Source organism: Lonchura striata, chromosome 1A, assembly GCF_050655825.1.
Source record: "Lonchura striata isolate lonStrDom1 chromosome 1A, ASM5065582v1, whole genome shotgun sequence".
In the NCBI taxonomy this organism is placed as follows: domain Eukaryota; kingdom Metazoa; phylum Chordata; class Aves; order Passeriformes; family Estrildidae; genus Lonchura; species Lonchura striata.
This window is the reverse complement of record NC_140741.1, coordinates 72,846,770-72,968,665: the sequence shown is the minus strand read 5'-3', so window position 1 is coordinate 72,968,665 and position 121,896 is coordinate 72,846,770. Positions and strand designations below refer to the sequence as shown.

At 46.6% G+C, this 121,896-nt stretch overlaps 2 protein-coding genes and 1 long non-coding RNA gene across 10 annotated transcripts; 2 read left to right on the top strand and 1 right to left on the bottom strand.

Moving 5' to 3' along the window:
• Positions 1-653: 653 nt before the first annotated feature.
• Positions 654-12,243, top strand: RBM17 (RNA binding motif protein 17). 2 transcript variants are annotated; one of them, XM_021530928.4, is made up of 12 exons: positions 654-697; positions 1,858-1,998; positions 3,098-3,214; positions 4,655-4,821; positions 6,714-6,808; positions 7,337-7,393; positions 9,027-9,168; positions 10,130-10,281; positions 10,924-10,997; positions 11,332-11,430; positions 11,745-11,817; positions 11,963-12,243. In XM_021530928.4, the coding sequence occupies exons 2-12, from the start codon at positions 1,876-1,878 to the stop codon at positions 12,064-12,066; spliced, it is 1,203 nt and encodes a 400-aa protein (XP_021386603.1). In that variant the 5' UTR covers positions 654-697; positions 1,858-1,875; the 3' UTR covers positions 12,067-12,243. The 2 variants fall into 2 exon arrangements, with proteins under 2 accessions (XP_021386603.1, XP_021386601.1); XM_021530926.4 differs by having other exon boundaries at positions 6,711-6,808.
• A 1,102-nt stretch (positions 12,244-13,345) lies between these two features.
• On the bottom strand, positions 13,346-23,963 carry LOC146763531 (uncharacterized). Its single transcript, XR_014951866.1, has 2 exons — positions 20,014-23,963; positions 13,346-19,937 (listed from the first exon to the last, which is right to left on the bottom strand). It is a non-coding gene; the product is annotated as an uncharacterized LOC146763531 (long non-coding RNA).
• An 855-nt stretch (positions 23,964-24,818) lies between these two features.
• On the top strand, positions 24,819-67,313 carry PFKFB3 (6-phosphofructo-2-kinase/fructose-2,6-biphosphatase 3). 7 transcript variants are annotated; one of them, XM_021530934.4, is made up of 17 exons: positions 24,819-25,022; positions 52,290-52,415; positions 52,756-52,852; positions 52,957-53,023; positions 53,842-53,916; positions 54,218-54,274; positions 55,926-56,050; positions 56,776-56,983; positions 57,230-57,376; positions 57,517-57,621; positions 58,584-58,713; positions 58,887-58,949; positions 59,105-59,169; positions 60,660-60,830; positions 61,840-61,862; positions 63,549-63,599; positions 64,543-67,313. In XM_021530934.4, exons 1-17 carry the CDS (start codon positions 25,007-25,009, stop codon positions 64,547-64,549), a joined length of 1,533 nt encoding a protein of 510 aa, XP_021386609.2. In that variant the 5' UTR covers positions 24,819-25,006; the 3' UTR covers positions 64,550-67,313. The 7 variants fall into 7 exon arrangements, with proteins under 7 accessions (XP_021386609.2, XP_077639821.2, XP_085424719.1 ...); XM_085568591.1 differs by lacking the exon at positions 24,819-25,022 and adding an exon at positions 47,640-48,095; XM_031506796.3 differs by lacking the exon at positions 24,819-25,022 and adding an exon at positions 47,874-48,095 and having other exon boundaries at positions 63,552-63,599.
• Positions 67,314-121,896: the final 54,583 nt, after the last annotated feature.

Here is a 121,896-nt window from a genome sequence, read left to right as displayed (position 1 = left end):
ATTCTCTTCAGTAGTGTGCAAAATATAGTTTTAGGTTCCAACATAATGTTAAAATAGAGACTATGTACGTGGGGGAAGGTTTTTTAGGAATGAGATACTCGCTTCAAGGAGCACCTAAATCTTCCAAAGGAGAGGAATTTATGGCTTCTTATCAGAAGAAACTAATTTATTCAGGCCTTGCACAGATTTGAAGACACCATGCGGATTAAAGGAACAGTTGACATACAAGAGAGTTCTTGTTTTAAATAGAATGTATGCATAACCATGAAGGATGTATGAATATGCAACAAGTGTATTGGTTTAATGTTATTCCTTTATTCACAAGGGATGCTTTTTGTGATTTAGTGTCCAAGAGTGTCCGAGTGCTTTTTATTGCCTTGTAATTGCCCTAACTCTAAACTTTATTACTCTAATTGCATGATTATTTTTATAACCATTTTATCAGCATTAAACTTTTTAACATTTTAAAACCCAGGTGATTGGCAAGTTTTTTCACACCTCTGACTAAAACCTTCGCTGCTCTAAAATCTCGAAATCCCCTCACGTTTCCGTCCCGCCGGCCGAGGGGCGCTGCCGCTCCCTCCTCCCGCCGCCGGGGGGCGCCGGCGCGGCGGCGGCGCGGGGCGCAGTGCGCAGGCGCGGCCCTTCCCGGCGGGCTCAGCGCCGGCTGATGGCGGCGGCGGCGGCGCCGGGACGGGTGAGGGCGGCTCCGGGCCCGGCCGTGTGGGGAGGCGGCTCTGAGCCCTGCTGGGTGTGGGCAGGCAGGGGAAGGCAGGGTAGGGCGGGTGTGCCACGCTCAGCGGCTTCCCAGAGGGCTCCCGGCCTGTGCGGAGTGTGTGTGTGTGTGTGTGGGGGGGGGGGGGGTGTCAGGGCCTGCTTCGCCCCCGCTGTTCCCAGATCGCTGCCCACCTTTCCTTTTACTGTGGGGACAGCTCCTGTGACTCGCTGCCTCGTCCCTTCCCCGCGGTGACAGCGCCAGCCCTGCGTCCAGCCAGCTGTCCAGGGTCTGAGCAGGAATGGCTGGGGGGGCTCAGCCTGGAGAAAAGGAGGCTCAGGGGGGAATTTCTCGCTCTCCACAACTCCCTGATAGGGGGGACAGCCGGGTGGGGGTCGGGCTTTGCTCGCACGTAACAAGCGGCAGGACAATAGGAAATGGCATCAAGCTGGGCCAGGCGGGGTTCAGGCTGGATATTAGGAAGAATTTCTTGTCAGAAAAGGTACTTAAGTGTTGGAATAAACTGCCCAGGGAGGTGCTGAAGTCCCCATCCCTGGAGGTGTCCAAGGGAAAAATAGATGCGGCACTGAGTGCTCTGGTCTGGGTGACAAGCTGATCTTCAGTCACAGGTTGGATGATTTCAGAGATTTTTTTTTTCCACATTGAATGATTCTGTGATTCCCCAGAATCATGCTGTCTCCTCACTCCCCAGCTGCCAAAATCCCACTGCTCTGTGGCAGGTGGGAATTGCTACAACACCCTGTCCTCATCCTGTGCATCTGTGCCTTTATAACCCCTGCTGTGTTTCATCCCGAGGCCAGATGTTTAATAGTCTTCAAAACCTCCTTTTTCTTTTTGCAGTAAACTTCTTGCTGTTGAGCCCTAATTGTTCATATTCCACTGCAGGATTGAATTAATTCTTGAACAGTTTTCATCACTTTTCAAATTGTTACTTTTATACAGCATTGCTCTAGTTATGTGTATTTACCACTCACCAGAAAAAGGTCCATATTCTCTGGCTTTAGGAAAAGTGAAATAAAAGGTGGTGTACCCATGTATGAAACTGTTAGCAAATAACCTGGAAATTGGCTTGTGGTGTCATCTAGAGTTGTTTGTTTTTTTTTTTTTCTTTTGTCTTTCAGTTTTAAATTGAAGAGAAAATGTCACTTTACGATGACTTGGGGGTTGAGACCAGCGATTCTAAAACAGAAGGCTGGTCCAAGAATTTCAAACTGCTGCAGTCTCAGTTGCAGGTGAAGAAAGCAGCTCTCACACAAGCAAAGGTATAGTCCCTTTGTGATTTTTCTTTCTGTTTTTTGTGTTCAGTACATTGTGTTTGTGATCTCAGAATTTGCTGACATTTGTCTGTGAGTTTGTAGCACAAAGCCTGACAAAGCTGAAGGGGAAAAAGGAAAAACGTGTATTTCTTGATGTCTCTTAGAGGGGGTGTTGCAAAATTAAAACTGAAGGAAGCACTGATGTATGTGCTGCAAACCTCTGAACTTTTAACAGCAGAGCCAAAAGCTGATCTTCAAGTTTAGCTTTAAAGATAATGAGATTCAGCTTTATAAAAATTTTTTTAATGTAAGTAGGGGTCACACTGTGATTATTTACATGTTTACATCATTTTATGGTTGTTATTGAAAAGCATCTTGGTGCTAACCTGCAAATCATTATGTATTAGAAATTTTACACCAAGTATTTCCAGAGTAGGTGAAAAGGAGGAGTGCAAGCTGATTTTTGTTAGACTGTGACAGAGCCATTTTCTCTTTTTATTGCTTCTTCTTTTAATTTCACCCTTATTCTTTCAGCAGTGTTGATATTTTGATTCAGGCAGGACACAGGTGCTCTTTGAGGCACTGTAGGTTCTGTAGTGAGGTTACTTAATTAAAGGAAGAAGCAGTAGCACTGATGCCAGATACTTGAGTAGCCACAGCATTTTTTTCACTGTAATTACTCGTTATTTATGCTGCAGAAATTGGGAGCAGGATTTAGTTAATAATGGGAAAAAACTTCATGGAAGAAATTTACTGACTGCTGTATTAGTTATATTCTTTGTCCATGTAACTGATGTGCAGTGTATCCATAGCCTAACAGAAGAATAAGATAGGATTAGAAAACTCAGGAGTTCAGAAGATTTTAAAATATTTTATCCGATGATAGATGGGAAGAACAGTAGATCTTTGGAATAAATCTGAGTTTCTTAGAAACTAACTCAGTTCAAACTCACCTGAAGTGATTGGATGAATTTTCCATGTGTGTTTCTGGTCCCAGTGAAAACCTAGGACCATCCACCTACCACAGCAAAATCTATCAAGTAAGCCATTTTTAGAAAACTGCTTTATCTTTTTTAGACATTGTGTGTTTTGTTGATTTTTGCAGAGTCAGAGGACAAAACAAACCACAGTTCTTGCTCCAGTGATTGACCTGAAACGAGGCAGCTCCTCTGATGAGAGACAGATTGTGGACACACCCCCTCATGTAGCAGCTGGGCTAAAGGTAAGACCAGGACAGCTAAAATTTCCAAATGTTTTGGAAGTTGAATGCTTCCTAGTGGTCAAAAAACTGATTATTTTCTGAGAATATCTTCCTCTGCTGAGAGTTCTTTAATTAACATTTCAACATCATTCAGACTTACATGTGCTACAGCATCGAATCACCATAGTTAATGTGCAGTTACAAAACAGTGTTCTTAAAATCCTGGACATCTTCAAATTATTTGGCAAGACAGCAATTTGGGCAGCTAAATAATGACTATAATTGTGTTGGCACCAATGTTGGAACTGGAAGTGTATAACAATCAACTGAAAAATAAAACAACTAAAGCCTCTAACCTTTTAAATTGATTTCTCATGGTAAGAAATCAAGATAAACTCTCTGCAGCTTTTTCAGAGGAAAAGTTCTGAATGGTTCTTTTAGATTAGAGGAGAACAGTCTGTGTGCTGTGTGCCTCTGTTGGTATTATATTAATAGTAGCTGATAAAAAGCCTGATGAGATTGTGTGGGAGGACCCTGGCAGATGGTTACAGCAGCAAGATGCCATAAAGCTTCTAATAATGCATTAGTGGGGTTTGAAAAATTCCTGTCCATGCTGATTTGCTGCTGCTTTTTTACAAGGCGAAGGAGTGTTCTTTCTTCATGGGAAAAATTTGATGTAATGAGAGACTGGATGAAATGTTAGATTTAAATAAAGCCAAGATTTCTTCTAGCACCAATGGGATTAGGATATTACCTGATGTCAGGGTCAGCTTGTCGGGACCCCAGCAGTGTGAAAGTCCTTTTCCCAGCCCATGCAGCCAAAGAAGGAGCCTGGAATGTGTCCAGTTGTGTTTTCAAGGTTGTTTATTTCTTATCTAAACATTCTTTCTCTGACCTACTGAGGTCTGTCCAGAAAGGAAGCCATGGCAAACTGCTGCGAGCCTCGGGCAGCTCCCACATTATATCCTCAAAACTACATGTTGTATGTTTACAATTTCTTTACCAATAGCTACCACCTATGTTAGACTGTGAATCTCTACCTTGAACCAATAGAAGATTGCCACCATCACAACAAGACATGGAGGACAAGCAGAAGGAGAAGAAGGATAGGGTACAGCCAAATTCCTCCATCTTGACCCCCTGAATTATATTCTAAAAACTCCAAATTTCTACTTTTCCACCCTATGTTAATTCAAATATCGCACTACTCAGACCATTGTGGCTTGTAATTCTTCATACAATGCTGGCAATTTTTTCAATGGGCTAAAAATGGAAGCCACAGGTGTTTTTGACTTCATACCAAGGTCTCAGAGCCCCTGCCAGAGTCTTGAGACAGCCAGAGGGATGTCCTGGACTCTGACAAGCTGACATTACAGAAGTCAGGAATCAGAACTGTTAAATTTTTTGCTTTCCAACTGGGTGTTTTTCTCAGCTAAAAAAAGAATTTCTCTTTTTTTCCAGGATCCTGTCCCTAGTGGTTTTTCTGCAGGAGATGTGTTGATTCCCCTGGCAGATGAATATGATCCCATGTTCCCAAATGACTACGAAAAGGTGGTGAAACGTCAGAGAGAGGAACGGCAGCGGCAGCGGGAGCTGGAGAGGCAGAAGGAGATTGAAGAGAGAGAAAAGTAAGGCTTTTGTTTAAAGGCTTGACATATTGACCCTTATCTAAATAGACGTATCAGTTTGTTAAATTTTATCTCTATATTCTTGGAAGTTCTTAGAGTCTGTAAATACTGTGTGCTTGCAGAAAGAAGTGCAGTGTTTTAAAATGCTCTTGGTAAAAATCACCAAACAGTGCAAAACCAACAAGAATTATCAATTTTGTAGCTTCATTGGGTGAAAAACCCTTATTTAAGTTATTAAATCATTAGGTCAAAATTATTCTAAATTTAATTTGTTTCAGTAATAGCACCAATATTTGGGTATTCATGCATCGTTATCAGACTTTGACCTTGCAGGTGATTTAGAGTATTTGATGTCATTGTCACCTGACTGCAGAAAAACTTTTTCGACACTCAGTGATGAATCATCCTCTCTGCTTCTAAAAACTACAAACTGATCCATGGATGCATTCAGTTTTAAATGTAGCTAGTACAGCCATGAGAGGCATAATTGCATTTCCTTTTTTAATACTCTGCATCCAGTAATTTAATTCTTAAGTGAGTTAATTATGTGTTTATTAATCTATTGTCTCTAGACAAAAGAAAATACTGCTTTATTTTTAATACCCTTTCCCTGAAATAAGAAATCTCTGTAATCATGTTAAGGAAGTTGAATGCAGATTCAATATCTGATTGTTATAAATGGTAAAATGTCTTCCAGTCAGGCAGAAATTACATTTGTTCATTTCAGGTGAAGTGAATAAACTATCTTCATCACAGTATGAATCATCTGAAGCCTGGAATTACAGTTCTACTGCCCTGTTTAGATTGTGGAAATTAATATTTCTAGTTATTGGGTCTTCTCTGTCTTCTCTGGTTATAGCTTTATTGTTTTGATGGAGAAGGAATGCCTGAGGCTCTGCCCTACTGGCATGCAAGACTTCAGGAATTTGGGATGTCATTCCCACAGCTTCAGCATTGTCTGCTCTTTGGTTGTGTTTGTACTTGTGTGTGGGCCAAGAGTCTTTATATGTATAAACATTAGAGAAAAGAGGTGGAAATGCATAATAAATTCCAGTTTCAAGCTGGGGAAACAATCTCAGCCAAGCCTTCATCAGATGTGCACTTTGGAAGTTCAGGCTGGACATTTGTTTTGATTTCATAGGGCAGAGATTCAGAAATTCTTTGTGGTTCCACAGCTGAGCTGTTTTTGTCATCCTTTAGCATGGTTTTGGTGGCTGTGCTAGGAATGAGATTTGATTTATGCATCAAGTGGTACACTTAACTTTTGAGGAAAAGTGCTTTTCCTTTTTGTTGTATTAAAATGAGTAATTTCCTGATCACATTGGATAATAACTGAAGTACAAACAAATCTTGAAGCATTCATTACTTTGCATTAGAAGTTATTCTTGAATCTTATTTAATTGCCAAGCAAGTGTCTCAACAATCTGATGTTTAAGCATGAGGATATTTTTATTCAGTAACTGATACTACTCTGTGTAGTCTGTGATGGGAAATGTAAAAGGGATTCTGTCCAAAGCAGGGTGATTGATTAATTAATGTCTGTTACCTTGCTCTTTGTTCCATCCAACACCTGTTCCACGTTAGTCATTCAGTCACTGGTTTGGACAGGATTTATTCAGGTGCTTCCTCCTTTCCATGCATTCTTCTTGGCTGACTTGCAAGTGGAAAATGATCTTGGCTTAGATCCATCTTCTGTTTAACCAAAAATGCCCCATGATGGTAAAAGCAAATAAGGAAATGGTTTATGGTGTTAACTTGCACTTTCAAGGGAAACATGTTAAGTGCCCGTTGGATGGAGCAGAATAATTCACCCTGCAGAAGAGAGATCACAAATTAAAACCAAGAGTTAACTTCCATGGTTTCTTATCCTAACTTGCTGTGTCTCCTAGAAGGCGTAAAGACAGGCATGAAGCCAGTGGGTTTTCAAGACGACCAGATCCAGATTCTGATGAAGATGAAGATTATGAAAGGGAGAGACGGAAAAGAAGTAAGGGAACTGCTTATGGTTTTAGTGTGGAAAGAGGAGAAAAAGAGGGAGGGGAATTCACAGTCCTATTTCTTGGATTCTGTATTTCTCTGTCCTCACAAGAGTACACTGTTAATTCTGAGCCTTTAGAATAAATCTGGCATTTTATTACAACATAATATAATGCACAAGACTGGTATTTTTCCATGGAGACAGATAGCAGCCAAATTACTTGTGGAAATACCTCTTTTTAACATTAGTTTGTAGATACCTATTGTAAGTTTCAGCATGGTGTAGGTTCCAGGGAAGGGATGAGGCGTGACATAAAATCAGTCTGTGAGAACCACTGAGTTTTCACTATTGCAGCTTTTCACTCCTGCATTTGTTACATCAGTGCCCTTATAGCTTGTCAGGTGATGTGGGTCAGAAATACGTCTTTGCATAAACAAAATTAGTCTTTTTTTCTCTTTCAGCTACAAAGTTACAGTTAATAATTCAAGTCTGTTGTGACATCCTCCAAATGTGTTGTGTGTTCCATTTTGCTCATAGGTATGGGAGGAGCTGCCATTGCACCACCCACTTCTCTCGTGGAGAAGGACAAAGAACGTGAGTACTCCAAAATCCTCTTCTCTAAACTCAGCAGTGTTAATTTCCTACTCAACTTTCTATTTAGTTAAGTCCTCCTGCTTTTCCCCTTGGATTCTCTGTAGCAGCAGGACATGAACAAGTTCATTGTTCGTGGGGGGAGGCTGTGGTGCTGCCCTGCTTCACATCTCTGTTCTCAAGAAATCTTTATGTATTGCTGGACAAGTGGCTTGGCAAACTGGGCTCTTATAACTTCTGATATGAAAGAAGAAATGTCACAGGCAGGTTTTTCTGGGTAGGCTAGAAACCTCCACAGTGTGGAGAGGGAATTTTTCCATTGCTGTTTCCTTAGTGAATATCTATTCTAAAGGAGTTACGCACTAGAGACAGAATTTTATAAATTTCTCCGGGATGCAGTTTGAGCTGAAGAGACTTGTGTGCAGTGGTGGTGTGAGCATCTCAGTTGTCCACGAGATGGCATCATCTTGCTGCAGGAACAAAATCATTCCCGTTTTTTTTTCCATGTCTAACTGTTGTAAATTTTTTAAATAATTACCAGTATGTTTCTACTTTAAAAAATAAGAAGAAAAAACCTTATGCATACAAACTTTTTTTGGGAGTCATTGTATTTATGAGAAGATTAAAATATTAAAAAAATCTCAAAAGCTAAGTGAATGATACAGTGAGAGCATTTGATACGTGTAAACATTCAAAACAGAAAGACATTGTTTTGAGTAAATAATTAAGAGCAGTTGAACTGTGTCAAGAAGTAAATATAGGCTGGAAATAGTACAAATATCATTAAGGGGAGAGCTTTTAAAATGTGACATGGTCCCACAAAGAAACCTTTGAATGGCTCCTTACTTGCTGCTCAAATCTAGACTGGAAGAAAGCAAAACAAAGATTGGTGTAGCAAAAGTCTCATAGTCCAGTCAATCTGCTGTCTAAATAGGAATTATTCCTCGTATTATATCCTCAAATTTAGTGTCTGATCTTTTATTTGATAAGATACAAGAGTTCGCATACAAGAAAATATTCTAAAATTAGGTCAGTCTGATAAAAGTCCATAAGTCCATTTAAAAGTGATTTTTTTTCTAGTGTTCTAGTAGGATTTTTTTATTTTCATTTTGCTATTTGACTTGTCAGTGGAAGGTAATTTAATAATCTAACCAGTATGATTGAGATATCCATCCCCATCCCCAAGAATAGCTGCAATTCTGAAATTCCCAGTGAGAAGAGTTGCATTCATTCTTTTTAATAGACCGGTTTCTCTTCTCTGCAAATGTGCAGTGTATTTTTATTACAGTCCTTGGGCCTTGAGTTGTGTGCATTGATGCATTTTTGTCATAATTCTATTCCTGATGAATGGGAGTTTGTCCTCTGGATAAACTCTTTGTAGTGCAGGTGGTCTCTTAATGTTCTTTTTCTCCATTTAATAAGAGGTTAATAAATGCATTATAGAGCTGTGGAAATCTACATCCAATGAGGAAAACCCAGAATAAATCAGATGTTGTTTCTGAGAGAGAGGTGAGAGGATGTCAAAACAGCTTGTGCAAAGGAAACATTCTTGTGATTTGGATTTATGTGGAAGACCTTTTCATAATTTATTAGGACTTTATTGAAAAAAAAAAACCCAAATGTCTGTTTTCTCCAGCTGTAGCATCATTCCCATATGAGGAGGAGTCAAGACCTCGGGCACCTTCTTCCAAAGCAGCAATTCCTCCCCCAGTGTATGATGAGCCAGAGAGACCTCGTTCCCCCACAGGACCCAGCAACTCCTTCCTGGCCAACATGGGGTAAATCAATGAGTGACTCCTGCACATTTTGTGGGAAAAGGCATTGGAAGGTGGTGGAAACCAAAGGCTTGAAATAGTTTGTCAGTGGAGAAAAGCACAACCCCTTGCATGTATGTGGTTAGTCTGAGTTCAGAGAGTCCAAACTGGCAGGATACAGGAGAAAAAACGTGGATTGACAGGATTGAGGGAAACACATCTGAGGTGCTTGCATGCAAGGCTGTGCTTTAAGCCCCACTCCAGCATAAAGTGTTTATGGCCTGTAACAATGGAGTGTACTTGAAAACACAGGTGGCATGTTAGTTCTTCTTGATTTCTATATCAGTTTTGTCTTAAATTTGCTACTTACCAGCAAATTGATATTTCAAATAATTTCAGCTTCGCTTTGTTGAAAAATTCAGAGTTTATTTTGCATGAAGGTAGCTATGGCTGAAAATCTGCCCATTTACTTTCCTGCCTTGTATGTTGTATATTTCCTTTCCTGTGATGTTGTGTAATTGCCATGGCAACAAATGAAGGTGAATCTATAGCTAAAAACAGCTTAGAGACCTCATTTTTGGATTTGTTTTTTTTTAGTTGTCCAGAAAAAGTTAACCAAACTTGGTGCTGTTGCACCAGCTTGTGCATTGTTACCACCTTTAATTAGTAGTACCATGGAACCCTGACTTGACTGAAGGAAGGCCTGAAAATCTGACCTAACTTGCCTTACTTTGACCACACAATTGGCTATTTCTTCTGTGTCTTAGTGTTTTAATCTTCCAGCATTACACAGCCAAATTTTTTAGCCTTTTGCTTAGAAAAAATCATGCAACTTGTAGAACTTGTAGAGGCTTCTGTACTTTCTGTCCCTGTGTAAGGAAGTTTTAGGAGGTAGGATATTTGAGCACTCGGGAGAAATGCAGTGTTAATGTTTTATGAAAGAAACCCTTATCAACTGATTTTTTTTTTTTTTTTCTTGTTGCAGGGGGACAGTAGCTCACAAAATCATGCAGAAGTATGGTTTCAGAGAGGGCCAGGGGCTGGGCAAACATGAACAGGGGCTCAGCACAGCACTGTCAGTAGAGAAAACAAGCAAGAGGGGTGGCAAGATCATTGTTGGTGAATCTACAGAGAAAGGTAATTGTGTCCTGAACCAAGTGTGTGAGAAATGAAGCTGCTGGGTTTTTGTTTACAATCTGTCCTTGATGAAAACATTGGAGTTGTAAACTCATATTTGTTCTTGTGGAAATTTTTATTTTTTTATCTTTTTGCAAAGTGATCCTGTTTGCATTATTTTTTTAGCTCATCTCCCCTTCCTCCATCAGTTGTCCTCCTTTAATGTTGGGGAAGCATCTTCACTTCCAGGGCTGATCCTGCTCTGCCCTGATGGCTTTTTCCTGTCACATCCTGTTGATGTTGCTCCCATTTTCCTGCTCTTGTCTGATCTTGAGATAACATCCAAGCTCTGAACACAAGTGGTCGAAGTCAGAATATTTTTAGTCTTGTAGTTCTTTGATACAATTCTGAATTTAGGAATTATTTCCCTCTAAGAAGTAGCACCTTGTCAGTGTTACTGCTTAATTCAGACCTCTGGAATTGATTTTTCTGCTTACTGTCATTCCAAGTAGCTACAAGTTGTGAATAACTGTTCCTCACCAATATGAAACTCCCATTTTGTGGCTTTTATTCCATTGTTTGATCAATAAGATTCTGATAGAAGTCCCTAATTGAGCTTTATTCTTAAATTATACCATGATTCACTGTTCTGTCTTCAAACAGAAACGGGCAAGAAGGCGGATTCCAACCCCTTAACTGAGATCCTGAAATGCCCAACTAAAGTGGTCTTACTGAGGGTGAGTTGGGATTAAGGGAATGTGTCTTGGTGCTGAAATGTTTAAACCTCAGCTCCTGATACAAAACTCTGCACAGTTCCAATGGTTCTGGCCTGCACCCACGAGGTGTTTTGGAGAAATTGTGTGACTTCCTGAGGTACAAGCTGTGACTTTAAATCAACACTGCTTTAAATTGTGCAGTTCCCTTGTCTTAAAGACAAGGAACTGTTTCCTCCTGTAACTCTTAAGCTTTTAAAGTATTTGTGGTCACAGTTCACAGAGCATCTGTGATTTGTCCACACAATCACCTGCACAGACTCCATCCTGTGAGTTGGGTTTGTTCTTTGACTTTCAGAACATGGTTGGTGCTGGGGAGGTGGATGAAGACCTTGAAGTTGAAACTAAGGAGGAATGTGAGAAATATGGCAAGGTTGGGAAATGTGTCATCTTCGAGGTAAGAGATAATCTGTCTCTCTTTTTGGCTGCTCTGAAACTGGGCACTTATCCCTCACAACTGGAGTGTTACTGCCTAAGAGGGGCACACACTGAAGATCTCTCAGGGTCCTTTAGTGTGTTGGAATTCCGGATTTTCTGTATCTGTAACATACAAGCTTCTAACAATAGCAACTGTGCAAAAATCACTTGAGTATTGTGGTTTTGGAACCTTTTTATTTCATTCTTTCGCTGCCTTTTTGAAGAACAGTAATTGAAAACAATGTTCACACTACTATTTTAATTACTTGTGGCTTGGGGTTTTTGTTGTTTCAGATCCCTGGTGCCCCTGATGATGAAGCTGTAAGAATATTTTTAGAGTTTGAACGGGTTGAATCTGCCATCAAAGGTAGGATCCTAAATTGTGTCCTATGAATCTCAGAGTTAACTTCTTCAGAGAGATTAAACAGTCTCACTGGTCAGGCTGTTTAGTTAAAGAGATGTTTATTTTATTGAATTGCTGCTTGCTGATCTGCTCTTTGTTTAAATTCCAGCTGTTGTGGATCTAAATGGAAGATATTTTGGAGGCAGAGTGGTGAAGGCTTGTTTCTACAACCTGGACAAGTTCAGAGTGCTGGATCTGGCGGAACAAGTTTGATTTTAAAAATCTAGCTCGAGGTGTCATTGTTTTGGCAATCACGTTTTCAGCAGTAGGCTGGGAATAAAGAAGAGAAAAGTAGCTTTCCTAGCAGACTGGAAACAAGCCTCATTGAATGGATTTTACACATTCGTTGTGACTTATGTTTTTTTGTAATATAAAGCCCTTTGAAAGTAAGATTCACGTCTGTGTGGTTTTGAATTGCACATTTCTGCTTTCTGCTCTGGGGATCCTGGTTTTTTTTGAGCTTTCAGATGACCTTGCTCTGTTGAAAACCCACTGCTGAGGAGATGCTTTGTCTGTATTCCTGCTTTCTTTGTTCTGGTGCTTCATCATGGAGTCCCTGTGCTGGATCCACAATAAGTGAAGCTTTGGACAAGGACTGTGTGCTATGATCTTCTCTTGCCTGATGGTCTCTCCTAGAGTTAGAGCCTTGCTCTCCTGAGTCCTCATCTCTGCACCAGTGATTTGGATCATTGGACAGTTTTAGCTGGTTTGTTCTCCTGATTCCAGGACAAAGCTTCTGTGCCAGAATGGAAACTAAAATAACAAGGATTGAGCTTGTCTTCACAAAGCAAATGAAAATTTATGTCTAATCCAGGGAAATGGAAAGAGGAGGGAATTTAATGGACTGTTAGCAGGAACTCTGTGGTGTTGGGCAGTCTGTGCTGGGAATATCCAGGGGTAACAGATTTCAGGTCATTAGTAGGGAGAAGGGAAACTCATTCTTCTATCTAGCCAGCTGTCAGAATCTCACTTCTCTAACTCATACATAGGCAACTAACTTTGTTTAACCATTTCAAACTTGGCATTTGCTCTTTCTGTTTATATTTCTATACTTGAGATCAAATACCATCAGGGTTAGGCTTTCTTTTGGGAAGGAGTGCCTGTGGAAGTGTTCAAAGTTTGACAAACTAAACTACTAAACACTTCTACTCTTAGTTTTACCTTGATGTAAAATAGTACACAACTCTCTGCTCCTGGTTTTATGTTTGCTTTTTGTTTGGGAGCAGCGTGTGACAAAGAGTTGGCAAGAGGGGACTCTGCAATGGTGGCATTTGTCTCTGTGCCCCATGGCATCCAGAATTGTGGAGAACTGAAGTGGCTGTGAGCCCTGAGAGCATTTTAGCTGTTTGAAAGCTGATGCTGGATGTCTTGTTCCTGTTACACACATGCACTGGGGGGAGGGGGACAGACCTGTAGTTCAATGCTGTGAATATCTCCAGTTCTTGCCCTTTTGTTGAGTTTTGGCTGCAGATTTCTATGACAAACCCTGGGGGTCTTGTATTTTGCTTATTTTGTCTGCTTGTGTTCCACCAACCTCTGTACAAACATTTGCTTGTAAAACAGATTTATTTTTTAAATGGTATTTTAACTGCTGTATGTTGGCTTCCTTACTCTGCTCTTGTGTAAGGCAGTCCCTCAGAGTTGGGCACTTTTGCAACAGGAGTTGACACTTCCTCTGATCCACCCTCACTGCAGCAGGGGTGAGGAGCAGGCCTGACACCAAAACCACAGGATTTAGGGTATAAACAGAATCTAGATTCTGTTCCTGCCTCTGCTCTTCATTTTCTCTTTGAGCAACACTTTAAGGCCTTTGCTGCTGTGTAGTAAAACAGAGATTAGCCTGGTATTAATTAGCATAGGTTTGCTTGTTGTACTCAAACAATTTGAGTGGCTGCTGTAGAAAGTTTAACCACTGGTAACAGATTGAATGTGATCTGAACTTAGCTTGAAATATAACTTGGCTTTAAGCAGTATGATATATTTATGGTTCTTATTTCAGCAAATACCTCTTGAGTGACTAGATTGTATTTCCTGAGGTACACAGGCCGTTTGGTGTGCCTTTAACCAGCTGTTCTGCTTTTTAGCACCAGATTTTGAGCTTCCAGTCTGATAACTTGAAGGTTTTCCATTGAAGCTGAGAACGGCTTTATTGGCAACTTTTGAACCATTTCATTCTGAGAATCCTTGTTGTGGTTGAAGACAGAAGTAAAATTTATCCATGAAAATATAGGGGAGAGGGTTTGTTCATTTAGTATTTTGTGTAGGAGATTCATGCTATAAATGAGGTGGTTTTTATAGGGACACTGAAGCAAGCAAATCTGGAGCAGATCTACATCCCCTTAGTTCCATCTGTGTGGTGGAGGCTGCACAAATGTCTGACAGTGGAGCCGGGTGTGGAAGCAGTTGATGCAAACAAACCTGCAGAGGTGTGGAAACCTGCAAAGGTTCAGACGTGCACTGAGCTCTGTGGTGAGGCTTTGTTTATCTCCTTAGCAGGATGCATTTTCTGCAAAATGCACCTTTTCCGTGTTCTTCAGCACTCTCAGTGTGTTGGCTCAGACTTCCTCAGGCATATTTGTATCTTGCATGCCTTGAAACACTTGGTTCTGTATTTACATCTCTGATGGAGAATTGGCCTCCTCTGGAATCTTGCCACTGACTTCTATTTGTAGTAGTTTCTCAAGTAACTTTTTATGTGACACCTCCAGCTCTTCCTGCTTACACATCCAGTTTTCTCCTCTGTTTCATCAGTGCCCTTTCCAAAGGCTCAGCAACATTTAATTTGGAGCTCTGCAGCTACCAAGTTTTATTTGGTGGTTTGTCTTTACACACTGGATATTGTGCAGCCACCTCATTCTGTCGTGTACATTTGTAGTGACTGGTCTGAAACAATAATATTTTTGTTTCTCTTTTTGTGTGGTGCCCTAAAAGGTTCTGATTTCACAGAAAGTGAAGAGGATGATGGGTTGATAGGAACAGTTACTTTACTGGTACTGCAGGATTGGTTATAGTGCTTCATGTGAAGCACTGGGTGTTTTTCAGGTATGATTTCCTAAATTTAACCTTTAATTCCTTGGCTGAAGCGCATGCGTAAATGCTGTCATTCTCTAATGCATTGAATAACTGCATCTCCTCTTGGACTAAGTGTGAACTGTTCATTGCTTCTGGGAATTCAGATTATATGCCTGCTTAGAGAGATTTGAGTGTCCTGAAGGCACCAGGAAGGGAGAGGGACGTGTAGGACGTGTCAGCCTGGAGCAGAATGAGGTGCTTGGTGCATTAACAACCCTGAGGTCTTAAGAACAGGGATTTGCACAATGGCATCATCAGTCTGATGCCTTGTTCTCTTCCTAATGCAGAGCACTGGCTACTATTTTAATAGTGGGGATTTAGTGACTTGATTACTTTCCTAATTGTTAAAACCCCAAGGTGTTTCTGAGCTGCAGCAGCTATTTCAGAGCCCGTTGTTAAGCACATGGGTTATGATTTATTTTCTTACCTGCACTGTTCCACACTTAACCTATGTTGAATTTCACCTGTTGGTGTCAGGCTAAAATCTGATGTGAGATGGAGCTTGCAGGGAACACTTTTAACATTACTATTCTCAAAATCTTAAGTTTGTTTTGCTACTGTTGCATGAAAGGTGAGAGTTGTTTCCCCAAAGGAATTTTGTCTGAATAGCCATGGAGGGAGGGAGACAGGTACTGGAAATACCTTGCCCAAGGACATGCAGAAGGTGGTTTGGAGAGTTGGGATTGCACCCTATTCCCCTGTACTTGCAACTCTGCAACCAAAACCCACATTCCTGGTGGAGCTGCTTTTTATTGTGGCAACAGAAAATGGTGGAATCTCTTAGCCTTGAGCTTTGGACTCTGAAGGAAGTTCAGAAGGAAATGTAGTTCATGTGCTGCAGTCTAAGTGGCTGCTTTAGGTGGGGCTTATCTGAAACCAGGCTCCTGTGGGAGATTTGAGTGTGTCAGGGTATTCTACCCTTCTGTGCAAGAGAAAATACATGTTATAACCTCATACAGTTTTCTTAAAGATAGAAAAACAAGTATGGAAGGTTTCAAAGAGCATCTTAAACTCTCAAATCCTTTTTGTTCCACAAGTAGAAGTCTAATGGGGGAGTGAGAACTTTGAGTCCTCACAGGACTTGGTGCAAGAGGCCCTGAGCAAGACTAAGATTCACCTTATAATACATTGAATTAAATCCTATGTTCCTGCCTGGGATTGCTCCTCCTAAGGTACAGGACTTGGCACTTCTCATTGAGCTCCATGATCTTCCTGCCAGCCTCTTCCCAGCCTGTCCAGGTCCCTCTGGATGGCAGCATGGCCCTCTGAGGTAGCTGCCACTCCTCCCAGTCCATGTGATCTGCAAATTTGCTTTAATTAAGGTATTAAAGAGGGCTGGACCCAGCATTGACCCCTGGAGTTCTCCTGGCCTCCAGCCAGACCCTGAGCCACTGATCACTGGGACCAGGCATTCAGACAGCTTTTGGTGTCTGCTCCTGCAGCTTCAAGAGCTTCTTTGTGAGAAGGATGTCACAGATGGGTGTTTGGAAGTCTTACAGAAGCCCAGGTAGACAATACCCACATCTCCCCTCTGCCAGGCCAGTCTTTCATTGTGGAAGGTTAAGCTGGGCATGCATGACTTCCCCTCAGTGAATCCAAGCTGACTGTAGCTGATTTTCTTGTCCTTTCCATAAAAACAGTGTTAGATTAGCTACTCCCAGAATCGTAGGGATTATTTAAAATTTTCTAAAAATTGGAAGAGATCAAGAACATCCACACAGCTGAGATCCATGTATGGATGCATCTGGCACTGGTAATGTGTTCCTAGCGGGGTGCAAGACTAACCCTATTCCTTTTTGCCAAAAAAGCAGGAGCTGCTTGTGATCATGGAGGACTTAGTGTCGCTTACAAGCACTTTCTGTCACAGCAAGTGCAGTACTGTAATGATTGAGTTTTTGGGGAATTCCTGCCTTTAGGTGATGAGGCAGTTGTCCTTAAGACAACAGGGATCGATTGTGTCGAGCAGTGTGTGCTCTGTAAATTTGCTGTTGCTGAGCAATGAAAGGACTCAGCCAGGAGATCTGGATTCCTGCTGTGCTGCTCTGGGCGCATGTAGGTTCTTCTTAGGTGGGTTTGAAAGTTGCACCTGGACTTGGGAAATTTTTTTTTATGTGTCCTATAGACAGGATTTTTGATAGAAAACTTCCCTCCTGCCCTGTGATGCTGTGATTTTATTCAAGCTGCAGAGCAGTTAAAGAGCAATCCCAGTGTCTTTATCATCCATCAGTTTGGTTTATCCTCACACATCACCACTGAGTTCTGATTGTGGCTGTGGAGGGAACTTCTGAGGTCCAGCTGGAGATGATCAGGCAGCTCCTGGTAGGACACGTGGCCCTTGACTTTGTGTTTAGTATGTGAACACAGCTGTTTCTTACCTGTGATGTAATTTAGAGCATAAATTCATCTGCTTTGCCTTGTTTTGAATCACAAAATCATAGTATGGTTTAGATTGTAGGGGATCTCAAAGACCATCAGGTTCCAAACCCCTGCCATGGACAGAGACACTTTCCACTAGACCAGGTTGCACAAAAATTAACCTTTTCCTCAAAAGACATCGGTGACATTTCCTACTTTACAGAGGATGATGGGATTTTTTTTAAGGATGCAAAAACTGGTAATTATAAGAGTTTCTCATAACATCAGCCAGAGCAGACAGACCTTAACCCCTGGGCAGCTCTGGATGTAACCATAGATACTCATGCCTTATGTCAGGAGCAATAAAGGAGTAGCTGCTCTTTTTTCCTCCTCACTGAAGGATTTATCAACTCTGAAACTTTTTGTAAATGAGTGCTTGGTTTGGTAAGATTGCCTTTCTCTTCCTGCAGGTCACTGGTTACAAGTACTGCTTGCCTTGAATGTCCAGTGTGATTTTTACCTCCTATTTACTGCAAAAAATATTTTGTGCCATTCGAGGTGCAACTCAGCCAGTTAGTGACAAGGAGAAAAAAAATTGCTGTAAAGTCTGCAGGACTTTTAACTGCTGGACAAAAAGGTGGGCAAACCTAAAGTCTTTCACTTGTTTCTAAAGAGAGAGAATGAATGACAAAATCCCTGCCTGTGTGCCTGTGTTTGGTACTTTAACCAGAACTGTGCAGTAACTGACCACAAATACAAATGTGATCCTTTGTCAGCTGTGCTCCTTTAGGGATCTTGCTGCCTGTTTGTGCCAGGTGGGGCTGGATCTTGCTGGTGGCTTTTTGTACACAGGTGCAAACACAGCTTTCCATGTCAGTAAGCAAAGTCCTGTTTGAATGGGGGGGGGGAATTGGATATTGAAGAGGGAAAGGTGCAATAGAAGAACAGGTATGAAAGCCAAAGAAAACATTTCGTAAGTTGAAGAGGGGATAGTTTGTGTGTGCTCCTGCAAGGTTTCCTCTCACACCCTGATCCCTGCTGAGCTCATAATTGTGGCCTTATGGCTTTTTCCTCTTTTTAGCATCAGGAAATTGGGAAATCCCAGAGCACGGGGTTGTTAGTACAGAAATGTAAAAACACACCTTATGTCATGTGTCCAAACAAATAACTTGAGTCCAAACAACATTACCCACCCCAAGCTTTCAGCCCTGTAGCTGTGGGAATCAGGGGATAAGGCACAAATGTCCCAAATGTCCTGCGTCCACCAGGCCCTGTCTCCCTTGCAGGACATCCCCCTGCCCTGCTTTGGCAACCCCAGCAGTTTCAGCACATGCTTAAAGCCCAAGACATCCTCAGCTCCATAGAAAACAAGATCTTTCCCAGGAAGATGCCTAACCCTTTCCTTTTTCTCTCCTGCTTCTTATTCCTCCTCTGGGAAGAGCGTGGGGTTTTTTCAAAGCAGCTTTTAAGCATCTCACCACTTTACAGCCCTTGAATTGTTTTTCCTCTCCCAGTCTCGAAGGTGTTGATCTCTGGCATCCATTTGAGAGCTTGCTGCAAGTCAGCAGCTCAGGAATCCACGTGGTCCTGCCAAGACAAAGGTCTTCCACTCATCCTGGGTTTCTCCACCTTCTGCCGCAGGCACAAAGCTGGGTAGCACTTTTGGACTTCTCTGCTTTGAACTTGTAAAACTTGTATAGCAACTGTGAGCCAGAACTCAAATGATACTCTGGCAAAACACACCGAGCTCCTCTTGGGAGGATGGAAAGTGAAAACTGGTGGGGTTTTGTGTTTTTCCACTATGAGAAAGTGCTGGGTTTGTGCAGCTGAAGTGGTGCAGTTAGCACTGGGAGAGGATGTGAGCTGGAGCAATTCCCAGTGTCTTTTCCTTCTTTGTAGGAAGGGATGTTGCACTCAAACAGCAAAATTTAAACACCTTGCCAGAGAAATAGTCCTGTGGCAATAAAGTGTACTCAAACTGGGGTTCAGAGATTTGCTTCAAGCACAAATTTCAGAGGAAGATCCATCTCCCTGCACCAGTTACAGCCCTGCCCACCATCCCTTATAACACAACATCATTGCACCCAAAGACACTGTCCTAGAAGTATCACATTCACCTGCAAGGACTCAGCTCTTCTGAGGAAGTCAGGAATTTATGGATAATAAGGAAATTAAGTTTTGAAAATATCTTCAGTTATCACATACTAATAATAGATTCTTCCCCTTTCTTCATTAGGATTTCTACCTCATCATTTAAAAGTGTTTTGCTTTGTTCTATTTCTATCCAGCCAGCTGATTTATTTGTAGGCAAAGCCTGATTTTTATTTTTCCTGCAGTGTTGGGGAACATAAAAGCCTGGAAACTTGAGGCTGCTATCAGCATTTATGCTCAAAAATAACGGTGTTGGCATCATAAAACCAATATATCCTTTCCCCCCCCCCCACCGTTTTAAAAGCAGAGGGAGTTAACTGCATGACAAGAATTTGCCTCAGCAAGCCTGGACTGTGTGGAATAGAATTGATTATCTGTCACTCTTGGTGCATCAGAAGAAGGGTGCAGATGTTTCTCCAAATGTGACATTTCCTCTTCAGTGCCTGGTGGGTGTGTGGTAGTAGTTCAAAGCCACAGAAATCAATGGAGAAGGGAAAGTGAATTTCCTGCATGGAAAGAGCAAAATCAAATTTAGAAACCTGATGGAGCTGGCAGCAGCAGAGAAACTGGGAAGGTTTGTACCTGACGGCTGCAATAATTCCTGCCTGCAGATCAGTCCTGGGAAACACTGTCCAGTTCCTTCTCTCCAAAACCCAAAGGCTGAAAATTATGCAAAACAGGAAACTGGGATCTGCAAGGGACCAACAGTACCTGGTCACAAAATTATTTGGGCTACAAGGGCCCCTAAAGATCATCTCATTTCAACATCTTTCACTATCCCAGGTTGTTCCAAGCCCTATCCAGCCTGACCTTGGACACTTCCAGGGATGGAGCAGCCACAGCTTCTCTGGGCACCCTGTGCCAGGGCCTCACCACCCTCCTAGAGAAGAATTTTTTTCTAATCTTTAATCTAACCCTGCCCTCTGTCAGTTTAAAGCCATTCCTCCTTGTCCTAAGTCTTTGACCTGCATCTCTCTAATCCAATCTTGTCTCCACACCTTTACAGAGCATCTAATCTCTGTGATATGAAGATGCCAGCACTAATACCAGAGGTTAACAAAAGTAATCTCTCTAGGTCAGGCTACAAGGGGGAGATTGGCTGTAAACTTTCCAAAAGCTGATTGTTCCCAGTCTCTTCTGCACCTTAAGCCCTGATGACCTGGTTGTGCTGCCTGTTCTCCCAGCAGGACTGGGCCACCAGCCTCTCTGCAACTTTTCCCCTGCTGAATTTGCAAGGCTGAAGCATGAGGCTGGTGATCAGCAGTGAGGAGAGCTCGCTGTGGGAAAGGGAGCTGGGTACCAGTGCCTGGCTGCTGGAGTGTGGGAGGCTCAGCAAAGGCCTGGAAAACCTGGGCATGGGCTGAAAGCAGAGGTGTAATGATCAGTGCCTGGTCACTGAAGTGGGACCTTGAAGATCGGCTGTGGCAAGCACATTTCTCTCCCTCTCAGGATTTTTCATAGAGGGGCACAGAGAGAAATGAAAGAGAAAACAATTTCTATTTCTGGTCCTTGTTTTTCCCATGTGGAATGTGCTTGGATAATTGTTTCCCTGGGGTGATTGCTTGGTTGGATTCTGGTGAGGATTGTTTGAGCCTGATGGCAAATCCAACCCACCTGGGGCTGGGCTCTCAGAGAGGGTCACGAGTTATGGGAGAGTTAAAGTTGTATGTAGTTTTAGTATCTTCCTTTTATATAGTATATTAATGTATTTTAGCATAGGTATAATAAAGAAATCATTCAGCCTTCTGAATTGAGTCAGACATAGTAATTTCTTCCCATTGGGTTTGCCTGCATTTAGAATAATTGGCTTAGGTGTGACCACAGCAGCTGAGCAGTGGGAAAAAGAGTCTGATGCTTATAAGGAAAGCAGGACCTGTGTGACCCAGGGGAGGAAGAGGAGAGCCTGCCTGAGCACTCAGACATTTTATAAAAGGACAAAGCAGAGCTTTGCAAGCCAGATCAATCGTGTAAGCAAGTCCCCTGGTGTACCCAGCGCCAGCAATTCCCAGCACCCTCATCTTCCTTGGGTTTGTGCCATGCAAGTCACTCCAAACGTTATAAATATTTCAAAGGAGCTGTTTGCATTCTTAGTTGCTTGTAGAGCACAAACCCTGCAGTGAAGGAGATTCCTGTGACTGCTCCTCAGGCTGAAAGCACTGACATTCCTGTCTCACTGCTCCCACCCATTACCTCACTACCTGGAAAGGAAGAACAGTTCAATACTGATTTCCTGGCTGGGGATGAGCAGAGATGTGCAGGGCAGCTCATTTCATCCCCGTGCCCCTTGGTGCAAAGCCTGGTTCTGCACACAGATGGATTCAGTGCAAGGTGGGGAAGGCAAATTAAATCTCCATCCTGGATAAATTGGTTTTTCTGGGCTTAAGGATGAAGTGAAGAGGAAAATTCTTCCCTGTGAGGGTGGTGAGGCCCTGGCACAGGTTGCCCAGAGAAGCTGTGGCTGTCCCATCCCTGGAAGTGTCCAGGGCCAGGTTAGACAGGGCTTGGAGCAGCCTGGGATAGTGGAAGTTGTCCCTACCCATGAAAAGGGGTTTGGAGCTAAATTGTCTTTAAGATCCTTTCCAACCCAAACTTTTCCATGTTTCTATGAAATATGGGTTTCAAACCTGTGAAACAGGTAAAAGGATCCTTTGCAGGGTCAGCTCTAACTAAACACCCCCCTAACATATTAGTCATTAAATTATGCTTTGGTTTCCTTTGGAGACACCTTCCTACAGGACCCAGCTGGGAAAGCTGGTAGCAACCACTGAGGCTCCAAGTGCCTCTCCCACAGAAACCAGGGCTTGAGAAGATCTCAGGAAGTTTTCTAGACCATCCCTCAGCCCTGGGGCACAATCAGTGCAGGCTGAAACCCTTCCCACCATGTCTGCTCAGCATGTTCTGAAAACCTCAAGTGGTGCTGAGCCACTGCCACCCTCTCTGGCCATGCAGCCTGGCATTTGTGCTCGGCCAGGAGGAGAGATGCTCTGATTTCACCATCCTAGACCAGAGTTTGGTTAGTTTCATCTAAACTTGTTTTGGGACCAGTTTGATTCTCAGTAATTTTTTTTTTAAATTATTACTAATTTTTACTTTTAAGTTGTCCTTTCTAAATGCCAAACAGAAATGCTGTTGAGCTGTGAGGAAGGGGTGAAGATCCTCATACAAAAGAAATCCCCAGACTATGTTTGAAGTCTTCACTGCTTATTAAAACTGCCTGGCACCACTGAGATGCCTGAGGTGCTTTCTGTGGGTGAAACCAAATAATATCTGATATAGGGAATGATGCCTCCTGTGATGGCCTTGGCTGGAGCTTGGAAGCTGTTTTCTGGAATTTGCTGGAAAATGGAAAGCAGATCCATTGGTGTGGACACCAAGGATGGTCCCATCTGGGATCCTTCTAGGTCAATGCACAGAATAACTAGAGCAAATCCCAAGGCAAGGACCAAGTGACAGAAGCACCTTAAAATGGGGACCTGAACCATCATCCTCTGCCACAGGTCCTGGTCACAACAACGAAACTCTGGGATGCTCCTGCTGGGAAGGTTTTGGAGCTGAAGTGGCATTGTCCAGGCAAGATCAGTGTTGGAAAAAAACAAAAAATAAACTCTGAGGAGTTAAGCCCCTTTCAAGATGTGCACAAACTGAGCAGGATGTTATGGACAACAAACTTGGACATGAGCATCCAAACACAGATTTTCATGGATAAGCCACTCATTTTGGATCTAACCCTGAATATATTGCATGAGGTTTCTTTTGCTAAGCCCTGGAATCATGTGCTGGAAATATCCTCCTGGAGATGAACTGCTAATCCACATTTATCCTGGGAAATGAAACTGTAAAAATCTGGTTTTGTGGAGATTTGAAAGCTCGCCGCTCCAAGGAATTTCACTTGTTTGCCAGAGCAGAGGGCTGGGTTAGAGCTGAGGTGGACCAGAGGAACTCCTGGCTCCTGCTGCCCTGTCCTTGGGCATGGCTGGGGTGTCCTTCCCTTCCACCTGGGTGCTGGGCACGTGGAGTGAAGGAGGATTCCCCTCTGCCTTCTGGGCTGTCTGGCAACAGCACATGGATGTCCAACCCACCTGCCTTAAATTATGCCAGCCTGTGGCCCTTTACGGTTATTAAACATCCTGGGAAATTCAATTTTTGGATGAATTTTCCCCAAGGAAATTGTTGCCTGTCCTGCTGTGTTTTCCAGGAGCGGGGCATAAACCAGCTGCTGCAACTGGTTCCAGTCACTGGAAGAAGCCCAGCAGCCCATGCCATCAAATCTTGAACAATTTTGTTCCTCACGTGGTGCTGGGGCTCAGGAACACCTCCACCTGCAGCAGCCAAAACTCCCTGAGCAGGACAGAGGCAGCAAAGCCATGCAGGACATTGATGTCCCTGTCCCTGCCATTCCTATTGGAGTCACAGCTCTCATAGCAGCCTGGGGGGTGTTTTTTGGTTTTTTTTGGAGTGCTCCTCACCCACTGGTCTAAACAGGTTTCTCCAGTGGGGTTAAGCCAAACCTGGCAGACTTTGTCCTGGGGAGGATGAAGAGCACTCACCTGGAGCATCGAGGTGGTCTGGATGGGGCTGGAGCCTGCAGGAGATGGATGGAGAAGCTTTAAAGCACCCCAGGGATGGTTTGAGGAAAGTCCTGTTGACTCCAGGAGGGAGACACAGTTTTGCAGGGAGCAGAGACACAGCATGGAGCTCATGGTATCGCTGTCAAGCACCAAGATGAAAGGATGGGATCTTATCCTGCACAGTTCAAAGAGTTTCTCTTGAACTCTCTCCAAGCCAATGCCTCTTTCTACCTCCAGGGAGGGCATAAAGCAACCACAGTAAAAATAAACAGCCCTGCCATGTTAAAATGCTCCACCTTCACCTCCTGCTGCAACCTGAGCTCCAGAGATGAGGACACACAGACCTGATGCTGTCCCCAAGCTTGTGGCTCACTCCAGCCCAGTGATGCCACCAAGGAGTATTTGCTCATCCTCAGGATCCAGCACAGCAGGATCTGAGCTTCCAGTGCCCTGTGCAAGGGCAGGAGATGCTGAACAGGAGCATCTGAGTTTCTGACCCCCCTTGCTCCTGAAAAACCTGGGTTTTCCCAGTTTGTTCCAGGGCCACCACAGAGAAGATGGGATTGGTGCTCTGATGAACTCAGAAATTTGCAGAAATAATACAGGCAAAATTCCACGATCACACCCACATCCATTACACCTAGTCCTGTACTGGTCCTAGCAAGAAAAAAAAACACCATAAGTCAACTTAAAAACCCACTTCCCAGTACCTTCCACCCCTTTCTAAGGCAATCATCTCTGTGTCCTGTTCCTGTCACCTCCCTCCCATCCCTGCTGTCTCCGGGAAGCGAAGGGTTAAAAGCTCTGAAACTGTAGGAACTTCCTCCTTTCTGCAGTGCCACCCTCGGAATGACGCCGGTTTCTGCCGGGCTTTGCCCAAATATGTCCGTTTCCTTCTGAAAGACGGAGGAGGAAAGCAAAGAAATAGAGATACAGAAGAAATATCTATATTTTTGTGTGTATATCCAAGAGAAGGCATCCGCGCCCGGGGAACCCAGCCCTGCTCCATGCCGTTCCGCAAAGGTAGGGCTGGATGGGCGAGCAGCATCCCGGGATGCTCGCCCGGGGACCACTCCTGCAGGGTGGGCGATGGGAGCAGCGGGATGTCCGCACCTGCGGCCAGGAGATGGGGGGACACCCCCGAGGTTGTGTGTGGGGTACAGGCGGTGCTCTGTGCAGCCTGAAAAAGGGCGGATGTCCCCTCTCCGCCTTCCCTGTGCGGTTTTCAGGCTGTGCCCGAGGGGAACGAGCTGCTCCGGCTGCAAGGGCTGAGGACAGGGCAGCAGGATGCTTCTGGCCAGGGGTGTTGCTGTCTGAGGAGGGGCAACCTGCGTGCGTTTGTGCCCTTGGGAGCTCTCGGCTGAGGAAGACTGGGCAAGCCCCCTTCGTGCCTCAGATCTGCACCCCAAACCATCTCTTTTCCACAGAAATCCCCACTCGCCACCCCCTGGCTCGGCAGTGTGGGCAAGAAGCATCCAATATGGGACCTAAAGCTGCTGCGGATGAGTTTTCCACCCTCTTAAACGCCACCTCCTCTTTCCAGAGGGAAGCGGTGGGACACAGAGCGGGATGCTTGTGGTGGTCCCCTTTTCCCAGCAGCTCTCTTGGGTGGAGAAATGGAAGGGGAAAAGTCTTCCCCAGGAGACAGACGAGCAGGGTTAAGTTGGGATGCGGAAGATGCTGCCCAGCATCGCACACAGGTGCTCTGCCTGGCGGGCAGCCCTGTGCTGGGGCGGGGACAGAGGTGTCACACACTGGCGCTGCCACACCGAAAAGCAGCAGGGAGGCAATGAAACTGGCGGGGAGAGGGCTGGATTGGTTTTTCTGCCCTCTGCCTGCTCTGGGGAGGATGTTCCGGGGCTGAGGCAGTGCCCGCAGTGATGCTCACAGAGCCGCATCTCTGGCGCCGAGGTTTCTGCTGCCTTTTAAGGCTCAGCGCAGCGTGATGCGCTTCACACCCTCGCATCTTGACAGCGCAGCAGACTGCAGGGCTCGGTGGGATTTTAGGTGATAAACGGATTAATTTGGAGCAGAGGGAGAGATACTGGGGGTGGGCGGTGGGAGGAAAGAGGTGAGCTGGGGTGTGAGGCTTTAAAAGAGCTGAGCTGGGGAGCAGGGAGAGCCCGGGGGAACTTCCCCTGTTGGAGAGCAGCTCCCGTGGTCCAGCCGCAGCCTCAGCAGGGGTAGAAATGACGGGCAGGGCTCCAGCATTTGGGCACACACGTTGGATTTGCAGCAATGGATGCTTTTCCATGCCCAGCACACCCGAATTGGGTTTGTTGGGATGCCGTGCTGCGCTTGTCACCGCTGCCAGACTCGTGGGGCACGGCTGACCCGCACATCCCCGGCAGTGCTTGTGTCACCTGTCACCCTTGTGTCACCGCCGCAGCCGGAGCTCGTCTGTCTCCAAACTTCCTCTAGAGGTCAACCTTGAAATGCCAGAACAGCTTCCAGCAGCTCCGTGCATCAGCCTGCAGCTCCAGGGCGTCCAAAGTGGCAGAGAGGCCGGTGTGGATGGGTTTTGCCCATTGCTTGTGTATTTTAGGAATAATTTTGTCAGCACAAGAGTGGTCAAGCACTGGGAAAGTGGCTCCTGGGGGAATGGTGGAATCTCTATCCCTGGAGGGATTTAAGACATGTAGATGTGGCACTTGGGTTTAGGGGTGGCTTAGCAGTGCTGTGACATTTAAGCTCAGTTCAGAGCATCCCGTTGGGCTGGTGGGACCCCACACCCCCAGCCCTGCCTGCAGCACTGCTCAGTGGCTGCTGCTGGGCTGCCTGGGCTCCCCAGGGACACATCCATAAGCCACCAAGGCAGGAGGGTTGTGGAGAGCATGGCCTTGTGTTGCCTTTCAAAAGCTGCCCACAGCAGGCTGTGCACATCCTGAGTTTGCAGGAGAGGTGAGCGTGAAGATATTTTCCTTCTAGCTCAACATGGTCCATAAAAATCCTTGCTCAGGGTGGTGGCTTCAGCTGGGTTGGGATCTGGCTGTGTTCCTGACCCTCCCAGAGGAATATGGTCTCCAGGCAGCTTGGAAAAGAGGCTGAGCCTTTACTCGAGGAGCCTTTTGGGAACAGCATCTCACCTGAGGGTTTGCTCACAGCCCCCCTGATCCAGGGTGCAAAGAGGAGGCTCTGCCCAAGGGCTGCTGCTCTTTAGAACCTCGGTAGCTTGAGGCACAGGGACACTTTGGGATGAGCATTTTGGAGGCTCTCAGCTGTCTTTGCACACCCCTGTGTGTGGAAATGGAGCATCCTGTGGCAGAAAATGTAAACTCCACCCCTGTCTTGGCTGGTTTCTCACCACTTGCAGCTTTGGCATCCCTTTCCTGTTTCTCCCTGAGAAGTCTGACTGAAATCCTGGTTGCCTTGGCTCTGTTCTGCCTCCTTTCTACCCGGGCATCACAGCCAGTGGCATTGCCACAGGATCTGCACTCCATGGCTGTGTAACACCTGCCATTTAGCTGACCTCAAGGCATTTGGCAGTTTCAGATATTAAAGAAAGGTATTTCTAGCAGGGATGCTCAAGGACAGCCAGGAGAAACGAGCTTGGGACAGAAATTAATTTCTTCCAGCATTGCTGCATCAGCTGGGAGCACTGGAGAGAGAGCCCTGATCCCCAAGCAGTGCCACTACCCTGGCAAAGGCTTGTCTGTGACTTCAGCTCTGTTATCAGGAGGTGTTGGGAGCTTTCACCTAAAGTGCCCTCCCTGAAAAATATGATTTAATTACTGCAGCTGACGCGAGGAAGCCTGGGAGTGTGCAGGTGATAAGCTGGCAGGGCATTGCCAGCCAGCAGGACATTTGTCATCTGTCAAAGGACAAATGAAATCCTGGTGCTGCTGGCTGAGAAGGAGCTGGAGATAAGCCTGAAAGCCAGTGAGCAGAGAATGAACACAGAATGATAGAAGCATGGAACAGTCTGGGTTGGAAAGGATGTCAAAGATCACTTAGTTTCAAACCCTCTGACAAGGCAAGAACACCTTGTACTCGATGAGGCAACTTAAAGTCCACTCCAGCCTCACCTTGAACACTTGCAGGGATGCCCACCTCTCTAGGTAACCTGTGCCAGGGTCTCACCAGCCTCATAATAAAAAAAATTCTTCCTTGTATCTAATATAAATCACAGAATAATGAGGTTGGAAGAGACCTCTAAGATCATCAAGTCCAACCTATGCCCCAACACCACAACTAGACTGTAGCACCAAGTGCCAAGTCCAGTCTTTTTTAAACACATCCAGAGATGGTGATTCCACCACCTCCCTAGGAAGGCAATTCCAGTATTTTATTATTCTTTCAGTGAATTTTTTTTTTCCTAATATCCAACCTAAATCAACCCTCCTTCACTTTGAAACCATCACCCCTTGTCCTGCTGGAACAGATCCTGCTAAAAATCTGTCCCCATCTTTCTTATAGGTTCCATTTAGGCACTGGAAGGGACTCTAAGGTCTGCCCAGAGCCTTCTCTTCTTGAGGCTGAACACCTCAGCTCTCTCAGCCTGTCTCTATAACAAAGGTTCTCCAGCCCTTGGAGCATCTTCATGGCCTCTTCTGGATTTGTTTCAACAGATCCACATCCTTCTTATATCAGAGACCCCAAGCTGGACGCGGTGCTCCAGGTGGGGTCCCATGAGAGTGGAGGGGAGGGTCAGGGTCCCTAATTCTTCTACTGCTCTTTTTACGTTCTTTAGCACCAGCTACAACATCCCCTGGTCTCAACTCTGCTTGCTGAGATCAAGGAGCCTTGTGTGAGCAGGGGCAGAGGTGCCTTTTGCCTGCAGCATGAAGGGAAGGTGTCAGGGTCAGCTGGTGGGACCCCAGCAGTGTGAAAGTCCTTGTTCCCCCAGCCCAGCAGCCAAAAAAGGAGTCTGGAATGTGTGAAGTCGAGTTCTCAAGGTTGTTTATTCTTTCTTATCTAAACATTCTTTCTCTGACCTGCCCAGCTCTGGCTAGCAAGTCCACCTTGGCATTCTGCCGTGCCCTCTCAGGCAGTGTTTACCTTTTATATCAAAAGTTACGTATAATCAATTTATAACAATGCACCAATATCTAACAGCGATGTTGGACAGTGTGTCCCCATCCCAAACCAATAGAAAAGTGTCACCACCACACCAAGACATGGAGGACGAGAAGAAAGGAAAGAAGGTCAGGACACGCCCAAATTCCTCTATCTTGCACCCCTTTGAAGCCCATTCTAAAAATCCCAATATTCTACTTTTCCACTCTGTGTTAGTTCAAATATCACACCACTCAAACTCTTGTGACTTGTAACTCCTCATACAAAATTGACAGCTTTTTCTGCAGGCTAAAATCAAAGCCACAGGTGTTTTTGACTTCATGCCAGGGTCTCGAGACAGCCAAGGCAGCCAGAGGGATGTCCTGGGCTCCAACAGTAAGGGACAGGACTGTGCCACATCCTGGCACTGTTATTTCTGCTGTCTGTCCCCTGTGCCACCGAGCACTTCCTTGCTGTCCCAGCTCTTGCAGTGACTCAGATTACAACACCCCCTGATGGGAAACTCTGCCTTTGCAGAATGGTTTCAGCTAAAGGTGGAGAACTGCCTTTCTGCAGCTTTTTTTAGGTATTGGAAGGGATAATCTCATCCCTTTGGGAAGCTTTCTGGGTTGCTGGCAATGCCCTGCAAACCCACGTGCTGCTGCCTTTGCTGGTCATGTCACCCATCATTCCCTGATGCTGTGTCTTCCTGGCAGCTCTGGAAAAGGTTTTATCCAGCATTTCCCGTCAGAGGCACTGGACAGGATTTTTAAGCACTGCTGGATGCAGAGAAGCCATGTGAGGAGTCAGGAGCTCCTTGAAGGGGGTCCTGCCAGCTGCAGCTCCCCATGGGGACCGTCCTGGTGACAGTGACACTGTGGGTGTCTGCTTGAGGGTAACTGCTCCAAGAGCAGGGAGGAAATGTGTGGCATTTGTGTGACTCTCTTGACTCACTGCCTTGTGCCTGAGTCAAACCATCTCCTTGTTTTCACTGAACACCTTTCCTGGGAGGCTGGAAATCCCCTCCCATCCTGCTTTGTCCCTTGGCCTGTGTTTCTCACTGTGTTATTTTCATTCTGGTTTTGTTTCATCCCTTTCACCTCAGCAGCCTCTCCCAAAGGAGCAGGTGTCTGTCCCCCATCTCACCCCTCCCAGCATGGGTGAGCACGACCTTTCTGCTGCCTCTTGGCCTTTGCACTTTCTCTTTAGCATTTATGGCCACACATGGGGAGTTTTTAATGGATTTTGGGGTCACCACGCCTGGTTTTGTTCCCATTATTGGGAACATCACAACCAAGCAGCAGAGCCCACCATGTCTCCAGGTGCTGGTGCAGGGGAGCACATCCCAGGTTATGTCCCAGGTGGGACAACCTTGGCTGCTACCAGCTGCAGGTGGAAACCACCACTATTCCACTAGAAACTCTTGTAGGAGGCTTCTGAAGGGTGCAGTGGGATTTTTGAGACCCACTCTGCATTCTGATCACAGAAACCAGATCAGATCACAGATCAGTCCACAGAAACCAGCTGGTGGGGACAGAGATGGGTTGTGAGCACTTCTCAGACTTCCTGAGTCTGGGAATGAAACCACATAACAATATTGAAGGTATACCCTCCTGTCCTAACCTGGGAGCAGGCAGACACACCTATAACCTCCCTGCCAGGGCCAGCACCCCACCAAGCAGCTCAGGATGCTGGAAAACCCCTCCTGTTGCTGTCCTGCCTCCCTCCTGGCAGGGATGGGGAAGGAGTCTCCATTGCTGCATTTCCAGCCACCAGCTGAAACCAAGCTCAGTGGCTATGTCACACAGGAGAGCAGCTCAGACTGGGCTTGAGCTTCACCCCAGTGCTCAGATCCCACCACCAACACCCCCCAGACCCTTTTCACCCACCATCCCTGTGCCACTGCAAGCCTGTGCCAGCAGAGCTGCTGCCCTGCTGAACCTTTCCCTAACACACCTTCTGTGATGGGGAAATTGATCTCAGCACATTGAAAACAGCTCCAAAGGCTTTAAATCAAATGACCACAGGTTTTTGTGGTGGTTTGTTTTTTTTTGGTTTTTTTTGTTTTTTTTTTTTTTCATGGAGGGACGTGGGAGGATTTCAAAACCAGCAGGCAGCAAGGTGTGATCCCTGTTTTCCTGGTGTGTGCGTGCAGGCACACACATCTCTGCAGGGCACCTGATTCTTTTCTCCATCATAACTACATTTTAATGTCAGGGAAAAAAAAAAAAAGGATGGGGTACAGTCCCAAGTTGGGACTCAAGATCAAACCCACACTAGCAGATTTAGATTTCCTTTGTGTTTTCCCCTCAAGAATTCCTTGTCCTGGCAAGGCATATTAGGATTCCACTAATAGGATTCCACTGGGGTAGCATGTCTTGTATAAGCCTTAAATATTCCTTGCTATAAAGAACAGCTATTATCTTCTCCATAGAATCCTTTTCCAGGCTGAAAGCTACTCCCCAGTTTTCTCCTTCCAAACCATTCTCATTTTGTCCTTTCCCATATGCTCAATTTTGAAAACATCTCCTAGGTATTGCCCATCCTGTCCCATCCCAGATTAAACCTCTTGCCAAAAGCACAGGGTCTGGAGTGCGATGTGCCCTTCCTTGGTGCTGAGAAAGCAGCACCATGCAGTCCAGAAATCCCAATCTTCTGTATTTTGTATGCCACCCTCTAGCTAAAACATCATGGAATTGGGCTTTCCTTTTGGTTTCCCTGCATTATTATTGTTAGTAGTAGTAGTAACAACAACAACAACAACAACAACAATAATAATAATAATATCTTCTGGGACTTCATGCTGTTTGTTCAGAATTGGCTGCTGAAAGTTTTTGTTCCCCTCTCCCCAGTCCTTTGCTCCTCGTTGGACAACTTCCAGCTTTACCAATTGAGGCAGGGGAAACTGAGGCATGGGAGGGCTGAGATGGGCTGGAGGCTGTGCTGATGGTGCCTTTAGCTGCTCATATCCACGGATCCAGCTCTCTCTGCACCAATCCTGGCAGTGCCAGAGCATCCTGTTCCCTGTGTAGATACATTTTGGGGGTATTACTGGTGCAGGGTTCATTGTAGTGCAGTGCAGAGCTTCCAAATCAGCCCCTGTGGGCAGGGGCATGGTGTTAAAACCCCACCTGCAGAGATGTTGATTTGGGTTGGAAATCAAGGAAAGCTTTGCTCAGCCCTGAAAAAGATTATCTGAGGAGAGAGGGGGCAAGCTGAGACAGACCAGTGTCTCCTTGTGGTTTGGGGAGAAACGCTGCTGCTGGGGAGGTGGAGAAATGTGGGAGTCCAGGGCATCCCTCTGGCTGCCCTGGCAGGTCTGGGACCCTGGCAGGGGTCAGGAACCCCCCTGGACAGAGCCCCCAGAGACACTGTCTGTAATCTCTGTCCATGGAAAAGAGTTTTCAATCTTACAGGATGAATTACAAGCTCTGAGTGTTTATCATAAGTAATAATTAAGTGTGGCACGGGTGCAAAAGGAAAATTTTAGGATTCTAGATGAGGGGTCCAAAGGGGACAAGCTGGAGGAAATTGGGTGTGTCTTGTCCTTTTTCTCCTTCTTCACGCCCTCCATGTCTCACTGTGGTGTTGGCATTTTTCTGTTGGTTCAGGCTGGGGACACACTGTCCAACGTAGGTGACAGATACTGGCACGTTATTGTAAATCCAGCCCAGGGAGTTTCTGGTATTTAATGTTTGTAACATCCCACTGAGGGCAGAGCCCCACACGCTGCCCTGCAGGACAGAGCTGGGCAGGGCAGCAGAACATGTTAGAGATAAACAGAATAAACAACCTTGGAACCAGCACAGACCAATTATGACTTCTTCTTTGGCAGTGGGGCTGACAGACAGAGACTTTCTACAATCTCAGAATCATCCATGCCACAGATTCCGACAGAGAAAAGGAGGTATTGCCATGTCCTTGTGCAGTCCCAGCCCCACTTTGGACTTTCTTCGGGCAGGGCTGGGATGAAACAGCTGCATCCCTTCCACCAGCCCCATTTATTTATTTATTTCCTCTGGAACTTGTTTATCCGACCGCGAGCGAGGAGAACCTTTCCCAGCGCAGCGGGGTGAACTTGTTGACCAGTTTTATTTATCATGCCCTCTCCCTGCTGCCATGAGGGATGGCGGGGCACGGGCAGCCCTGGTGGCCGCGCACGCCCCGGTGGCGTGGCCGGGCAGGGAGCGCTGCGGCTCCGCGCACACGCGAAAGGAGCGTGCAAGAAAACCCTGCCAAGCTGCTCTGCCCTTTCCAGGAAGCCCGGAGAGCAGCTGGGGCTGGTAAACAACAGGGCTGATCTGTCAGGATCGCGGGTGGTTTCCTCCCCGAGGTGCTGGTGCGGTTGGGTTTTAGGTTTGGGGTTTTTTTCGGCTCTTGCGCTGCATTAGTGTATGGCTGTAAACTCCGTATAAAGTGTTAGTTAACTTCACAAACTGCACAAAATGTCTTCATGTTTTGGCCAGATGACGTTCCCCCCCTTGCACAGCCCCCTGAATATCAGGCTAGCTCAGAGGTCCGAGGCTGTGGGGGGAGGAATATCAGGAGATGGCAAAGATTTCCAAAAGAGGCTCTTACCCCGATATATGTTGGTTCAGCTCTCTTTATTCTGTGATGTCGCAGGGGAGAGCGGGGCAAAAGAGGACAAACAGGGAATGTCAGGGGTCTGTACAGACTTTGGACAGGGTGGGCTTCCCTGGCTCCCCACCAACCCCGTTGGGGCAGGAAGGAGGGGTCCAGGGTTATCTGATCAGTCACAGGGTCCCGGGGAAGGGGAAAATAGGGTGCCCATGAGCTCACTGTAACACCCAGACTAAACAATCCCTCTGGACCTGAGTTTCAAGGACACCTTACAGCCTCAGATCTAAACAAAAGGAAATTGGGAGGAAGCAAACTGGAAGTATGTGAATTCATTAGCTCCAATTACCTGTAATTGGAGGTTTAACCCCTGATATGTAAATGGACCAAAATTATATATGTCTGAAAAACCCATTACCATTGTTCATTTTTGGGGGTAGCCCCTTGGGGAGGCTTTGTCTGCCCTTAATGTACCTGAAGGCCCTTCATTAAATATATTTGCTTTTATTCTTTTAATTTTGTGTGGCCTCTGTTCCTAGGTAAGTCCCAAACCACATCAGTACTGGGAGAAAAATTGGGTGTTTTGCCTCCTGCTCCCAAATCCATGAGTCCCAAGGAGGGATGTGGCTTCTCAGGATAAGCCAGGATATTTCAGCTGCCTTTATTGGGGGATAAGCAGGGTTGCACTGGGTCCTGCTCGTGGGCTTGAAGGTGAGGACTGAACAACTGAGTTCTGTGCCTGGGAGACAGAATTTTTCCACCCCTAAAAATGCAAGTGGGCACTGCCAGGTCACCTGGCACAAGTGCAAAATAAAGGCTCCTCAGTCACCAATATAAATTTATTTGGAGGATTAAATTCATGTCTTTGTGCCAGGTATGACCCAGGTAAGCACCCCGCCTTAATGCCAATAGGAAAATCTAACATGGCTGGAGCAGAAATTTGAGAATTTGACTTGTTTTTTATTTCTCTTTCTCACTGACTTTCTTAGAAATCCTCCTTATGAGGAAGGGATTCTCACAGGAGCAGTATGACATAGCTGAGGCTGTGATTTGGACTTAGGCATCCCGATAAAGCCCTTCCACAAAAGGAATGTGGGATGGCTTTATGCCAACACCAGGTGCTCCAGGAATGGATCCACGCTCACAAAACAACATTCCCATTCAGAGCAAAATAAAGAAAAATAAATTTATAGAGTTAACAGTCTACAGAATAATAATAAAGAAAAATAAATGGCAGGGTTTTGGGATTGTTGCCAGCCTGGGTCCATTTCCCAGCTGGAGGGGTGGATCTCATTCATGACTGAGGACAAGGCTTTGGGGTGGGAAGGACTCAGAAGAAGAAGGACTTCACCACCAAAATCTCCATGTTGCTGAAACAAGCTGAGCAGGATGAGGTGAGACAGAAGAGGCACCTGCCAGCAGTGATTTTTGTGTTTATTTTTTTTTCTCCAAGGTGGCTTTGGCAAAGGCAGGGAATGGATTTCCATCTCCTGCCAGCTGTGGAGATCACGTGCATGGGGGAACACAGTCAGCAAAGCCTTTGTTTCCTTTAAACATTAAATCACCTCTGGTTGCTGCAGCGTTTCTCCTTTCCTTTATTTTTTTTCTTCTGGGTGCAGCTGAGCTGCTGAGAAACCGATCACGTCCAAAACATTTACGCCACAAATAAAAGAACAATGCAATAAACCATTAAATCATGTAGGGCTGTTGCAACAGCAGCAATTAGGTGGAAGGCATGAGGGTGGGAAGCGTTCTTTTTATGGATGTGACTTTCCTAGCCCAAATTCTGGATGACTTGAGGTTACCTTTTCCAGCCTGGCTTGCCATGTGCTGTCACCCGGGGTTGGGTAGCCTGGCAGGTAACGGCCCAGCTGCAGGCAAGATGGGACAAGGCAGGGTGGGATGGGGCTGGCATGTGGCAGTGCTGAGCTTTAGTCACCCCTGCCATGGATGACTGGCTCTGCCTGAATGCAAGAGGACCAGATTTTTGAGTAGCATCTGGAGGCACTGGCGGATGCCAGGGGCTGGGGTGGCTGTGTGTGCTCCTGCACGTGTGCAAGGGAGCTGTGCTTGCTCAGGCTCTGGGCTGAGATGGGTTTTTGAGATGGGTTTTCAGGGATATTCAGCTGGCCAGGTCTGGATTAAGCACCAGTGTCACCCTGATTCTTAAGATTTTCTAAAGCCTAATGAGTTTACATTCTGTTGGAGAACTTTCCCACACAATTTCTATAAACAACATATTGTTTTTGCATTCCTTTATGGGGATGGAGAAACTTGATGTACTAGTGGTTTGTCCAATGTCTTTGGAAAGGTGGCCCATTCACTCTCTAATCCAATGTCACCTTTGGAAAAGTATAAAAGTTGGAGTCAGAGAATAAACTTTCTTCTTTACCTTGCAAATAGCAGGTGGCTCACGTCGTGCTTTCACGTGTCCCACACCAGTGTTTAAGGCAGGGCAGGGAAGGGGTAAAGCACATCCATGCTCCAAGCATATCCTGCAGATACTTCAAGCTTCTGTGCCACTCTGGCTACCCCACCTTCACCCCAAACCCATCCTGGTGGGATCCCCCTTAGGCACAGCTGCAGAAAGGCTTTGCTTTTGCATAGCTGGCAGGTTTGGGAATTGCTCTGGACTCTGCTCCACGGGTATAAACTCTATCTCCCGCTGGCCCAGTGAACATCCTTGGAATCCCTGAGGCATTTCACCCAGCAGTGGGTGAAAGGTGCCCATCAATCAGGCGCCTGGGGCTGTCCCAGCTTGGGTAATACCAGCATGAACTGAAGGAAGGTCATGCCTTGAGCCTGAGCCGGGCTCTCCTTTATAGGGAAGCTGGCAGGAAAGGCTGCCCAGGAGTCGGGTGTCCCTCAGATCTCTTGTTGACTGTCTAGCAGTTGTTTTCCTTCGGGCTGAGCTCTGGGTAAACAGCTGGGCTGGGAAATGTGAAACCCTGGCTGTGGCCACGCTGACGCCAGCCCCAGGATGTGCGGGGAGCACGAACCCACCAGAGCTGTGCCAGGGGGGCACAGGGGGATGGACACGTGAGGTGAGCCCCTCTCCTGGGGACATTTGTTTGTTTTGAGAGGTGTCCTATTTGTGGCACAGAGTTTGTGTTGCAACAGGTTGCCCAGAGCAGCTGTGGCTGTCCCTGGATCCCTGGAAGTGTCCAAAAACAGGTTGGACAGGGCTTGGAGAACCTGGGATAGTGGAAGGTGTCCCTGCCCATGGCAGGGGATGAAACTTGATAATTTTTTATGTCCCTTCCAACCCAAACCATTCCATGATTCCCGAGTGGGTGGTGTTGCTGGAAATGCTGAAGCAGACACAATAAAAGTGTTTTTCCCTTATCTCCATCATTATTCAGTGAGGATGAGTTATGATCAATGGCCAAGATGTGCTCCCACCTGTGCCATGCCCTCCTGCTTCTGTCTCTGAGCTCAAGTAACAGCAGCTTGAGAGAAAACTGAGGACCTCTCAAGTGCTTTGAAGGACAGCATCTTTCCTTGTGACCCCTGTCAGGCACCCAGACGCTGCTTTGCTACTCCCTGTTAAACTCTAGGGCAGAAATTTAAACATTGAGCTCAGTTTTCTTTTCTTTTTTTTTTTTTCCCCAAGGAGCTGTTACCAGCTTGTCATTGCGGGTTGGAAAATATAAATGTATTTGAGAAAATATGTTGGCAGCAAGCTCCCCATATTGTTTCAGCTTGCCCCAAAATTCCAGAGAAATTTTCCATTCGTATTTTTCATGTCTGATTGAAAAATATCAGGGAAAGAAGAAACTAATTCTTAGATGTTTTTCAATGATTTTATAATTTTTTTCCCTTTCCCAGCCAGGTCTCCATGGCATAGAAAAAAGTAAATTAAATACACAAATGAAAATCATCTGCTAGGGCTTAAATGCACTAAAATCATTGCTCCATAAGTGGAAGAATTTTAAGAAAACCATGATAATGAAATTTGGTTATTTACTTTCTGCATTCCAGCAATCTGTGTGATCTGATTCCAGTGATTTGGGTCCAAAACTCAGTCAGGAGAGCTGTTAGGAAATTGGAGGTTTCCTGAGAGAGGTTTTGACTGTAAGGAGCTCCAGCAAAAGATACGGAAACAAAACTGACCTTTACTATTCTAAAATTCAGCTTGTGGAGCATACACTTTCCCTCTTGGTTGCCTTTCACAAACTCCTAAAACCAGTGCCTGCAGGTCTCGAGTTTTAAAGCACAGGGCACCACTCTGGAAAAGTGGGACACTTAGACCTCACCTCTGGATGCCTTGTGGTTTCCACCAGGCTGAACGGAGAGGGGAGCCCTTGGGGAGGCTGACCCAGGGAGCAGCTCAACCCCAGCAGTGCTGCTGGCCCCAAAAGTGGCTCTCCTTGGCCAGAGCTGAGCTGTCTGGGCCACTGTTGGGCAACCATTGTCTGGATCATGCCAGCCCTGTGGGGAAGCAGGGATGAGCAGGTTGTCCATGGGGCAGACATGCTGCCAGCGGTGAGGTGTGGGTGGGAAGATCCGCGGCACGTACACGATTTCGACATGCAACTCCTCACCAAAGCTCTGCTCTTCCTCCCTCCATGGGACTCTGGGTTGGAAAGGACTTGTGTTTTGGGTCACCTCGTGCTGGAGAGCACTGAGATGTGTGTGGAATGGTTTTGGGCATAGCTCTGAGGTTTCCTCAGTGGTCTGAGGACACAAACTCCTCCAGGACACATCTCATCCTGGTTTGCAGTCAGTACCCACAGCAGGGCAGCTGAATTCTCTCTCTGCAAGTGAGTGCCCATTTCCCTCTGCAGGTGGTAGAAGTGGTCAAAGGTGACCAGTTCCTTGTAGACACCCCAAAATTACATAAATCCTTCCCAAACTCTACCCACAGCTTTGCTGTGGATGGAGGCAGAATAGCAGGAGCTGAGAGCTTCAACGCCTCCTCCCTGCTCAGCATCCCTCAGGGGAACCTTTCCATCTGAGCCTCCCAGGCAATGCAGATCCTTCTGGGATGCTGCTTCAAAAGGCCCTCTATCAGGAGCCAAACTGATTATCAGCGGGGGTTGAGACCTGAGATAAAAAAATACCCTTTTTCCTAGGCTGTGATTAATCTGCTGCCTACAAACACATCCTCCTTGATAATCAGAAATACAAGCCCATGTTCTCCCCCAGAGCTTTGTGTTTTCGGTTTTTTGCATTACTTTGAAGAGATTCCCCAGCATCTCTGGGGTATCTGGCTTCACCACATCGTTGCCTGCAACTTTTTTAGACTCTTCCCTGTCACCATGACGATGCTGAGGTTGTCACTGGCCCGGGCTTGTTACATAAGGAGGTGAGTCAGCCCCAGAAAGGCCACAGCCTTTGCCATTGTTTGATTTAATAACGTGCAATGATGAGATAAGGATCCAGGCTCTTAATGAAAGGTGGGTGGTAATGAGGAGTTAGGAAACAGTTCAGTGGCAAAGTCCAGGGGATAATGACAGGCTGTGATTTCCTGAGGGTGATCACTGAACAGCCTCATCATCCCTGGGGGTTTCACATCCAGCACTGAGAGTCTGCAGACCTGGAGAGCTGCATCTCACTGGGAATTAAGTTTTTCAGTGAGCACAATCAACTTCAGCCACCGGGCACCTCCATGAAAATAAATCCTGTAACAATCTACGCATACAGGAGGGCTGGAATTCTTTGTTCTTCCCATCACATCTCCAACATGCTGCGTTGCTTTGCAGCGCTGTGCTGGTTTGGGCTGGGACAGGTTGATTTTCTTCAGAGTAGCTGCTCTGGGGTTGTGATTCTGACTTGTGGCCAAAACAGTGTTGTTAATACAGAGATGTTTTTGTTTTTGCTGAGCAGGGCTTGCATAGAGTCAAGGCTTTTCTGCTCCTCACCCCACCGGTGAGGAGGCTGGCAGGACACAAGGAGTTGGGAGGGGACAGAATAAGGACAGCTGACTCCAAACTGACCAAAAATAATCCATAATACATTTTGTCATGTTTAAGAAAGGGGGGACATTCGGGGTGATGGTGTTTGCTTTCCCAAGTCACCATTACGTGTGATGGAGCCTTGCTTTCCTGGGGATCACTGGAAACGTGTGGGAAGTGGGGAATTAATTCATTCTTTTGCTTTGCTTGTGCTTTTGCTTTACCCATTAAACTGTTTGTACCTCAACCCATGAGTTTTCTCACTTTTACCTTCCAGCTGTCTCCTCCATCCTACTGTGGGGGACTGAGAGAGTGGGGCTGAGCTCCCAGCTATGGTTAAACCAATAAAGTCCTGAATTAGGTCTGGTTCAGGTGTGAGCAGATGGCTGTAATTCTGCTGATTTTCCCGGAGAAGGCACTGTGGTAACACGTGCCAAGTTCTGCTGGCAGCAGCAGGACAGGGAATATCTGATCTGGCAGTGGGGACACAGCAGCCCTGTAAATACACTTTTCTCTCAGACCAGCAGGATTTTTTTTTTTGCTGGATCAGTGCCTTGTCCCAGGTTGTTGTGGCCTCTTGATTAGGGATGAGGTAACCTAAAGTCAAGTTCAACGACCTGTGGATTTACACCCTAAAGCAACCCCAAGATTTTCAGTAGGGAATTTCACACCTCAAAATATCAGGGCAAACAGGGAAGTGTTGCTTTCATGTAACTGAAAGTACCTGGGAGTAGAAGGCTCAACCCAGTGTCAGGCTAATGTGAATATTGTCTTTTCAGAAGCTCTGACAATGCCAAAACCTGAATTGTGGCTCTCTGACTGATCTGCAATCTTTGACCCTTGCTATTAGGACCAAACCTGAACTTCTGCAGCCAGATTTTGTTTCAAGGAGAACCAGTATTAAATTCCTGAGAATGGAATATCCCAACTTCTTGCCATTTAATTACTCTCTAGCAACTTTTAGAAACCTGTGTTTTGTAGAATCACAGAATGGCCTGGGTTGGAAGTGACCTTTTAACTCATCCAGCCCCAACCCCTGCCATGTGCAGGGACACCTTCCACAAAAATAGATTGCTTCAAGCCCTGTCCAACCTTGGACACTTCCAGGGATGGGGCAGCCACAACTTCTTTGGGCAACCAGTGCCAGGGCCTCACCACCCTCACAGTAAAGAATTTCTAATAATATCTACCCTAAATCTACCCTCTCTGCAACATATGAAGTCAATTATCTTTATGATTTAGCCTGTTTATTGGGTGAGTTTTGTTTTGCACTAGTCTTGTCAGGTCAGGAACTTTCACAGGACATTGCTCAATCCCCCTGGAACAGTTTCTGAGCAGATCTGCCAGCTTTGAGAAATGTCCCTGCTTTAATGGATGTTTGCAACTTCAGAATGTTATCTCCAAATTATATTTTTTTGAGAACTACAAAATATAATTTGTGGCAAGCACATTTTTTTTTCTCTCTCTCAGGATTTTTCATAGAGGTGCACAGAGAGAAATGTGCTTGCCACAATAATTATTTTTAGAAATGACAAATAAACCTCATTTCCTCCTTTCTTAAATATGAATCTCCATCTGGGAGGCTCCTTTGGGGTCATCAGTCCTTGCTAATTGACACCTATTGTACACCTCCCCATTTTTGGTTTTAAGATTTACTGGGTCCTCCCAAGGATCATCCAAGACACATTTGGAGGCACTCTGAAGATAATGGAGGAAACTTTGAATGATTTTACTTTTAATTTGATGAATTGAGATAGAATTCAGGCTCTCATCCTTCCTTCTTTGCCATATTCATCATAGCCAGGCATTGCATTTACAACTCCCATTTCCTTTCCTGCTACCCTTTAACTCAGCCAAACACCTCTAGTTAGGGCACAAATCCTACCATCCAAAAGAAAATAAGGTTTGAACCCTTGTCCTCCTGCCTGAAGAGCTATAAATTAAAAGGAATTAAACAAACAAACAACTTTGCAGAGTGTTGACTCCAAGGAAGAGTTTACTGTCCTTGAAAGAGTTCCAGCACCGTTCTGAGCATGACAGTGACAGCACACGAGGAGCTGAGCAAAAGCAGGAGGTCCCCATCATTTTACCAGCTGAATGAGGGTGATTTCTGCATTTCTGCAACCCCTTCCTGGCTTTTCCTGTCCCTTGGCTGCCAGGAAAGCCAGGTCAGCCCTGGGTGCAGTGTTTGACTGGGCTGATAGCGCGGGGTGAGCAATGCCCTGTGCCTTGGTGGGATTTCCCCCCGTGGGGCTCAGCCCTGGTTTCTCAATGTCAGAAGCTGAAGCCCGTTGAATTAATTCCCCTTTCTCTGCTTGTGGCTATTTTTAAGCAAAGCTGAAACCACGATCAGGCGTGTGGCAGCCCAGGTCTTGCTCCAGCGGTGTCCCAGCGCCCGGCTGTTGTCAGCAATGATCGGAATTCCTTACAGCCGGCCAAGGAAGGAGTTTCGTGAGCACATCGGTGCAATTAGAGGGTGCAACGGGCTGAAAATCCGCACGGCTTGTCCGCAGCCAGGAGAACGTGTGGCTGTACGGGTGGGAGAAAGGAGGGAGAGCTCGGGCACACGATGCTCCCTGCCCTGCCCGCATCCTGCATCCTGAGCCCTCACTGCTGCCGAGGGACCAGCAGCTCTCCGCTGGTTTCAGGGTAAATCAGCATCCCTGCAGGAAACCCTGTCTGCAGATAATACCGTGAAGAGATGGTTTTGCTTGGTTTCTGTCCCCCTTGGCAGCAGGAGGAAGAAAAGCAGTGTGAGACTGCAAGAGCAGAGGGGACAGAGGCGAGAGATGAGGAAGCAAACACAGCTTGTTTAGAGAAGGGGAAAATAAAATAAAAAAAACTATTTTCCATGGCAGAAACACCCCGATCCATTAGAGGGACAGATGCAGGAGCTCCTGGTGTTCCCTCCTGAGCATCAGGAGCTGGGTGGGACGAGGGAGAGGGAGCGGTGACATCCCGGTCATACAGGTACAGCTCACACTTCTCTCCTTGTTTATTTATTCCTGTAACTGAAATACCTGCGAGGGGCCAGGGAGGCGATTGAAAACAAAGGACCGTGAACTCCAGCTGCCTCTCCAAATCCAAACATTTTTATCAGCCTGATAGAAATCAGAAATCAGACTTTTATCACCTCCCCGCCACGAGCAGCTTTTTTCCAAGTCCTTCCAAAGAAAGCGCCATCAGCAGTGAAAACTACTCAGCCTCCAGCTGACAATGACAATGGGAGGTGTCAACCACTTGGTTTTCCTTCCTGACCTTTCTGAAAGCATCTAATTCCCCGAAAAATATCGCAGACAATTTTCTTGGCTTCTTCAGTATCCCAACTATTTAAAATTATTTTTATAAGTGCAAAATGTAGCACTTTTTTTCTGTTGCTTTTGCTGTTGTTGTTGTGGGTTTTTTTCGGTTGTCTTTTTTTTTTCTCTCTGAAATCCATATAAATACCCCTTGATCAGCCCACAAGAATAAATTTTTCAATTGAAAGAAAATGTCATTAACACACTAATAAGAGTCCGGGCAGCTGCTGCCTGACTTTTGCAACCACCCTCCCGGGATAGGGAACATTTTGGAATGGCTTAAAACTGGATACGAGTAGATTTGGATGGGATGTTAGGGAGAAATTCTTTATTGTGAGGGTGGTGAGCTCCTGGCAGAGGTTGCCCAGAGAAGCTGTGGCTGTCCCTGGATCCTTGGAAATGTCCAGGGCCAGGCTGGATGAAGCTTGGAGCAACCTGGGATAGTGGAAGGTGTCCCTGCCATGGCAGGGGTGTGAGAGTGGATGATCTTGAAAATCCCTTTAAAACCAAACCCTGCTGTGATTCTGAATTTTGTCCCCACATTTCAGGCTGATAAACCAAGGCCATACTGGAAACTGCTGCAGATGAAGCTGCCCTGCCATGAATGGAGCACAGTGTGTGGCTGCATCGACACAGTGATGTACCCACAGCTCCCAGCCACCCTTTCCAAATTCTAACCGTGCAAAGAATTCCTGGATGTGTGACTCTGATCCCACCAGGCATCTCCCCCCCTACACCCTCGTGCCACGTCTGAAGGAGAGGATGCGTGTTGCACTGAATGTAGGCAAGAACGTGACAGGTCCTTCCCTTTAGAGGGAATCAAATAAATAAATTTAAAAAAAAAAAAAGAAAAAAAAGACATAAAAGAGGAGGGTGAATCATGGCTGAGTCAGAGTTGGGGCTCGCCAGAGCAATTGCTGCTGGTACTGGCATTTTGATGCCACAGGGAGGATGTCAGGCCAGGCTGGCTGGTCACCAGTAGGTTCTTCCAAAGGGGATGGAGAATGAAGTCTGGAGCTGTTGTTTTGGGATGCATCCAGAGCCTAATGCCACTGTTGCTAGGTGAGTTAGATGTTGGAGCTGCAGTGGAAAAAAAGAGGGAATTGACAGGTTTTAGTTTTGGTGTTTCAGAGAAGTTTGAAGACTGTGAACCCCGTAAGAGCTGGGTGTCCCGTTCTCACAGAAATGGGGGTTTTCCCCTTCTCTGCCAGACTTTCCCTTCTTGTACTTCCCTCTCCCACCTCTCTGGACCTGCAGCATTCATCCCTTGGATGCTCAAGGTTAATTTTTTTCCCATCTACCACCGGGACTTTCGTATTTCAAACCTTGGCATTACATTTATACCCCTGTCCCTTCTCATTTATTAAATATCTGCCAGTTCCTGACTGGGGTGTGTATGGCAGCACCTCCAGCCTGCTCTGGCTGCTTGATTCCTCCCTGCACCCTCTGTGGGCCAGCACCACTGGCTGTCCCATGGCACACTGTGCCTGTGGTGGCTCTCTGGGAGCTGACACATCTTCCTGACAGCATTCAGGCTGCATCAGTGACTTGATTTCCTGAAAAATCGCTGAGCTAAGCACCCCCTTTGGGCTCCTATCGCAGCAGCTGCGAGCAACATTTTGTTTACCAGTCCAAGTGCTATTTTTAGGAAGCTGGGATTTTTTTTTGCATAGCACAATTTGGGAGGGGGAAAAATAATCCTCTGAGTGTACCTAGTGCTGTCCTGCTCCCTGCCCTCTCCCCAGGGTGCAAGTGCCTTAAAAATAGTAGTGCTTCTTCCAGCTGACCTCCCTCGAAGCAGCTGGGTGCTGGTGCCTTTGAAATCCAGGCCACTTATTTCGGAGTTGAAGCTTTCCGCTCCAGTTATTTAGGAGTTTCTAAGCCAAGAGTTACTAGGTGGATCTAATTTGAAGCGACTGTGATTTTAATTCAGGCAGGGTTTTGCTTTCGGGCTCCTTTTCATGTCGTGGGGGTGGTGAAAAAGAGCCACGGGGAGGGGAGAGAGCTGCTGGAGGAAGGGGGATGATGCCCCAATTCCTTGTCCTGTAAAATCATGTGAATTTTTGTCCTCCTTCTGACTCATGCTCTAGCTGGGAACCGGCTTTCTGTTGCCCTACATGTGAAAAGGATTTGGGGATTTGTGCAGAGTGGTCCAGGGAGGGCTGTTGTGCCTGACTCCCATCTCATCCTTGCCAACTGGAGCACTCACAGCTCTCTCCCATCTTCCTTCCCACATCCCAAATCTCTGCTTCTTTTCCAGCTCACTCATAGTAGCTTTTTTTAAATTTCTTTTTAATTTTTTTTTCTTTTTGCCTGTGAATATTTTTTCCCTGTGTAGGAGAGGGAAAGATTGTGCACTTTTTACTTCATCTTGGCTCCATGTAAGGAATTAATCAAAAATATCTTCCTTCTAAATACGTTATAAAAATACAAGCTGTTACTTCCAGAGGAGGAAAATGCCCTAAGTAAAAAAATATTATTGAACATTTTAGGTATCTGAGATGCTCCTTATCAGGCTTTAAATTCTGAAGCAAAATTTGCTGTATTAAACACCATCAGAGAAGATGCTCCCACCTCTAGAGCTCTTCCCACCCGTGACACATTCCCACATTTCCCTGCCGTGGCAAATTCCCACCCAGAATCCTTCCAAAGAAACCCCTCCAGGCCAGGTGGGACCAGGGGGTTTCAGCACCTGCGTGTTTGGGGTTTGGGTGTCGTCACAGGAATTCTCAGGGTGGTGCCAACCCCTCTGTGCTGCAAACAGAGGCTGTGTGGGGATGTCAGCATTGCTGGGGTGCAGTTGGTAGCCTAATTTAGAGTGGAAACGTAACTTGCAGGAACCTGGTGGGTGGATTGAGTGGATTATTAAATTTAATAAATTAATAAAATAATGCGAATATAATAATAATAATGAAAAATATAATAATAATGAAAAATATAATAATAATGAAAAATGTAGTAATAATAATGAAAATATAATACAATACAATACAATACAGTAATATACTATACTATACTATACTATACTATACTATACAATACTATAATATAATATAATATAATATAATATAATATAATATAATATAATATAATATAATATAATATAATATAATAATACAATAATATATATTGTATATGAACATGACATTAAGAACAATTAAATTAATAGTAAAATGATAAAATAATAAAACATAAAATAATTATATGAAAACATTAAATAATAAATAATGAAACGGGATTGTTACATTAAAATAATATTAAAATTTTAAAATATCGACTAAAAAATTAGGGTTACGCGCCCGTTTGCGAGCAGGGAGGCCCCGGCGGCTCCCGGCGCGCCCGGGCGCGGAGCGGAGCGGGGCGGAGCGGCCGCGGGCGGAGGCGGAGCCGCCGCATCCCGAGCATCCCCCCCGGGGGAGGCGGCTCCGCACCGCATGTGCGACGTGAGCGACGTGCGGGAGCGCCGGGCCGGCATCCCCCGGCCCCGGGACCCCCGGCATCCCCCGGCCCCGGGACCCCCGGCATCCCCCGGCCCCCGGCATCCCCCGGCCCCGGGACCCCCGGCATCCCCCGGGACCCCCGGCATCCCCCGGGACCCCCGGCATCCCCCGGCATCCCCCGGTATCCCCCGGGACCCGGGACCCCCGGCATCCCCCGGCATCCCCCGGGACCCGGGACCCCCGGCATCCCCCGGTATCCCCCGGGACCCGGGACCCCCGGCATCCCCCGGCATCCCCCGGGACCCGGGACCCCCGGCATCCCCCGGCATCCCCCGGGACCCGGGACCCCCGGCATCCCCCGGCATCCCCCGGCCCGCAGGACCCCCGGCATCCCCCGGCATCCCCCGGCCCCCGGCATCCCCCGGCATCCCCCGGCCCGCAGGACCCCCGGCATCCCCCGGCCCCCGGGACCCCCCGAACCCGCTGAGCGCGGAGTGAGGGGCGCAAGGGGCGCGCCGGCGGAGCCCCCCCCCCATCCCACCGCTGTTGCACTTAGTGTTCCTTTCTCTTTTTTTCCTCCCTCTATTTTTATTTTTTAAAATAGCTTTTATTTTATTTGTCTCTCGTTTAATTTTTGATTTTATTTTTTATTTTATTTAACTTTATTCCCAATTTTTTAAAAGCTTATTTCTTTTCCCCTTCTTACCTTCTCCTCTATTCCCTATTTTATTTTCTTAATTAATTTAAATTATTTTTTCTCTTTACACCTTTTATTCCTTTTGCTAAAAGTATTTTTTAGAAGTTATTTATAATCGAGTTTTCATGTTCCTTTTATCTAAAAAAAAAAAATCCTCATCATTTTGCATAATTTTCCGTCGCTGATTGAAAAGACGCGAGGAGTGAAACAGAGCGTTTATTTATCCAATTTAACCATGGATATTTTAGTCGGGGGTCCCCTGCGCACCCCAAATTCCCGCTGTGGGGGCGGGGTCGGTGTCGCGCTCCCCCCGCGGAACAAAGCGCGGCCTTTGTCCGCGCTGCAGTGCGGGCCGCGGCCGCCAGGGGGCGGCAGGGGCCGCGCCGGCATCCCCCCTTCATCCTCCTCCTTCATCCTCCTCCCCCTTCATCCTCCCCCTTCATCCTCCTCCCCCTTCATCCTCCTCCCCCTTCATCCTCCTCCCCCTTCATCCTCCTCCTCCTCCTCCTCCTCCGGCCCGGCCCCGTCCCGCCCCGCCCCGGGGCGGTCCCGGCCTGTCGGGATAGAAATAGGCGGCGCGGCGGCTGCCGGCACATCGTGAGCGGAGCCGAGCCGAGTCGAGCAGCGGCCAGCGCTGTAGTACCGCTCCTTCCCCGGCTGCCTCGCGTGGAGATTCTCCTGCATTTCTGGTTATTTTTTTTTTTCCCCAATTTAAGAGGGAAGATACTTTTAAAATTTTTTATATATATATATATCGATTTTTTTTTTCCACGCCGTGGTTCGCAGCGGGGCTCGCCCTCGCTCCCTCTCAGCGCGCAGCGGCTGCGCTGGGGCCGTTCCTGCCCGGCTTTGTGCCCTGCAGACCCGGCCCTCCTCTTCCTCCTCCTCCCCCTCCTGCCGCAAAACCTTCACGAGGTTCGCAGCAGCATCCGAAAGCGCCGCAGCCGCTCGCCCAAACCACCGACTGCAACAAAAGCCCTTTTTATTATCTATTTTTTTATCATATATTTCCCCCACTCCTTCCCCCCCTCCCCCTTTTTTTATTTCTCCTCCTCCCTCCCGCGAACGCATCAAGGTGGACGCGGAGCGCAAAAAGACCTTTGTTTTAAAGATGCCCATGGAGCTGACGCAAAGCCGCATCCAGAAGATTTGGCTTCCCAATGACAACCGCCCGGCGCTGCCCCGCCGCTGTGAGTACGGGCACGGCAGCATCCCGGCGGGATGGGGATCGGGATGGAGCCGCGGGCTGGGTGGGAAGCTCTCCCTTCTCTCCGCGCAGCATCCCCGCCGTGCCCCAGCATCCCGGCGGTGCCCGCATCCCAGCCGCTGCCATCCCAGGCGACAGCCGGCTGCTGTCGCACGGCGCCGCGACACGCCTGGCCCCGTTTCCACTCTGCGCTGCCAGCCCTGGGATGCAGAGGGAAGGGAGCAGGTTGTGCGCCTCGCCCCGCCGGTGCCAGCTCAGCTGGGAATTTTTACAGTGTCCAGCGGCTCGCCCGGGGATTTGTTAATGGTGGAATCGTGAATGGTTGGGGTTGGAAGGGGCCGTACAGATAATCTCGTTCCGCAATCCTCCTGCCATGTGACAGGGCACCTTCCACTAGATCAGGTTGCTCCAAATCCTGTCCAATGAGTGTGTTAATTTTTTTATTTTTTTGAGGACTAGGGCAATGTATTTAGGGGTAAAAAGCCTCAAACAAGCATCAGCTGTTTGCACTTTGCTATTTAACCCTGTGGGGAAGAGGAGGCAGGTGGAGGAGGAGGCAGAAATTAGCGCTCAAACTTCTGCAGTGGTTTCCCCTTATCTCTGAACCTCGGAATATAAAAATGTTTGGGTCCTTCCGGTGTTGCTATAAACCAAATCTTAAATCGTGAGCCGATCTGAAAGCTCAGGAAGCGGCTCCTTAAGTCACCCACCAGCTACAGGGACAGCCTGCCAGCTGTGCGATTCCTGACTGAACGAGCGGCGCAGGAATGCGCGGAGCCGGGATGGAGGGGGTGGCACTGCAGCCTGCCGAGGGATGGAAGTGGCTTGGGTGAATCAGTCTTTCCGCTGCTTGCCTTCATCAGGCGCTTCAAGTCGCATCCGATGTTTATTTACCTTGGCTGGAAAGTTTCTCCTAAATAGTAATAATAATATTTTAAAAAGTAGGTATCCTATGAACTTGCCAGATGCTGTTGCCCCCGGTTGTGGGTCAGGCACCCTGGAGCAGATGTTGGGATGCGCAGCCTGTGCCTGGCAAGGGCAGCCCTGCGGCGGCAGCTGCCGAGGAAATGGATTTCAGCAACAGGCTGCACATCTGGGTAGCCAAGGGGCTTTGCTTAGAGTGGGGTAAAACGTCTCCCGGCTTAATGCTTTGCACGTGTGTCTCTGTGGCTGGATTTTTCTCAAGGACTGGCACCTCTGAAAGAACTCCCTTGTGCATGCAGTGGTTTTTTGCCACTTCGTTCGCCTGGTTTCTCAGAGAGAGCTCCTTTTGGCAGCGGGAAAAACTTAACATATTTGATATATTATGGCACCGAGGGGCTTATTAATAACATAATGTGGCTTGTAATTATCTTTTCTTGGGGTGGGAGCGAGCCACGCTGTTCAATGTGAGAAGAGTTTTTTTTTTTAGCTTAGTCTTTTTTTAACTCGAGGTATTTTAAACGCGAGGTGCTATTCATTCCTCAGCAGCAACAAAAGAGCGAGGGCTGCAAAGCTGGGTGGGAAGGGAGGAATAACGGGGACCGCTTCCAGCGCGATGCCCGGAGGGAGCGGGCGCATCCCTGGGAGCATCCTTTGGAGGATGCGAAATCTCCCATCCCGGGTGTGCAATAACGAGTCCGGCTGTGTGGTGGCCGGTCCAGGGGAGGCTGCAGCCATGCCTTGGGCTGCCCTTTTGCCGGCGATCCATTAAATTGCTGTCACGCCGCACGTCTCTCACGTAGGGGCTGGGAAAGTCGATCCATCGAAGGCGCTGGGCAGAGCCAGCGAGGGGAGGGGATGCTCCGGGAGGGAAAGGGCTGCCACCGCCTCTCTCCATCCATCCCATCGCTGCTTTTTCCCGTGCCTGCGGCTCGCTGGCTGCGGAGCACACGCCGCGGGTGTTGGCATCCATCGCAGGACCGCGCATCCCTGGAGGTGTTGGAATTGCAGCGGGAAGAAGCTGGGCAAAGGGCAATAGGACTAACAGAACGTGGAGCAGTTTGGGCTTGTGGGAGGTTTTGGGGAATACTTAGGGAGGAGACAGTAAAAATGCCCGAAGTGGGGAGCTGGCTGTTTTATCCGACTTTTTATGGAAGCAAATTTTCTTCCCTTTTGGGCTGGGTGGGGTGGTTTGTTTTGTTTTGTTTTTCCTTTTACCCGCTGGTGAAGCTGACTTTCTGGCAAATAGCAAAAGCGATAAGCTCCTTTTAAATACCCTCTGAAAATCATCCCTGGCCTTGACTTACCTGGCTAGATGTCGATAAGGAGTAATGAATATGTATTGAAATCCCTGATGGCTTCCCAGCAGTGGTGAAAAGAAATGATGAATGAGGCCTTTGTGAAAGACTGGGAGCAAAACACTGGGTTCTGTTTCATCCCTGATGCAAAGTTTCCCTGGGACTTTTGCTTTGGGCTCAGACTCCTGATGAAATGTTGCTCACTGATGCCATGGTGCTTTGGGAGGTGCTTCACAGGTGCTGTTCCATTGTGCAAGGGCAGTAAAAATTGGGAGATTGCTGAATTAGAGGTGTTTAACTCTTGCAGCAGCCTTTGGAGGTGACATGTGTGTGCCCACACAGTGCCAGCCCTGGGGCTGTCACAGCTGTCTGGAGCCACAGGGACATGAACAGTACCCAGCATTGTCCCTTTACTCTTGGAGTGTTTATTAATGGCCCTAAATCCTCTTGGCTCTACTCTTTGAGATCCTTTGTCCACACTGGCAGGTAGGGAAAGGAAAAGTTTCCTTATTCAGGTATTATTCCTTCCTCCTCCCTTTATCTAATAAGCGTGTGGGTGTTGTGTAAAACAGGCTTGCACCCATAACTTGGATGAGGATGTGACATTGTTGGAGTGGGGAAAAGTATTTTTCTTGGTGTGTTGCACAGCTCCCTTGTGCCCCAGCACAGAAAATTGGCACTTGCTGCCAACATTTTTGGGAGCTGCCCTGGGGTTTTGAAATGCAGCACTGGGTGTGGGGGCAGGTTGCACAAAGGGAGTGAGTGTGAGGGAAACCCCAGCCAGGGGAATGAAACAAAAAAAAAAAACAAAAAAACACCAAACATATTTTAGGTAGTTTTTAATCCTTGCCTGCTGAGTTTGCTTTGGTAAGAAACTTAGGAAGATGATGGGTAGCTCTTCTCTGTCATCTGGGTACCACTGCCATGAATCTTCCTTGGTTTCTCCAGCTGCTGGATTTATTTATTTTCTTAGAAGGGGAAGGTAATCCCATGTGCTTTGCATGTTCTGTGGGCACCTCTCAGCTTGTTTGGCCTTTCTAGATCCACGTTGACAAAAACCTACCCCAGCCATCCCTGGGAGCCCCTGGCATCCCTGGTCCCACCTTCAGGCAGCTGTGACAGGCAAGCAGAGCTCTCCACCCAGGCCATAATTAAGCTGGGTTTTATGGCTCTGCCACCAGCCACTCACTCCCTGCATTCCTTTCCTCTGAGGTCTCTGTGCTCACCGGGTGGATGCAAGGGTGGGTGAGAAATCCCCTGCAGGGTCCCATCTGTCCTGCAAATGCTGCCTCTGGGTTTTCTTTCCAGCTGTTTGACATGGACCCTCTTCACAAAAAAAAAACCAACCAAAAACCAAAAATAAAAAAAAAAAAAAACAAAAAACCCAAAAAAACCCACAAAACCCAGCTAGGGTTTATGAAGAAAAAAGGATAAACCACTTGGATGTCTGCTTTTAAATGCTGCTAGTTCTGTGCTTCTCTTACCTTGTTTGTCGTGAGAAAATCCAGTTAGCTGGCTGTGTGTCGGCTAGGAATCCAGTCAGAGATTTTGGGAGATGCTTTCTGTGGGTGAAGAGCTTGGACCAGACCTGGTATTTCAGCACAGGCACTGCTGCAGGGATGAGTCCAAAGTCCTTGGCTATCCTTGAGCTTTTGATGGAATTACCAAGCCATTGGAATGTGAAGTTGTGCTTGCCTTGATTTTAAATTTTATTTTTTAAATTATGGTTTATTTTGGTTGCAAATGAAGAAACTGAGGCGCAGAGGCTCTCCAGGGAGCCTGGACCAGCTGCTGGCTCCTTGCCTGTTTTGCACACCCATCAGGATGTTCTTGCTGTGGCTTTCAAGTTTCCTCCAGCTGCTGAAGGACTTGGAAGGAGTCCAGATTAAAAACAAGTTACTTGTAGGGTCGATGCAGGATAAGATGAAGAATTAACAGTTTCTCTTTTTTTCTTGCAGCCTGTGGGCCTCAGCTTGCCAATTCCCCCACTGTGATAGTCATGGTTGGCCTCCCAGCCCGTGGCAAGACCTACATCTCCAAGAAGCTGACTCGCTACCTCAACTGGATCGGTGTCCCCACAAAAGGTAACGCTTGCACTGCCTGCCTTACCTGGGGAAAGCAGGAGGTCTGGTCCTCAGGAATTCTTCTAGATCAGTGCCTTGGGAGCTGAGAGGCAGTGGGGGATGTTTCCAAGATCCCACAGGCCACATATCTTGTCTTTTCACATCCTCATGCAGCCAGATTCTCCTTCACTTTGAAGACCAAGGGATGCCCTGAGGATGTAATTTCTTGTCCCCAGCTTGCCGAAACTGCACAACTGAGTCATGCCCCTCATTTTGATACCTGCAGAAGCTGCACAATTGAGTCATGTCCCTCATTTTGATGGTTTTTGTTTTTTTTTTTTTTTTTGCTTTCCCCACCTAGTTTTCAACGTTGGGGAGTATCGCCGCGAGGCCGTGAAGCATTACAGCTCCTATGACTTCTTCCGGCCTGACAACGAGGAAGCCATGAAAGTCAGGAGGTGAGAGTGGGTTCCGAGAGCTCAAACCCGAATCTGTACTGGGCTTGGTAACTCCAGGGTGGCCACCACACCCAGAGGACGTCAGGGTGTCCCCTCCTTTGCAGGCAATGTGCCATGGCTGCCCTGCGGGATGTGAAGCTGTACCTGACGGAGGAGGCCGGGCAGATCGCGGTGAGCTCCCAGAGCGTGAGAGCCCCGGGCTTGGTCGGGGGTCTGGTGTGGTGGAAAAGTCTCCTCCAACCCGAGCTTCCAAAGAAAAACTCCACAGCCTCTTGTTGTTCAGTCTCAAGGCAGTTTATTGCAAGTTATCTAAAAGATTTTCTTCTCTGGCTGCGGCTGTTTGGTCAGCGGCTCAGGCAGAGGCACACACACACACTGACATCCTCTGTCTGTTGTCTTCTTCTCTCCCCACACCCAGGGCTGCTGCTATCTTTTATATGATATATTACGTATTATATGTTTACAGTTTATCCCCAATACCTATGTTGCAAAGTGCTTTTCTACTCTAAACCAATCCACAAATGCCAGCATCACCAAGACATGGAGGCAAGGAAGAAGGAGGAAGAACAGGATCAGCCCACTTTCCTCCATCTTAGAACTTCTGAGCCCCATGTACAAAGTAAAAGCCCCCCTGTACAGGTGCTAAAGCCCCCCTGTACCATACTAAAAAAATTTTCACTCTGTCTTGTAACTACTTCTACTATACTCTCTAACCCTTTGTGACTGCTTGTTCCTCCTTCAAAGTTGGTAACTCATTCCATGGCTCAAACCCAAAATCACAGCTGTTTCCAGCTGCCTGCCAGGGTCTAAAATGCTTCTGACCAAGGCCTGGAACCTCTAAAAATGTCTGAGAGACATTTTGAGTTCCAACACCAGAGGTGCTCTGAGCTTTGGCAGCCCCAAAGGTTCTCTGCAGTCCCTTCTCTGAGGAGGGGCTCTCTGGACAACCAGGCTTTTGTGGTGCTAATTGAGATCTTTTGCTTTCAAAGGTTTTTGATGCCACCAATACCACACGGGAGAGGAGAGATATGATCCTGAACTTTGCCAAAGAGAACGGGTTCAAGGTGGGTGCCATGGGGCTGATGCCTGCATTGTGAAGTCCATGCAGTGCAGAGTTGGTCTGTCTTCCCTCACTCATGTGTTATCCTCATGCTGCTCCTGTGTGAGGGAGATTTCACTGCTGGGTTTGATTTTAAAAAAACTCTTCCTTCATTCCCTGTACTGAGCCATGGGGAGGGAGAGGATGGGAGCAGGGCAGAGGGAGAGCTCTGGTCAAGCAGGGAGGAGGTTGGGTTGAGCAAGGAGCTGGCTGGATGTTACAAACCTTGCTGGTGGCTTTCAGCTGAGCTTTGCTTTGCTTCACAGGTGTTCTTCATTGAATCTGTCTGCAATGATCCCAACGTAGTTGCCACCAACGTTATGGTAAGTGTGGAAGTGTCCTGCTTTTGCTTTCCCTCCATAGAGAGGCAGGAATGGCATCACCTTCACGAGCTCTGATCTTTATGGTGGGCTTCAAATACCCTGGTATCTGCTGGAGGGGCAGCACAGCATGGCACTGGCAATCCAGGAGGTTCCTGGAATGTGTTGGTGACTTCCTTCTCCAAGGGACAGCACCTCTCCTTGTTTGCTCTCTGTTGCACCTTTCTGTCACCAATAAGGAGGGGCTGGTGAGGAATGTGAAGCTCCAGGGCAGCCTGTGCTGCAGTAGCTCTGACCTGAAATGTCAGAAGAGCTGATTTTGGCCTGGAGTAGTGTGGGATAAAAAACCCAGGAGGGAAGAGGGGCCCAAGAAAACTGGTACATGGTGAAGGATCTTCTCCAAGTTCAGCTGTGATGCATTCCCAGCAAAGGAGCAGCCATCAAAAATGCCAGGATGAACAAGGAGCTCCTGGATGAACCCCAACACTAAAAGGAAGCCTACAGAGAGAGGATGGAAGCAAGGACAGGCAGCCTGGGAGGAATACAGACATTGTCTGAGCAGCCAGGAATTGGGCTAGGAAAAACAAAAACCTGACAGAACTGGGGGACTCACATCAGTGTTTGGGAAGATAATGGAGCAGATCGTCCTGGAAACTCTGCTGAGGCACATGGAAGATAAAAAGTGGTTGTTGACAGCCAATGTGGCTTCACTGGAGGCAAATTGTGCTGCCAGCCAGGGGCTGAAGAGTGTCTTTTGCTCCTGCTGGGAGCTGTTATCCCAGTGACCAACTAACTGGGAGGTTGCATACAGCCTTTTCAACAACAAAATGCTCAGTTGACTAGTTTGTTTTTTTTTTTCCCCAAGCTGGATTTTTTTTTTTTTTGGAGGATTTTAATCCCTTTATTTGGAAACTAATGCTTGAAGGGGGAGAAAATCAGCTCCTAGCTGAGCATGGGATTTTGCTGCACAGGGAACTGCAGATGAATGGTGCTCTTAGTGCTGGGATCAGTGTGGAAAATACACCCCAGGCCTGAGATGTTGCCACATGTGTTGATCCATTGTGTTATCCTGTTGGTTTCAGGAAGTTCCCAATGTGTAATGTTGCTGTTCAACCCCAAATCTTCAGGAAGAACAGCCTGTTAGATCAGTTCAGGCAGGATGTAGTCTGTAGGGGTTGTGGGTATTCACACTGCCTGTTTCTAGTGTCTTTCAGCCCAACAGCTTGCAGCAAATAATGCACAGAAAGAGGTTGAATGTTGCTGTCCTGCTGCTGAGCTGGGATAAGCATCTTGCCTATGTTCATGCACTTCCCTTTCTCAGCTTGAATTTGAACCTGATGAGGTTTTTTTTAGCCATTAGGAAGCTAAGTTTTCCTGCTGTTGGGTGGTAGAGTGCTAGCCCATCTCTTGGGAGAAAGGGAGTGGACTGTCTGTGCTAATCAGGCAATGGTTGATACCAAATTCTCCCACCTGATGCTTGGTTTTGGGTCTAATTCGCTACTTTTCTGCTCTGTGAGTGATGACTATAAAGCAGTCATCACTTAGATTCAACTGATCACTGGATTTGGCAGGACTTGGAAATTCCAGATTAGCATTGTCTGGCTTGGAAAGCTTCCTAACCTCTCCTTGTGGCATGTTTTTTTTTCTGTTGCAGGAAGTCAAATTGTCCAGCCCAGATTACCGGGACTGTAATTCCACTGATGCCATGGAGGATTTCATGAAGAGGATCAATTGTTACCAAGCCAGCTACCAGCCCCTCGACCCTGATGACTATGACAGGTAGAAGACCTTGACTCTGAGCTGCCTTGAGCACCTGCCCTCTCCCAGGAGAAGAGCAGTGAAGGGTGGAGCTGTATTCACTTTGTCTTCAAATGCCTGACTGTGCTAGAATGATTTATGGCCAGGCCTCACCTTGAATTCAGGCCTTTTATAGGAAAATGCTGGTTTCCCCAGGCCCTGTGCCAGGGAAATGGGCACTGATGCCTTCCCAAGCTCTTCTGGGTTCAGATGAGCTGTTTTCAACCTTGTTCTGCAGGTCTAAATACAAAGGCTTTGGGAAAGCACTTGAGTTTGAGTGGTTGAGTTGCTTTTTTTCCATTGTCCCAGTTAAAGGAAGGGACTGCTTGGCTCAAACCACAGGATTGAGCAAGCCTTGTGGCTTCTGCCTGGTGGCTGTGTGCCTTGGAAGAGTTTTGCTGTCCTGCCTGACTCTGCAGGCACCTCCCAGCCCTTTCCACTGCTCACAAACACTTCTGTGTGCCCTGTGTGGATTGTCCCTGTCCTGGGGAGGAGCATGTTCCCTGTTAGTCCTGTTTAATCCTCTTTACTGCTGCAAGAGGAGGGGGGGCGATTACACTGCTGCTATTCAGCTCTCCATGAATCCCCACTACCTGTTGGCTCCCTGCTGAAAATAGCCTGCAGGAAATCCTTTGAGCTGGGTGATTACATGGACAGAGATAACTCACGGGGCTGCTTTGGAGAATGACATCTCTGTCTGTCCCCAGGGAACTTTCTCTCATCAAAGTCATCGACGTGGGCCGGCGGTTCCTGGTCAACAGGGTTCAGGATCACATCCAGAGCAGGATTGTTTATTACCTGATGAACATCCACGTCCAGCCCCGCACCATTTACCTCTGCCGGCACGGGGAGAGCGAGTTCAACCTGAAGGGCAGGATTGGAGGGGACTCTGGCCTCTCCAACAGGGGCAAGAAGGTGAGGGAGGAGGAAAATGTCCCCCTCTGGCTTCCAGGAGTGATGTGGCTGTAGTAGGTGCTGTGCCTGAGCTGCTGAGGGTCCATCCTGCAGATCAGTGAATGTGTGGCTGCCCTTCCCCTGAGCACAAGGCTGACCTTTCTGCCTGGGAAGAAAAGCCCATTGGGAAGCTGTGGACCAGGAATCAACCTTTTTTTTTTTTTTTTTTTTTTTTTTTTTTTTTTTTTTTTTCCTTATGTCCCACAGTTTGCAGTGGCCCTGAACAAATTCGTGGAAGAGCAGAACCTGAAGGACCTCAAAATTTGGACCAGCCAGCTAAAGAGGACAATCCAAACAGCAGAAGCTCTCCAGCTGCCCTATGAGCAGTGGAAAGCACTCAACGAAATCGATGCTGTGAGTATCTGTGCAGCCACAGCAGCTGCATGGGGCTGGTTGGTGCTGAACAAGAGAAAGTGAGGTTTTGTCTGGTGGCTGTGTTGATGTTGTTTGACTTGGGCATGTCCAGTAACCTCATGCTTGTCCTGCCCTGGCAGGGGGTGTGTGAAGAAATGACCTATGAAGAAATCAGGGAGCAGCATCCAGAGGAATTTGCCCTGCGGGATCAGGATAAATATTACTACCGTTATCCTTCTGGGGAGGTAGGTCTGCAGAGACACAAAACTTACTTTAAATGTGGCCTTTTTTTCCTCATTCTGTCCTCTACTCTTGAGCAGAGGAGCAGTGGGAGCTCCAAGAAACTAGAATTAAAAGAGAGCGGGGCTCATGTTTACTTCTGCCCCGAGGTCTTGTGAAATCTTGGCATATGAAGATCTCAATAAGAAATATATCACTTAACAAACAGTCCCACTGACTTTATAGCAAATTAGTAGGGAAAGGTCTCTGGAGGTTTCTAGTCCAACCATGGTTATATCTGCTCACAGTTTTGTGCTGCCCTAATTTTCTTTCCTTTCATTTCCAAAAAAAGTAATTTTCACCTTGTTCTCAGTATCATTCCCTAAGGGCTGATGGTAATATCTCTGTTCCTGGCAGTCTGCTTTCAGGGTGTGACACAATGAGGTGGGAATTCGCCTCAGTTCTGGATGATACTTTTAGGCTGTGAATTGAGCTAATTATCCCCAAATTGAAAGTCATGCCCATAGACATATCAGAAAAATCTCTGGAGATGGTCTCATGACCCTGTATCTGGCAGAAGAATATATGGGGAGTTCAGACACCAACTCTGGGTGTCTGGGGCTCCTTCTGCATGCCTGTCATGGTTTTTATGAGGCCCTTCAAAACCCTGGGGTTTCTCAGGTTGCTCCAGACTTCTCAGAACTTGGAAATCCTGTACCAAATCAAATATCAAGATGGTGGAGAGGCTCTATCTTCAAAGCCCTTGTTGCTTACATTAATTCTCCAGGCCTGAGCTGTGATTCACTGAGATGTGAATGGCTCCTTCTACAGGAGTCCCAGAGTAGCATGGGGATGAGGATTTATTTGTTTTTAGCAGTTTGTTGGCTTACTCAGAGGCATGAAACTGGGATGTGTACCAAGATGACTGTTTCTTTGGGATGCTCATTGCATTGATTCCATGCCTCATCTCCCTTCCCTTCTTTCCCAGTCCTACCAAGACTTGGTGCAGCGCCTGGAGCCAGTCATCATGGAGCTGGAGAGGCAAGAGAATGTCCTTGTCATCTGCCACCAGGCTGTCATGCGCTGCCTCCTGGCCTATTTCCTGGACAAGAGTGCAGGTGAGCTCCCTGCTCTGGGAGAGGCTTGGCCCTGCTGGAGGAGGGATGCTCTTACAGCTCTGGGGAGACTCTTCACATCGTGGAGAGTGCATCTCTTTGGTGTGGGATGAAGGTGTCTGAGCCTGCCTCTGGAGAGGAGGTGGGCTAACCCTCCTGCTTTGCTGTCTCTGCAGATGAAATGCCCTACCTGAAATGTCCCTTGCACACAGTGTTGAAGCTGACCCCCGTAGCCTATGGTGAGTGAGACCTTCCTAAACATGCCAGGGGGGTTGACTTGTACCTCCTCCTGAATCCAGGCTGTCTGGGAGAAAGCAGGGATCTGTGGTGGGGCACTTGATAACCTCCTGTGCCTGCTGGGCTTGCTGATCTGTCTCTGTGCTCCTTCCTGCAGGCTGCCGGGTGGAATCCATCTCGCTCAACATTGAAGCAGTCAACACCCACAGAGATCGGCCAGAGGTGAGTGTTGCTTTTCCCTGGAGCTGTCCTGTGGTGTCCCCCTCCAGTCCCCTGTGGTCAGCTGGCAGTGGGAACTGCCCAGTCGTACCTGGGGTGGTGGGCATGGGGAGATTGCTCAGCTGGGTGCTTGGAAGTGCTGCTGGAAGACCGGGACCATCAGATGTGTTCTTGCTCTCCAAAGTCATAGCCAGTTGAGGGTTTTCCAAGGAAAAAAGATTTGCATGTTTCTGCTTTCCCAGTGTGTTTGCCCAGGGAAAACTCCTCCCTGGTCTCTGACTTTCACCTGCATGGTTATCCACTCACCCAAGCAGGAAGTGGAGCTGTGGATGGAGAAGGTGACTTCTCCCAGGTCTCCCAGCTGGCTGGCAGAGCCTGGGCTCAATGCTTGCCCTCCATCTGCCTCTGAGGGTCTTTTTTCCTGGTATGCCCATGGATCTCTGTCATTCTGCAGGGTGGGAGGTGGCAGTGCTGGGCTGGGGATGCTCTGTGGAGGAGACCACTCGTGTGGAGAGGTTTCTGTAGGGTTGGGTCTGTGTGCCAAATGCTCCACTGGAGCTCAGAGGCCAGAACAAGAGGATGCTAAACTCTGTGTCAGGGCTGGGCAGCCACTCAGAGTGGGCCACAGGGAGCCTGGCACCACCCATGTCCCAAGATGCTGGGACATTTCCAACTTGTGCTCAGTGCTGGAGCCCAAAGTGATGCTGAACAGTCGGGGCTGTCCCCTTTTGCCCCACATCTCCTTTCCTTTGCTTCCCCTGTCAGGTGGCAGCAGCTGAGCTGCCTGTCCCCCCCCTGCAGCTGTGGGGGGAAGCCAGCCCTTCCCCCTGCCTGGGGCCACTGATGCCCTGCCTTGCCACCCTCTCTGGGGATGGCAGCAAGGGCAGGGTGAGACACGTGCCAGGTGCTTGGGTGCCCCTGCTCAGCTTTGCCTCCATCCCCCCTCGCTTGAGTTGGAGCTTGGCCTGGTGCCGACCCTTGCTGGCTGCTCTGCTCTCATTTCCCAAATCTTCCTGACCAGCCTGGGCTGCCTCATCTTCCCTCTTCTTGCTTTCACTCCTCTGGGTGGAGGGCCCAGCTTCGAGGAGGAGACCAGTGGGTACCTCTGTGTCCTGCAGAGTCACAGCTTGGTTGCTGCTGGGTGTGTTTAGCTACCTGTGGTTACTTTTTTTTTTTGTCAGCTGAGATGCAGATGAGAAAATCTGTCTCATGTCTGAGTGCAGACATTTTTTTTCTCCCTTCCCCTCCTGTGCTCTTAAGCATTTTGTATCAGGGGTTTCTTTTTTGTGCCCAGAGACTTTCGGTGCATCCTTTGCTCATTTACAGTGACTGTGGGGAAAAGCAGAGGCCACTTTAAGACAACAAAAAAAGAAAACCAAAGCAACTTGCTTCTTTTTTTTTTTCCTTTATAACTGTCGCCTTCTTCCTTTTTCTTTTATTTTGCTTTATTTTTTTGTATTTACTTTTATTTTCTTTGTCTCACTTTAATTTAGGAAGCAAAGAAGGGACCTAACCCGCTCATGAGACGTAATAGCGTTACCCCTCTAGCAAGCCCAGAGCCCACCAAAAAACCTCGCATCAACAGCTTTGAGGAGCATGTGGCTGTTTCTTCTGCCCTGCCAGGCTGTGTTCCTCAGGAAGTGCCCACGCAGATGCCGGGACAAGTTAGTTGAACTCTTCTTTTTTTTTTTTTTTTTTTTCTCCTTTTTATTCTTTTTTTTTTTGTTGTTCTCGTTGTTTTATTGTTTGTTGTCCTCCTGTCACTCCTGAAGCTGAGGAAGCTGCTTGCACTTGTTGTAACCTGTGCTGCTGTCTGAGATGCATCTTCCTCCCATGGCTGCTGTCCCTCCCTGCCTTGGATCACTGTTGATCCTCTCTTGGGTTTTGAGAGCATCATCAACTTCCACCAAGCTCTAGGCTGCATTAATGTAGTGCCTTCACCATCCAGCATCAACCTTCTGAGGGGTCTCCTCCCTGGAGTGAGTGGGAACAAAGGGCTGGTGCCTTCCCTCTGTTGTAGACCTGGGCATGGCAGTAAATCAAAATGCTCTTGTGCTTCTCTGAAGGAGGAGCTGCTGCCAAGACTCATCTTTGGCTGGAAGGGTCTCCTTCATCCTGAAGCTGCAGGCAAAATGGACCCAAATTGAGTAGAATGTTCTTGGTGTGGTGAACCTGGGTGAAACCCTGTGGGGTGCCATGGTGCTCATGTGTCTTCTCCTCTTTCACCCACCCATGAAGGGACACAGAAAGAGAGGCCTTGCTTGCTGCTCACTTTGCCAGGCACAAACCCCTCTCCTAAGCTCACTAAGGAATCCTATATAATCTATAGGAGCCTTTGCTATGCTGCCCTTCCCACCAGCTGTTGGATCTCGCTGTCTTGCCCAGCCCCTCTCCCTGTTGTCTGTGTTGGTGTGATGTCCCCCTCCTTGCCCAGATCCTGGGCAGGTTAGGAATGGCTCCATGCTCCACCACTGCTCTGCTTGGTTACTGCTTTGCACGAGCCTCCCAGGACAGCTGGGTCTGTCTCAGCTCCCAGGGCTCTGCTTGGGCTGGCTGAGCCTCACAAGAAACCTTTTGGCAGCTCTGGCTGCCCGGTGCCCCTTGCTGCTGTCCTCTGCCTGCTGTGGCTCAGAGTTACTGACACTTCTCTCTGTTCTCTCTGTCTCTCTGCAGCCTTTACTAGGGAAGGCATGTCTGTAAGTACCTTCTTGCCTCTTATTCCTCTTTCCAACCCTTTTTTCCATGTCTCTTGCTATCCTGCTGGGTTGTTCTGTTGTTGCAAAATCCGGACGCGGTGTGGATTTCTTGGAGTTAGTATTTTGCTGGTTTGGGGGAGATTTGTTTTAGGTAAAGAGGAGACTGTGAGTGCTGGTTTGTGTCCTAGCTGGATGGAATGTCCCAGTTTTGTTGTGAAATTAAGCAAATTATGGCTTTCACTCTGATGATGCCTATGGGTGATGCTATTGGATTTTCCTCGAGTTGTCTCCTCTGTGATAGAATGTTGTGCTCTAGGTGAGAGTCCTGGGTGCTCTGTCCTTCCTGAGGGCTCTGAGTGTGAGTGATGGTAGCAGAGAGGTACCTGAGAAGCTTCTGACCTTCTCAGGAACGTGTTTTTTGGAGCTGGATGAGCCTGGGACTAGCCAGCTGCAGTTCTGCAAACCTGGGTTTTGGAAACAGTCAGCCTAGATGTTGTGGGAGGAGTGAATGGAAATTGTCCTTCTCTATCTCTTTTAATAAAGCAAAACATCTTGAGCATTTGCTACTCTAATTATGAATAATCAAGGCTCTGGCAGTTTGGCTTAGGGCTGTTATATCCCAGAGTAACAGGAACAGGACAGCTCCTGGATAAATTTGAAGCCTTTGGACTTTATTAATGCTTCATTGAGTTGAGAGCAGCAGTTCTGTGTTCAGATGTCTTAAAGCCTGGGGAGACTTTGGGCTGAGCTGATACTGGGTAGTGGCCAGGGGGTCTTTTTGCCCTCTGAGGGCCAGCTCAAATCAGCCTGTGAACATCCCTGGCTTGGGTTGTTCTGTGGGCTGAGGATGGAGGGATCTGCTCTAACATGGCCAGGCCAGAGCTCAGCCCTGCTTGCCTGTAGCACCTTTTGAATCTCATATTTCTTCCCCTTTTAAGAGTAAACATTTGTGAGAAAAGGGAATTTAGGACTGTTGCACTTGGGTTGGGTGAGATCACCGTGCTCCTGCAGGAGTGTAGAGGTTGGGTTGCTCAGCATGGCCTGCATGTCTGTGATCCTCCCCTTGCTGCTCGTGGCCACTAAAGCCCCTGGGGAACCCTGATCCTCTTGGGTTGCTCTGAAAGCATTTTAGCTTTTGTCCATCCTTCCCTCCACCGTTTTCACATCTGTATTGTAACACAAGGCACTGCATGCCTTGGTGCTGCCTGGGAACTGGAAACACACTCTGGTGTTGAGTTTGGGAGATGGATGTGTCAGATTTTGCTGAAGCAGGCACTGATGGTTGCCCATGCCAGGTGTAGGCTGGCAGCAGCAAATTTAAAATCTCCAGCTGCTTGGGGGCCTGTCTCCCCTTCCTAGTTTGGGACTTAAAAGCTGCTTTTGTGGGACCCATGGGGACATGCCAAGCCTGAGGCTTGGTGACATTCACACTGCTGTTAGCTCTGGGAGATGGCTGTCTTGTACATCCCCATCCGGGAGGAGCAGGGCACACCTGGAGAGGCTGGGGATGTGGCTGAGTACCTCGGAGTCCTCCTGGCTGTGGGATTGAGCTGACTGGGGGTTGTGGGACTACCTGGCATGATGATTTCTTTTGCTTTTGTTTGCTTTGTGATCCGAGTGCACTTTTGAACAGTCACCTGATTCCCCCCTCCCTTCTTCTTCCCTTCACTTTTCATGCTTAAAAAGAAGACCCGTTTGTCACTTTCTCAAAGTTTTCTCTTTGCTAATATTTCCAAGGTAAATGGCTGTGGTGCATGTGGCTTTTCCCAACCCTCCTCTTGTCTCCTTAGACAACAGAGAGAACAGCTCAGCCTGCTCTGCCTTGTAGCCTGGCTGGGATTCCTGGTGCTTTTAAGAGGCAGCTTAGGTAGTAAAAGCATTAAAAAAACAACAAACAAACAATCTGCCAAAAACCAACCAAACAAAGAAAACAACATAAAAAAGAGAGATTCCTAGCTGTTTCCTAGTCCTTTTTTTCCCCTACCTTGTTTCATGTAGTTCTGTGAGTTGGGAAATGTCCTTGTGGTCCCCTGGGTTTTTAGTGGAGCAGATCTCTCCTGGGGGCTGGTCCTGCTTGTGTGTAGCTGTTTGTCTCTGGTTTTATGGTCCTCACCACGTGCTGGTGGGTACCAGTTGTCATCACTCTGCAACAGGGCTGTGTTTGGAGCGTCTCTTGGGCCCATGAGACCTCATGGAGTGTCACCAGGGGAGTTTTGCTGCTGCTCTACCACTGCTGGCGGGGGTCCTTGGCATGGCCAGCGAGAGCTGCCTGTTCTTGGCATTGCCAAGGATGGACAAACAAAGACCTCGTCCTTGGCAGGCAGGGGGGACGCTGCCCACCCTCAAGGGGAGTGAGAGAGAGATGTTTAATTGTGCTGCTTGAATGAAGACTGTGGCCTCCTATCACCCAGTATTGACCAAAGAAGTGCAGACAGGGTGGGATGGGAGGGTTGCCTTGGGTTCAGCTCAGATTTTAGGGATATCTAAACTCTAACACTGTAATTAAAGCCAGCAATGCTTGAGGAGGGGGTGAGCAGTGAGCCAGCCTCTCCTCGGGTGGGCAGCGTCCTGTGCTTTGTAGTGACCCGTGCGTGGCTTTGTCCCCTTGTTCACGTGCTCCTACAAGATGCTGCTGGGCTGGATCCTGACCCCACCACCTCTCCTCCCCCTCTCGTTGCAGAACATGAACAACTCCCAGAAGCCGTCGTGACTCCGTGGGCACCGCCGTGAGGCCGCCGGCGCCGCCAGCTTCTCATCCCATCGCCATTCCCGAAGCTTGCTCCCAAGGCAGGCCCTCCCTGGGCTGCGCTGCCCGCAGAACCCCGCGCTGCTGAGCGGGAGGGATGCAGGAGGAGCCCAGCTCCATCCCGGGGTCACCACCAGCCCTTCAGGCTGCAGCCTTTGCTCTCCTCTCCGGCATCCTGTTAGGTCGTAGCGAGCTGTAAAGTGCTTCTGTAGCGCACAGGAGTTTAATTTTTCTTCTCTCTCAGTGGTTTTGATCTTCTGTGTAGATGATTGGTACCCATCCGGCTCTGGGTGGGGTGTGTATATATGTGGATGGTGCGGGGTTAGTAGAGAAACGGGGGGAAGGGGGTGGGTAAAGGGGTTTTGCATTTTTTTTTAATTATAATTAATGTTAATGACTTTTGAATAAGCCCTTAACATGCTGTGCTGCAATCCCTCACCCACACTACAGCTGGTCACACACGCCAGCCTGGCTCATGCAGATCTGTGAGCAGCAGGAAAAGCAGCTGTGTGAACTCCTTCACTGCAAGAACTGCTGGGTTTTAATAAAAGAAACCAACCTATTCTTTCACTTTTTTTTAATCAACATACCTTAAAGGGGTTTGCAGAGATTGTAGATCTGCTGCTGAAATTGGTTGAAAGATGCAAGCAGTGCATGAGGAACATGCCAGCAGGGGCTTGAGTGATGCTTTCATCTTGGGGAGCACCCAGGGATGGTCTGAGTTCAGGCATGGGCTGAATTTTGGGGAGGCTGAGCACTATTTGAGGTGCTGTGCTGGTATTTCATCTCCCCTTTCTTCTTTTTCAGATGAAAGTGGAGGTGTTGGGAAGGGTTTGAATCCCTAGGCTTAGATGCATTTTGTAGGTCTCATGGAGGTGGCCAGAGCTCTGGCTGGGTTGCAGGAGTCCCTGTCTTGACTGCAAAGAGGCATAAGAAGGGACAGTTTTGTCTGTATTTTTTTAATTTTATATATACACACACAGATTGTGTGTGTATGTATACGTGTATACTTAGAAACTGCTTGGTTTTTGCACTTTATTTGTGGCAGAAGCATAACTACTTTATTTTTTTTCCTAGTTGTGCCCCTCAACAGGGGAAGCCTGAATACAGGCAACTTTTTATGTTTGTTTTTAATTGTATTTTGCATGCTGGAAAGCTGGGACTACAAAATTATAGTAGTTACAGTGTTTGAGGTGGGGGGAAACAGGGTGAGGACCTGACTGACTCCATCAGCCAACTCCACAAAGATCCCTTGTTGGCAGTCTGTCTTGGGCTGGGAGACAGTTAAAAATGGCAATTAACCACTATTGCTTTGTGCAAAAATCTGTGGAATTTGGATTTTTTTTTAGGGTTTTGGGTTGGGTTTATTTTTTTTTTTTCCTCACCTATATGCAACATCTTCTCCTGCAGCACTAGGCTGGGGAACTGGAGGTGGGCAACCCTTTGGGATTCATCCTTGCCATGCCATTCCTCAGTATCCTGTGTAGGGAGCACCATCCCCAGAGACGGAATGGGAGAGGAGGTTTTGATGGAGAGATGATCTTTCTGTGGGTGTGTGCATGTTGTGGGGGTGGGTTTGGTCTGTTTTTTTCCTTTGGGAAAAGGTGAACCACAGTGCCTCGCGCTCCGGCCTCGCGCTCGGAGCGGCACCGACGGCGGGAGGGCTCCGGGGCCACGCTCAGCCCGTGTCCCACGGGGGTGACAGTCCTGGCAGTGCCCTGCCTGTGTCAGCTTGTGCATATGTGTATCATATATTCCTGTACAGATAAAGAACATCCCCCCGCTACTCTGCTTTATTTCTGTTTTAATAGCCTCATTAAAAGCAGACTTCTCCCTCTGTGCCCTGGGTGGCAGCTACGCTGTTGGTTTCTCTGCCTTTCAGATAAATGAATGTTTTGGGGGAGGCCACTCGCTTTGGCTCTTTGCAGCTTCCTCCTTCGTGGGGAGTTTTTATCTCTCTCCTCCTGCTGCTGCAAAAAGATAAGCCAGCAAATACAAACGTGACGTCTGGCTGCCCCCGAGATCAATCCTGTACACATGTAATTGCACGGATGTTTTGGTGTGTATTTGTGGGTGTATATATATAAATATATATATATTAAAAAAAATTCAGAAAAAAACCCAAAATGGCCCTTATTTTTCATCCTTTAGTAATAATAGATGTCTCAGTAGATCTACAAAACCCTGAAATTAAAACATGGTGTTTTTTCCAGCACTGGGAAAAAATGGCTCTTCTGAGTTCCTCTTGTAGTAGAGAGGTTGGTGGGATGGTGTCAACAACTGCCCGAGAAACTTGCTGTCCATCTTTCTGGTTAACAGAGCCAAGGACTGGGCAGCTGATGCCACAGCCAAGGCAGATTGGGAGAGAGGACATGTCAAACCACACCAATGGTTTCTTCCCCCACCATTTTTTTTCCTCTGGTTTGTTTTCCTTTGTGATACTTGAATTTATTTTTAAATTTTTTTTAAATAGCAAAGCGCTTTTTATTTATTTAATGTATACTGCAAAGCTTGGAGAGAAGGGTGTAGTTGCTTGGGAATACTTTTTTTTTTTTTTTTTGATTTGTGGTATGTTAACTGTTCTGTATATACATCTGGAATAATTGCCTGATATAAAGCTGTGCCAGCTTAAAAACAGGGTATGCCTTTCAGAAATTTGTATATTTTGCAGTTGCTGGACCAATAAAATACCTTGTTGAAATACAGATGTGATCTGGTTCTTCCTTGTCAGAAATCATGCTCTAAGGGTCACCATGTGCCACCCTGTGCTGCCTTACAGGTATATTCCCGTGCCTCATAAATAAAAATTACCATAGAAGAGAGACTGGGTGCTCCATGCCTGGAGGTATTCAAGGCTGAGTTGAAGGGGGGCTTTGGAGAAGGTGTTTTTCAAACCACTCTGTGAATTCCACAAGTGTTAACACCTACTTAGGACAACCAAATGCCCCCCAAGCTCTAAGTGCTCTGTCACTCTTGAGTAGAAAAGTGGTACACTGGGACTTGTCCTGCCTAGATCTAAATCTAGGGTGCAGATTAGGCAGGACTAGGCATTTATTCAAACCTAGTCTAGTTCTTGAAATCAAATATCTGGGTGCTGAGTGAAGGGCTAGACAAGAGCTGTCTCCTGAGATATGGGCTGTCTTTGCCCTGAAGGCAAGGAAACAGCTGCCACCTGCAAGAAAAGTTCCCTGTAAACCTGTGTATGGCTTTTTTTATTAATACATTTAATATCAATTTATTGTTTCAGGGGAAAAAGTGGGAGAAGGCAGTACAAGGTGTAATTTGACATGATTTTTGGCAGCACATTTTGGGTGGATGCCTCTTCTGTGATTAGAGGTTTGTCCCACTGTGGGAGTTGTATCTCTAAAAGCTTGTGGGGAGCTAAAGGGGCCAAAATGTTCATCCCAGCTCAGCTGCGTGGTTTGGCTCCTGCTGGTGATGTGCAGCCCTTGCTCTGCTCTCCCCTGGGCTGGCCCAACCTGTCAGGCCTTGCTTTGGGCCAGAGCTTTTTGGGGTGCACAGGGATTATCTCCCTTCTCCCCGTTGCTCTGTGCTCCAGGCCCTCTCACCGAGGAGGGTGTTCTCTCATTTTAAGTGTGACTGAGTCACCTGCAATAATATTTCCTGGGTGGACATGCTGAGGTGTGACATGGTGGCCATGCTCATTCATCCCTGTGTGCATCCCGAGGGCAGGGAGGACTCGTGCCCTCTGGGAAATCCAGCAACCACAAGATTTTATTTTTTTTTAAGCCATTTTTTTTTATCTCTAGCGACCTGGCTTGTCTCCTTGAACCAGGCAGAGACAAAACACTTGTTTTAGGGCAATGGCTGCAGCCTTGCATTGCCTCCCAGGGAGTCCTGCAGGGGCTCTGATAACTCCTCCAGCCGGGGTGGGCTGAGGTCACACGAAGCCACAACATCAGGGCAGCTCCCCTGCCCTCCCCAGCCATGATAAAACCTTGTCCTTGCGGGGAGAGCACGAGGAGGAAGGTTTTGCCTCCCTGAGAATGGCTTTGGGCAGCATTTCCAAGGCTGCTCTGTAAGAAAATGCCCCCAACCCAAAAATCTCTTCTATTTTCCATGTGCACGATGGGGCTTGTGTCACACCACCCCTAAGTAAGGGAGGGGAATCAGGTGCCAATGGCATCCCAGGCAGCAGCATCCTTTATTTTTCTTCCATGTGATGCATTTTGTCACAGCATCCCAGAGAGGAGAAGCTCCTCGAGGCAGTGCAGCTTTAAATATACTAATGTTTAATGTTATACTCGACAGCAGGAACATTTCCCTGCTCCCAGTCAAGTCCCATTTTTATTTAAAAGAAAAAAAAAGGAATAAACCCCCAGCTCACTGCTGGCAAACAAGGCGAGAGAACTTGTGATGGCTAAAAAAAAAATTAAATAAATAAATAAAAAGGGCAGAGCAGTCACGCTGGCTGACTCAGCTCTGATTGATGGCTCAGGAATGTGTCTGGGATTAACCAAACCACGGGCAAACCTTTACAATGCAACACATTGGGCTCACCTGCCTGCGGCTGGGGAGTGACTGCCCTCACATCATGGCATTGGACGGGGTTTTTCTTATTTTTTATCCATCTGTGAGAAAAAAAAAAGATAAAAGGAATCTGCTATTTTCGGGAGTTGCTTTGCAAAGGACTCTAGTAGGAATTATTTGCAATATTTCCAGGTGGCTAGATGCACTTGTGCAGTTTTGCTGCAGCCAAGACATCCCAGGAAGGAATATATTTATGTTGATATATAGCATAAACCATCTCCCCTTTTTTCTTTTTTAGACAGAAGTGGACGTACTGGGGAGGGTGTGAATCCCTAGGCTTGGGTGCATTTTTTAGACACACAGACCTCATGGAGGTGGCCAGAGATTTTGCTGGATTCTAGCTCTGTGAAAATCAGTCTCACTGCTCCATGCCAAAACTCTGCCAAAAGTCAGGGTCCCTTCCCCATCCCCAGGGAAGCCCGTGTTGCATTCATGGTTAATGGAAAGCTGCGTGGATGTGAATATTTTCCCCTCACATTTCCCTTGTTCGTGTGTCCAGCTGTGTCCTCTTGGAGGCTGAGTGGTGTGGGAGGTAGAAAAAGTGTATCAAAATTGACTTTATTTGTCAGCAATGCTGGAGGACACATCATGTGGATGGAGGAGTAGTGGTAAGAGTCAACACCAAAAGCATTGACATAATCCCATAAACCTGATCTAGCTACAGATGTTGGACAAGATAACCTTTAAATGTCCCTTCCAACCCAAACTATCCTATGATTCTATCGCAGGAAATTAATTTACAATGCCTACATCAAGGTTGGCTTCATCTCTCATGCTCCCCCTGGGAGTGCCCTGCTCTGTGATGCTCTGGGGAGGACATGGGTGTACCCAGCAGCTCCAGCTCAGCTGATGCTGGGCTAAATGCCTTGAGAGGTCTTCTCTGGATGTTATCTCCCACAGCCCTAAGAAAATCTAATTTACACTGTGACAACAGTTACTGAGTCTGGTGAGCTTCAGGGCAAGCCAGATAAAAAACCCAGATGATGAATCTGTCCACCCAGCTTCCTGCACAGGGAGAATATTATTTTTCTTGTTGATCTAAGACTCGGATCCAACACGACTTGAAGGGACAACATTCAGGATCCCCCAGGTTTTATGAATTGCTTCTCCCTCTAGTAGAAGGTGCAGACTCTGATACTGCACCCACTCCTGGCCAGCCACCAGCAAACATTATTTGATCTTCATTTTGAATGCTCTTTGTAGAAGAAGTTAGAGAAGTGGGTGGCAGCAGAGGTTGTGACCAAAAAACGCAGCTGAATTAGAGCTACAAAGAGAAGCAGTAATTAAGACCTAACGAATAATTACCATGGGGGAGGACAGCTCAAGAATGAGCACAGCCCCAAATCCAGATATTTCTAGCTGCAGCTCAAACCCCACAATTAAGCTGTGATTTTGGTCATTATGAGGAGGTATTTCCAGAGCTGGGTCTTGCCGTTTGCTGCCTTCATCCACCCAAATGACTGCCTGAGCATCAGCAGAAGGAAAACCCAGCATTTTGATAAATGTCATCCAAACCAGACTGGAGGGCCTGTGTTGGATGCCTCCACCAAAGCTGGCTGCCAACCTGTGGGCAGAGCTGGAAATGAAGAGAGGAGAAGGATTTCTGGCTAGCAGGGGATGTGTTGCTTTAGAGGTTGGTGGCACCTAAAAATACCGATGGCCTCCGTTGGGAGCCCCACCGTGCAAATGTCACCTTGCATTTCTCTGGTTCCTCGTCCATCTCTACCCACTCATTACCCCGGGGCACTGATCCATCAGTGGCAGAGGGGGACAGGAGCTGTGGCTCTCACACAGGTACCTGGTCACCCCATGCTGTCCTTGGGTGTCCCCTCGCACTGTCAGCTGCATGTCAGGGTGATGGCACCAGTGCTCATGGCTGATCTCCTCCCTGCCTCTCCTACTGGTGCTGCTGCAGGGACTGTGACTTACCCTGCCACTCCAGGGCTGCTCTTTTCCCTTTCAGACAGTATTAATGTCACCTTCTCCCATCAGTGACACCACAGTGGTGCCCTGATTCACTCACTCCTCCTGCCAGCCTTGGTTCACCCGTGACAACTTCAGATGTTCTCTCCTGCCACACATCCACCTTATTCTCTCTGCCTGCCTCATCCTTCAGCATTGCTCTGGTATTTTGTCCCAGTCTTTCCTATCCTCCATTTGGGCACTTTCTCAATGACATCTTTACACCACCATTGCTGTGGATGAGCCCACCTCCTTGAAGTCACTTGGTACAGGGAAGTTATTAGCTGGCTATAAATTACCCAGCAAGGACTGGCTGCTGTATAAGCAAGGCATAAGAAAATAATAAAAAGTTGATATTCATCATCATTCATTTGTAATAATGACTGGGATACCTTTCCAGACTTGTTAACTGGTTTATGGTGGAAATTTCTGAGCTTGGCCACTGCACAGAGACTGATTTAAGCATCTTTTATGGCACAGTTTTTCCCATGATGGCATCTGTTGCAGAGGGGAAAAAAGTCCACCTGCCTCCCTTAAATAAAATCGCTTGCAGGAGTCAGCAAACCCTGGAGAGAGATGGGACTGGGAGGAAAGTGAATTAAGACAGCAAAGTTGTAATAAAGGGTTTGAAGGACTCATGGTTACAGCTGGCTGAAAACCAAGGATTTTGGTTCACCAGAGATGTTATTTTTAAAATGTAAATAAAAATAAAAATACCTTCCTGTCCAAATGAGATGGAAACTGATATTTTTCAAAATTTCTGAAGCTCTTCTTGACCTCATGAACTGACATATCATTTTCCCTGTTTTGCCAAAGATGTTTTTAAAGAAGCGTTGGCCATTTTTGAGAAAAAAAAAATTCTCTTGTTGGGAAACCCTGCACTGGAGTAATGCTGGGGGAAGAAGAACCACTGATGGGAGAATGGGGGTGACATTTCATCACTCATTAAAGATGAAATGAGGTTTTCACTGCCTTTATCTTAGGGCTAGATTCCCTTATCTTAGGGCTGGGTGCTCACCTTGCCCACCCCCAGGCACCTCCTGGGAGACCCAGCAGAGAGGAGCAATCTCAGGAATGCAGATGTGACCCAGCTGGTGTCTCTGGCACCTCACTGTCATCCCTGGAAATGCTCTCAGCAGCTTTGTCAGCAGTGCCCCAGGCAGGCAGAGAGGCTGGGAGGTCTAGGCTGGAGCACAAAGCCCACCTGTCTGCCCTTGGTGGTTTAATCACAGGTATTAATTACCTTCCTATTGCTAAGCTGACCTGAGCCTGTCTGCACCTTCCTCCCGAAGCCTCTCCTGGCAAAGCTCTGCTGCCCTGTGCCTGCAGGGCTGCTCCAGGGCCGGGATGGATGGGCTGGAGGGTGATTTAGGGCTGTCAAGGTGTCAGCCAGCCCGGGATGGCTTTTTGCCTGGGCTGTGAAGCTGATTTTCCTGCAGAAAGGCCGACTCAGCAGAGCTGGGAGGGTCAAGCTAAGCCAGGCAATGGCAGGGACACCACAGGGTGAGCCCATGCACGTGTTGGGTTTGGCTGATGGTCTGCCATTGCCATGGTTTGGTTTGTGTCTGAGACTGTAATTTGATAATTTGAGTGCTGCAGCTTCTTTAGAGGCCTCTTCAATTTTATTTTTTTCTCTCCCCACAAACGCAGCCCAGGTACTTCCCCATAGCAGTGCAATGCATTGCAAAGTATTTCCCTGGAGGTTTGGTTTCTGTGCTAGCCTGGGGGAGAGGATTTGGTTTCATGGCTTGTCTTTGGCACAGCCAGGATTTTTGGAAAGTGTGTTGTTTGCCAAGAGCATGCAGGAGCTACACAAGCCCAATGTCCAGCCCATCCACAGGCTGTGGATGGAATTCTCGTGTCTGTGCACCTCTTGCAGGCTATGGATCAAAGCTGTAGAAGTGTAGAACATCTCAGGTTGGAAGGGACCCATGTGGATCATTCCCTCCAACTCCTTGCTCCTCACAGAACGACCTAAAACTGAACCATCAGTGCCAAAAGAAACACAAGCAAAAACTAATAAACACCAACTGGCCGGAAAATCAGTGTCAAAGTGCTAAATTAGCACAAGCAAACTGTCCCTGCTCCAAAAGGGGATGTGTTTGCCCCTGTGCAAAGCTAAAGGGAAATATTAAGCAGCTGCCAAATTCTTCTATTGTTTTGAAGAGCTGAATTGAGATAAACAGCTGTGGAATCCATCTCTGGAAGAGGTCTGGGTCCAGTTTTGAAGGGTGGAGTCCAAGGCCAGGCTGTGTGGGAGATGCACTCCCATTCACAATCCCCTCATGCTTCAACAGCAATGCCTGATTGAGATACCTCTGGATAAAGAAACATTTACTGGGAGGGCTTAGGAACAAATCCACCCAAGGAAATGGACCTAATGGCTGTATCAGAGTCAGGCCTGGTGTCCTTGGATGAACTGTGTTTCAGACAGATCCCATTAGCTGCAAGCCTCTCTGGGTTATCATCATGGGGTACAGCACTGAAGCCATCAAAAACTGATGGATTCCAGGGTGGAAATCCAGTAGCATCCTCTTCTAGGCAATTAACCCAAAGGGCCCAAGCAACTATGTGCAAAGAGCAAATTAAATCACTGCATATTGGTCATGCCTACTGTAACTAAATCTGTCAGGGAGGTCATTCCTGGTGCTGGCTGGGATTATTTATAGCCACTGTCTGTGGGAGTTCATCCGAGCAGACAGGGACCATAGCAGGGCTGTGGCTGCTGGGAGAAGTCATCTGTGTTTAAGTAAGGCTGGGAATGCAGGCAGAGCTGTGCAGGATTCTTTTGCGTGAGCTTTTTTCCCAAAATGAAAATGTTGGTTTGTCAAAAATTGAAGCTCTCCTGCATCTACATGCCAGGCTGTGTTTATTATACTGGCAAACCAGCAGGGTCAGGGAAGGGGTCATCAGTGGAGTTTTGGTTTGTCCCTGGTGTGTGGTCTGGACTAACCAGGAGCAGTGCAGGGGATGCCAGGGCTAAGGGATGCAGTCACACTGTACCCATCATGCAGTTGGGGTACTTGCATCAGCTGGGGCTGTCTATTGTCCAAAGGTACCCTCCCAAAATAAATCAGAGTGCTCAAATCAACTCCTTATTTGAGGCACACTGAGAAGGATCTTGCCCACAGGTGCAGCCTGTGCACCACAGGGTTGTGTGGATTGCAACCACAGGGTCTGTGAACACAGCTGAGGGCAGCATTCTGCTGTCAGGGGGACAATAACCATGATGGATGGACTGGGCAGGACTGGGAGCAGCTGCAGCCACACGAGCATGAGGCACACCATGGCCACACCGTGCACAGCCCCAGGGAAGCCCCAACACCCAGAGGGAAGCTCCATCCCCACCACTTGCACTTGGAAAGGGAGAGCTGTGGGAAAACAACTGGTTTTGCACAGTTTTGGGGTAGAGGCACAAAATATTTCCCCCTTCAGCTGCCAGCTCTGGTTGTTGAACCACTGGAAGCTGCCCCTTGTACTGGTGTCTGTATGTGTCCAAATCACCCCAAGGCAGGTTTGTCCTTGATAGACAGCAAAATTGTATCTTTATTATTTCTGTTATCAGTGTTGTCTTTGTTACTATCACTGTTGTTATGTCTGGGAGTGGCATGAGCTCCCCTGCACATCTTGGGAGCCAGGAGGTCAGAGAGGGATCCAGAGAGTGGATTCAGGATAGATCTGTTGGAGCTCAAACCCTGTGTTTGGCTTATTTGTCCAGGAAGGGTCTGACAGAAGTGGTGAATTGCCTCATTTCTCACTCTCTGTGATCCCCAGGGGCACTTCAGGGATTCCTGGAGGGATGAATTTCTGTTAGAACCTGGATCCCCAGCAGTTTGATTCATGAACCTGTATGGGAAGAGATCAAAACCAGGGCTCAGATGTGGAGCCCATTCTGCTTTCAAACATTGCCAGGACATCTCCCAAAAGAGAGACAAGGTGGAAACACATCCTCCCTCCCTGCCCTGGGAGCCAGCAGCCCCCTCCTGCCCCATGGCCTCAGTTATGGATTTTCTGCAGTCCTGAGGCCTGCTATTAGGCAATGCCAAGCAATAAGTGTTCCCATAGGGCACATCAGCCTCGTGCTCTCACCTCACTTTGGTCACTGCCTTCTAGTGCAGGATCTGCTGGGGTTGGGGATTGCAGCAGAAGGGATGTTGTCTAATGGGGCACATGCTGACAGAATCACAGGGTGGTTTGGGCTGGAAGGAACCTTCAAGATCATCTTGTTCCACCCCCTGTCATGGGCTGGGACACCTTCCATGAGACCAGGTTGCTCCAACCTAGCCTTGAACACTTCCAGGGATGGGGTAGTCTCAGTTTCTCCAGGCAATTTATTCCAGTACTTTACTAGTCCTTGAGTAAGGAATTTCTTCATAACATCTAATCCAAATCTCTCCTCTTTTAGTTTGAAGCTATTCCTCCTTGTCCTATCACTATCTGCTGATGGAGCAGAGGAGTCATAAAGCAAAGGAGAACCTCTAACTGATGTCCAAACTGGACATTTACTCCCTTTAGCTTCTTGATATTGCATTTATTAGTGTTGATGCTTTGATTTAAAACCTGTGCCTTGCCTGGCAGGTGCTGCCACTGGCAAAAAATTTGTAGTTGACAGCCAGGTGTTGATTGTTGTACTCCTAACTCTCCACCAGGTTGGAGAAGGTTAAGAGCAACCAGCCTGAGCCATAAAACTGCAGGACTTGAGGTGCATTCTGCCCATCCATTTCCGCAGAGGCTGCAGGAGGCAGGCAGGTTGGCTCCTCCCTGGAGCAGCCAGGGGCTGTGAGTGGTTATTTCTCTGGTGGGTGCAGTCACACATGGTGAGTGGAAGAAGTGACTGAGATTTGCATTTTCTTTTGCCTGGCGCTGGCTCAGCTGCTCCGGAGTCACGGCTGCGTTCACACGGGGGCAGAGAGGAAGCGAGGGGGAGGATGTCACCACGTGTCACAGGCAGCCTTTTCCAGTAATTGGCAAAGCTCATGTTTAATTTACCAGCAGGCAGATGGTGGAGAGCTCTCCCACTGCTTGGTCACAGGGCTTGAAGGCTCCTTTTCCTTCTCTGCTGCTGGGAGAGCAGAGACAACCAGCAGCGCTGGTCTTGTGATTCCTCCCTACGTGTGTTGAGAGGGTTCCTTCCAGTTTACTCACTGGAGTTGTGGCTGAAGGGCATCCTGGGCTGCATCACAGGAAGTGTGGGCAGCAGGTAGAGGGAGGAGATTCTCCCTCTCTGCCCTATTGCAGTGAGACCTCACCTGCAGAGCTGCCTCCAGCTCTGGGAGCCCAACAGCAGAAGGATGTGGAGCTGCTGGAGATGATAGTCCAGAGGAGGCCATAGAGATGCTCCAAGGGCTGGAGCCCCTCTGCTCTGGAGACAGGAGCCCAGGGAAAGCTGAGGAAGAAAAGGCTCCAAGGATTCCTTAAAACACCTCCCAGTACCTGAAGGGGGGTTTATAAAAAGGAGGGTGAATTTTTACATAGGCAGATGGTGATAGGACAAGGAGGAGGGGTTTTAAACTAAAAGAGGGGAGATTTAGATTAGATAAAATGAAGAAATTATTGGCTGAGAAGGTGGTAAGATGACACAGGTTGTCCAAATAAGATGTTGCTGCCCCATCTCTGGAAGTGATGGCCCTACCACTGCCCCACACCTAAATTACATGAGATGGGGGCAGGTGCTTTGGGTTACCTGGAGTGGGCTCCTGGCACAGCTCCTTCTGCCTTTGCTCAGCAGGTGGATGTCAGAGGTCCCAGACTGACTCCTGACTCCAAGGGCACATGGTTTTATGCAGAGTCCAGAGGCTGCACTGGACAGGCTGGGTGGGTGGCCAGGAGATAAGGAAGCAAACAATACCTATTGTTTAGGTGCATAAATCTAACAAATTCCTTGCCATCTAGACTTTGCTTTACACAACAACCTGGGAACAGAATTCATTAGGTATGCAAAGCTTCTTGATTATGAAAATAAAGTCTCAGATAAGTCAAACTTACCTGTCATGAATCAACAACAGAAAAGAAGGTTTTAGAGGGAAGCAAAACCAACTCTCTGCTGGGAGAAAAGGCCTGGTTCGTGGTCCAGAACTGTGCATCAAGTCCTGTCTCATCTTCCAGACAATGCACTCGGTCCTCATCTCCTCCTCCCCTTGCCCACGGGATGTTTTGACTCCAGCATTGAGCAAAGAGAAAGGCATATGTGACCTAAATCAGGTTTTACTTCTGCTCACATCCCTGCAGCTGGAGTAAACAGCAGAGGATGTGACTGAGAGCACATACGGTGCCTTGTCAACGCCTCCTCTGCTCCAGGTCTTCTTCTCCTTTTGCCAGAGGTGAGCTTGACTCACTCTGTATTTAGGGAGATGCTTCTCCTTTCTCCACACTGCTCATTAAAGCTCCCTGATGAGCCGGTCCCCAGCCCACCTCCGCAGCTTTTCCTGTCACACAGAGCAGCACTGTCAGACCCTGCCCCACCAGAGGGCTGGGAAAGGACAGGAAAAGCCCCCCGGAGACCGACAAAACAAACACAAAAGGGACTCACTTGATCAGCCTGAGTGCCAGCCCCACCCTGGGGTGTGGAATAAACACTGGCAGGTATTTATTTACTGCCAGTCAGCATCCAAATATTTGTTTTCTGTGTCACGGGGGCACACACTCATTCGTGGATGATGGATTCCTTTGATCCCAGCAAACCTGGGCACACTTTCATCTGCTAAGGTGGGGGAGGAAAGGAGCTGGCAAGATTTGTTATAAATATGTTGGGATTTCTAGCAATTTGACACCTAGGCGCATAAGATTTCTTTTTGGATAGCTGAACTTCTCTGTACCACACATTTGTCTATCCATTTCTAATCTTGCACTCAGATTAGGATACTCACATATTCATGTGTGTATGCTGAAGCATTTAAAAGCCACGTATCTCTATCCACCCACGTTCACCTACGTATGAGTACACAGCTCTGGAAATGATAATCTGGGTGCCTTGGCATTAATAATGCATAAATCAGATGTTTGCAAGAGTGAATGCATGACAGATGATGCCATTTCAGTCTTGGCACACACGCACATGTTCATCTTTTCTCCATCTGTCTAGTTATGAACATTTAGGTGTGCTTAACACCAGCATGGACTTTTATGGGAGTGTTTCTGGGATGAATTAAATTAGCACACAGCACTGGTTATCCCAGCCAGAGTAAACCTCAGCAGGAGCAATTAATTGAAAGTTACAGAATAGTCTGGGTTGAAAAGGAACTTAAATTCCATCTCATTCCAACCCCATTTCCATGGGCAGGGACACCTTCCACTATCCCAGGTTGCTCCAAACCCCACCCAGCCTGGCCTTGGACACTTCCAGGGATGGGACAGCCACAGCTTCTCTGGGCCACCTATGCCAGGGCATTACCACCCTCACAGTGGAGAATTTATTTGTAATATCCAATCTAACCTACTCTCTTTCACTTAAAAGCCATTCCCCCTTGACCTGTTACCACATGTCCTTGTTCCTGTTCATTAAAAAAAAAAAAAAATTAAAAATCATGCACCTGTTACACTTTGCAGACTCAATATGGATCTAGTGCAGGCATCATCTCAAGGTAACTGCTATGAGAAGAATGAAATTACCTTATGTGACTAAATTCTAGGTAAATTTCTGGCTTGATCACAGGACCACTGAAGATTTTCCATCCAAGCTCTGATTTAATGAGGCTGCAGATAAAACCTGGAGGTGTTGCAGCTGTGAGAAAAGCTTCCCCCTCACTGAGCACACACATCCCCATGATAACTGTCCTTTTATCTGTCCCAGCTTTATGGATGTTACAGGGAAATGTCTTTAGTGCAAGCAAGGTGGAAATACTGACCAGGGAGATTAGATAAGGGGTGTTTAAGAGAAGCTTAATTTCCCTCTAAAAATGGTCACAATGAGCTGCGATGGATGAGCAATCATGGGCTGCTGGAGGTCAGGGAACTGGCCCCAGGGGAAGGTTTTTTCCCAATGAAGAGGGAAGTTCTCAGCTTTATTAAGTATTTTATGGAGATGGGGTTTATTCTGATGTCATCTTCAGGGCATTTCTCCACTGCCCGGGTGAGGCTCCTGGATTTGAACCGGTTTGAACTCAAAGAAACATTAAGGGTAAAGTGGAGATTCTTGTCTGGCCCAAGTCTGGTTGCTCCCGTCCTCACAAGCAATTAAGGACATATTTTATCCTTATCTACTTTTATAGCCTTTATGACACCAATTCCCCAGGAACAAACAGTACTTAACTGAGGTGCCCCAGCAGTGCCCATATTACAGTTTAACTCCAAGGGAAATGTGGGTGATGCCCAGCTCCCAGAGAAAGCAGCAGGGTGTGATGTCCAGTTTAGGTTTAGGTGACAAAATGTCCATGTGCCTTTGACTCAATTATTGGGCAGGGAGCCAGGATCAGGCAGAGCTGCCCATCTCCTCTGCTCTCTCTGAGGTACAGAAGGCACAACTCATCTTAGTCACGCCTGAAGGTGCTTCGATACGACACATGCTCCACCTGAAGTCATCCTTCCACTGCTCCTTGCTGTGGGAACCTGGAAATGTGCATTTCTTCCACCCACCAGTGGAATAGACACAAATTTGCATTTTTTTCAGCTAAGAAACCTTTGTGGTCCCAGGTCTGAGTCACCATGAGGTACAGCCTCCTCCAGCCACACCACCATGTGTATATCACCTACAGAGCAGGCCAAAGGAATACTTTCCTCTGGTTTTTTTGGTTTTTTTTTTGTTTTTTTTTTCTTGAAACCATCAGAAGAACAGGCAGGGATGTCTGGGAGGTCACAGCAGGTTTTTTTTTAATCATGTGTCAAGTTCTAGCTAAGATACAGGCTGTTCTATCAGATGAGAGGAAGCAGGATGGCTCCTGACCCATGGGAGATGTCAAATCCCCACGGGTCTCACGGTGCCAGTGGCAGAAGGTGCCTTGAAGCCACCTTGCAGCACTTCTATAATTGGAGACACACTTCTGAATCTATAAATGTAAATTGCCTCTGGAGAGATTACTGAGATCAGGGCAAGGAGCCATCAGCTGCTTTGTGGCCGTGTGGAACCCTCCAAATAAACTGGTACCTTTCCAAATAGAAGAGGCATTACACAGGGCTGCTGTCTAAAACCAGGGATCTTCTGTGGTCCCTGGCTCGTTGCCATTTTCTTCCTCCCAGTTAGACCCTCTGAACATCATCCACAGCATGTGGTCTCAGAACGTCCCAGGTTTCAGTGGCAAGGACTCCCTGTGTTCTGCTGTAGGAGGGGAACAGAGTGGGGGAAGGTTTTTTGGGAAGCCCTACAAGGTGGGAGTGGGTTGATCAGGGCTTCTTGATGGGCTCCAAGACCTTCAGCGCCATCTACTGCCATGCCACGTCTTGGCTCCTTGTCATCCCTCCAGGAGTGGGTTTAGAGGATACTTCCACGATCATTGGATTGAATAATTAGTAGCTAGATCCTATTTTTATGGGCTGACTGCAAATTAAAAAAAAAAAAATCCAGTTTCTGAAGACAAAAACCTGGTACAATTTCCCTTCAAAATTTGTAGGAAAGGAAAAAGAAAATACCTAAGGACTGTTATTTGAGCATGAGCAAGCTCCAGGCAAAAGATAGTGACTGGGAGCTACAGTGCTGTTCTTTCTGATCTGTGTCTGCCTATAGGATGTTCTCCACTGTCAGCATAAACTTGTGAAGATTGAGCAGATCCTTCAGTGAAGGTCAGAGGGAAAAAAATGTATGTTTCCCAGAGAACCTGTAACTGCCCCTGGATCCCTGGAAGTGTCCAAGGCCAGTTTGGACAGGGCTTGGAGTAACCTGGGATAGTGGAAAGTATCCCTGCCCATGGCAGAGAGTTGGAGCTGGATGATCTTAAAAGGCTCTTCCAACAAAACCCTTCCATTGAGAGGTTATCAAATATGGTTCAATGAATTACCTGTGAGCAGATAAAAACATCCCTCGCATTAAACAGTGAAGAAATGTTAGAGGGACATGTGACAGGACGTGTGCAGCTGAAGCAATGGGTCTGTCTCTATGTCATGTTCAAATCTTAATCAGCTTGAATCAAATAAATTGAAATCAGTAAAGATATATTGAATTTCCAGCTCCTCTATTAAGAAGGGAACTTCTGCTCTTCCCAGGACAAAAACCCTAGAGGTTCAAAACTGTTCCAGGCCTAGGAAAGATCAAATTTATGGAGCAAGGCAATACGTAATTTCTGTTGTGTCCCAGGATTTAATCCTTGTGACCAGAGCCCTGACAGCCAGACCCAAAATCCATCTCTTCCACTATTTAGGAGCTGGAATTGTTCCAAGACATTTTGTGGGTATGTTTCTGCCTTTCACTCTCAGGTGTAGCAAGGATTCAAAATATACACATTCCTCTCCCCCTGCTTAAGAATGTTGTTATTCATTTTATGAAATAAAGACCCAAAAATGATTCTGTTCAAAACTCCTGCTCCTGTAGATGAAGCCAAAGGCTGTGCAGAAGCTTTGGCACCTCAGTCCACACTCAAGGCAAAGGGGAAGATGAAGTGTGAATCATCTATAAAACCATGAGAGAGTATTGAAGGGGTTTCAACATAATGGAAATGGGCAGCACTCAGGTCTCCTCTTGTGTGAGCAAAGATGTTTGGGCCTCCAGAGAAAACATCAATAATTTCTAGTTGAACTTGCCCTTATTTATGGAGTACAAAGCCTTTCAGGCATAAAAATGAGAGATTTCAACTCATTGACTCAGCCAATGACTGATTTTATATTCTTGTGTTTGCCAATAGCCAAGAGCAGAGAATTCTAGGATGGTTTGTGTTGGAAAGGACCATAAAGGTCACGTAGTTCCAAACCCCTGCCTTGGGCAGGGACACTTCCACTAACCAGACAGGTCAAAGTCACATACATTTGTTTGCACTTAATTCTCCTGCTTAGGGAAACCATTATTAGGCTCTTGGATCAGTTTGACCAAATGGGAAGGTCTGTAGGATGACACCAAGTCAGAGTTTTGACAAAATGTACACATTTAACTTTATATTCTTCTCCTGTGATTCATGAACAGGGCAGGGAATCCTACAGGTGGCCTGGACTTCATATAACATTGTGGTCTAGAGATCTGGGAGCTGAACTCAGCATGCTCCTACACCAAAAACCAAACACTTTGCTTTCCCCAAGATCTCATATGCTATCAGATCCTCTGGAAAATTGAAGGAGGCAGCTTTTGAAGAACTTGTAGCCCAAAAGGAGGGTAGATTTTGGAGGATGAACTGCAAATTGGAGATAATTTGTTTGCTTAGTGACACCAACAATCTTCTAGGAGTTATATACCATGTCAGGACCTCTTGCTTGCTCTTTTGGTGAGGATCTGATCAATCAGGACATCAGTAGATATTAGAAACTGCTGGGAGGCTCCCATTAATGAAGGTTCAGAACATAGCCCGGCATAATTGCAACCTAAAAGTTTCTGCTGAGCTCCAGCTGGTGTTGATTCACCACCAGCCTTCTGCTGCAGATGGCTGGGTAAATTAGGAATGCTGTGCATAGCAACCTGTAGGCTATTTCCAAGGAAAACAAACAAAAAAAAATTCTCTGTAGTTTCTGCAGGAATGGAACTCCAGTTGAAACGTTGGCTTTGTCACTTTTCCAAAGACCAGTCCTGAAGACCAGGTCTAAAAGGACATGAGAAATGCAGACTCCTCTCAATCATGCATAACTTCCCAAAAAAACCAGGTTTTTTACTGAATCCTGAGTAGCTTCTCTTCTAGCTGACCTGCTCGTGCTGCTCCTCCTGGCATGCTGAATGTCTGATAAAGGTACACTTATGCAAACACACCCAAATTCCTCATGGGCATTGCCCAGGTCTCCAGCTGGGAAATTTGACATGCAAAATGTGACCTTGATCACATGCTGGATGCTTCAAGGATGAGGTGTTGCAAGCAGCCTTTCTGGGATGGCTTGTAGGCATGTGATAAGATTAACTGGTGTTCTCACCCACCTTTGGTGTCCCTTTGGGTGTGCATCCCCCTTTGGCACCTTGGAATGAGGAGAGCTGGGTTTCAGGAGTTCACAGTGACCTCTCTGATCCCTGACCTGCCTCTGGCTGAAAAGGACAGGCCTGGGGTTGGTTGAGTGATTTGACTTTCCAGTTCTTCCATTTACGTAGATGCGAATTACTGATAAGGAATTCTTGGAGATCTCTGCAAACTCCATCATGCTTGCTTATGTAGGAGTTAATTATTCTAATTATTCTATTCATTTTGCTCCCAGTGATTCAGCACAAAGGAATCTACCTGAGGTAATGGGACAAGGAGCTTTTTTGACAGTGCTCCATCAGCAGGATTTGGAGAGGAGACATCTGAGCCCTGTTTCTGAATCTGTGGCTGAGACTCCTCCAAGACCTTGACCAGGATGTTCAAACACATCTGTGGCTCACCTTACCTGTGTGTTAAAAGGAGGAGCAATGACAGCTCTGCAGGAGGGATGAACTCCTCACTGTCTGCAGCTGGGCTGGAGAAGCCTTGAGTGCCAGGGAATGCAAAGGTCCTTATCATTTTCAGTTTGCACCTTCAGTGTGTGACCTCAGCAGCCACTCCATGATCTGGAGTGGTCTGTGATGGCAAGTTTGGGTTCTGACAACAGGAGCAAAGGGATCCACACCTCTGGTAGAAGATGCTCCAAAATCAGGGGGGGAAGTAAAAGCTTGGATTATTCTGGATTACTCTGCCTTATTCAAGGCCAGGCTGGATGGGGCTTTTCACCTGGTCTAGTGGAAGGTGTCCCTGCCTGTGGCAAGGGGGTTGGTCTAGGTGACCATTCTTACATCCCTTCCAACCCAAACCATTCTGTGATTCTGTTCCAAACACACAATAACAGAGATTTTTAAAGCTTTGATGAACAAGTGACTCTTCATGAGTAGCTACAGCAATCAAATTCTGCTGATGTGGGCTCTGGTCTGAGCTAAGGCTGCCTGTCATATTGGCTCTACCCATGGGTGGTGTCCACAGGGAATTTCTCCACTGAGAATTTGCTTCTCTTTTACTCCAAGACAGGTTAAATTAGTCAGATGACAACCAGGCCACCTTCTCTGAGATGTGTCTATTTACAGACTTACAGAGATAAACTTTTCCATGTAAAGAGTTTAAACCAGCAAAATTTTTCCCAGTGGAAGAAAAGGGAGATGTTCACTCTCATCAATCACAGGATCATCTCTCACACCTGCCCATCATCCTTTGCTGTCAGTACTGCTCTATCAAATTTTTTTCCTTTATTTCCTTTGCATTTTATTTTTTCAGGTTCTTGTCTACTCTGAGTTGTCTGTGGAAGACATACAAAGCATATTTTTGTAAGAGTAACAAAAACTCCTGAGGGACACAGTTTGCCATGTCTTTCACCCATCCTCAAGGCTGACTTGGAGCAGAATTGCCTTTTCAGTGTCACTTTACACATGGGTTGAATGAAATTGTGGTGATTTACAGTGCTGAGGGAAACCCCACCAAAATCATAGGGAATAAAGATGAAAGATAAACAGGGAATAAAGATGACTCACACATGTAGTACAAGGCTCTCCCACACAAAGAGTTTCCATTATTCTCACCACTCTTTCTTGTTTAGAGCCTGCTAACATGGTGATGATTGAAACAATAGTGAACAAAAACAGTTCAGGGAGACAAGGGATGTTGAACTTGGCCAGAGCCTCCCAGGAGTTCTAAAGCACCTGAACATTCTTGGAAGAAAAACAGACTATAAGGGCAACTATTATCAGTTATTACCCTTATTATCCATTTAAATTATGCTTTCCAGGCATATGAAGTATCAAGATCCCAAGGTCAGGGCAAAAGAGAGCTGCATACCACATGCAGCAGTGGATCTTGATCCTTGCTGCAGAGTGAGCTGCTATATGGACATTGTACCTCAGACAACATTTCCAGTCACAAGTGGCTTACAAGACTTGAAAATGGAGTTTTAAAGCAAGCAGATAATTTGCTAGCCCAGTATAAAAACACTGACATTTAATTCTGAGATATTCTCAAAGACACAAGGCAGAACAACACTGTTGTTAGCAAATTAATCTCTTGGTGTGGGAGCTGACCTGGACTTAGACAGCTCCTGGAATACTGGAAAATTTTATTCTCACCTAGGCATTATTGGCAAAATAATGTATTTCCTGGGTGGTTTCCATTTGTTGTTTTTGCTTTCTTTTCCTTCCACATCAGGAATTTGAAGAAAAAACACTGAAAGTAAAACTGCATTTGGCAAATAAGGAGCTATGTGTACCTGTTCCTGAGCCATGGTCATGGAGCAAGGAATGGCTCCACGTGGGCTGCATTTTGGAGCTCATTGCCTGGACCTGAGGACTACTGGAGACCTTGGCTGAAAAGTGCTCCAATCCCACATTGCAATTGCCTCTGGCTGGAAAATTAACTAACAAATTTCTTTTTTAATGCCTTATCTTGGCCCATTGGCCAGAAATGCTTTATCTTCAGTAGGAATACTGATGTCAAACAGAATGGCTTTTGCCTCCGGCTCTTCCTCTTGAGCACTGCAGGAGACCTTAAAAAAAATAAAATCAGGGTATTTGGTCTCAGGCACCACTGTGCTGAGTGCACTGAAGTGTGCAGTGAGAAGTGAGAGTTTGCAAAGCCCAAAGCTCCTTTCTCCTCTGTGCTGTCCCCCATCAGAGCTCTGGAGCTGGCCCAGCTCCCCAGGCTCTGTGAGATCTCCTGGGCCTGAATTTCAGCGTGGTAGGAAGGGTCAGCTCCCCCTGGAAATAACCAACACAGGGAAGGGTGATGCCTCTACCTGCACCTTGTGCCTGCCAAAAGAAGTCTTCTAAGAACTCCTGAAATAAAACCCAGGTGTGACTGTACAGCAACAGCAGGGTGATCTTCCCATGGACCTGCCATTCCCTTGGGCCCAGCAGAGCTCAGGAGGAAGGCTTTTCCTTCCCAAAAGCTCCCATTATCTTGGTGAGAACAGCACTGGGGATAGATCTGGTCCTTCCTGGTGAAACATTTCAATCCCCCTCCCCAAAAACTCCCTAGGGACCTGTGGGAATCCAGAGCTTCCCTCTGGCTGCCCTGGCAGGTCTGGGACCCTGGCAGGGGTCAGGAACCCCCTGGACAGAGCCCCAGAGACACTGTCTGTGATCTCTGTCCATGGAAAAGAGTTTTCAATCTTACAGCATGAATTACAAGCTCTGAGTGTTTGATAGAAGTAATTATTAAGTGTGGCACGGGTGCAAAAGTAAAATTTTAGGATTCTAGATGAGGGGTCCAAAGGGGACAAGCTGGAGGAAACTGGGTGTGTCTTGTCCTTTTTCTCCTTCTTCATGCCCTCCATGTTTCACTGTGGTGTTGGCATTTTTCTGTTGGTTCAGGCTGGGGACACACTGTCCAATGTAGGTGACAGATATTGGCACGTTCTTGTAAATCCAGCCCAGGGAGTTTCTGGTATTGAATGTTTGTAACATCCCACTGAGGGCAGAGCCCCACACGCTGCCCTGCAGGACAGAGCTGCGGCAGGGCAGCAGAACATGTTATAAATAAGCAAAAATAAACAACCTTAGAAACCAGCACAAACAAATTATAACTTCTTCTTTAACAACAAGGCAGAAAGAGAAACTTTTTACAATTTCAAAATCATCAATACCACAAATTCCAACAAGGACCCCTCCAGGTGAACATGTGGCTGGATGAAGCCCATATAGCTTCTGAGGAGGAGCAAACTTGTCACCTAGAGAAATTCAGTGGACGATCTCTTCAAGGATCAACTACAAAGGGCCATGAGGACTTACAGCCCTGCAGAACAAGGGGAAGGCTGGAGAAAGCAGGTGAGACATGAATCCAAAGTGGATTCTGCAGCCTGGTGGTCTTAAGTTATTGCTACACAGCTGCTTTACTCTGTGCAGGGGCACAGATTACTTTGCATAAGAAAATGAGACAACATAAACGAGAATTAGTCTCCCAGGTTTTGGTTTTGATTTAGTATCACCCAAAAAAGAGGGCTGGACTCTGCTTGGCTGACCCTGAAGGCTGGAGAGGGACTTTTTTGCGAAGATGTGCAGTGATAGGATAAGGAGGGATGGTTTCAAACTGATAGAATAGGTTTGAATTGGATATTAAGAATAAATTCTTCACTTTGAGAGCAAAGGTTGCCCAGAGAAGCTGTGGCTGCCCCATCCCTGGAAGTGCCCAAGGCCAGGTTGCACAGGGCTTGGAGCACCCTGGTTCAGTGGAAGGTGTCTGCTCAGGGCAGGGGGTTGGAATGGGATGATCTTTAAGGTTCCTTTCCAACAAAACCATTCTGTGGTTCTATAATGACATTTCTGTCACATAAATTCTTTTGGGACCAGGTTGCCACTAAAGCAGCTGACAAAGACAAGATGGTGCAAGACAGACGAGTGACAAGACTTATTTTCTCATGTTCTTGTGAGCTATTTCTGCCCAAAAGGAGAGGGCCACAATAATATCACCTGCTGCAGTCCCAGCCTTTGAGAGGCCTGGGAGGAGGTGGTGATAATTAGGCTCGTGACTCACGCCTTGGGTGCGAATTTCTGCTCTGCTAATTAGCGCACACTTCCTGATCAGTGGCAGGGTAATTATGAGATTAGGGTTAATGGGTCAGAGTCTTTGAAGGCTCCCTCCTCTATGTCAGATTACTCCCGCTGTCATTGGCTTCACCTTTCCAGGCTGCTGGGTACAGACAAAAGGAAGCGCCCACAGGGTCAGTGATGGGGCTCCAGGGACCAAGACATTGCCAAGGGAGTTTTGCTTCCACGATTGTGCCAAAAACCAAACTTTCAACACACTGAGGTCTTCCAAGTGATGCTTTTCATATATCCACGGAATCGTTTGCTTCTCTGCTGGAAGGCAGGCAAAAATGGTTCCTCTGCAGGATTATTCCAGTGAAATGGTGTGAGGGGACCTATTTTGCTTCAGCAGGCTCAGTTCAAGCAGCAGCTTGTCTGAGAAACAGATATTCACCACACAGGCTGGCAGTGTTCTGTTCTTGCAACCAGATCTCAACCAAATCTTGACATTGCACTGACAGTTTCAGTCTTTTAAAGTAATTTTTCCTGTAGTTTTTAAGTTTTTTAAGAAGAGTTATTTCATCCTGTAATATCATAGAATACCTGTGCATATATATTATATATATATAATATCATAGAATATCTGTGTATACCTGTGTCATAATATCATTAAGGTCAGAAAAGACCTCCATGATCATTAAGTCCAACTTTCAACCAAATGCCACCATGCCTACTAAGCCATATTGAGAAATGCCACATCTACAAAGTTTTTTGAACACTGACAGGGATGGTGACTTCACCACTTCCCTGGGGAGCCTGTCCCAGATTCTTTTTCACACTTCCTCAAGATTTTTTCCAACACCATTTAATTTCCAAAATTATTTGGTTGCTTTTAAGTCTCAGATTTTTTTTTTTGTTTGTTTGTTTTTTTTTTGTTTCGTTTCCAAGAGTCACAGCCATATTGTAGCCTCTCTTCTGGGATATTTGCAGCCAAACTCTAAAACAACCAACATACCTGGCAGCAAAATATGAGGTCTGCCCATGAAGATGTACAACATAGATGTGACAACTTCTGGGGACATTAAGAATTTCTTATCCAGCACATTAAACATCTGGATTCACCCTTTGCTGCTCATGCAGCAGGACTATCCTTCACAGAGTTATTCCAGTAACACAGCTCAGGCAAAATCCTATTTATTCAGTAGCAGTGGTTACATTAGACATCCCCAAATAACCCAAATCTGACTGTAGAAAAGGAACAGTGTTAGCACTGAGGCTTTTCTGGGCTGTGTGCTGCTCTCCTGTGTCCCTGGGACCTTCACCCCTCTCCTGGTGCTGCTCTTGGAGCTGCAGCACCTTCACCTCAGTCTTTTTAAAGCACAGGAAAAGCAGAGCTCTGTATATCCACAGATGTTCTCCATTGCTAGGGACATATTTTCCATCACCAAATATGCCATGGACAGAGTCCTGCTGCTTGCAGGGTTTTGAAAGTTATTTGCACAAATTCACTGGGACAGCATTCAGGAAAAATGTGACCATGTGTTTATCTTGTCATATTTTCCCTTAAATCACTGCTGTAAACCAAAATTCTGGGCTAGATGGCCCCTGACTGGTCATTTTAATGTTGTTTTCTACAAATAAGTACGAGACTTGTGTTTGTACTCTCTGATTCCAGCCCACAGTGCACAGGATGAGCACAAGAGTGGGATGAGAGAGGATCAGGCCGGTGTCATCCCTCAAATTAAAGGAAACAAACACACAGGACAGGATGAGCATGAGAGCAGCTGTGCAGGATCACACTGATGGTCCACATGAAGCACTGCCAGCAGTGACTGAGCAGAAAATGGGAACCTGCTCCTAGGACAGCCTTGCAGTGACCTGTGGCTGTGAGCCACACAATACTCACAGGAGAGGCTGAGGCTGGAGGGAAAGTCTTGGTCTGAGCAGCATGGAAAGTGAGGTTCATCAGCTCTGGACGTAGCTGCTGGCTGTTCTGAATCCTGTTTCTTCCACACCAGGTCTCAGCTGTTCAGTGTGAAGGTCTGAGCTTAAACATCAGCAAGGAAAATGTGCAGAAATTCATGGGAACCTGTGGGATTGTGAGCAACAGGTGATTGTGAGACACTGGAGAGGATAAATTGGGATGGCTGAGAGGTCTCAGGGTAGAGGACAGGTTCACCTCTGCAAGCAGTGAAGAGGTGTTTGGCCATCTTCAAGCCCAGGTCCAGAAATGTGGGAAGCATCTGGGGGAGGTTCTTCAGCCTGCATCCATGACAGAGGGGCAGAGGTGCTGCTGACCCATTTTTGCCATATAAACCACCAGTCCTGGAAGAAAATCCAGCCCAAAATCCCTGCCCTGAAAGTTTGATATTTGCCAAAATCTCCCCTTGAAACACTGTGCAAGATTTCCCTACCTGGACATGTCTGCTCTGATCCCTCAACCCCAAATTCCCCAGAAAGTTTAGACATTGAAAAAGTGCCTGTTTGCATTTGCTTAGAACATTATTTCTACCTTTTATGAGCAGGGTGGCAGTTTTCACAGAGAAATAATTCCAGACAGAGTTATTAAAAGATTAAAAAACACACCCAAAAAGGAAAAAGAAAAAAAGAAAAAGTAAAAAAAAGAAGAAATCCAGGCTGAAAAAACAAATATCTCTACCAGTACACCAGGGCGTTTCTCATAACATCTTGCTTATGTTATGAAGTCTGATTTTTTTTTTTTTTTGAAGGGGTGAAGTAAATTCAATGACTTTGCTGAAATTTATATGACCTGCTGATAAACCAGATTAAAAGTCACCTGTTGCAGCCTGGAAGTCCTGCAGGAACCTCCCCAGCTCTGCAATAATCTCGTTGGTTCCTGTGCAGACAGGAGATGGCTGGGGTGAATTTCCAACAGGTTCACGCCTTGTTCTTGTGGCAGGCCAGAACTCAGCCCCTGTGTGCACACGTGTTACCTGTGGCCTGGCAGGTCCCTGGGCTCGTGACACAGCTGAGTCACAGCCCCAGGTGGTGCTTGCAGGTGTGTCACCTTGTCCTGGAAAGAAAAGGTGATGTGGTTGCAAGCGGCTCTGTTTGAATGCCTGCTGAAGAACTGAGATATCAGGGAAGTGAACCTAAGAACCCTGCAAACTTTTTTTTATAAAAATACAAAAATAATATTAAAAAATGCAGAAGAGCTGTGATTTCAAGGAAATCTCGGTGGAAATGCGGAATGTCTAAAATGATGAAGGATTTTAGGTGGCTTGTGGTTAAGGTGCTGCAAAATTTGCTGTGCTGAAACCCACTATAAACAGCACAAATATTACAACTTTCCATGGAATTGTTCAGGGCCAGGAGGGTTAGTGCCCTGAGGAAGCTGATTTAGTGGGTGGCATCCATGGCAGGGGGTTGCAACTGGGTGATTTTTAGGGTCCCTTCCAACCCAAACTTTTCTGTGATTCTCTGACATTCACATGATGCCCCAGCATAGCTTCACCTTGCCCATGTAGGACGAGATATTTACTTCTTTTTAAAGTAAAAAAGTGAATGTACAGCATCAAGCAGGGAAAGCAGATGTATTTATAGAGTTACTGATGTTTGCCTGAGCCGGCAGATGCTGGGCATGTCTGAAATATCTTCACTGCTTTGTTTTGGTTTGGGTTTTTTTTGAGTCACCGAGTCTCTTGGAGATGAAGTCACTCTCAGAGGTGACTTCAGGACATGGAAATCACCTCGAAGCTCTGCTGGACTTTTGCCTTATGTCTGTACCAGGTGTTCTGCAGCACAGTTTGCTTTACACATACTTCTGTCTCCTGAGACACCCAGGAGCAAAACAAAGCCCTGTGATCCCCTTTCTGTCCTTTGGTCATTAAAATCCCAGCGATTCCTTACAGCAGGCACGCTGCAGCTCAGGTCTAAATGTGGTTTTAGAGGAAACTCAGCATCCTCACTCGAAAAAAAGGCCGAACAACCTCTGCCCCTGCCTCCCCCATAATTGCAGTTTGACATAATGTTTATAAACTTCAGCTCTGATGTCACCACCGAGTTGGGGTCCGGGAAGTCTCTGAGTCATGTGGAAGGTGCAGAGCCAGGAAATGTCAGCGGAAGGAAAAGGAGTAAATATTAAGGTGAAAGATGTTAGAAGCTGGTGGCAGCTTCCTGTAGTAAGCTGTGGGAAGCTGGACAGTGCTCAAAAGAAGCTGTGGCCTTGGGTGAAATGTCAATATTCAGCTTGGTTGGCAAATTAAGGCAAACTATTTCCCTGTGATGATTCCCTAAGGAAGTAAAGGAAAAGGGAGGCAACATGCTCCTATGTGACCCAAGGCCCTGTACTGTAAACTGTCCTTTTCCTTCACCACTTCAGCTAATTGAGAAAGCAATCAGTGCCTCCGTGGGGGGATGGGGAACCCATTTCCATCTCTCATTTTCCTAGCAGACCCAGCCTTGCAATTTGTGGGCTGGACTGGACTTTGGTGTCCCAGTGACTTTAAAGGCTCAGGACCTGGGCTGAGAGGGTGGTCTTGGCATGAATCAGAGCTTTAGATGGGCAGAAGCTTGCTGTGGATTCTGCATGAACTCAGCAAATGATCACAGGTGAAGAAGATTTTGGAAACATGTTTTTTTTTAAATCTGGGATGCAGGCATCTTTTAATATAATAATATTATTTTTAATAACCGCCTTCTAAAATCCATGCAGTTTTAATTTTAATTCCTCATTTTTACCCACTGTATTGGTGGGAGGTGTTTGTCACTAGATAAATAGAAGAAAGGGGACAATCTTGGGGTGAGAAGAGAAACCAAGGACCCATGAGACCCTGATGATGTGCACTAACTATAAATTCAGACTGGGCTGCCCCTGTTCCAGGTGGCTCAGTGGAGTGTCTGAAAGGCAGACTGTGGCTTCTGAAAAAAGCTGAAGAAAACCCACAGAACCAAACCATGAACAAAACCCCAAGGCTATTTTTTTTAACTTTTCTCTTATTTTAAATTCCAGTTTTCCCTCATGAGGTCATCTTAGTTACAGGGGTGCAGGGCTTTGTATAGACAAGCAGAAGACAAGGGAAGAAAAGATTTGTCGTCTTTTGTATCAGTGAAGAGAAAATGTCTGTCTGATGACTTCAGGTAAACCTGGTGTGTTTCTGCTTGATCTGGTGACGAAATCTGAGTTTCACTTCTCTGTGGGAACTTTGCCTGTGGTCTGAGTTTGCCATCACTTGCAGCATCATGTATTTTTTGATACAAAGCTTTCGCTTGCCTGTGCTGAAGCAGGGCAGAATTTAATCTGATTTCACTGATGCAACTGCAGCCCTGGCTGGGGAAATGGAGTGTGATCACAGGGAGAGCCCAGGACTTTGGTTCCAACACTGGATGTGCCTGGCCATGGAGCAGAAAGGCCACATTCCCACTTTTCTCTCCACCCCTTGTATGTGGCAGCACGCTGCAGCCTGCACGCTGCAGGAGAAAGCTGCTGCTTTAAGTTTCCTTTCAGATGCTTCCTTTCACAGCATGACTCATTTAGTGCCCATCTTTGCCACATTTTTAAAAGTTTTTTTTTTTTTTTTTTGTCTAAAATAAAACGCTTTAGCCAGGAAGAATACCTCTTGCCTCTGAGGTATGTGTGTGTGCAGTATAGAGGTGATGGAGTGGTGTGTGAACAAATTTAAGAGGGATGTCCCAATGAGATTAGCCTGCACCAGAAATCATGAACCTTTTCTCCAGTTTCTCAAAGTTACTGAGAGAAGCTTTTTCTAATCTCCATCCTCTCAGAAATCCCAAAGTTGTTGCTGTGCCTTGGTTGCATCTCTTTTAAGCTGAACTCTCTGGGTGTCAGTGGGTTGAGGCAGATGGGAATTGCAGGGGTTGTTAGCAGACCACGCTTCCCTTTGCTCTCCTGCTGCTCCATCCCTCGTGGCTCCATCCCTCCCTGAGTCCTGCAGCTGCACAGCCTGGACAAACCTGCCCTTCCACGGGCTCGGAGTCAGAGGATACAGCTGCACTTCATGTGCCCCTCTGCTCAGCCTCATCCATTTGCATTTTGTTATCGTGGATGCTTCTTGCCTTTTGTCCCCGTTCTGCTCTTTTGAACTCTTTCTGACCTCCTGCCAGGCTTATCTCTGCCTCATGCCAACTTGTGATATGCTCTGGGAAGCTGGAACAGCTGACTCTGGATAAGGCAGTGAAGGTTGGCGTAATCTCTTGTAAGTATGTCTGGAAATAAAAACTTTGAATAAAATCAGGAGAATTCAGGTGTTTTCAATTTCCCCTTTTTTGGCTAACTCTGAAGAAATCTCTGTCCTGTTTTAAAGCACAGCGAAAACAACTGGTGGTGCTGGTTCTCTTCAATTCATCATATTTGATAGAATGAAAGTGATTTTAAAATCTCCCCAAAGGACTTTATTCCCCAAAAAGGCTGGGATCAAAGCCTTTTGCAGAGTAATTCCTTTGAGACTCAGATTAATGCTATTTACAAGATGATTAATGATTAAAGGAAAAGTTTAGCATTAAGCTCTCTGGTGCATTAATGACTTCATATTGCTCCAATATTTTGGCCACCCTGCAATACCAGTTTTACCTCTCATTGCTGTAACTTAGTTGAAAAAAAAAGAGCCATGGGAGAGAGCAACAACCACAACATTTGTGGTTGTTCTCTCTCTAGTAAAGAGCCTAAAAATGTGACACACCCTGTATTGATATGTGGTGGGAAGGTGAAAGCAGGACCTGACTGGTCACAGCTGCTCATCTGTCCTTCTGAAAGGATCAGCCACACACAAGGGGTTCCTCAGTGCTTTTATTTAGCATGCAGGACACTCATATATATTTCTTACCACATGATTTTTGAAGTAAAATCAGCACCCATAAAATCATGCTGTCTGCAAAAACAAGAAAAAAAAACAAACAAACAAAAATAACCCAAAACAACAAACCCACTGAAGGCTGAGCTTTAGCTCCACCAGGTCTTCAGGTCTTTAAGTGGTGAGACAACGAATCCAAATTTAGTTTCTGTTGAACTTTTCCCCTTGTTTGTTGCCATTATAGGATGTGTCAGCCCAAAACTGACACTCCAGTGTCTGCTTTAAGGAGGTGTTTGAGTGAAGACCTGCCAGGCAGGGAACAGGGAGTCCTGAAGGAGGAATTGGGATGTGGATGGAGGAGTGGAGTAGCTTTATTCCTGCAGAAAAAGCTGTGTGGCTGGGGAAGAGTAAGAAATGAGAGCAGATGTGTAATCCTGTCCTGATTGGAAGGGATAATGTGAACGTGATGCAGAAGGTGAATGGAAGCTTAAAAGTCAAGGGACAATGGACACCATCTGATGTGTTTTGGATGGAGAAATCTGGGGGAACAGGCAGGAAGAGCAATAGGGATTCACACTATTTTCATTCTGATGTCTAGGACTTACGTGTCTACTTTAGAACTATTTGTATCTTTTAGTGTAGGATTCTGAATTTTTACAGATATTTTCTCCAACATGGGACTTCCCAACTTCTTCATCTGCTCCTGACCTCCCACAGATGAATTGTCACCTCTGCAAGTCCTTTGCAGATGTTTCTCTTACTCATGGGTGTCTCTAATGTCCCTGGCTGCCTCTGTGCTGTTGGAACAACCAACTGCAACAAACTCCTGGATTTGATCCCAAACTCCACAAGGCAGAAGGGACCATAAATGGGATTTTTGTGTCTGAGAGCCTCAAGGCAGCTGTGCTGTACCACGGCTCTGGGTGAGCAGAAATAAAGGGCAGGAGGGAAGTGCTCTGGCAGTTCAAGCAGTTCTCTACACTCGTTCTGTGATTCCTTCCTCATTTCACCTCTTTCCTGTTTCAAGCACTGGTGCTGATACCATCATGGACCATGCAGAAAACTGTGTTTTGTGCATAAAGTTTGTATTGGAATGACAAACTTCCTTCCTGCCAGTCTATGAAGAAGTCAAAGGAGGTCAGAGTGCAGAAAACACCATCAATGGGCACCTTCCCTGCTTTAAAGAGTCATCCTTACTATTTAGGAGTTCTGTAAAATCCTGGAGGGTTGCACTAAAGTGTAAATTATAGCTGTGACACTTAGAGACAGATATGTTGTGCTGATGCTGTTGCTTGAAGGCTGGGAAATGGAGCCTGCAGGGCAGAAATTTGAAATCTCACATTTGGAGGGCACAGGAAGTTGAAGCAGAGATGAGTCTCAGTTAGTTTGTAGCTTATTCCTGCCCTGGCTGAGAATTGGGCTTTTCCATCACTGATATGCATGATGAAGAATTAAAACTAAATTAATACTACACCTTTTTGAGGACCTGCAGGGGAAAATGCCAGCACAGCTTGTGGGGGTTGCTGCTGGCAAGGCTTTTGCCTTACTTTTGCACTCCCCAGCTCCAGGTGAATTGCCCAATTGTTTAGGGATGGGGTTGGCTATAATCTCACCCCACTTCAGGGCCTTGATTCATGACTCAAACTCACCCCAGGTATGAGACATCCACATGGAGCTGGTGGATGTGACCCAGGACCTACAGGACCACAAGGCTGCCTTAGGGGTTGGCATCTAGAAGCCAGCCAGCTCGTGTTGGTTGACACTGGGTGTCCTCTTCAAGAGACTTCCCCGCCATAAGCCTGGTAAAAGTGGAATTTTAAGGGCTGGATCCACAGGGATGATGAGGTATGGTGCCTCCTTTAGCCCTCAGCAGCCCTCAGGTCTTTATGGAGGTTTTATTTGACCCACTTACACCCAGGGAATGTGGCTGCTCCAGCTAAAGCTGAGAGAGTCTGTCAGAAATTTCTTAGGAAGCTGCCCAGGAAGCCCCAGGGATGTCTGGCACATCAGGAACAAAGTGTGAAAAGGCAAGCTCTGCTGTGTGTGGGGCTTGAACATTGGCTTTGAAGAATGAGGCTCCTGACCTTTGTCTCAACCATCCCACGAATTAAAAAAAAAAGAAAGAAAGCCACAGCTGTAATTTAATAAAGTTCCTTTTTTCCCCTCCTTTTTACCCCCTCCTAGCTAAATTGCTTTCCTTATTCCTATCAATTTTCTCAGACTTTTCAGTGCAGCAGCCGAGAGCAGTTTTCATATTGAACCATTTCCACAGACAGTACCTTTCTTCCAGTAAAATCACAGCACATTCCCTTTGTTTTCAGACTCATAGACAATCACATTTATCTGCTCACTGCCCTTCAATAACAAGCAGCTTCTAATGGATTTCTGCATGACGACTGTACCCCCTTCCCAGTAATTGAAATTCAGTGCACAGAGTCACATCAGTGCACTGGGTGGTGGAGAATATCAATGCACACAGCCTGGAGGGGGAACTGGCAGAGGGAATTTTCAAAATTTCAGTGGCCACCAGCAAATGGGAGTGGGAATTCCGAGTGCATCAAAGCACTGGGATGTAGTCATGTGCTTCAAACCTTTCTTTGAGAGTCCCAAAATGTAAATGGGATGGACACCTGTCCTCCAGTCACTTCAGGAGTGAGGCTTAGGGGTTTAGATAAAATGAATGTTGGAAACTTCACTACTTTTCAACCTCTGGTTACGGGAAAAAGCAGCCTTCAGCCAGCAGCTGGAGTGCACTGAGTCCTGTGCTGGATCTGAGGATCAGAGGCTGGGATGCAGTGCTGCACCTCGTGGTTACAGGGCCTGGATTGATGGGCAAGAGAGCTGGGCTTCGTTCCCAGCTCTGCCTTCTGGATGACCACAGGCATCTCAGCTCCCCTCTCCGTGCCACACTTCCCTCACCCATGAAACAGATCCTTTTCCTGTGGAAAGTCATTTGGGATGCTGCTGGAAAACAGTCACAAGAACAGCTGAGCTCATAAGAAAGATGATGAGAGATTTTTAAGAGCCAAAAGGGAAGGATGCACTGAGTGGAAGGGATTTCTCTCAGAGGATGTGAACATCTTCCCAGCAGAAATGTTCTGTGCCATATGTGAGGACCTCTCACCTTCCAACTGCCACTCCAAAAGGGAATACTTTTCCTCAAGTTCTTATGTCTTTTGTATTAGTGCTGCTTAGATGTTTCAGGAAAGCCAGAACACCTCACCTGGCTCTTGGTGGAGGTAGGTAGCAGGAAGTGTCTCCTTGATAGCAGAAGGTTGGGAAACACCTGCACGTAGAGAAGGATCTGCTTAAACACAGGTGTCTGTTGTCACTTGAGATGTCCCCACATGGGGCAGGCAGGTATGACAGAGGTCAGGGAGGGATCCATGCTTTGAGGAGAAGCAGCTGGAGAGCTGCTAGGAAGCTGTGGTGTGCAAAGAATGACACACAAAAATTTACTCAGCTGAGCCTTGTCCCTGTGTCACCTTAGGCACTATGGGTCTCCTGTACACCCCAATACTCTAGTACCCTAGAAAACAGATGCCTGTTTTAAAGTAGTCCCTAAAAACACCAGCTGGGCTGTGATTGGTATGGAATCCCTAAGGAGACCAGCCCAACCAGATGCCCTCAGTGAGTCTCCTTGAATCTAAGAGGTGAGTTCTCCTGGGTCAGGTGGTCCAGGCGGTGACATCAGTCATCAAAACCACTGTGACCAAACTGCCAGTTTAAAAGAAACCAGATTTCTGCTCCCCTGAACTAGGAAGGCTGAGCTTAGGGAGATCTGATAGGTTTTGGGGTGAGTTGCTTCATCTCCCCATGCCTCAGAAGGAGATAGCAGTACTTCACTCTTTCTTATCTACTAGGAGATAAAACTCCTCGGTAAAAGGAGCTATCTCTCAGATAGACAGTTTGGGCTGCACTTATCAGAGCTTTGTTGCATATCCTGAAGTCCCCTCTCCTTGTACACAGGGCAACCTTGCTGTGACTGAAAAGGAATATTTTTTAACATTTTTGTTTATTTTTGCCCTGGGAGAAGAGACCATTTCTCACAATATTTGCAGACAGCCCTTGCTAAAAGGAGGTCTGATCTCAAGCACGGTCTCCAACCAGAACTATAATTCGAGTGGTGATAATAATAATAATAATAACAAACACAGCAATAATCATGCCCAAATATAGCACTTGGCACTGCTTTTCCTGTTCAAATCCCAGTTCCTGTGACTGTCATTCTTTGCACGCTTCCAAATGCTGGCATTTGGAAATGGCAGTGCTTCCAAAAAGGCCCTTTTGTCCTAAAGAGATTATTTCCAGGCGAGTGCACTGCAAACTGTGATGCTGCGCTTCATCTCTCCAAGGTAGGGATGGGGACAGCGTGTGACTCGTGCCTCTCATGTGATCCTGGAAAGGGAATCCTTGGTGCAGGCTTCAGCTGGGCTCTCTAATTTCAGCTTGAGCCTCCTCCTTTTAGACAGAGACAAGTCCACTCTCATGATTTCATCTTTTGGCTCTACAAGCTCTCCACTGATCCTGTTTCCCCATTTTTCTTGCAGTGCTTTCATCAAACTTGCTCCATCTCTTCTTGCACCCACCAGGATAGGAGTCAACCTCCAAAGAGCCTGGGCAAACTGTGTTTCTCATGAAAGGTGTGGATTGCCCAGTTCCCAGGTCTGGAGATGCTGGGTGTGGGGCTGCATCACAGGCAGTTGAAACAAGAGGTCTGGGATGAGTAAAATGCCATTATTTTTTTGCCAAATTAGTCAAAACCAGTCTGAAATATTCTCATTTCCAGAACAGCTGTCCCTCTTTTAAAACATGTCTCTGTAAAGACCTTATTTTGGTATTTCTAGTCCAAAGGAAATATTTTCAAATTCCTGGATTTAATAATATTTCTGTTTGTTTGGGTTTGGCTTGTTTTTTGATTTTTAAAAAATTATTATTTTGTTGTTGTGGGTTATTGTTATTTTTTGTGGAGTATATTTTCATAACAACCTGAATCTTTCCGAGCTGTCAGAAACCAGCTGTGTTTGGGTTTAATGATATCAGGCTCTCCTCTACCCCCAGCCAGGCTCTGCATTCCCCTTTTTTACTGGAGGAACATGGACACAGTGCAAGTCAAGGTCTAGGGCGTACCAAGGAAAATGTTGTCCATCCTGGAATGTTGCCTCCCAGCTGACTAAAAAGGTTGAAGAAACCGTAAAGCACTTTTTATGAAGTCCCTGAAAATAGGCAGAACATGAGGTCAGCATGACCCAAGCAAAATGCTTCATTTCTGCTTAACAAAACAAAAGAGTTCAAGTGATTTTAAGCAGAAATGAAGTGGTTTGTTTTCATTTTCCCCAGGGGAAAAGAGTAAAACTGTGTGTACATGTGGGAATTCAAATTTGCTGGCAAATTATATGAAATGCCAGCTATACAGAGACTGTTTTCCATTAACCTAATGCACAGAAATGGGTAGAAAATCCTCAGGCTGATGCAATGATAGGATTTTGCAGACATGCTTGGTTTCATCAGCATTCCAGAGAAATTAATGAAAATTCAAAAAATTAAAAAGCCTCTTTATCCAGGAAGACGAGCGGATTGCCAGCCTCCCTTGCAACCTGGAATGCAATTAGTAGAAATAAAATTACATCAACAATAACCTCCTAGACAGGTGGGAATATGGAGGGCCAAGCACAGCAGTGAAGAGGGAGAGGGGAATCTAAGAGGTTGAAGGAAGAAATGGGAGGGGATGGACACAAAGACAAATCAGCTTCTCTCCCTATGATGTTTTGGGTAGGATTTACTGAGCAGATGAAGAGGGATGCACAATGCTAATGAAGTTTTCATCCCTTTTGCCCCACTGTGGTGGGTGTAGCTCACACTGACAGCATGGCATGATCATACAGACCCTGCTCTGGGCTGGATGGAGGGGACTGACGCCTTCCCAGGACTCACAGACATGAATTCCCTCTGGTGTTGTGGACCTTGGCCTTGCTGCAAGGCAAACAAAATCAGAGAATGGTTTGGGATAGAGGTGACCTCAAAAATCATTTAGTTCCAACCCCCTGCCATGAGCAGGGACATCTTCCACTACCCCAGGTTGCTGCAAGCCCCATCCAACCTGGCCTTGGACACTTCCAGGGTTGAGGCAATCACAGGTTCTCTGGAAAAGCCATGCCAGGGCCTCAGCACCCTCACACTGCAGAATTTATTCCTAACGCCTAATCCAAACCTGCCCTCTATCAGATTATTGGCCACATCCAACACACCAGTGACTGCCAGGATTTATTGTCTCCCTTCTCAATCCAAGCATTTTCAGTGCCTAAAACCATTGGGCAGGTTCTGGGCACGATGCTGTGAATACAGTCACCTCCCTTAGATCAAAGTAAAGCAATGGTTTAGTTTTTGTTGCTATAACTGATATTCTGGAGGTCAGGGGAAATAGCAGAGGCTAAGATGTGTCTGCACTTCAGCACTGAAAGACCAACCTGTCAGTGTGGGCTCTCTGACTCCACTTGGAATGCTGGTTTTTAAACAGTCACAACTTTGTAAGCCAGAAAGGAGCACCATGTTAATATAATCTGGCCTTCACACCTGTCAGAAGACACATGGCTCCATCCTGTGTTTTCAGCCCTGAAGGATGGTCTTAAATCAGCATTCCTTGGAATTGCAGTTGAACCTATGGCTTAGAAGAGGAAAGTTCTCTCTCTCCAGGCATGGAAGGACCAGAGAAGAGATTTGAAGGCTTGTCCTGACCCCTAACCTGGTATATTCCCCATCCCAGGAGGTGAGAAGGAATTTGGGACACAAAAGCTGAAGTAAAGAGTCAGAGGTTTTCTTTTCCTTCTCTCCCAATCCCACTGCATCCTGTCCCATCCCAAGCAGAGGGATCCCCACTGAGAAGCCAGTGCTGACCACACCTGTTGATTTTACTCACATTGGGAGGGAAGCCAAGGAATGTGGGGGGCTGGCTGGAGGTGAGGACAAATTGGGCCTGCTTTCCAAAATCTGTGGATCTGTGGGAATCCAACAGGACAGTGCCTGGAACCCAGCTGTCCATCTCCAACCTTTGCTTCCTTCCAGGGGCTCACTTGTGGTAAGAACTTGACTCTTCTGCACCCCCAGGAAACTACACACACCCAGGAAATGATGTGTGAAAATGGAGAGAGACAACATTTACTTGACTTGTTATCCCCAGACAGCAGTTTAGTGTTAAATTGCACTTGCAGTGTCTGCTGTGCAGATGTCACCTTGAGTTAACCACTGACAGCTTCCTTCTGAACCCCTGGGAGACATCAGGCACTTGGAAGTGTGATTCATTTGCCCTACTGAGGTTCAATAACCCTCAATCCAGACAGTTTCTCTTTATTGACAGGGGAAACAACTGGCTCAGATGTTGATAGATCTGTGTTGGAGCTGTGGAGTCCCATCCCTACACCTTAAACCAAGCAGGATATTTTCCTACAGAGTGTCCAGGTCTATCAGGACAGCAGAGCTGAGTCACTACCAGGCTCATGAGATGATCACAATGACCCCCTTCAGGCTCCAACCTTTGTGAATAATCACTGCTGAGCAGCAAGCTCGGTTTTTTAATGAGATCCAGGGATGCTTTCTTTGGCTCTCAAAGGTCAGTTGTCGTCCTGCATCTCATCCACCCTGAGTCCAAGTTACACTCAATAATGGCAGAGCTGAGTGATCTGACCAGCAGTGGCAAGATCCCTCTTCATTTGTCCCTGCTCTGTTAGATTTACTGTACATGTTTCTACAGGGAGAGGGGGAAACTTCAAATTCTAAGATTTTTACCTTTTTGCATGTGTGTGCTTATATGTGGTTATTTTAGTTTTGCTGTCAGTTTTTCTGCATTAGGAGATTCCTTTAAAAAACCTCTTTTTCTTCTCTTATCTGCACTGCTGGGTGTTTGATGGTACTAATTGTGTCCATAACCACCATCAGTGCAGGCTCCATCAAAAGCTGTTGGATTTATCTTCCTCTTGCATCATGTCCTAGATCTGACAGTGCCTGATGTTACATACTCTAGCATAAGGTCAAACCAAAACCTGCCATCTCCTTTCCTTACTTGTCCCTCTCTTTCCCCTTTTCCTGGCCATTCCAGATGGGTTCAGCTCCATACTTTGGTGCAGGTGTGACCCTGACCACTAAAACACAAAATTTTAATTCATCCCAGCTCAAATCTTGTTTATCACTGTTGCTGACAAGTTTCCAGTTACCACAAGCTGCAATTCCCACATACTCTTTTGCATTTCCATTGTTTTTTCCAACAACAACCCAATCAGATGGGGATGGTTATTGCTCTGCATAAGAAGGCAGTGTGCAGGGGCAACAGGGAAGCTCAAGGGGTACTCAGGTGAATTGTTGTCCCAAATTTAGTTAGGAAATTGGGAAGTTCTTCGTGGTAGCTGGAAGAAATGCTGCATGACTTGTTTGTTGAGACTTAAAAAAAAAAATCTTTCTTAGGCAATAAGGAGAGTGGTTACAATGACAGAAGAGAAGACAATGATAGAGGAAATGACATTAAGAGCAGCAGAAAAGAGAAACAAGATTTTTTTTCATGCTACTTTAATTTTCCAGGCTGCTAAAGCTCCGCTTTAAATTAAGCTTAACCTTTACTTTCAGAGACAGCTGAGGAAATATATTTTCAGCTGAAAAACAGGCGGTTGCTTCTGAGACAGGCTTCCCCTTTGGGGCTGCCAAATCTCAATGCAGCTCTCAGCACTGTCCTCACTTAACCTCTCCCAGAGCCAAAGAATATCCAAATAACTGCTGCCTCCTGCCCTGGCCATTAATGCAGCTCACACTGATCAGACAGATTAATTCCAGTGCCTTTAAACAAAACCCTCCTGTGGCTGTCAGACAGCCAGTGGAGTCTCCAAGTTTTACTGGAAAGAAGGTGGGAAGGGTAAATAATTCCAGTCAGAATTCCTCTCCAAGTGTGTGAGTCCAGCTGTCCTGGGAGTCCTCTGGAGGTGGAGATCCCACGAGCAGGGGGGACTTTGCTGCCCTTGAGGGACACATCCATGCTGACCTTTCCTGTGCCAAAATGACCAGGACACACCTGGATTTCTGTGATATGGCCAGGGGTTCTCTCCTGGGATCATTAAGGGTGGAAAAGACCTCCAAGAGCATCGAATCTTCTTATAATTGCATTTATCAATGTTAGTACACCTGAGATCACAGTATGAGCTTTTCAGAAAATTGCTTTTCAGTACATGGCATCTCCTAAGTAGAGGTACAAGTATTAAATAACTATTTTTTTTTGTTTTTTTTTTTTTTTGTATATTCTGCAGGAAAATGGAAAGATGAATGTTGAAATCCCCTAAAGGCTCCTAGGCAAAGTGTTACAGTAAACCCCAGTTAGAATCTCCTTGATATAAATAAGTCAAGTCTCCTGAAAAACAGTGAGATGTCCATGGACACACATATATATACAGATAGATATATAAATAGATAGACAGATATTTACACACACTCTCTGCATGGGTGTATATATAAAAATACATCTGATTGTGGTTAAAATCTGGTAATGTATTTCATTTCTGATCAATCTGTAAAGTCAGAATAATATTTTATTCCCTGATTCAGTAGATTGAGTTCAAAGCACTGGATTCCTAATAAAACTTGTGTTTTATATAAGTGGTTCCTGCAGACTGATGTCTGGTATGACCCAGAAAGAAGCATCCATCTCATATCTCATATCTCATATCTCATATCTCATATCTCATATCTCATATCTCATATCTATCTCATATCTCATATCTCATATCTCATATCTCATATCTCATATCTCATCTCATCTCATCTCATCTCATCTCATCTCATCTCATCTCATCTCATCATCTCATCATCTCATCTCATGCCTTTTTAAGGAAGAGGAAGCACTGCACTGAAACTTAAAATGAGGACCTGACACAGAGGAACATCAGTTTTTTACAACTTTCAGTAGGTGCAGCAATAAAGACAACCTTTCCCCAGTAGAGAGTAGACAGAGAGTACAAAAGGGCTTGTGTGCACTCTTAGAGGCCCTAGTGGCAAGGAGCTACTACAGACATAATAAAATTGGAGAGATAAACTATAACCTACATAGATTAGGAGAACATTCCCAGGCTTTTGGCACTGGCAAAAATCCATGTACAAACTTGGGTTTGGTGTCCCTCACGAGGGACTGAGGGAAACAAGCACTGCTGTCCCCAAGGATAGGCTGTCCTCCAGCATCTCACTGTGATTGCACTGGCCAACCCCACCACACTTCCCCCTTGGTTTTGCTTGGTTTGCTGCCTGCTCAGAGGTCACCACCTGCCCCTGGGACAGAAACCCTGGCAGGGCTGAGCAAGCTGCTGCCCCAGTCCAGCATCCCTTGGTGAAATGAAGCTGTGGAGTGGCACGGTGCCATCTGCAGCAGATGGGCACAAGCATGTTGTCACCCTAATGCAGACCCGTGTCCCTCCCAGGGGAGCTCTGTGGGAGTGTCAGGCTTTGTCTGGGATGTCACCTTCTGTCCACCCGTATGCTGGTTCTGCACTCACTGAGTTACCCCAGCTCAGAATAAACTGTGTCGTCTTTTGTCTTCCTGAGAGCCAATATGGACATCCATAGCACTGTGGAAGAAGCCAAAGGTCCAAGCAGATGGTCTCCAAGGCTGAAGGCAGCTCTGCCTCTTCCCTCAGCTCTGCTCTGATTTAATTTCCTACTCTCTTCTCCAATCCTTCTGACTCACTGGTGTCACCTGCAGCTGGGGCCACCCTGGCTCACAGTTTCTGTGGCAATCATGGCTTGAAGAGAACAAGCAGCATGGAACCTTAGCCCCAGTGTTCTCCCAGGTGCTTTTTCATCCATAAGACCTTAGGGCTAAGGATGCGTCCTACTCACCAGGACAGGGAGTTCTGTGACAGCTCCTCAGCTAGCCTGGGGAATGGGGAAAATTATCCTGGCACACACCAGCTTTTAAAAAGAGGAACTTAAGGTGGGGATTGGATTATGGGATGGACTTTGTGTGGCTTCATGTTTCTGGAGACATTGAATTTAGGTGTTTAATTGAGCGGAGGCAAGAAGCGAGCAAGTGCCAATCAGGAAAACTGGCTGTTTGGGAATGCTGAACGGGTTAAATATGCCCAGCAGGAACTGGTGGTTACTGGAAGTCTTTGATTCTCTTTCCCAGCTGATTTCATAAAGGGTTTGTTGCTGTCTGAGTCTGCCCCAGCCTGACTGTCTGCAGCAAAGTCAACAATCCCCAGTGTGCTCCGGCTGGTGGGGCTGCTGGCTCTGCAGGGCTGGTAGCTCTGCCCTGGGCTACAAGGGATGAAATCCCCTCCTGCCTTTGCCCTGCAGCTCTGGCACTGCCCTGGAGTGGCTGTCACACAGCTGTGCTGGAGTTCCTTGGCCGGGTCAGGCTGCAGTGATAAATTTTTTTAGTGAATGAGGGTGCTATGAATGACCTCACAGTGTTTTGTTAATTTATTCCCTTTCTTGCAGGCTGATAATGCACACACACACAAACACACACACACAAAAAGGGTGAATTGTGTATTGTAGCCTGATTCTGAACAAAACCGCTGCGAATTTCACAAGATGTACATAGCATAGACTCAAGGGGTCCTTTCTAACAGATGCCTGAAGCCAAAAGCACATAAAATTTTTCAGCAGGGTCTGATTTATGGTTTGGTTTGACAAATATTCATATGGGTGTGAAAAAGCTTCTGAAGAAGTGCCATGGAGCATTGCATCCCCTGTCATCTTCCTTGCTGCCTGCTCCCCCTCAGATTAGATTTGGTAGTTCAAGTGGTTTAAGCTTCAGGCAGATTTTTCTTGCTTCAGTTAAATCTCAGGTTTCGAGCTGATGATGTTTCACACATGGCAGATTGGCACCTGGTATCTAAGGGTCCAGCAATGCTGACTATGATTGAGTTTGGCCCCGACAACCCACTGGAATAAATCAACATGATTGGTTGGAAGGGTTGTTGCTGGGCTGTTTTATACACCAGGCTGGTTTTACTCTCAGCAGGATTAATAACGGGCAATTTTCTAATGGGCCCATAAAGTTCTGCCTGGCTGTCTTTGCCCTTTGCTTTCTCCAAACCCTGCAGCATGGTTCTGTGGCTCCAAATGCCACGGGTGACAGAAGACAGTCTCAGTTTAATTGCCCAGCTGTGCAGGCAGAAGCCATGCAGAAGGTGCATGCCCAGCACAGGCAGCCACAAGGCAAGAGGAGAAGGCAAAAGAAATGTGTGGTTATAAAGCAATAGAAAGTAATGCAAAGATAAACATTTAATGCACACACAAGGCACCTCTGCTGCCTACAGTAATATCCAAAAGGATGTCAGTTATTTCTGAGTATTTTCTGGAGTGTTTTCCTTTTTCCTCTTTGGCCTGAAACAAGTGGAAACTCTAATTTGTTATGTTTTGAAACAAAAGCAAGGCAGCTCTCACAGTCTCCCATGCACTGTGTAGAGTTCTTTTCTAACCTTAAGGATTCCATGATTCTCCAACAGCAGCAATAGTGGCTGACAATGTTTCCCCAGGAGAAACAACTGAAACTTGGGTAGCAGGTGGAGATAAAAAAGCAAAACTTGCCCAACAGCTTGTTTTCCTTGTGTCACTAATTCTGTGCCCGTTCACAGACTGTTTTCCTGAAGAACTAGGGAATGACTTAAAACAAAATGATGTCTTTGCAGAACCAAGCCCCCTTGTTTGAGTTGGTAAATAATAATGTTGTCAAGGTTTTATGCAGAATTTGCAGCCCCTGAACTCAAAGATCTTTAAAAAGCAAGGGGTGAAGAACCAGATCCTCATTTTGCAGAGGGTAAAACAGAAGCATAGAAAAGTAAAAGTCTTCTCAAGTTCACCCTGAAGGTTTCCTGCAGCTGATGCTTTGGCTGTGCTACTTCTAGTAAAGACCTATTTCATCAAAACCTGAAGAGAGGAGGTTATCCAAATCCCACTGACCTGACTGAACTCCTTGAATCTCACTTCCAGCCTAAATATCTGAGTTTATTTATATGAGAAAAAAATATTTATGCTTACTTCAGGAGCAAAGACCTGATGAAAGACATAGACTCATTTGAAAGTCTCATCTTAGAGCCATTTAGTGACACACACATTTTTACCAGAAATGTTTAATGAAGTCTTTCAGATGGACAATTGCCCTGAGCATGTGACAGCTCACACTGAGTTGTTTTTGGAAATGAATACAAGCAACAAGCCAAGACGGGCAGTCTGCAAGAGGCAGGGCCAGGAGTGGGTCACTGGGACACCCGGAGCTGCAGCACTAAATGGGTCTGTGAAAATCAGCTCAGGATTTGCAGGAGGATGTGTGGATACAGCCTCTCTTTTTAATCACTATTGTCTGTGTCCTACCTAGGAGGATCAAGAGAAACTCACTCCCAAAGAGCCCCAGACCATAAAATCCTTCACAGAAACAACTGTCACCAATTTTTGTCTCTGTTTGGTTGCATTGTGACTTTGCTCAAATTTCTGAGAAATACTGGCTCTGTTTGAGTTTGACTCTAGGCACAGTTACCAACCTCCTTTGTGGTTAGGGATAGGCAATCTCTAAATTTGATAAAGTGGAGTATTCCTGGTTTTGAAAACCTGACTTTGTCAAATTTATCTGTTGAGTGCAGGAAACAAGGAAATTAGGCTGAAAAAAGGGGAGAAATAACTGGCAGAAGTGCAGCCAGGACATCCCTCGTGCATTTCCCCCATTGATATTTTCTCCCGTGCCTGCTGAATCAGCATTTTCCTTCTGCCAGCCTGTAAACAAGAAAATAAAGAGGCCGGTGACCTTGGCCAAACAAACCCATTCCACTCTCCTGGAAGTCTTGGATCAAGGAGAAAATCTTTGTCCATCTCAGGGCACAAAGCCCAGCCAGCCCTCCTGGAGCGCCCAGCTATTGGTGAAAGACTTACCAAGCATGCAGAGCTAAGACCTTTGAATCCCTCAAAAAGGGGAGTGAAGCCAAAATTTCAACAGAAGTTGCCATCCTCAGCTGTCATTGCCACAGTAAAGATTTTGTCTCAATACAAAAGAGAAAAAAAAGCAAAAAACAAAAATGGGAGAAAGAGAAAAGGGTGTTTCAGGGCAAGGGAAGGTCTTGGAGGAGAAGTTGCTGCTAAGTTCACCCCGAAGTAAAATGTAACCTTGAAGAACTCAGACTCCTTGGTGCTTTGCCATGTAGGGTTGAAACCAGCTTTCTCTTGGAATTCAGATGCTAAGTAGACCCAGAGCTGCTCAGTGCTTGCACGTGAAGACACCACAACCATAACTGAAGAAGTCAGGGTCAGGCGCCCTACTCCAGAAAACACTGAGATTAAAAAAAAACAACAAAAAACCAAACCAAATCCACCCAAGAACAGCAACAACAACAACAACAAAACCAACAACAAAACCAGCAACAACAACATCTTCCCAGCAGCTTTGGGCTGGCAGAGGGGGAGTGAGGAGAACTTTGCCATGCTGACTCACAGGGTACAGCCTGCGTGGCATTGACTTTGCTCTCTGTTTCCAGGGATTTCCCTTCAACCAGCAAAGGAGCAACTGGGCCTTAGCAAAAAGGAGAAACTGATATTTTGGTCACATGTCAGTGGCAAAGACAGGCTTGACAATGAGCTGTTTTCTTCTTGTATTGAACAAGGAGCCTCAGTTACAGGGAGAAAACAGTATAATCTGAAAACCTCTCTGTTTCCTTGGCTGGCAGAGGCTATCGAGGGTCAGGCTGGTTGGGAAGTGTCTGGACAGAATTATTTGCAACTCCGAGATCTCAGATCAAGTGTGTCTAAACTGTGGTGGCCATGAGGTGCTGGAGGATGAGAAGGAATGTGGATTTATTGTAACCTCTCTGTGACATATGATCTTGCCATATGCTACTGAATTCCCAGAGGTTTTCAAAGTGAATGGCAGGGATTCTCTACCTCAGAGCAGAGGGAAAACCTGCTGGACCAGTGTCAGTCAGCAGGGACACAGTAAATGATGGGTACCTTTCTGTTTTAGGGGTGAGAAAACTCATTTCAAGAGACAGGCTGGCTGTGTAGGCTCCCATCCAAGGGCTCCTGGAAAAACTGCTATGAGCATCCTTGAGAACCCAAGGAGGGGAGCTGCTCTCCACTGTTTTGCCTCACCATTGGGTCAAGAAGCCAAGTGGCTGCCAGTTTCACTGGCTTGTTCATCATCTGAAGGATGAGGACGAAGTGGCGCCTGCTCAAGGAGCCTTTCCATGGATGTGTCATCAGGACTGTGCATTGGCCAAATCTTCTTCCCTCACAAAACTGCTTAATTGATGACACATCATTAGTGGAAACTGTTTAGGCCTCTTCATGTTTCTACAAACAGGGCTTAGCATTCCCAGAAGGGTAAAATTTCCCCCTCCCTCCACTTTTGGAGGAGGGAATATATTTGTGAGTGTATAAACTGCAGTTCATGACAGATTTGCTCAGGCTCCAGGGCTGATGCATTTGGCAGCCTCTTGAACTTGGTCCTTCACCAAGAGGACACGTCGGATGTGTCGGGTCAGGAGGAGGTTTCACATGCTCTGATCCCTCCAGGCTCTGTGAAAGCAGCGCTGTGCTCAGTCAGAGTCAATTTGTGGGACAGCCTGTCAAAAGGCAGGCAGCAGAAAGCACCCACAGGCTGTTCCAGTGATGGGCTAGAAGAGCTGAGGCCTCCAGAGAAGTGGGCCAGGCATTTTCTGTAGTGTGAGGGAGAATCTGCTGGCTGGAAATATCGAATAAAGAAACCTTTTGGAGCAGATTCTAAGACCAGAGTTCTGTGGCTCCATAAAGCTCTGGAGTGGAAGCCACATGGGGTGTCCAGCTGCTGTCAATGGCCCAGCCTGGGGTCCCCAAAGCCACAACACAGTCAATTCCTCTTACCCCAGTGAGTGCACGGCTCACTGGGGAGAATTTGGTGGCCAGCAGATCCACGTCCCTGGAGAATCCTGCTCGGTGCCAAGGGGCAGGGAAGATCAGGGATGTGTCACCTCCTGGTGACATGGCTCTGGGGTTCAGCTGGTGCCCTGTGGACATGTGTGTTCGTGCCCCCATCTAGTGGCTGTCCCCAAGGCTGCATCATCCTCTCCTCTTCCTCAGGTGACTGACTGCTGGTGATGTTTTTTCGGTTCTATCTGGCTTGGGACAGCTCTCTTTCACAACCAGGCTTTAAGGCACATTCCCTCGTGGTAAATCACTCGTGCACAAAATTCCTTGGGGGGAAAAAAATCAAATTCTGGCAGGATGAAATGCCTGTAAGTGAAAGAGGATTGTGTTTCTTGCTCCTTTCCATGTTCCCAGCACACAATCTGGTATTGAGGAATGTGTCCTTCAGTGGAGCCCATCATCTCAGATAGAGCTTCAAAGAGGGGAAGAAAATATTTTGGTGGTGATAAATCAGGTTTTCCCTCACCCTCATGCATATGACTTGCTTTTGTGTAAGCAAAATTCACTTTGCAATGTGGTTACCTCAATGAAAAAAAGTAACAAAATCATTGAATAGCTTTGGGCTGTAAGTGACCTTAAAGACCATCCAGTTCCATCCCTCCTGCCACAGTCAGATTGCTCCAAACTCCATCCAGCCTGGCCTTGGACACTTCCAGGGATGGGACAGCCACAGCTTCTCTGGGCACCCTGTGCCAGGGCCTCCCCAACCTCACAGAGAATAATTTCTTAATAATTTCTAACTTAAATATCTTCTCTTTTAGTTTAAAATTATTCCCTTCTATCTTATCACTGCCTGTATAAGAAGACTCTTTCCCTCTTTTTTATAAACCCCCAAAACTCCCTTAAAATTACCACCAGCAACAAAACAAAGGACTGTGGGTTCAGGTGTGAGCTGCTTCCCTGGGGTGAGCACGGGGTGAGCTTTCAGACAGTGTCTGAAGTGAAATTGGAAGTTGTGTGCAAACATTTGGCTGCTCTGCCAGAGGCTGGGAAACAGCACAATGTGATTTTAGTGCTGAGTGTAACTGGATTCCCACAATGAGCCCAAGACACCACAGCAGCCATGTGCCTTTTCCACAAGCTGCATCACATATCAGCTCCAGTGGTGATGTAAAGGGATCTCTATTTTCTGTAGGTATTTCTACAGCTCCTGTTACAACATTATCTCAGCTCTTTACAGCCTTTATTGTGTCTCCCCCAACTCTTCAGGCAGGTAGTTAAAGTTATTTCTGAGAAAATTGAGGTGCACAGAGAGATGTAATGAAAATACTGGAGGAAATAACCACCAAAGAGTGTAGGGAATTGAACTTACATCTCTTCTTTCCACGGAGCTGCCTTATCTTAAATAAACCCTAAACAAAAGCCACAGAACCTCTACAGCAAGAGCAAGTTCCTAAAGATTTTAAATTTGTGAATAGATGTCCTTTAGGTGCATCCTTAGGGCTCTCTGGTTGGTTTTTCATAGCGTGCCTTGACTGCTCTTGCAGGCATAAAATAATTTTCAGCAGGAGAAAACCATTATCTTTCAGCTATGCCTGCTTGACTTAGCAAGTGCAATCCCTTGTGAAGAAAAACCACTTGTCAGGACACACGGATTAGGGACTGCCAGCTTTGTCAGCCAGAATGGCACAGCCAGGGCTCAGGAGCTGGAGGTGGGATTGGTGTTCCCTCTGAGTTTTTGTCTTTCAGGCCACTCATGGTCTTCTAGGCATTTTATTCCACTCACAACACCCCATTTCCAGCTGAAATGCTTTCTTTCTTGAAATGCAAAGTCAGATCTGTATCTCGGCCATCCTCTTGCTCCTCCCTGTATCTCTTCCAGTTTTACTTGTCTTTGTTTGGAGAGCAAGTACTGTGCTCCATATTGCAGATTTGGGTATTTGTGGTACCCTCCCCTTTCCAGTTACATGCTGGCTTTCATTCCCATTATTCCAATGTCCTTCTTCACTACCCACTTTGAGCTGTCCCGAAACTTCTCCTGTGTCTCTCTGGGTTCTCACATGGCAAAGTGGAGAGGTGAGTATTTTCTGATATAGGGAACCTTCTCAGGCCATTTTCTGTCCAAAAGAACAGCAGCACTGAGCAAAGTCTTCCAGAATTAAGTTATTCAGTCAACACCTTCCTGGAGGCTTGGAGGAGAGCAGGATGATCTTGTGAATATTTTTCTGAGCTCTCAACCAAAGGCCACTGACTAGGGAGCTGTCATGGTGAAAACTGTCCAATCTAAGGGCTAATAAAGCATCCCTCTTAGATGCAGAATGGCTTACAGTTGGAAGAGAGAGGAAGAAAGTTTTTTCAGGCCCTGTAGCGATCCCAGATTTGATAAGCCTACTCTTTTCCTTCCCTTTTATTCCTTCACCTCCCAGGGGTACAGCTCCAGTATTTATGAATGCAAATGCTTCTCGGGTCAAAAGCAGGTCAGAAGATGCTGTGCAAGCAGGATAACACATCCTCTGTTCCACCAGGGCACATGGCTGCAACACAGAAAATGCTGCCCATACCCCCTAGGTGCTCTATTCTCACTCCCCTGCCCTGTCCTACCCCGTGGAGTCTTTGGCTTTGTGAATTCACAAAGGCTGGAATAATCAATATTAGCCTGATCTGCTGAGCCCTGGGTCTGTGTTTCTAAAAATGGATGGGGTTATATAATTTTTTTGGAGGGGAGGGAAGTAAAGGATGGAAAATCACCCTCAAAAGCTACGGCTGCTCTCATCAGCTGCAGGTCACTGCTAAGGCAGAGAGGCATCTCAGGAAATGCACAAACTTGAGACTTCTGTGGCAACAAGCACTAAGTGTCCATGGATTTTAGAAGAGAAAACATGATCCTTGGCCTTCCAAGGCACAGTGCCTGTGCAGACTGTGGGCTCGGCTGAGCTCTTTGTCACCTTGTTCAACTGCCTAAAAGCCTCTTGAAGCCACTAGGGAGAGTTTTGAGCCTTATTCCCTGTGTTTGCCAACTGAGTGTAGAGGAGCAAGGTCCGTTCCTTGGCAGGGAGCAGCCTGAGCCTCCCCTTCCATCCCTCTTGATCTCCTCAGCCCTGTCAGTTACTCAAGCAGGTTCCTGTGCTGTGTGAATGGTGCTGTGAACCCTAGAAGACACTTTAGTTTGGCTTTCACTGAAGCATGAACCCAGAGAAAACCTTCCAGATCCATGCCAGCACTCCAGCCTCCGCAGACAGCATCCCTGCGTCGTCCATGTGTGCACTTTTCTGCCTGCCTGGGGACATTGGCATCTTATTAACTAATTGGTCCTCATGACAGTCCTATGCTGTGTCTGTCCCAGGTCAGGGGGAGGGGAAAGCTGATTTCCAATTCCCATCATTTCCTGGGGAGTTGATGAGGAGCACAGATCCACCCTGCCCAGCTGGCAAGTGCCCATCCCTCTCCTGTCTGCCTGTGGTGCCTTCAGAGATCCCCTGATGCTCATAACAAGGTTGTTTATGAATGCTCGTCATGCTCAGCCCCCTGCACAGGAAATACAGGCAGAATCTGAGCATGATCACAGTATTTTTATACACTAGTTATTCTTTTAACCTTGGTCACCATCTGTAAGTCCTGATCCTATTTATACACTGTCATGCTAAGCAGCGTTGCACTGACCCAGCTGGCCTCCTTCCTGCAGATAATGAGGAGATAATCTAACTGATCATCCTGCTTCCTGCTTGGAGGACTGAGAAACATATTTAAACACTGACAGCTGGGAGAGCAGGGTTAATTGTTACCTCACTGATGCTCTAAGAACCAGCTTGTAGGTAACCCAAGAAATCTAAATCATCCCTTCCCTCTTTGTTTTCTGCTGAGCAAGAGCTGACATGGGGCATGCTGTTCAGTGAACAATGGAGGCCACGTTCAGTGGAGAGGAGGGATGACTCCTGAGATTGAAAAGTCACCTCTGGACCAAATTCAATTCTTGATGTCAGTGAAACAGCATTTCCAGCCTGGGCTGCACATGACACTGGCCTGCACGAAAGTGATCTGTGTGTAAATGAGCCTGGAGTTGCAATGAAAAAGGTGATATAGAAATAAAACATAAAACTTTGTAGAACTGATTAGGTCATCTTCCTCAAAGATAATGCTAGTAGGGGAAGGCCACCCTGCAAAGCAAGTAGTTGCTCCTATCACTTTTACTTCATCCCAGTTCTTCCTCCCACAATGGAACACTAACCTATCCTTGAAGAGCTGCTCATCCTGTGTGTGAAGGAGAAAGACATTTTGGGGGAGAAGAAGCTAAAGAACCTAGTCCTGATGTGTGAGGAGGTCAAATTCAGTTTCCCAAGCATCAATCATCTGTCAGCTTCCAACAGTTTGCCATCACAGCTTGACAGCTCACTTATCTGCTGGAACACATCAGAATGTAATCCACAGTCGTGCAGGCACAGATTAACTTCACTAAGAGCACTCATGGCCTTTACAAAGAAAAGGACAGCCAAACGAAATTCAGTGACTGTATTTCTACTAAAACCCATGTGCCTGCAACTGTCTGGGTTAGACTGGCTGCAATTCCCCTCCAAATGAGGTCATTTGAAACGGTACAGTGAACATTGCTAATGCTGCTGCATCATGCTGGGCTGTCAGACAGATCCCAGGGCTTTAATGCAATGCTGTATATATATTTATACAGTTGCCTGTACTTATTTAATTAGGAGATGCAAACGCTGGTGAGAGACAAAGCAGAAAATGCCAACAAAGGCAGACCACGCTTCTGCTCGCGTGGAGGCGTTCGCTGCTGGCGGGGTTCAGCTGCGTCAGCGGCTTCTGTCGGGGCTGTGTCTGCCTCTGTTAAATCCTATTGATTAGCAGTAAATTGTCTGCAGTGATGTCATCTCACAGGGGAGGCAGAGGGGTAAGGCTAGAGGGTGAGGGTTGTTCCCAAAGTGACAGCTTTCTGAGGGGATGTGCTCATAGAAATACAGAATAATTAAAATTGGAGGAGACCTCTTATATCATTGAGTCCAACCATTAACCCAACACTAACTGGGTGCCACATCTACACATCTTTAAAATCCCTCTAGGAATGGTGACCCCACCACTTCCCTGGAAAACCTGATCCAGTCCTTGACAGCTCTTGTGGTGAAGAAGTTTTCCCTAATATTTAGTATAAATCCTGCCTGGCACAACTTGAAGCTGTTTCCTCCTGACCTATCATTTGTTACTTGTGAAAAAAGCCTGAGTCCCACCTGTCTACAACCTCCTTTTAGGGAGTTGTAGAGTGTGATAAGATTCCTCCTGAGCCTCCTTTTCTTCAGACTAAATAATCCCAGTTTCCCCAGCTGCTTCTCATAAGACCTGTGCTCCAGACCCTCAAGGCACAAGACAACAATGCCAGGGATGGAAAGGCTCATGATCTCAGAAAAACCTTGGGAAATGCTTCCTGGCACGGGACAGCATGGAAATGACTGTCCCTCCTTGGTCTGGTCCAAAATTTCCTGGTGCTGCAGCTGTGGGTGGGTAGGGGCATGAAGGGGATGAATGTAGTGTCCTTTGCAAAGCACAGAGTGGATGTGTGGGATGGGGCTACAAGAAGCACCTTGGACAAAATTAACTTCAGAACACCTGACCCTGTTCCTAGAATCACAGGATCAAAGTACCATGGAATCACAGAATGGTTTGTATTGGAAAGGACCCTAAAGATCATCTAGTTCCAAACCCCTGCCATAGGCAGGAACACCTTTCTCTAGACCAGGTTGCTCCCTGTCTTCCCTTGGCTGGGTGTGCCCAATCATATGCAGCATGTAGGAAATGTCCAAAATTTGGATAAGGAAGAGTTGATTTTTTGCTGTGAAAATGGGAAAGAAATGAAGAACTCAACTACTGTCGGAGTCCAGGACATCCCTCTGGCTGTCCTGGCTGTCTCCAGACCCTGGCAGGGGGCTTGGGGTCCTTGGCATGAAGTCAAAAACACCTGTGGAAAACACTGCCAACTTTGTATGAGGAATTACAAGCCACAAGGGTTTGAGTGGTGTGGTAGTTGAATTAACATAGGGTGAAAAAGTAGAATTTTGGGGTTTTTAGAATGGAGTTGAGGGGGTACAAGATGGAGGGATTTGGGCATCTCCTGGCTGCCTCCTCCTCCTCCTCCTCCTCCTCCTCCTCCTCCTCCTCCTCCTCTTCCTCCTCCTCCTCCTCCTCCTCCTCCTCCTTCTCCTCCTCCTCCTCCTCCTCCTCCTCCTCCTCCTCCTCCTCCTCCTCCTCCTCCTCCTCCTCTTTCTCCTTCTCCTCCTCCTTCTCCTTCTCCTTCTCCTTCTTTCTCCTTCTCCTTCTCCTTCTCCTTCTCCTTCTCCTTCTCCTTCTCCTTCTCCTTCTCCTATGTCGTGCTGTGCTGGTGACACTTTTCTATTGGTTTAAGGTAGAGACACACTGTCTAACATAAATGATAGATATTGGCACATTATTGTAAATACATGTAATTTTTTATATAAAATGTAAACACTGCCCAAGAGGACACACAGAATGCCATGGCCTCCTTGCTAGACAGAACTTAGCAGGTCAGAGAAAGAATGCTATCGATAAGGAAAAATAAACAATATTGAGAAGCTGATCCTATGAATTCTGACTCTTTCTTTGGCTACACGGGCTGGGAAACAAGGACTTTTACAATCCTGGCATCATCCTGACACCACAGACCCTGAGAAACTGCAAAATCTTGTCAGGACATTCAGGCTCCATCACACATCAGGTTCCATAGCAGGCTATGTCTGTCCCAGTCCATACTGGGAGCTGTCAGTCCCTCCCAGTGGTGCAGAGACAGATCCTCCAGGTACATTGCCCAGACATGCAACAGTGGTCAGGTAGACAAGATGGAGATTGATACAAGTCAACCAGATTAACCTATAGGACATTCCCAGTGCTCCCATTTGCCATAGCTTTTCTCAGAAAATTGCACCCATGCCATTAGGAGCAGACTACAAGAGGGGTGGGACTGATTGCAAGGCTGTGCACAGACTTAAGACCATGGAACAGAAATCCCTTTAAGATCCCTTCCAACTGAGGCCACTCTGTGATTCTATGAATTTCACTATAGAAAAAAAAGCAAACCAAAAACCCAACGTGGAAACAACCTGAAGGCTCAGACGAGTTTACTTTCATCCTGAACAAAAAACCCCACATTGCCTGTAAAGATACTAATTTGGGTCTGAAGTGGGATCTGGAGTGAGACTTTCAAATTAAAAATATCAACTCCCTACCTATTGATCTTGAAGGATAACCTGTCCCACAGCTGTAGGATGGCATAATTCCATCTGAATTATACAGTTCAAAGTGGAAAGACTAAATACTCATGATTCTACTTTCTCAGGGACATATCTTCATGACATTTGGAATAAATGTTTCTGACCATATACAGAACTGCTTCATGTACTAAAATCAATATGGCTGTGGCAGAATGTCATTTCAACTAGAATTCTACTGCAGACAAGTCCTTGGTGCAGTGGCTTAAACGAGGATTCAACTCTAGTTGAATTTCCAGCCAGCCTGACATTTTTTACTTTTTTGTTTTTTTCTTGTAAAATGTGTAAACCCTGAGGTTAATAAATTTGATTCTCCAATCTCAGTGAACTTGGTGTTATTCTCTTGAAACTCAGACCCTGAAGTGTTCATGTGTACTAAACTCCAAAGAGTTTTTCTTTGAAGCAATGGTGCTGGGATAATATTTGGTACCCAAGAGAAGATTAGGAAAGGACACATTCTTCTGCCAAAATTAAAGTTTATCAGAATTGCTACAACACAGACTCAGAACAGAGTGAAACTTTTTGGATGAATTTCTTAGCTTTGGCTTTGGCAAATTCTGCTGTTTTGAGCTGCCTCCTATTCCCTAAAGAACCCTGAAAGTAAAAGAGAAAATTGTTTCCAAATAAGAATAATTAAAGATTGCATAACACAGTCTTGCATTCAGTTTCAAGTCAAAGAAATCAATCCGGGCATCTCACTTGTACAAACAATGTCTTAAGTTGCATGCAGGAATGTTTTGTGATACCCCTAATTTCAAATCCGGCTATGCTTTGTTCTGAATTTGAAAGTTCAAAAGATTCACAAAACCTAAACAATCCTCATACTTTTCTCCACTCCCTCTTGCTAAAGATCTGCCTGAAAACCAATTCCTAACATTTTGGGTTGAGAAAAAACAGGTAAAACTGTCAAAGTTCTGCCCTTGAATTTCTCTGTGCTAGCCTCAAGGTCTTTAAAACCTAAATTATTTTGCACTCTTACACACTGGTCTCTTTTCTCTCTTTATTTATTTAATCTTTTTCAGGCTGTACATGCTTTAGGTGATGAATATCTGTATTTCAAGTGTTTTCTTTCTACTTGACTAGCAGGTAGGGAGACAGGGATCTCTGACTGCAATAATCTCAATAAACAAACCATGAACAGTTGTTTAGCTCTTTGTGGCAGGGCTCTGTAATACAGCCCACCTTAAATAAGTCTGTCTAGACATGTTTTGGGAATAGGGGCTAATATAATAATTCTGGGGAATTTTTTTAAATGAAAGCAAAGGCATGCAGAGCAATGCCCTCCTCCTCTCAAGAGCATCTGCCAACACCCTGGGACGCTGCACGGTCATGGCAATTATTGAAAAGATGGAATAGGCTGGCAGTGCTGCCAACAAATTCCATCCTGTTGAGAAGGAGGAGTTGCAGTCTTGGTAAGAACTGGATCAGATAAACAGCTTTTCAATAGCTGGTACCCAAGGGCTGGTGCACTGTAACTCTGCCACTTGAACATATCGAAACCCAGCGGCCCACCAACATTTTTCAGGTGAAGGAGATCAGCTCAGGGTAGGGTGTGCAGCTAGGGATGAAGTACAGGCTCTTTTTCTTCAGATACAAGTTATGGTGTGATCTGACAGCAGTTTCCATGGGTATCCACAACCTGGGATACCTGGAGCACCAGCCTGGTCTTCATTGCCTGTTTATAAACCAAATGACCATTTCCAGCAAACTGGCTGTCCCTTGGGAGAAGTGTAGCTCTGTTCTCAGGCTCAGTGTGTCGTTCTTGGGGCTGTCCTGTGCAGAGCCAGGAGTTGGACCCAATGATCCTCATGGGTCCCTTCCAGCTCAGGACATTCAGTGATTCTATGTAGTTTCACCTCTCCAGACTCACCTCCACCTATTTTCAAGTAAGAGAATATCAAGGTATTTTGCTCTGTGCTGCCGTTTCAAGGAAGGAGATGGCTACTAGCACAATCATGTTGGAATAGTATAACACAACCTGCCATAAAGGTAATCTAATCTAGTCTAAAAACAGCTTCTATTTTTGCAGTGGTGATGAACCCACCAGTTGTGTTCACAGCACACTGACAGACCAGCAAGTGGCAAGGTAGGAGAAATTTCCATTTACCTTTTCTTTCCTCCCTTTCAGTGGGGATCAGAGACCACAGGGGTGTTCCATGCTGCTCTTCCCACCTCACAAGCAAAGCCAACACAGAGATCAGATCCTTCTTACTGACACAGGCACCAACTGCATGCACCCAGAGGTGTCCACTTGTGATTTTAGGAGCCCAAAGGAGATTTAGATAGCCAACAGAATCTGGGCAGGGATCCAGCCAGTCACATGCAGGTGCCTAACACAGAGTGAGTTACGTCACATCCCAGATTATCGACTGCGATGTTCGATTCAGTTTTCCAAACACAGATGTGTAGCAGATAAATTGTGTGCTACAAGTGTTCCCTGGCTGTGGAGGGAGTCTAACTCTAGTGGGATTTTTGCAGAAGACATCTGAGAGACATTGGTTTGATGAGCTCATCACACTAAGGAGGTGACAGGAGCAAACAACCTCCATTGCATTACTTTGACACATGTGCAGGACAGACTTGTCCCTCTCTTCAGATTATGACAGCAAGAGTTTCATCTTCATTCTGCTGCTTAGATAATTAGGGATAGCTATCACCTGCTTCCCCTTCCTCTAAATCCAAGGGGAAAAAATGGATTTTGAACATCCACAGATAATATTTTTAAGAGACAAAGTGAGTTTGAGTGGGGAAATCTTCTTTGTCAGTGCTCCATTTTCAATTAGTTTTATGAATTCCTGTGGTTTATGTTCATTTCCAGAAGAGACTAAACCACAGACCTGATCCAACATGAGTAAGACCCAGGTCCTGTAGAAACAGGATGGTGTTCAGTACCATTCATGGTTTGCTTGGAGCCCTGGTCACCACCAACTCACCTTTGTTTCCTGTTTGGACTTGAGGTTCAGTATGATGCCAAGAGCATGAGTCCTGGCCTGGACAACAGGAGAACCAGGACTATGGGGCACACAGCCCATCCCTACAGCCAAGGATCCTTCCCAGTCCTTCTCATTACCTTCTTAAACTATCCAGAATCTTTCCAGGACAGAGGGAGTTTTGTGGGAACCCAGAAGTTGGGTTGAAGTTGGGAAACCCAAAAGTTGGGTTGAAGTTGGGAAACCCAAAAGGAGGATTGAAGGTGAGACAAGGGTATGAACCCTATTGAAATCTCTCAGTGACAGCCAGGAGTGCCAATAACGTGGGACAAGCCCTTGTCCATAGTCTTCTATCAGCATTTCCTTTATGGGAAGCATTTTACACTGAAGGTTTCCCTAGCTGCAGTGTACTCTGTGTTTGGAGCCAAACACTGGAATTTATTTTGCTTTGGGGCCATGGCTCAGTTTGAGAATAAATTGCCTTTGGGTGGACACAGGAAGGGAGCAGGGTACATTGTGTCCTCCTGAGCTCCCCCTCGCCTTCCAGGCTGCGCTCAGGCAAGAACAATAAACAAGATCCAGCCCCAGTGCCACTCCTGCCTGGATTCCCATGGCGTGTGGGATTCTCACATGGCTCCTACCTGGGACCGAGGAGCCTTGGAGCGAGTTACAGTAATTCCAGTCAGTGCCTCCCCTCTGACTGATCACCCTGTGATCTTATCTGAGTGTGAGAGCCACAGCTCAGAGCTCTTTCTTGCAGAGGGGGAAAAATCAGAGGTGCTGTGAGATCTGTTCCTGGCTCTTGCCTCGCTCCACGGTGGGTGGATTGAACAACTCCGGCGCTTTCCCTCTCTTACCTGGCTCCTCTCTCCACCAGCACCCAAAACCTTGTGTAGAGCACTGAAAAACCTCCCAGCTGGAAATGCCTGGGTGTTTTTCAGGCTTGTAGCTCCTTCAAACTTGTCTCCACGTTTGCAGATAACAGGGTAAAGCACACACCTGCCAGCTTCCCCCACGAGCGCAGCGAAGCTCAGTTCCCTCGGCCCCGTCCCAACATGTTTCAGGTCAGATGAAAAGCTACAGAAGCCTGCTGCTGCCTTTTTGATGCAGAGATGTGGGTTGATTCCCAGGGAGTGGTCACTCCACTCCTGCTTTCTTGGCAGGGGCAAGGGAAGAGAGGGAGGAATACACCAGAGAATGGCAATTCTCTCTGCCAGCGTCTCCCTGTCCACAAATCAGAAACATCTCAGGTATGCAAGCTGAAGCAGACACTCAGGCAACACTTGCAGCTCTTATCCCAGGAAATCTAATTTTTTTTTTTTTCTGGAATTTTTGAGGCTGGTGCCACTGACACATTCATGGGAACAGCCTCTTTTTCGAAGCATGTCAAAAGCCCATATTTTTCCAGCTGCATCTCCAGT

Excerpts from the sequence above, each read along its gene's own strand:
- RBM17 (XM_021530926.4), top strand. The coding sequence starts at position 1,876 with ATGTCACTTTACGATGACTTGGGGGTTGAGACCAGCGATTCTAAAACA. Across the intron at positions 10,282-10,923 it reads TGGTGAATCTACAGAGAAAG|AAACGGGCAAGAAGGCGGAT; the intron begins GTAATTGTGTCC and ends GTCTTCAAACAG. Across the intron at positions 11,818-11,962 it reads GGTTGAATCTGCCATCAAAG|CTGTTGTGGATCTAAATGGA; the intron begins GTAGGATCCTAA and ends TTTAAATTCCAG.
- PFKFB3 (XM_085568591.1), top strand. The coding sequence starts at position 48,017 with ATGCCCATGGAGCTGACGCAAAGCCGCATCCAGAAGATTTGGCTTCCC. Across the intron at positions 58,950-59,104 it reads GCTGACCCCCGTAGCCTATG|GCTGCCGGGTGGAATCCATC; the intron begins GTGAGTGAGACC and ends TCCTTCCTGCAG. Across the intron at positions 60,831-61,839 it reads CCACGCAGATGCCGGGACAA|CCTTTACTAGGGAAGGCATG; the intron begins GTTAGTTGAACT and ends GTCTCTCTGCAG.